This window comes from Dermacentor variabilis, chromosome 8 (assembly GCF_050947875.1).
Source record: "Dermacentor variabilis isolate Ectoservices chromosome 8, ASM5094787v1, whole genome shotgun sequence".
Lineage (NCBI taxonomy): Eukaryota > Metazoa > Arthropoda > Arachnida > Ixodida > Ixodidae > Dermacentor > Dermacentor variabilis.
Window position 1 is genome coordinate 11,124,204 of NC_134575.1, and position 112,541 is coordinate 11,236,744.

The 112,541-nt window shown below is 44.9% G+C and overlaps 3 protein-coding genes and 3 non-coding genes across 6 annotated transcripts; 2 read left to right on the plus strand and 4 right to left on the minus strand.

Annotated features, from left to right (window-relative positions):
* Window positions 1-7,415: 7,415 nt before the first annotated feature.
* ClC-b (chloride channel protein 7) lies at window positions 7,416-53,034 on the minus strand. The gene is made up of 23 exons (XM_075701112.1): window positions 52,860-53,034; window positions 52,186-52,272; window positions 50,582-50,647; window positions 48,470-48,602; window positions 47,414-47,523; window positions 46,252-46,395; window positions 44,491-44,574; window positions 43,133-43,226; window positions 40,893-40,957; window positions 39,047-39,157; window positions 33,336-33,390; window positions 32,973-33,033; window positions 32,620-32,758; window positions 31,290-31,383; window positions 30,897-31,066; window positions 29,266-29,445; window positions 26,145-26,230; window positions 24,958-25,072; window positions 23,407-23,490; window positions 19,573-19,662; window positions 14,363-14,446; window positions 11,911-11,991; window positions 7,416-9,084 (listed from the first exon to the last, which is right to left on the minus strand). Exons 1-23 carry the CDS (start codon window positions 52,956-52,958, stop codon window positions 8,986-8,988), a joined length of 2,331 nt encoding a protein of 776 aa, XP_075557227.1. The 5' UTR covers window positions 52,959-53,034; the 3' UTR covers window positions 7,416-8,985.
* Window positions 53,035-53,151: 117 nt separating this feature from the next.
* Window positions 53,152-58,520, plus strand: RpL38 (ribosomal protein L38). Its single transcript, XM_075701113.1, has 5 exons — window positions 53,152-53,255; window positions 53,387-53,411; window positions 53,675-53,735; window positions 54,310-54,435; window positions 58,471-58,520. The coding sequence occupies exons 2-5, from the start codon at window positions 53,409-53,411 to the stop codon at window positions 58,494-58,496; spliced, it is 216 nt and encodes a 71-aa protein (XP_075557228.1). The 5' UTR covers window positions 53,152-53,255; window positions 53,387-53,408; the 3' UTR covers window positions 58,497-58,520.
* A 3,171-nt stretch (window positions 58,521-61,691) lies between these two features.
* Window positions 61,692-61,763, minus strand: TRNAQ-UUG (transfer RNA glutamine (anticodon UUG)). Its single transcript has one exon. It is a non-coding gene; the product is annotated as a tRNA-Gln (tRNA).
* A 364-nt stretch (window positions 61,764-62,127) lies between these two features.
* On the minus strand, window positions 62,128-62,199 carry TRNAQ-UUG (transfer RNA glutamine (anticodon UUG)). The gene has a single exon. It is a non-coding gene; the product is annotated as a tRNA-Gln (tRNA).
* Window positions 62,200-62,205: 6 nt separating this feature from the next.
* TRNAE-UUC (transfer RNA glutamic acid (anticodon UUC)) lies at window positions 62,206-62,277 on the minus strand. Its single transcript has one exon. It is a non-coding gene; the product is annotated as a tRNA-Glu (tRNA).
* Window positions 62,278-64,500: 2,223 nt separating this feature from the next.
* LOC142589613 (uncharacterized) lies at window positions 64,501-96,080 on the plus strand. The gene is made up of 6 exons (XM_075701115.1): window positions 64,501-64,588; window positions 81,127-81,355; window positions 83,948-84,146; window positions 89,870-89,992; window positions 91,894-92,031; window positions 92,776-96,080. Exons 2-6 carry the CDS (start codon window positions 81,167-81,169, stop codon window positions 92,994-92,996), a joined length of 870 nt encoding a protein of 289 aa, XP_075557230.1. The 5' UTR covers window positions 64,501-64,588; window positions 81,127-81,166; the 3' UTR covers window positions 92,997-96,080.
* Window positions 96,081-112,541: the final 16,461 nt, after the last annotated feature.

Below are 112,541 nucleotides of genomic sequence, written 5' to 3' on the forward strand. Positions count from 1 at the left end.
TGAGTCTGTAACGTTAAAGGCGCCAGATACTGGAGAGGAAACGCCCGACACGGGAAAGTTAGAAGAACTATCTACTGATTTGCTCATCGCGCCTACGTCAGACGGACTTGATAGGTTGCTAAAAGTCAGCCGGTCGGCTTTGATAGCCGAGCAAAAGAAGGATGGTAGCCTAGAAAACATACGCTGCAATGTCAAAGAAGGTATCGCCAGGAAAACTGCGCGTTTTGTGGAAAGAGGTGGAGTCCTGTACCGGAAGTATCTAGACCGCCGAGGAGTGGAGTTCGATCAGCTGATCGTGCCTCAATGCTATCGTCAGGATCTGTTGCGCTTGTCACACGGGGGTTCGTGGTCCGGACACCTAGGAGTTAAGAAAACTAAGGACCGTCTATTGCAAGAGTACTATTGGCCAGGGTGTTTTCGGGACGCAGACCACTTCGTGAGGTCATGTGACACCTGTCAGCGGGTGGGCAAACCAGGGGACAAATCAAGGGCGCCATTGAAATTGGTACCTATCATAACGGAGCCTTTTAGACGGCTCGTTATTGATACAGTGGGACCTCTGCCGGTAACAGCCACGGGGTACAGACACATTTTGACTGTGATCTGCCCAGCGACAAAGTTCCCTGAAGCAGTGCCGCTTAAAGAACTCAGCTCAGTTGAGATAGTCAATGCACTACTGTCCATATTTGCGCGAGTTGGTTTTCCTGCAGAAATCCAATCAGATCAGGGCACAGTGTTTACTAGCGCTTTGACGACAACTTTTCTCGAAAGGTGTCGGGTAAAGCTGCTACACAGCTCAGTGTACCACCCACAGTCGAATTCCGTTGAGAAGCTCCACTCCGTCATGAAGCGCGTGTTGAGAGCGTTGTGTTTTGAACATCGAACTGACTGGGAGCTGTGTCTGCCTGGGGTGATGTTTGCTTTAAGGACCGCGCCGCATGCGGCTACGGGGTTTTCGCCAGCTGAACTGGTGTACGGTCGCTCGCTTAGGTCTCCGCTTCGCATGCTTCGAGAATCATGGGAAGGTAGGGGCGACGACCCAGTCGTGGTGGAGTACGTACTTAAGCTCCTCGAACGCTTAAGAAGGGCACAGGAGTTGTCAGGTGAAGCAATGACAAAGGCCCAGCAGAGGGCCAAGGTTTATTATGATCGGACAGCCAGGGCCCGTCGTTTTGAGGTGGGCGATGAGGTCATGATATTGCGCACATCGCTAAACAACAAACTAGACGTGCAGTGGGAGGGCCCAGCACGAATTGTTCAGAAACTGTCGGACGTTAACTACGTGGTAAGTCTGCCAGGAAAGCGGAAAGCACAGCAAGTTTACCACTGTAATCTGCTCAAACCTTATAGACAAAGGGAAGCAGTGGTGTGCATGATGGTAAACGTTCCTGAAGAGCTTCCGGTCGAGCTTCCGGGACTAGGCTCAGTGACGAACAGGGAAGACACCGATCAAGTCATTAGTGACTTAATCAGTAAAGCATCGCTGTCGCCTGAGCAGAAAACCGAACTACACCAGCTCTTACAAGAGTTTCAAGGTCTGTTCTCTGAGAGGCCTGGTAGGACTTCTGTCCTTACTCATGACATAGAACTTACCTCCCCAGAGCCAGTACGATCCAAGGCGTACCGGGTGTCACCCCGCCAGAGCGATATTATGGAGGCTGAGGTAAAGAAAATGCTACAGCTCGGTGTTATTGAGGCAGGTGAGAGTGATTATACCTCCCCTTTGATTTTAGTTGAGGTACCGGGCAAGGAACCTCGTCCTTGCGTCGACTACCGCAGGCTTAATTCCATCACTAAGGATCAAATTTATCCGATCCCTAACATCGAGGAGCGCCTTGAGAAAGTTAGTAGCGCTCAGTTTATTTCCACCCTAGATCTTGTCAGGGGTTATTGCCAGGTTCCACTTACAGAAGAGGCTAGTAGGTATGCGGCGTTCATTTCACCAATGGGAACATTCCGTCCTAAAGTGTTGAGTTTTGGTTTGAAGAACGCGCCATACTGTTTTTCAAGCCTCATGGATAAAGTGTTGCGGGGACAGCAAGAATTCGCTTTACCGTATCTAGACGACGTAGCGATATTCTCCGCATCCTGGTCTGAGCATATGGCACACTTGCGGGCAGTGCTAACCCGCCTGCGCGAAGCGGGCTTGACAGTAAAGGCTCCTAAGTGCCAGTTAGCACAGGCCGAGGTTGTCTACCTCGGTCACGTGATTGGTCAGGGTCGTCGCCGCCCCTCTGAAATAAAAGTGGCCGCTGTGCGAGACTTTCCGCAACCGCGCACGAAGACCGATATTCGGTCGTTCTTAGGTGTCGCCGGCTACTATCAGAGGTACATCCCCAGGTACTCTGATATCGCGGCTCCCCTGACGGATGCTCTAAGAAAGTCAGAGCCTCAAACAGTCGTCTGGGACGAGACAAAGGAAAGAGCTTTTAGCGCCCTAAAGAGTGCCCTAACAAACCAGCCTGTGCTACGATCGCCAGACTATACAAAAGGGTTCGTTGTTCAATGCGATGCTAGTGAGCGAGGCATGGGCGTTGTACTGTGCCAACGGGAAAATGGAGAAGTAGAACACCCCGTCCTGTATGCTAGTCGTAAGCTGACCAGTCGTGAGCAGGCGTATAGCGCCACCGAGAAAGAGTGTGCATGTCTCGTGTGGGCCGTTCAGAAATTGTCATGCTATCTAGCCGGCTCGAGGTTTATCATTGAGACGGATCACTGCCCTCTCCAATGGCTGCAGACCATCTCTCCCAAAAATGGGCGCCTCCTGCGCTGGAGCCTCGCTTTACAACAATATTCCTTTGAGGTGCGTTACAAAAAGGGGAGTCTCAACGGTAACGCCGATGGCTTAAGTCGAAGCCCCTAACGTAGGAATCAGCCTAAAAATTGTTTGTTACTGATGTTTTTCTTCCTGAGGCAGGATTTTTTTTAACATATTGCTTTTGTTTAGTGTTTCAAAGTGATGATATGCTTTCTAGTGCAATTTTTCAATTTGTGGACGCGTTCTGAGTGATGCTAGACTACTGTAAGGAACTAGGCAGTGGTATAAAAAGGGGAAAGAGCCTGGCAGGGCTTAGTGAGGGTTGTGCCGTGCTTGCTGACTGAGCGGTTGAGTTTCAGCGTAGTTCTAACGCTTGCCGGGAACGAGAGCAAAAATGTGAACTCTCCCGAAGTCACTTTGCAGTGTCCCGTGCGAACCTGAACGAGAGAACGAGGCCTTCTCTGTGCGCTGCGCTCAAGAAACGTCGAGGGACGCCCGACCTCGGTTATGAGCATCATCGAGCGACATCCCTCCGGACAGCGGATGCAGTCCCCTGTCCATCGGGATCTCCTTCCCCCGGCGGGGCGGTCTGTTGCGTTTGTCCTGCGACACGCGGTTTTGCCGGCGCGACTGCGGCGGGGCGGCAGACATTTTGGCCCGTGCGGCGTCGCCGCAACGCTCCCCGCCAGGCGTTTCCAGGCATGTTCCGATGCCACGTGTCTTCATGTGCGTGTGTGAGTGTATGTGCCATTGTGCCTGAACCAGGCGATGCGAAAGCAAGGGATCACCCTCTCATTCCAGTCATTGTGCCCGAACCAGGCGATGCGACAGCAGGGATCACCCTCTCATTCCAGTCATTGTGCCCGACCGGCAGCGCTACGACAGTGTGCGTCACCATTAGCCCATTGTACACTCACGTGCTCGTCTATTGAGGGGTTCCTTCTTGCCCTCAACTGCGAGAGTATAAAAACAGCTGCCCCCGGACGCCACAGAGGAGGGCTCCGATTTCTTCTGTTGAGTAAAGTGCTCTCCCGTCTCTCTACTTCGGTCAACCTGACCGCCAACTCTTTGCGATGTTAAAATAAACAAGTTGTTTTGTTGTTACCAGTCGACTCATGCTTTGCCGGGACCTTCGGATGCTTCCAGTTGTACCCCAGGCCGCCAGGCCAACGCTACCCTTGGGGCTTGCGACCCAGGTACAACCACGGGCGTCAGCGCCGAGTTCCCAACAGATCGTACCAGCGGTGCGATCCAAACATCTGGTGGCAGCGGTGGGATCGCCTCCGACTTCAAACAGTGTGCCCAGTGATCCAAGCCGGCTGGAAAACGATTAGAGACCCAGACAGACAGGCAAAAGACAGACTGTCTGCAAAGCTATCATGCTGATAACGCGCGTGCCGTTCGTTACTGGAAAGTACCGGGCTCGCAGCGTTAAATAAAGGAAACGCATCAAGGCAGATGACGATTATCGTTGTGTGGCAGATATACACCCCAAAGGGTGCAAACTGTTCTTAGAGTGTAGGTATGATTGCAAGAGGGTACGCGCTGCTCTATCTAACGGAGCCATCACGAAATCTAGCCGTGGCCTCCGAGCAGCGGTGGAACTGGTTGAACAGCCATTGCACCTTCTGGCGCAGCAGCGAGCACTTTTGGCGCAGGGTCCAAAGCATGTATGCCTACCATATATATATCAAGCAAATATATCAAGCCATATATCAAGCAAATTTTAACTGATATAGTCGATATGTCGTGGAGACGGGTTTGCGCTAGGCCTATATACCCTGCAAGGGCAGTCGGGAAAGGACGAGACGCTCTTCCACACCGCGACGCACGAAGAGCGCTACGGCCGGGTTCGTCGATACGGTGCAGAGAAGGCACCGCGGACAGTTCGTCAACCGAAGATGCAACACAGTGCGACAGTCACGTATTGTGGACAGAGGCTCACCGCAAGACCGATCAAGCGCGCCTGCATTGAACGCGACATCATGCAATATACTCATATCTTGCCATGCACATTAGGCTAGTTTTCGAATAGGGGCTGCAATGGTTTTGCGGCCGAATAAGAAAGAGCGTCAGCGCCACTGCACATGCGCGAGACGCAAATGGGGTTTTGAGTTTCCGTCGACGACGCCATTTCACCAAAGTAGCGCAGCGACCCGAACTCGACGCGAAAGCTTTGCGTCAACGAACATGGCGGCACCTATCCAAGTGGCGGCTCTGGCCCCGGCCCGTATACCTCACTCGCGAATACCATCCTTAACTATGCACCACGTGCGATTACGAACGCAACGGCTATTTTGCAAAGCCCCGCATCGTCCACAAACACCGAAAAAGGCTTACCTCTAAACCAAGAATGTGACATCCTCCACGGCACCACGCAGGTTCGATGAACACCGAAATAACGCGCCAGCACGACGGTACAGTGGAACTACATTATATGTTCGCCAGCATTGAGTTGTATACAATAATTATTTTACAGGGGCGAATCAGAAACTCTTTGCCCCTAGTTTTTATCAGCCAAAATAAGGTACACACAGGTAATTACAAATATAATGTATCATTCTACATACCTTGCACTATTTTTCCACATAGTCCCCACGCCGGTTCAGACATTTGTCCCAACGCAGCACTAAATTTGACATGCCCCGGTGGTCAGTCAACGCACGCAGCCTCCCCGAACACTCATTGTCACGCAAGTCTTCACGCCTTTTGCGAGCTCACAGCAGCACCACCTCACACATCACAAAGCGACACCTTTCCCCATATGTGAACTGCATTTCCCTGTAGTTTTCGATGGGCGGTCGTTCCTTGCTCCATAGAAAACGAAGTGCACTTCTTTGCTGATACACCGTCGATGTGTGATGCACAAACACCATCTTCAACAACCAACAGCAGCGCCGTGCCACAGAGCTACTGGCAGATAAGGCCGGGCCAAAAAAGGTCCATCGCTGGGAATGGATATGTTGACTTCGCATTTACAGCCATAATTTGGCTAAAAAAAAAGAAAAATAGGGACGACTTTTCGATTTGCCCTCGTACGAAACTTGATGTTCGTCGGAGAAAAATGTGTGAATGACAAACTGGACGACTCCGACGGGCACACAGTTTCTCACGGAACTCTATGCACGGGCCACTGCTTCCTTCTATGATGATGACAGAGTTGTTGCTTCTGATCTCAGTTTTGCTAGCTGCGAAGCATCGATGGAAGGAGGGTTTCGCTCTTATGCATGCTTTGGAGCAGGCTCGGTGCAATTTTCCACTAAAACGCCATTTTGGTGCCGAATGGCCCAAAGGACTTTCAGCGCAGTTTGGCGCAGCTGTTCCACCACTGCAAGAGCCAACAGCCGCTGTTTTTTTTTTTTTCATTGAAGAGCAGCACATATTTAGTTGACATACCCAGTCACCCAAGTTGGCATAAAAGAGGTCCACTGAAGAGCGGCACATTTTTGTAAAGCGATGTTCTTTATGTACCACTGTTTTTGCAAAAAAAAAAAAAAAAAAAAAATCCAAGAAATGGGGGCAGTGGCACTTTGTGTACTCTTGCTCGTAAATGATGTCCCTGTAATCCAATTTGTACTGATCATTAAAACGGCGGCAGCAACAACATTGATATTAAAACTCTGGAAAGATTGCTTCGCAACACGGAGAACAAGTGATCTTTAAAAAACAAACAGTAAGAAAAGAAATTGAAGAAAACCTCATGCCTGCAGAAAGAGTTGGATCTAAATTCTCACAGTATCCGATACCTTGTTATACCTTATGATGACTGCCATTTGATGTCTTTACTGATAGGCCTGCATAGCTTATAGAGAACCCATATACAAGACCAAAATGCAGAAAGGACAGTTTTCTGAAGAGTACAGTTATCTCAGATGATTATGCCCTTCCAAGAATTTATGATCAAAATGAACATCAAACTGGTAAAAAGATTTATTAGATGTTTAACTTCTCTTTTTCAAGTTCTTATTTTTATGGAAAGAGTCCCTTAGTATGACTTTTTGTATGTACTGCTCATTGTCCTGTCATCGGTTATGACCACGAAATTTCGTATTGCAGTAAATACCAATATTTCAAGGCAAATTGTAATAAAATACCATGCAAGAAAAAAAAACATTCATGGCACAGCCCACAGAAGCATATGGCTGCTGCGCTGAGGAACCTATGCAATTTGAATTTGCAGCTTAAACTTGCCCCCCTATGAAATTTAAAAGCTTTGTTTTATTGAAGAGGGCAGGGAAAATGGTTAGAGACACAGATACCTTAAAATCGCCTTAAGTATCCTAGGAATGTTAATCGCATTAAAAAGGATTTCACAGGTGTTATGTATAGTAAATAGTTTGCAGAATGGTGTATAGGCACAGTTTATAAAGTTCCTTCTAGCTGCGGTTCCCTTCATTGTGCAGACAGGTTGTTGTATTAATTAGAGAACAAGTGACCATACAGAATTGTTGACTGCCCTTAACATACCAACATACCAATGCGTTGTGGGGACACATGGCTCTCTCGCATCCCCTGACATTAGTATTTCCCACACGACTCCTAAATTACAGCTTCTGCGAATGGCATACACGCGATGGCGAGAGTGTGCCGTAGTGCGCAGCTACGACAACAGATAGCTTCAGGTACTAAAATGCTAGCATAATCAGTGACAATGTGCTACGAAACAACTAATCTTTTATGCGTGAAACCAAAGGTACAGTGTATATATATATATATATGTACAAATGCAATGCATGCTCTTTTCAATGTACACAATGGTAAATGTACAAACTCCAATTCATCACAGCAAAGAGAATGCAAGCAACAATTAAAACATTCCGACAAAGTCTATAGCATAAATTCCACAAGCCTTGCTCAGCAAAACTACGTCGAAAAAAAAAGTGCAATCCTAATGCAATGGCCTCCATCATTCGCAATCAAATTCTGTGGATGAGTTGGTCGTGGTTGTCACTGATTCACAGAAGATGTCGACCATCAGACGCTCAGTGCATGAAGTTGTAAATATGAACAACCAGCCATTACGAAAGGTATACAAACAAAGTGCTCACTTATTTTTGTGCCTATAGTGCCTATTAGATGCACTGTTCTCATCAATTACTTGACTTGATTGTGCAAGCACAGCTTGCGTACAGGAAAACTAGTAGGCGTTGCGTGGGAACATTTTGAAAGCTAAACATACATTATATTAAGAATAAGTGGCGTACGAAACAAGAAATATGACAAAGATGGTAAAGAATGCTGAACGATTCACAATCAATGACTGATTCATTATGGCTACTACAAACTTTGCTTTCACAGTTACCACAACTGGTGTTTATTAAGAAATATTGTAGAGAATATAGAATCAGCTGGATATCTTCTAAACACAACAATGAATAAAACACAATCAGGCCTAATAACTACAGAGGAACTAAAGTTAGCACAGCTACAGAAGTACAACCGCAAAACACTAGACTAGAACGCTTTATCTTTCTTTTTTTTATCACAGCTTTGATTCTTCTGCGTTTTGCAAGTTCGTCAGTACAGTTTCGCTTTCCATGAAAAGAATATGTGATCTCTCTCCTGAGTAATGAAACAGGCCAGCATTCCTGTTGATACAGATGCAATACATCGCAAGATAAAATAATCTTCAAGCTGCTGAACTACAGCAAGCGTCAGGTTTTGTATATATCTTACATTAGTAGCAAAGCCTGACTACTTAGTCATTCCATTTTGTATAACCATAGATTGAGAATTCTGAGTATCAGTGCTCAGGTCTTGTAAAACAGTCTAGCATACACACACCACTAGGGCTTGGCAAGCCTGGTGCATACAGACAGCAGCAACAAAGGCTTCGCAAAACTCACCAGTTCAGCTCATCCTAGTTCACAAAACAGCTTACTGAACAACACAGCAGTTGACAAGTGATGTACAATCACATTTGCATACAACAGTTTAGGCAGGTCTACAGTAAAAAAAAATTCAGATTTTTATCAAAAATAACTCGTGTGCAACTTGAACAGGTCAAAGACCTCAATCTCCTAAAAATTCTGCACTCTGCGTCTGCTTAAACAACACATAATTCTTAACAGTGCATGATGTGCCAACCACAATGCTTGTGTCCTGTGATGTCCATCTTCAGCCATTGCTGAAAGTGTCCTTGCATTGAACAGAGTGAACAAGAGTCAGTCTCTATACACCACGAACCTACACTTGGCCCGCAAAAATCACAGCGTGGAGTCTTTCTATCAGCCATGGGATACATGCAGCTCTTCCATGCCAAGTCGGCCATAGTGGTTTGTCATACGGTATCGGGCGAGGTCCTTGCGGGTCACGATGCCAACAACCTGAAAAGCAAAACACTTACTGACGACCTGCCTTACGATAGTTCTCTCTGCCTTAATCCTCTTGCACAACTCGCAAACTTGCTTTTTCACAAGAGGCAGAGGATTTTTCAAAAACCAGTGAAAGTGTGACTAGCACTGTACTGCCAGACACTGGAAATGGCAACAGCATGGCAGACGCACTGCACAGATGATGCACTACAGCAGCAGATGCCACGATGCCACGTGGTGCGACAAAAAGATAAATTCGGTTGTTCATGTTTGAACGTGACTAATCTGTTTCTGACAAATTTACGTGATATTCAAGCACCAAGCATCAGCTTCTGAACAATGGAAACAGCTAATCCAAGTATAGTCTATGTTGCGCATGAGCAGATCTATATTTAATGCAAGTCAGAAAAGCATCCGGAAACTTAGCAGACAACATGGCAAAGACAGCCCTTGCTGAAATCCTCACGTCTCTGAACTAAACCTGCAGTGCTGCCTCCGTTGCGCAATTCTTTCATGACATAAAGCTCGAGATATGTACTAGTTCACTGTTGCAAGGCTTGGTGATCATGTGCTATCGCACTCAATATGAGTTGCAACACGGCATACACCCATCAGTTCTTTCAATAATAAAAAATTACAAGTGCCATTTTTCTTGTAAACAGGTTGCTACCATTCATTGTTCAGCTATTTTCCTGTGTGGGCACTGCCGTGTTGCCATATGGGCCCTCTATGGCAATGCCTAGAAAAAAATCCAGCACACCTAAGCATGAGTTGATTGCAAAAGCATTAATGTCCAACTGAACGCCACTGAGCCGTCCTTCGAGTTTTGCGCCGCGAGTAATGTTATCGAGTTTTGCTGCAGAGTACGTTATAGAGTTTTATATAGTTTTGTGATTAAACTAGTGCAGGTTAGCTTTTCTTTTTTGTACAGTTCCTACGTTACCACGTTGGCTATAGACCAGAATGATTTGAATGATATTGCTGCGAAATTAGGGACACCGCATGCCACCGACATCATGTGCGATCAGCAAGCAGCAGCGGCCACCAAGGCCAGCAGACACGCACAGCAGCTAAGCCCAGTGGAGGCGAGAGAGAGAGGTACAGACTGCACGACGGCTTCCGAGAGTGTGATGGTGGCACCTATACGCATGCTTCATGCAAGTGCCTCGCCGGCAACCACTCTTCTCGCCCCGCGGTGTCGCGGCGTTGTGCTGTTGACGTGGCATCGAAGCAATGCCCTGTGCCCTTATGCAACACCTGGTGCGCTAGCGCAGCAGCAAGTGTTTCGTTTCGCCCGCTCTGCTCCCTCAAGACATGCACTAGACATGGCATCACAGCCATTGGAAATTTAGGTGCCATTTTGCTGCTAGAGACGCCAGCTTTTCAACGCAATGGGGCACCTGATGCTTTTGCATAGAAAGAAAAATGATTGATTCATGTTGCAACTCATATTGAACACGACAGTACATCCATAACAGTATCCCCACCGCAAGTTGGATGCCTGACATGTGGGAGACATTGTCTTTCCAAGTTACAGGGCTTTTCCAGTGGTGCTGTTGTCCCTGGTTGACCCTTTGGGTGAATATCTTCTTTATTTTGACCCGAATTTCAAGAACTACGCTAGGCTTAATTCACTATAGAGTCTACAAACTATAAATTTTAGGATCTTCATTTAGTTTCCTATAGCCTGAACGCACTTCTGTTAGCTAAGCTTCTGATATGACAAACTGGTTTCTATACTTCCTTGTTATTTTTCTTACGACACAACAGACGGATGTAAATTCTGGCTATCTTGCTCTCAATTAATACATGGCTAAATGCCTTAAGAACTTACACTTTAGCACTTCCTTCTCTAGTAACGCTACTTGGCACATACCATACACGCACTTCGCACTTACATGGTGGGAAACACTCGTGCATTTACACAAATTTACATACTAATAAATTAATGACATAACCACAGAAAAGAAATAGCAACCAATATCCTTTTTAATGCTGTGGCTTTTGAAAGCATGAACTTTCTTCCCACAAAGGGGCTCTTTTGGAAAAGTATTCGATGAAAAGACATACGTATCAATCAACAGTGATGACGTTCCTGCTTTTCATTTACCGAGTGGCCAAGTGCCCATTGTCATAGAGATAAATAAGTTGAGTGCAACTTCAATTACCAACTACTTCAACGAAATGTATGCAGAGCTCAACAAACAGAATCAACAGTATGCTGCTTACTAGATGCCTCTCCTTGTACTTAACATTTTTTTGTTGCACCTAATTACCTAATTGAAGTGAGTTCAAGTTCTCATTAGTCGTCTGATAAACAAGGTGTCAATAGAAAAACTGCAGGGCATGTTGAAAAAAAGTTCGGTAGAAAATTTTTTACAAGGTAAATACTGTGGAGTTTTTTTGTAAGGGGATTCTAAAAAATTTTTTTAACACAGTAAGAAAATGTTGCCTATCTGTTGTCGTGGCTGCTATGAATGTGCGAGCAAATATTACCGCATTGCCTGCAGCAGGGAATTTACAATCTCGTGCCAAACACAGCAAAAATCGCTTGCTCTCGCTTATGCAATGTCTTCATGCCACGCCATTGCAAGTAACTGGACCCACGAATGCTACTGGCATATTTCGTGATTGCGAGACCATTCTCAGCAATACTATTAATAGTTTGATAATGACTAAACTATCAACATTATTGGTGGCATTGCCAATAGTTTTGCATAACTGCTCCCTATGCAACAAGAAGGCAAAAAAGAAATTAAAAAGAATCTGGGAGCTTTTTCTATCTGTGTTTGAATACTGTTTAAATTTGCAATCGGCTGTACTCAGCGAGCCACTTACCATATTGCTGCCATCAACGACAACTAGGTGCCGAAGGCCAAGGGCTCTGAAGAGCTTGAAAATCCTTGGCAGTGATGCATTCTGAAAGGAACACATAAAAGTGATATAAACAGCTCATTACATTCCAGAGACAGAAAGACTGATCAGACCAAAAACAACAAAATCGATTGCACTTCTCATTAAGAAGGGCAAACTTGAGACCCCAGGTAAGAGCATAAATAGAGTAGAATCTCAATAATTCAAACTCGAAGGGGCCCGAAAATTTCTTCAAATTGAAAGGACCATAGCATGATGCATGAATGGTGCGAGTCGTTAAATATCGCCTCGCGCAAGCACCACAGCAAGCGAGGACCATGAAACTTCCCATGCTGGCTTACCAATAATGGCAGAAAACAAAAGTTCACAGAGAGGTCTAAGGTGGCACCGTGCCGGCTGGGCTGGCAGCGCCAGGGTGGAGGCACACGCGTGTGCGTGGGGGCCGTAGAGGATGAGGGAGTTATGAGGGAGTCGAGAGGGAGGGCGAGGGGAGCTTAGTTGCAAGGAAGGCCGGGAGGAAAGCAGATTTGCTCTCCCACCAGCCTGCTGGATGGCGTTAATTACCTCTGCTACCTAAGACTGCCACTGAAACAGTAGAGTTGCCGAGGCCAAACTGGGCCTCTGCTGCTGCTTCCATAAGCGTGCTCGAGTGTTCTTTTCCTTCGTCTGCTGACAGATTGGCGCTATGTTTACCATCTTCATCCTGCGTTCTTAACGAGGGTCATGTCTTATCAAGATGAAGGAAGTCGTTGCCACTGATCATAATCGTGTTGGTGTGCTCCCTTCTGTTGCAGCATCGCTGCATTCAAAAGACAAGGAGAATGAGGCACTGGGTGTCGCCTTCCCATCCTTGTGTTCAGGGTCTGTCTTGTCGTACAGAATTGGATATGGTGCAGTGTCTCTAACAACCTTTCCATTGAGGCATCTCAGTTGAGACGTGCCATTGTAAAGAAAAACAAGCGTGAACTATACCAACCTAGCCAACCAAAACAAGTGCGAGCGAGAGCTGATGTGAGCAGATGATAATGTGACACAAGCGGTGCGGCTGAACCAGACGAGAGTATGAATAGAGCGGTTATGCAGGTACGCATGATAAAATTTCCCATCCGTACGTCACTGTAGGGGCCATTCTTATTGGTCTCCTGCGCTCGCAGCTCACTTGCTGCCGCAGCAAGCCACGAAACATTGGCCCAGGACCGATAACTCCTGCGGCGCGCGTTTTGCCGCTAGTGTGGCTGGGACATTATGGCGCGAGGCAGAAACGGCGACCTTGCCATTTGAGAGAGGATGAAATATCCAGCATGCGCCGGCCCGGACATAATATGCCGTGCTGCTGAGAGCATTTTCGAAGCGTGATATGTTCGAATTAACAGTCGTAAATGCTTGCACATTCGAACTACTGGGAGTTTTCACCCACTGGAATACACACAAATTTGACAGGACCACGGCGTCAGTTCGCGTAAACCAGAAGTTCAAATTAGGCGTGTTTGAATTAACGAGATTCAACTGTAGCATCTTTTTGCAATGTAACCTCCTTCATTTGCTTTGTTTTCTTACACTGCATTTTTACTTGCATAGGAGGTCCCGCCAGCAGCAATTAAGCCTTGGGACCCCCTTCTGTACATACACAACTTTGCATTATTTCTATTGTGTGGAATAAATATGAATTAATACTGAAGAGTGTTTAGGCTGAAGCTTACAAAACAGGATAACAAAGTGCACAGAACCTTATCAATAGACACAGTTCACAAAAGCAGCGTTGTAACCTCCTATACATTCAAGAGGGCTCACTCATTAATCGGAGGACAACTGGAGAGATATTCTGTATGAGTCCACCTAGTGGACACGTACATTTTGTCTGCTGTTGAAGTTCTGATTGGCTAGGCTGTGTTGCGCATCCGCAGCAGCAAAGCAACACAGCCAATCAGCACTTCAGCAGCAGACGAATTTGACATGTCCACTAGGTGGACTCTTACAGAATACCTCACTGCACTTCTGTTCACTACAAACATATGTGTGCTGTTTGCACAGGCATGTTGTTACACACAACTCACAAATGACAGAAATCAGTCAACCAACTTTAACTCATCCACTTATAGACCCTTCAGATGCCAATTAGTTCTAGCTGTTCAAAATTTATCTTTAACAATATTTCTTGCATTTTCCACATGGTTAATGAGAGATAGCAATGAAACAAAAAAAATGTGCAGAGTTCCATTGCCAGCATACAATGGGCATTCATTGTGAGCTATTTGAACAGCAAAAGCGTATGGCTCCTTTAATTGCCATCATCTTAGAAACTACATTGTCCCTCAGCATCAAGCCTCATCGGGCCTTTATGCATGTCCTCGACTGAGCTGTTACATTGCTGCACTTAAATAAATAAGGCAAAAATCAAAAATCAAGGTAGACTCACATGAGAGACTGTGTAGGCAGCCGAGTTCATGAAGGGCTGAAGGTCCATGCTGTACTCCCGCTCGTGAACAGAGACATGCACTTGCTGTTTATGAAAAGGAGAAAAAAATAAACAGTACATTTTTTACACTGCAGCATAGATTCAGTGCAAGCAAAACCACTAATTAAAGGCCAACTGCAGCGAAATTTTGTACCATGCAAAAAGCCTAGCTTAAAATACAGTCAAACCCTAATGCATGGAACCCAGGTATATCAAATTATTGTCTATATCGGACAGTTTTGACATTCCCTTGGAAATACCATGCCAAAGTATAGTGCTGTACTATGCGTGTATCGAACACTCGTTCACTGCAACAGCACATTTGATATATCGAACACTGCACCTCACCGTGCTCCTGGAAGCACACTTCTCCTGCAGTTACACGATCACTTCTTGTGTCATCGGAAATATTTAATGCCGAGTTACAAATGCCACTATTTTGGCATATGTTGTCAAACTAGACATTGAATCTGATGGGGAGTACAAGTAATGGAGGAAAAAAAACTGTGCGCGTCTGGTGCTATGTTTTTTTTTTTTTTTTAGCAGTATTCTTGACGATCACTTTCGGTGATACTGTCACATTAGCGTGACGTAGTACATGGCACGTTGGATGATTCGAGTGATTTTGCTCAACCAGTCAATCACCGTGCACTGAAAGTGATAACTCCGAAAATAACCGTCCAAGAATATGTTTCATGGATAGCTTGATCATGCAAAATGTGTCCGTTCGTTATCACAAGAGCATATCACCACTCTGCTTCAAGAATGCAAACAGCCTCCTGTTCCGCTAAGCATTCCACAAGAAAGTGTGCATACCATCCAGGCATTGGATGTTGAAAAGCTGTGCTGCGGGTTTCGCTCACTAATGAGCGAAACCCGCAGGTTAATCTATGAGTGTCCACCTAGTGGGCATGTCCATTTCATCTGCTGCTGGAGTTCTGATTGGCTGGGCTGGGGTACACATCAGAAGGAGACAGGCACCTTCAACCAATCAGCACTTCAGCAGCAAATGGACATGTTCTAGGACCACAGTTACAGAATAGCCCCTCAGGGCTTTCCGTGAATGGCATTCTGGGTTTCTGCGTGCGGCTGAAATGTATCCCAACCCCAACTTGGATAGATTTTTACATTACAATTTTGACTTAACGAAACCACCGCACGCCAGATCCGCACTTTGCGGAAACACCATTATGGCAGTAGCACGCAGGACTTGCTTACATTCAATAATCTGGTCAGCACTGAACGCGTTTTATTCATTCTTGCTAGGGCTACACGAGAATGGGAATAAGCTCTGATACTCTGCAAGTTGAAAGCCACTTTTCAATCTGACAGTGCCTGTGTAGTGCCGGTAGTACAGATCGACGCAGAGGCCTGAGGGCAAGGCCCGAGAACAAAGGGAATGTGAGGCATCGGAGCGGCAAACAGCACACAAGAAGAGATGGGCAGACTTGGGGAGGACGAGAAGCACGGGCAACAGCTTGCAACAGGAAGTCTGTTCCGGTACCAAAACTGTACACGACAGCCTTCATGGATGGCCAACATATGAAAAATTGGCATTTAAATGGCATACATGCGGCCTGGCACGTTCACATGCAATTCACAGTATGATTGCGCTGACGGTGGCACGGCATACCTGTAGGCTAGTTTACTTTCGCACTGCATCTATTTTTAACCACATACAGAGGAACCCAGCTATATCAAACCCACTTACATAGAATTATCCTGTACATCAAACAATTTCTGAACATGGTATAGTTACTGTGAGTATATATAGCAAAAGTTATGCTTGCATTGAACAAAAATAGCAGTGACTCCCAATATATTCAATGTCATGCGGCGCGAAAGTGACCCCAGAAGTTGGCTTTCCTTTGTCGCAATCAGGAAACCCGCCGACACATCCTAAAAGTGGTTTAGCTAGGCTGTGCAGCTCCATCCACCCGCTCTCCCTACTGTGACCGCGTCGCATCGGGCAAGCCAGCGGCACACCCTGCAAAAAAATTACCCTGGCCCACCTGCAGAGCTTGCTCAGATAGCCAATCAGAGGCTCTTGTGACCTCGTCGTGCAAGATGGTGCAAGTCCGAATTGCCTCGCTGCTTTTCTTGTTCGTTGTGTTTCCGCCATGTGGGCCTTGGCTAGCACGAAGCGCACTGAATTTGCCCTTCGCCATGAAGCTCGAAATCATAAATAGAGTCGAATGCAATAACAAGCGAGATGTCACAGCGCACAAGATTCCAAGGTGTATTCTTAGCACTATCTTGGAAGAATAAGGGGGAGATCAGGGCTAAGGTGGACAAACGAACCGGGGCCTGTGGCGCATGATGCGTGCACACGACCGCGACATTGAGGCGGCCACGTACAAGCGGTTCATTCGAAACTGCTTCAGATGTGCCAGTTTCCGCATGCCCGGTGATGACTATGGAAATGCTTATGAGTGCCACGAAGCCATTGCCGGTGTCACCGAAGTTTGGAGCGAGCTGTCACAATTTCCAGAAGCCATTGATGGATCAATGGTAGACGAGCTTGTAGGTGCAGATGGTGGTGTAGCGACCACAGGCGAGCCCGAAAAAGAAGAGGACATTGCTGACATCGTACCGAACACAAGTGAAAGCAGGCACAATAAGGAAATCAATGATGATCCTTTGCCCAAATCCTACAAGGTAATTGGTGCACTCGCACTAGTCTGGCATTTCTGCACGAATGTGGAAGGTTGCAGCTTCAGCTGTTCCGACTCTTTAGGCAGTATCGAGAAATGCGTGCTGCCACAGATAGCGAAGTTGCCCAAGCGGAAGAAGATACAGGACTATTTCATGCGAAACTAAGCTAGTTTCATCAATCAAGTGCTTTTATGATGTCAAATTCTTTAGCAGGCTTATATCGAATTATGCCCTATATCGAACTGGTAGGTGTTTTTTTGTGAGGTCAATATAACTGGGTTCAATTGTATTGGATAAAAACGCACAAGAAGCACTTCAATGCATGCAAGGTGCACCGCAATGTCTCATTACAGCAACGTCAGCTTTTAAGGTTAGCAATGCGATCAATAGACCGCTCGGCAGTGTGAGCGACTTACACGACATTGGCAGGCGTGCAAAAATCAAGTAAACATTGAAGCGTATGACACAGCCTCGAAGAAGCAAATACAGTGGAATCTCGATAAACGGAACTGCCTCTTGAACACCATCCTCATGGTTGGTTGGTTTTTTATTCATGCAATTGTATTCAGCTTTGTCTCTCAGTAAATAGAACTCCTGATAACGGAAACAATTTCCCTGGTCCTTTGAGGTTTCGCTTAAAGAGAGTCCACTGTATGTAAATTCCCGTTTTTCACCATTTTTGGAAATTGTGTGAGGCATGCAGAGGTTTCAGATGAGCTTGACATAAGCATATATAGCATATTCTATATTTTGAATTATCAATGTATCAAACTATTTTGCAATCCCCTTCTATTCTGATATATCTGGGTTCAACAACAGCGTATGTGTGCAACAGCATCAGTGCAAAATATGATTTCATTTATTTATTTTCTGAAAGTGCCCAAGAACAGCTCTATGCCTTAATATTGGTGCTCTTGTGTTACACAAAAAACATAAAACCGAAAACAAGACAGAATACCTCAAACAACAGTGGTGCAAAGTGCAACAAAAAATTGAATTAATCAAACACAGAAGTCAAATAATGAGCAAATAGTAGAGCTGAATATATCAAGATCATGATGCGAGGTATTTTGTTGCATTATATAGACATGTTATAGCGTTAGAGGTGCAAAAAGAATTCGCATAGAAAATGCTAGGATTACGCAAGTTAGAGCGAGGCACGCAGAACGTTACAGCTGACAGTAACTGTGGACAGGAGAAGTGGTTGTGAATTAGTTTATACAAGAATATGTATTCACAGTATTCCTGCCTTATTTCTAGGGGTCTAATATTAAACATGCGCATTAAACGCTCATAGGCATAAAATACACGGCATCCAAGAAACGAATCATACAGGATACAAATGAAATGTCGCTGAACACACGGAATTTTTGCAACATTGGTCAAATTAATACAGTTCCATACAACAAAACTAAACTCTAGCTTCAGGCATACATGAGAATAACACAGTTCACATTCATAAACTTTTTAGTCATCCTTGATATGAGGCCTAACTTGCTGTAGGATGCATTAACAATGCTTGAAAAATGTTCTTCAAAAGTTAGCCGGGAGTCAACTAATATCCCCAAGTCACACGAACAACTTGCTCTTTTCAAAGGAATGTATCAAGTGAATATTCATATAATAAAGGGTACTTTTTTTGATTAAAGGAAACAACAAGTGATGTTTGAAATAAAAGTGAAACCGTCATGAAAAGATTTGAAAAAAGCAGTATTTGGTACCGAAAACGAAAAAAAAAAAAAAAGGGGGGGGGGAGGGAGTAGACAACGTCATTACTGCTAGCCGGAAGTGACGCATCACTACAGAATGCACAGCTCTTCAGCACAATGTCCGGTATAAAGCATTAACTGCAGCTGCCGAAAATAGGCGCTTTCGACGGGAGATGACGCATGTTCAATGCAGTTACTGTACCCCAAGCTTTGCCGAGAGGGGGCTGTCATTAAAAGCGTTGCTATAAAAGTCACCATAGGGGTCAGGCACGTGCATGCTGACTGCTCAAGTTCGAATTATCTGGCGAATGCCCATTTTAGGATCGAAATAATAAAGGTTTTAGCCCATAGAAATGCAGGGGCACCGGCTGGGACCTTCGGTAAGGACCGAATGAACTAAAATAAAATTTAAAAAAAAATATAAGAGAAAGTCGAATTAATGGAAGTCTTCTGTATTATGAATTTCAGTTTAACAAAGTGTGTTTACACACAATTTCAATATAACGAAATTTCGCTGTCACCGCAAAAAAATACTGAGGCAACAAATGGAAACAGCTGCAGATGCAGATAGAATTACATGAGTCTGCTTGAGAATGCACCTATCATATAATGCACCGCGCGACAGTGAGCAGCCGTTGAAGCGGAGCAGCAAGACTTGCCATCAGACCCTTTCACGGTCATGTGCACACTCTTCCCGCTTGAGCAAGGAGAGAAGGGGGGGGGTTGTGTGGCCAAAATTCGCATACAGTCGAATGAAGTCACATAAAGATTAAAAAAAAGGAAGGTAAGGAAAAGGCCAGTAGTCACCTGAATGGTCGGATAGCGTGGGTAGGCATCCCGGAAATTGGAGAGCTGCAGTCGCCGACGGCAGGCTCCCTCACTGTCGCTCTGGAACATCTGGTGGGGTGACAAATGGCGTGCTCAAGCACTGGCTAGCATTAAAGCCAGTCTACTTATATGGCTATGAAGACAGCTTTGAGAGAGAGAGAGAGAAAACAAGGGTAGGAAAGGCAGGGAGGGAGACAGCTTTGAGCCCCCACATAATGTCTGTGACCTGACTGACGCTCAGCTCAGAACAGTAACCGAAGAGAAAACTAATATCCCTCTATTTTAACACTTTATTTTAACACTTCTAACATAGGGAAAACACATAAGGAAACACATAAATAAGCAAAAAAAGCATGACTGTGTGTGTGTGTGCGTGCATGCATGCACGCGTGTGTGTGTGTGTGCGTGCACGCATGCGTGTGTGTGTGTGTAGGCAGTCTTCCCAGTTAATTTCCAGGCAGCCTGCTAAGCCGCCATATTGTTTAGGCAGCAAAATAGACTGAATCGCCCTCGATTTCAATCCTGCCTTCATGAAGCCTTCTATGCCGGCTTCATCAGCACTGGAATCAGGCTTAAGATGGTTTCTGTCCTTGCTGCTGTCTGTTTAGCTATCTACAGTGAGATAACATATTTACTCGCACAATGAACACACTCGCGTAATGAACACAGCCCCCACTTTTCCCATCAAGAAGTGTGTTTTTACTACCTCTAGCATAATGATCGTGCCCTGTACCTGCTGCCGTGAAGTAGGAGACACACGGTACGATTCGGAGTTCGGTGGGTGCAATTGTGTCCGACGCCGTGTCAGACACCAAGTTGTACCATGTCTCCTACTTTTATTGTGATAGCAATATGGACGCTCCGGACACATTTTTACTGTTGTCGTCGCCGCACACCGCATGGTATAGGTTAGAGTGAAAGCGCACGAGGGAAACCGATGATCGGGGCTCAATCTCACGCGCCATCTTTCGTCACGCACAAGGCCCCGGGGGATAGGGGAGGGAGAGACAGTGGCGTTGTACTCTGGCAGCAACTGCATACTGCACAACCGCACTCGAGGGGTGCCGATGATCATGGCTCAATCTCCCGCGTACAAGGGAGGAAAGCGGGAAGGAAACATGCTGTCTTCCGTCGTGCGCATGGCGTCAAGGTGGAGGGAAGGGAGGGGGGATCTGCGAATTTTCACTGACACTACTGAGCTTTGGAAGCATGTCGCTACTGACGACGAAACAGGTGGTGCTTTGACGGAGGAGTTTCTGGGTGCAGATAGCACTGCTTCATTATGCAGGGACCTCCAACGGGGCGATCGTTGTCGCGACAGATGGCGGCACTGTGTGACAAGGGCAACGAGACTGACATTGACCCATCTTTGACACCGACCTCGATGTTCACGCGAAGTGCCCTGTCGTCGATCGAGTCGCTCATCGATTTCACGCACGCTTAATTATTGCCGCTAGTATTCACACAGCTGCTGGACACCACAGTTGTGAACCTGAAATCCCGCAAAAGCAAGTGTGGATTTCTTGCCATTTCAGCACGCCTAACGGTTGATAAGCTGTTTACAGGTATTTTTCACAGGCTACTTGACACGTCAATTTTTTCAGTGCCAGTGGCAAATTTGGTTTCAGAGCTATAAACGTATGTTCAGCAGCTTTTTATTTTTTACGGTAGTTCAGATATAGCGATTATCGGTCATAAGAATTTGATTTTTCATTGTTCTTGATATTGTTATAAGTGGACTGCACTGTACTATATACAATGAAATCTTGCTACAACGAATCTCATGGGACTGCCAAGAATCATCCCATTATTTTGAAGAATCACTGTATTAAAGACATGCAAATTGGGGTTCAAAATTACATTCAAGAGAAATTGCCTACATTTGCAAGTGGTACATGCATAAATAAGCTTTTGCCGGTGAGAGACTCCAAACAATAGGAGTACGAGCAGTCCTCTATGTGAAGACATCATCTCCAGCTGGCACTTGCACAGCTCGCGCAGAACACAGATCTGTTAACGCTATGAGAGTGTGTGCCAGGCATACGGCCACGCATCGCACTGATGGTCACGGACAGTGAAAGTATGCCTCATAGCTCTGAGCATGTTCCATCTCCGGTAGGATGAAATGTGATGCTGCAGGGCGACAGCGACCAGGACGCAGCCATTCTGAAGCGCGACCTGACTGTCACATGTGAGCCATAATGCCAGTGTGTTTCCTCAGAGCACAGATAACATGCCTCGATCCATCACAACCGCTACCCATAAGCTCACTGATAACTCCAGTGGCTGTTGGTAAAGTGTGCAAAACCTTACATTGCTTATCTACACATGCTGTGCCACTGCACATAATCGCCAAATACTGAAGCCCCAAAGCATCCATGAATTTTTCATGGCTTTCCTTGCTGATCGGTTTTGGGTTTAGGTGGTATTTTAAGCAAGCCTGCATTTTACCGGAGGTTTTTTTCCTCAATCCATTAAGATTGCCACGATTGTGAACGGTGCAATTGGTGCAATCTCATGGTCTTTGCACTACAGACAGTGTCGATTTGTGTTTTTACTAGTGTAGTTACAGTGGCTGTAGTGAAGTAGTGGTGCAGCTCCTATTTCTGCGAGCCACCACTACTGCAGGCATTGACAATAGGGGCTGGCACAGATTGGAAATCGAAGTCATACAGGAATATCTGTGGCTTCACAAGTTGCAAGTGTGCACAATATTTTGTGTTGCAAATTCATTAGTTTCAGGTGCTACTAAAACAGAGAAAGCACAAAATTTTGCTCATTATAGTGAAATATTCAGTTTTCACATGCATAAAACCAATTTCTTTTTTTTTTAATATATATATGTTTAAACAATAGGCTTTTGGCTGGGGATTCTTCAAACCTTCTTTAACCTGAAGAAATTGCAATTTTGAATGTTGTAGTGACGAGATTTCACTGCATACTCGCGTGATTGACCACAGCTTTCCCTTTCTAAAAGTTTCATGAAGTCAGAGTGTGGCTATTAGATGGGAAAACATTTTTCTTTTCAGTTCACTAAAAGTTACCAAAGTTAATCAACCTGTCTAAACAGTTCTGTCTACCATATAGGAATGTGCCTGGATCTAAGGATTTTGAGCATTGTTTGGGGAGAAAAGGAAATCTGACCAAATCTAGGGACGCCTTGAAATTTTACACTAGGGTTCCAAGCCTCGGGTACTATGTGCAAAATGAGGACTATGTCTGGTGCATGTATCCTTTTCTATTGTCTCTGTGGACATAATTTGAGCCACAAGGAATTTGCCAGTCGATGTTGGAAAAGCATTCACAGAAATAAAAACGGTTTCCACCATGGCAGTTCATCCCACTTAAGTCAGATTTCGTTTCGTCTTTTGGCACTGATTCAAATGTGTTACAATGAGTAAGAAAAAAAATTACGCTACAGAAATTGCCACCATTTTGCCCGGCAACCAACAGAAGTTCATCTTTAAAGAGCAGCAAAGTAATAAAAAAAAACACTTGGAAGAAACCTCGGATATCTAGAAAATTTCGTTATCCAAGTTCAAGGATCGGTGGCCCCAGAGTTCAGCAGCACTTTCACCAGAGAGAGACTGCCCATGAAATTTGCCCAAGAGGGATCATTCAGTTCAACTTTGAAATGAACATGGCGGTTGCACAACGACCACACATCAGGCTAAAGAAGCTAATGCAAATATGGATGTCCCCAATTTATTCTCTTGTTCGCATTTCAATTTATGCTGCTGGTACAAGCTTAGGAAAAGTCTTGCAGCTCTTAGAAATCACAAGGGCTGAATTGTTTGCATTGTACGTTCCCACCTTGTACTGAAGAAGAACGATAAGCTGCCACCGCAGGATGATGCCTCGGAAGCGCCCAAACGAGTGATCTTCACCAGAATGCTCCTGAAATTGAAAAAAGAAATAGAAAGTCCTGGCTTAATGTACTTTATAATAATAATAATAATAATAATAATAATAATAATAATAATAATAATAATAATAATAGGAGTAAGAGTGAGAATAGTAGTGGCGGACACTTTCAAAATTCAATGGTGCAGTGGACTACAGTCGATGACCGATGAATCGGACACCGATAATCCGGACATGCTCGGTGATTCGGAAGGCTTCGCGGCACTGTCAATGGCCCCAAAGACAAAGTGTAACAACGAAGAGGCAACTGAAGAGCCTGAACTGCTGCATACCAAAACGAGCTCAAATGCAGACATCGTTGATAAACTGCTAGGCCGCGGTGTGCCAATTTCTGCCGCCGTTACATTTGAAGACTTTGCAGACGTCAACATCGCAGTGTTGTCGTGTGCCGAACTGAACGATGACGAAATAATTGAGCAAGCTCTCCCACCGTCAAACAGGGACGCTGATGATGATGTGTCATGTGCTCGGGAGCGTTCCCATGCGGATCTGACGCGGACCTTCGCAGCCCTTACATCAGCGTACAGCGACAGCACAAAACTGGCAGAAATACAGGCGTACTTGGTTGCACATAAGCGGAAGTGCGTGCAGTAATGAATCGAAGACTTATACCTTGCACAGGGGCCTTAAAACACAAATAAAATTGCATTTTTTTATACATTCGTTTTTCATATTCTTTTTCCGACATTTGTTAGTTCGGACTTATTTGCATTCCCCGTGGAGTCCGAATTATCGGTTATCGACTGTAAAAGGAAGAGCCCCAAAATATCATTGACATGCTAGCAAGGCAGTAATGAAATATTGAGTAAATTTACAGTATACAAAAACGTACTGGAGCCTCAAAACACTTAGCCAGTGAGGTTTGTTGGAATCCATTCAAGCTTAAATAAAGAAATATTACACAGTAAAACAAGTCTATATAAAAATTGGGAAATACAAGCAAACCAACTCAGAATGCAATAGTGTAGTGCAATAGACTAACTTACACAAGGAGTACATTCATATAAAGTCTATGATGTGTTGCACATTAAGGCAATAATATGACCTTAGGGGGACGCCTCAAGGCTTGGGCCCTTAGGGCCCTCACTCTGGATCTGTCAGTTGTCCACTGCGAGACACTGCTGCTGTCACAGTAAGAGAGTTAAAAGCTAGATTAATCGTCCAAGCCTGCGGACTTTTCTGAGACAAAGTTGCACTCTAATGAGTGTACAGCTTTACTGAATAGGGTAATGACTTGGGCAATTGATATCCGTCTAGTATGGCAGCAGGTTTTGAGCACAAACTAGGAGACAATAGCATGTGGAGACAAAGACACAAGAACAACACAAGTGTCTGTCTTCAGGTGTTGTCTCATAGTTGGTACGCAAAACCTGCCACTGTGGAGTGCAGCTTTAGCAGAGCAACAAGCAGAGCTGGCGAAAGATGTCAGCTGAAACCAACCTCAGCCGTGTCCACCACGGGGAAACCATTGTGCGGACAGGAGGCCAACACATCGATGATCCTGCCAACATTCTCCACTGTCCGGAATGTGACCACAGGGTAGCCCATGACCTCTCTGAACAGAGAAGCCAGTTCTGGTCACCATCGCTCAAAATCAAATCAAAATCAAGGTTGGTGGGGGCTTAACACACTGAAGTAATGCAAGGGCTAATTAGAATGATGCTGTGATGGGGGGGGGGGGGTAGAGGAGCATTGCAAAACCAGTGTGGTGGCTCGATTGCATAGCAAATGGCGCAATAGTGCAGCAGCTTTGATAAAAAAAAATACAGAACTGCAGATTGTTGTGACGGAGACGTCTCAACGCTGCCGCCACTGTTGCGAAGGAGGATCAAAGGCGACGGTGATTAAACGAAACATTTATATGCAGTATGTACAAGGGCGTTACATGAACGGCTCAGAGGCCGGGGCACAATGGACTCGCACTAAAGCGTGCGGTGAGAAACGGGAGCACGCCTCTGCTGGCTGTCGTCGTCGTCGTCCCGTGGTTCGGGCTTTTATAACCACAGGAGTCGATGCAGTTGCCATCGGCTCGAACCTCCAATCAGGACCCACCGCGGGTTGCTGTGCGAATTTCGACGAATGGACGAGAGGCACCTGTATCAGGCGATCCCGGTGAAGTGGTTCAACGGCGCCGCTCCAGCGGCGCCACCGGAAGTAACCCGAACACGACCCGCCGTCGGGCCCGGCGAATTCGTTCGGCGCCCAGCTTCAGCCGCATGCCGGCACAGCGAACCTTTGTTGGGAGCTCTAGCACAACAAGATATGCGCTAAGAATTGCTCAGTTACACATAAAATATGAGGCACAAATTTGACATGTTTAAATCTTGGAAGAAAATCTTGCATTATATGCAGGCTTTTACGGTACATGCAACAGAGAGTGACTGCGATGCAGAAGTACTCTGTTGTGGAATACTTGGTTCATACTGAACAAGTAACGTACCACACAAAATAAGTGAAGCGTGAAAAAAAAGACAGAACAGAGTGCGATGCCTTGCCAAGCACAGTACAGCTGCATAAAATTGTTGACCTTGCAAATATCCTACGTAGAGCATGGATACATCCACATTTTTACATGTTCTTAAGCCTTCTGCTCGTTTTCAGCCCGCAACAGCAGAAGAAAAACTTACTTTGCTGGAATGTTGCTCGAGCGTGAAGGAGCCTCCCAGCCCAAAAATGGAACACCAGCTAATTGGAGGTGGATGTCATAAAGCCCCTGCAAGGAGAATAGAGCAAAATTAGAATAAAAATGGATGCAGATAAGGTGAGAAAAGAAGAAGTCATCATCATGTCTCTCTAGATTGTGCAATTGCACAGTGATGCATTGCATGGAATTAAATCCAAGAGGGAAATTTTAAGCTAGAAAATCCAATAGTGCAATTACTCAGGAGTGCAACGTCACACCGCTACGCATCTGGTCACTAAAAGCGGCAGGAACATAGGAGCTAAACTTTGGCAATGAAACACAAACTGTAGACAGTGGAAACAGAACACGCATAGTAGTTAGGCCTGTACTGCTGAGTTTCATTCCATGAGAACACTACTTTCTTTTTGAAGCTGTATTACGTAACGATTATTTTCATTTCTTTTTTTTTTTTTTTTTGCCTATCGTCATAGGCTGGCATGAAGCCAGGTAGTCATTTTTTACCAGTATTGCTGATTAAATCAAAGGAAAAAGATCCTTAAATAATACAGCCCCTGATCAGGCAAATTACAGAAAACACATGTCAACAAAACGCATACAGTCAACAAAAGAAGCAATTCTTTCCTATTACTCGCACGTTGTTGGAAAAAAATGAGACATAATACGGGACACCCATGGATACAAGAAAACAAAATACAGTCAAATCTCCATAATTTGAACTCGAAGGGGCCCAAAAATGTGTTCAAATTAAAAGAAGTTCGAATGAAAAGAAGGCCTCGTCTGAAGCATTCGTGCACCATAGCACGATGCACAAGCGGTGCGAGACGTGAAATATCACGGTGCACAAGCACACAATGAGCGAGGACCACGGAACTGCCCATGCCGGCCAATGCTCGCCTCCCGATAACAGCAGAAAACGAAATTTCAAGGCGCAGGCTAAGCTGGCGCTGGGCCGGCGGGGCTGGAGGCGCGCGCGTGCAGAGACCGCCGAAGATGAGGGAGTCATGAGGGAGTTGAGAGGAGGGTGAGGGGAGCAGTTGCGAGGAAGGGGGGAGGGAAGCGACTTTGCTTTCCCACCAGCTTGCTGGATGGCAATACATAATTACCTCTGCCACCTACTGCCACCAAAGCAGCAGAGTGGCCAAGGTTGGACTGAGCCTGCACTGCTGCTTCCATTTGCGTGCTCACGTGTTCTTTTCCTTCATCTGCTGACAGATCAGCGCTGTGTTTACCTTCTTCGTCCTGCGATTTTAATGCAGGTCATGTTTTATCGAGATGACGAAGTCGTTGTCACTGATCATAATCATGGTGGTGTGCTGCTTTCTATTGTGGCGTTCTCACACTCAAAAGACAAGGAGAATGATGTACTGGGTGTCAACTTCGCATCCTTGTATTCAGGGTCTGACTGGTTGTACAGAATCGGATATGGCGCACTGTTTCCAACAACCTTTCCATCGGGACGTCTCGGTTTAGACGCATCATTGTAAAAAGAAACAAGCGCGAACGAGACAAACCAAGCCAATCAAAAGAACTGCGAGCTAGAGCTGACGCGAGCAGATGATAGTGTGAAACAAGCGCTCTGGTTGATCTGCATAACACCAGTTTCCTGTGCGTACGTCCGTGTAGGGGCCGCTTTTATTGGCTTGCGGCTCACTTTCCGCCCCAGCAAGCACGAAAAATTGGCCCAGGACCGATCCCTCTAGCGGCACGCATTTTGCCGCTAGTGTGGCTGGGATATCAGGGCACAATGCAAGAACGCCGACCTTGCCATTTGAAAGAGGATGAAATTTACGCCATGGTTCTTTTTCTTTGCGCTCAGCGTTCAGGGGTTTCTCCTAAGCCTTTCCTCTATGGTGGGGTCAGAGCAATGCTGGTCGGAGGCGCTACCGCGTGATTTGGCCCGCTGCTGAGAGCATTGTCGGGTGCGGTATGTTCAAATTCACCGCCACAAATGCTTGCACATTCGAATTACCAGGTCGTTTCGCCCATTGGAAGACACATAGCTTTGATGGGACCATGGCACCAGTTCAAATAAATCAGAAGTTCAAATTAAGTGTGTTCGAATTAATGAGATTCAACTGTACAATTGGATTGCTACATGTATGTAAACCTCATTTTAACCAATTAAGATGCTACAGAACATAATGAGCCTGTTTCTACCATGGCAATTATTAACTGACAGTTCAGCACAACACATTCAGCTAAAAATGGCAGCGGGTGCTACAATGCATTCGATCAATGCAAGGTATCAAAGTTTTGCTATCTTGCACACCCATTTGAAGGTTGTCAATCTTAGTCTCCCTTGATGCTATTCATTAATACAGCATCAGGCACAGGTTTGTGTGCGACACATTGCCCTCCCCATAATCAAATGTACCGGGCACTACACACTGCGTGCTGCTCACGTTGACAGCATGCATGCTGGGTCTTTGTGACACTCCATTCCAGAGCTTCGGTGACTACAAGAGGCTTAGCAACGGGTTGTGCAATGACTATGTCATGCTCTGAAGCAGCTACGTATGGTAGGTGCTATTTGTTGCGGTGGCCGTTGCAATTTGACAACACTGCTTAAAACCGACGAACAAAACTGACTGGTATAAAATCAGAAATTAAATTATGAGGTTTAACATCTTAAAGCAATATGCTAGCTTCGAGATACACCGCAGTAGAGGTCCTGGGCTCACCTTGACAACACAGAGTTCCTTAATGTGCACTTAGATTTAAGTAAATGAGTATCTTTGCATTGCGCTCCAATTGGAATGCAGCCGACAGGACAGGGAATCAAACCCACGACCTCTTAGTGAGCAGCCGAACGCATAGCTACTGAAACACTATGGCAGGTAAGAGAGAACTACAACAGGTTCCAAGTGCCAATGCAAGCATCACTAATAAGTATTTGGTCCTGTCATGCCAGTCTCTTATCTTGATTTTTGGCACTGTTGTATTTACAAATTGTTGCCAACTTGCACAGTTGACCAATCTCATAAACTTATGCCAGTGACACAAACAGCACAACCAATCAACTGTCAGTAATCAGTTATAGGCCAAAAATGAAGTGGTTCGGAAGCCTTAAGTTGATGCATAATCCAGCAAGGATAAAAACTAACCTCGGAGAAGAAGTCGCCCACCCACTTGGCCACCGTCAGGGCTATCATGATGGGTAGGGCAAAAGTGATGTTGCGCGTCGCCTCAATCAGAATGACACTCAGGCTGAGCGTCATGCGAACCACACCGCCCAGGGTAGCTGCAGCTCCAATCAGCGCAAACTTCCCAGGGTTCACCCACGTCTGTGGTCAGAATGGAAACAGCAAAACAGGGAGATCAAAGCACCAATTAGAAGCACAGGTGTCAAGCTCACGGGGTACTTAGAAAACAATGCTTGAGTTTAGATGATCGGAATGTCATGCAGGATACTGTGCACTGTCTTGTTCCTGAATAACTGTCTGCTGCCATCGCTGTTTGTTTTTTTGCTTGCTTGTTCGAGTGTGTGTGCATGTGCTTAGGCATCTGTGTGGTATGCATGCATGTAGGTGTATGTGCGCAGTTGGCCACAAAAGTCCACTGGATACAGGATTTGTGAAAAAGCTGAATTGTCATGAAGCCTCGAATGTAACGTCTGAGCCTGTAGTAACTTTTGTAAACTGGATGGTGATCAATTAAATTACAGCTGCCATGCTTTAACAAACCAGAAATTTCCAAGTTTGCCGTGAGACTCATGTCCCATAAGCTTTTGAAGCCGGCTGTGCATGTCACTGTAGCAGACAGCATGGTTTTGATGCTTTTCTCAGAATGGCTCACGAGGTATTTACTTCCTAGAGCTATAATTGTTTACTATTTGTAAAAGTCGCACACTCCAATACCAGGACTAAAGCCAGTCAGAACTCCAGGAATGTCCCATTGTCGAAAATCTTTAGGCAGGCACAAGTTTCAAAATAACCACCCCAAAAATGTGCTACGAAATGCATTGCTGTTTCACTTAGGATGGATTAATAATGCACAAGGGAGGCTTTTAGGCAAAATAATAAGTGGGGTGCCACTGTATTTTGCCACATTTTCGGGGACAGAGGTCTGCAAAACATACATGCATTCAGCACACTGTCCAACCTAAATTCTGCGAACCACAACACTAGCCCTAGAGTGCTTAACATGTTCACTGTTTCCTGTGTCAGCGGCAAGCCATGGAAGTTATTCCCTATGGGCAACTATGAATATACACGTCCTTCCCGTAACGCAGAAGTGGTAGCTTTGTAAAAAGATCTTGTCCCAGTTCTCGAGACGAAAATTTCCTGTTGCTTCCAATGACGAGCACAATGGCACCACTTCTATGGAACTCAAGACTTAAGACACAAAGGCGCATGGCTCTCCAATGGGTTCCAACAAGCCTCAAAAATGTGGTGCATCTCGTTTGTCATAATGTACTGTGCACATGGAAGCACACAGAATGAAATGCAAAAGAGAAACGTTTCGTAGAACACCCCATATGTGCAATTACTCGGGAGTACCACATCATGTCTCTACAAATTTGGTGACTAAAGTTCATGTGGACTCTGATCTAAGTATACGAATGAAAATTACTTCAATGTCACACAAACTGCAGATAATGGAAACGAAAGAATGCACACTGGTTAACCCTAAATTGTACGCATTCCGCAAGCTCTGTGTACATGTCAGGACTTTGCAGCTGCATGGAATGTGTTAATTCAGTTAATTAGCTGAAGATGGTTTAAAAATCACGCACACTTGTCGGGAACATGTTACGGACACCAATGCCGAGCAGACGACCCCAGACTGCGCCCACCAAGAGCGTGGGGATGAACACTCCGCTGGAGACACTCAGACCGTACGTCCAACAGCTCAGCAAGAAATACACCACGAAGAAGGCCAGCAGGGTCATCGCCGTCCATGTGCCTGAAGGGAATGGGCAGTTTGCAAGACACACAGGCTGAATGCAAAAGAAGAAAAAGCAAGACAACAAAAAGAAAAAAAATTGATTGACTGATTGTTTGCGACTGAATATGAGGTGAAATGGAATCTGGGATGCAAAAGACTTGTGGAAAGCTCTGGATTTATCCTGACCACTTGGAGTTTATTAAAATGCAGCTAAACCTAAGCACAGAAAAGAAACCCTTACCTTCAGGTCGGTGGAAAAGGCTTCGAACACTGGCTTCGGGTGTTTGGAACCAGATTTCTCCAAGAGCACTATACCGGCCATCAGAGCAGTTAAACTGTAAGAGCCAGGAAACAGGAGCAATTAAATGCAAAATGACAGACAGGAAGACAGCTGCGTGGATTACAGTGGAAAAGGGCATAGTTGAGGATAACATTAAGATGAGTTGGGGGGGGGGGGGCATAATATGCAGAGCAGGTAATCAGCAGTCTGTTAGAGAGGAGAGAACATATTGAACTTAAGAAAAGCAAAGGGGCTGACAGGAGGAGCTTTGTCATTGGCCTGTAACTATGTACAGGAAAAGGAGAGAGTATGGATAAGGATGATAGTTTAGAGCAAACTATACACATGTAATGTGCACAGCACCTTACTAGTGTAACAATGGGCACCAAGGAAAAGGAAACGCAGTCAGCGATGGCACATGATCCGCTTGGGTGGTGAAAATAGGAAATTTTCAAGCACAGAGTTATGTTGCACCATGACACCAAAGAGAGGAAGCCGAAGAGCAGCTTGGTTGCAATCGAAGTTGCATGCTACTCTGAACCTTTGGCGGCATTTGCTGCAGAGTTTGTAGATACAACAGCATGGCCTTCAAACACAGTAACATTTGGATGGCATCAGCTGACAGAAGAAAGGGATACAAGCAACAAACTGGGCTTAACGTCCTAAAGTATGAATGGAGCTGCAAGAGACGGTGTGGTGGAGAGCTCCAGATTTTCACCCAGCTGGGGTTCTTTAGTGTGCATCTAAGTCTAAGTGCATGAGCGTTTTCACAAAAGTGGCATCCACAGTTGGGAATTGAACCCACACCCCTGTGCTCAAAACATAAATGTAAACCCAACCTAACATGAGAGACTAAGATGGCCAGCTATGATGAAACCTAACATGGGGACTATGATGCATTCATTTTTTTGCACACTACTGCAAATGTTCTCGGCAACTGATACAGCACAACTGCATGTTTTCTGGCACAAACAGTCCAATACAATTTGATCGTACATCATTTGAACAAACTTTTTCATTTCAAAGAGCAAATGCAAAATCGTCACACTCATAGGAAGCTTGTGTGTATACATTTCACTTGAATAAGCAGATCATTCAGGTCTACCGAAGTATGGTTATAATATTACTGCCTATGCTATGCCTGTTCATCCATTGGACTTTTAACATATCATAAAAAAATTAATTTTTAGCGTTTTATAGTTGTGGTTACACAACAGCAAAGAAAGAAGGATGCAGCTCGCTCTTCAGCAAATGCATTTGGACTGAAACCTGGCATGATATTATGGCTCACCTGCAGAGCATTATCGTAAAAGTCATCCCGATGAGGCCGGCAGTCAGTCGAGATGTCAATCATGAGGAAGCCCACAGAGGCAGTGACTATTGCCACAGCGACAGCTTCAATGACTTTGACCCAGCGCCGGTACAGGTACCTGCATAACACTACACTTAGCACATTCTCAGTCTTGAGTTTAATGTATCATATCCAATGAGAACTCCAATTTTGGACGCTAACACTCCTATTTTGACAAATGATAGATAACCATTTCTACTCTCTTAGGAATACGAGCACAATCATTAAATTTTAAAACAAATACCAAGAGACCCAAGCAGTCTTCGCATAACTTATAGCAAAGCACACACTACCTTATCCTGAAGACTGTCAGCTTGAAGTTCACATAATTGAAGAGGGCTCCCAACAGTCCACCTGGACAAGAACAACATAACACAGCACTTCCATATTGTTGCAAACAACAAAATCTGGATACTTAGGCTAGGTTAAAAATGCACACTCCTGATACTTACTTTATTTACCAGGTGATTGAAATGCCAAATGAAAAAAAAAAATACAATTTAGACAACACTGTGCTCAAAAGTAACAAAACTGCACATCTAGATAACTTCTTAAACACTAATTACCACAAATGCTTTTGCACACACAGCAGCATTCACAAGAACTTCACAATTCAAGCAGCCGTACCCTATTAACAAATCAGCTAAGATATTTACCACATGCTCCCATGATAATGTAGATGGGCAGCTCTATGATGCTCCATTGGACATCCTACAGAAAAAAGAGCAATAAAACCCACATTTGTTTCTGTGTAGCAAAATTGACGAACATGTCCTGTGTTTCATTGACAGTCACTGTAGGTAGCTATTTCACAGTAAAAATTAGTTCTTCATTCTTTATTATTGGCAGCTTGACACGATTACATAGTTGAAGGTTTGTGACGGTAGATAGGGAAGAACATTGGCAGCAATGATCAAGGGGAAGGATACAACTAAGTGACAATGTTAGCATTGGGAACAATCCGCAGTTGTTGAATCAAAATCACAGTGCTCAAGCCTGTCCTGCTTTGTGCACACGTGCTGTCATACTTTCCACAGATATTAGTGGTGCTGACATCAGCTCAAGACTGCACTAAGCGCTCGAGGCAGCGCTTCCAGAGGTCAAATTTATTCACGACTCTTACCTGAATTCATACTTAATAATTGACAAATTGTTTGATGCAAGTTACACGCACGGAAATATGGTACCTTATAGGGACACTAAAGAGAAACTGTACATCAGTGCAGACTGTACACTGATAAAACATTCCTGCAAAACTATTTTCATGAATTTTACAGCAGCGGGTGTAGAAAAAGAATAAACGTGCGCAGACAGGCACTGCAAAAGAAAAAAGAAAATTTTGCATGAGTAGCACCTGGCTCTGTCTAGTTTTCTAATGTTGCATTGAAGTTTTTAAATTTTGGTGCTGATAACTTCCGTGTGGACACGTTTCCTTCTTTGCATGCCTTAACGGACCTTCTACTCGACCACTTTACGTTGCAGGTGGTGAGGACTGACCAACACATCGTTCATGATCAGAATGGATACCAGACAGCCAACTGCCTGCACTAGAAGAGCTACACCAATAAGATGCCTCAAGGCCAAGCAGCCAGCTTGACAAACACAGAGAACGAAGATTCTGCAGGCACTCCAGCCGTTGCTTGCAGACCCTACCGTGGACAAATCCAAACTTTCAGGTATTTACTGTTTTTCTGCTAGCAACACTGAGCTTAAAGCAGGATACGTAACGTCTGCAGAGTACAAGGATCAAGCTATCTGCCAGCATGCTTGCAGATAGTCCCTGCAAAATTGCCATTTTGGAATGCACAGAGAGTGCAGCAGAGACTGCTTCCCAGAATTCAACCCCAACAGTTTCTGAAGCTATGCCCAGGATTGGCCTACAGCTGCCAAAGCTTGATATCCGAACATTTAGAGGTGAACATAAAGAGGTGAACATAAAGAGGTGATATTAGAGGTCAGGTTTCTGGGAGCAGGTCGAGCAGACCGTTTACCTGAATAATGCTGTACTGTCAACAATGAAGTTCCATTTACAGCTTTACCTTGCGGGGAATGCATGAGCGGCAACTGCCAGTTTGCCAATTTTCGAAAGTTGCGACACCGATGCCATTGAAAATATCAAAGAATGTTTTGGCAATCGCAAGAAGATATAACAGCACCATCTGCTAGCGCTTTGCAATCTACCACTTGTTCAGAAAATGACGCACGAGGCCTGTTACATAGTTACGACACACGTGGCGTGTCTTACTGTATACGACAGCATGCCGTACGAAGGTTGGAACATGAATCTTTATTGCTTCCATCTCGGAGCGCATATATATACGAAACAGAGGGGGAAAGGGAGAACAAGGGAAGGATATCAAATGATAAACGCATGTGCCGTCAGCGCTTGCAAGGCAGTCTGATTGCGGCTGACGTCACTTTACAACAAGGCCTAAGGCAATTTTATGATGCTGTCCCACTAAATATCTACTGTGACTGCATTAAACATACCAACTCTGAGTTTTTGACAATGCTGGCTGACACTCTGCGGGAGACTTTGCCATACACGATTGTTCTTGCATATACGCGAGAAAAGCAGAGCCAGGCTTTAAGACAATGCACATCTGGCAACCAACAAGATAACTCACGAGCCACATGGTTGCCACATCTTATGGACCTTGATATAACAAACTTCTCAATATAACAAAGTGTTTAACATTTCATAACCTCTTTTCCACAGAACACCATGTATTTAAAACGTCAATATAACAATGTATGCGTTTTTAATAAAACAAAATTTCGCTGCCACTGTAAAGAAATGCCGACGCAAATTGAAACTTCTGCAGGCGCAGCTGGCCAAATGATTGAATTACAAGCGGCTCGTTGCAAACACACCTCTGAAAACGCGTGCTGCGCAACAAGAGCGACTACTGATGTGGGGCAGCATCACGTTCTGTATAAAGTCCAAGTGCGATAAGATCTCATTGTGCCCCGCACACTGTGTGCTTTAGGTGCGAGTGAGAGAGTGCGAGGGTGACACAAGAAAGATGGCGACTTCATGAGTGACACCTTCCAGAACAAACAAAGGGAAAGAGGGGGAGGGGAGCGAGCTCAAGGTAACGCAATCAAGCACGAGCGAGGGGGGCAGAGCGAGGGGCAAGTTGCAGTGTGTCTAGGCTGTGCATGGTTGTAAGAGCGGCTGAACGCGGCCGCTGCCGCATGCACAGTGGGTGTGCACAGACGGCGTGGCACCATGCAAGCTGTCTATCCGGGCATTTGGTATTGGAGATTGCATAATCTCGAGTTTTGGCGACCTGTTGGAGCGGGAGGCAGACAAAGCATTCGCTCCCCGCTGCTGGCACTTTTCTTGATAGCGCCGTCCTAGTGCGGGCGACGCTATCAGCAGCGGGGGCGGAGTGCATGCAAAAGCGTGGCTGGCTTCGCTTAATTCGTACAGCTGATGTGACGATGCTGTCGACGTACCTGGCATGAAACCGTATCATTTGTCACAGACTCCCACATTTATCAGAATTAATGGTTTTCTCATTCAAATTTGCTTTTTTCGATTGCTCGATAATTCAGAAAATTCCGCGGCCCTTTCCTGTTTAAGAAAAATCGGTCGGCAACTGTACTTATTTGCACAAAAGATCGAATTTCAATACAACGAAGCAAATTTCCGATTTTACCGACTTCGTTATATTGAGGTTTAACTGTATATTCAATGGGCTGTACAGTATCTATTAATGGACACATAAATAGAGAGTTTGCTATACATCATTCCTTATTCCTTATGCTATCTAAATATGCCTTACAAATGAATTTTTATTGTGCCATTTATCTTTAATTCCAGCCTCAAAAAATGGGAATGAAATGTTAATTATCTTAGAGTCTAATTGACCTACACTAAAGCTAACTAAATATTTAAATAAGAACAATAGTCTCAATAAGACTGGAAGTTTTGAATATTGATGGGAAAAAAAAATTGGTCTCCCATCTAGACTGTGAAGGTGGTTGGACAGCAAAGCTGTAAACAACAACTAGAATGATTACTTATTGTGATGTAGCTTGAAATTATTCACATGCACTTTACCCAATTATTATTAGCCTCAGACGTTTCAACGGGCTTGCACCGCTAATTCGTGCACCCACAAAGAGTGGACCAGAGAGAGAGGAATGCACCACACTTTTGCGACACCTCGTATGCACACTGCTCCTCAGGAGTCCTCACTGTACGTGGCCTTCCCATAGCACTGTGGCACAGCACAGATCAGTTGCTACGCTGGTTCTTCTTTTTACATGCGAAAGTGTAGTTACGTCACTCTCTGCTTCGTTTGCTGTAGTTGCTGCTTACTGGCAACTGCAGCTTATGCAACTGTAATCTTTACCGGGAAGTGCTTGCAGCGAGCGCTATGCTAGATGACAAGCTTTCTGTTTTTTGCTTTTTTTCTTTCCCCCGCGCCGCCGCTGCTGCTGATGCGAGCGCCATCTGCTGGTGCTGCAAGGAACCCAGCGGCACACGCGGTGCGCGCCTCCCAAGTTTTGCCTACAGACACGACAGACCCATTGGGAGGTACAGCTATACAGCTTTGGCTGTAAAAAAGAAAATTATTTCGACAGCAGTGTCCCACCTTAGTTCTGGCAAAAGCAGCACCAAAGCGGTCAAGCGAAAAAAGTTTCCCTAGCGCTCTTAGTAAGCATGCCAAATTGCAGCAAACATTTTAGATAACTAACACCACTCAAAGTTAGTGCAAAGTAAACTTGTGCCACTATATGAAACCACCTTTCAAGATCTGAGAGCACAGAAAGCTGGCTAATGGGAAAATAATTTTTTTAATGTATGTATATTGGACAGTCCCCTTTTAAAGGGAACATAAATGATAACACAATAATAATAATAATAATAATAATAATAATAATAATAATAATAATAATAATAATAATAATAATAACAACAACAACAACAACAACAACAACAACAACAACAACAACAACAACAACAACAACAACAACAACAACAACAACAACAACAACAACAACAACAACAACAACAACAACAACAACAACAACAACATTATTATTATTATTATTATTATTATTATTATTATGTCATATTTACTCATTAAATCCCACACTGTTTTCGACATTTTTTCTGCTAGGTGCCGGCCTTGCACAACACAGCTGGCTTGTATGGCTACTCACTGAAGCCTTGAACTGCGCTCAGACAGCTATGTAAAAAACGCAACCACTGGTGGCCAACTATGAGCACATTTACAGTAGCTGAATAATTTGTTTGGACATAGATTGCCAAAAAAAAAGAAGAAAGTATGAATTGGGCAGCCTGAAAGAAGCAGCTCTCCCATCTCCTTCCTCCCCCCAAAATTAACGAATTAACACAGCAAAATATATTGTTCTTTTTTTTTTTAAGAGCCAGCACAGTGGAAAATTTTGTTTCGAGACTCAGTGTTGCGCTTCATTAAGTAAAATTTACTTGAAATTTTGTGATGGCCAAGGCGGAACTTGTGCTCTCTCGTCCCACAGCCCGATGTGCGTCTCAGGTCATTGTGAAGTACAATTAACATGTACGTCGCCTTGACTTCACGGCACAGTCAGTTTTGGCTATGCTGCGTAGACTCAGTTTGGAGCTTTATTGGCTTTACGCTCACATGTGAGCTTATGCCATTTGATCCGATGAGAGCAGACACGAACTTGGTAGGCACTCACAGGAGCTGCCAGCTCATCGCCCACAGACCCGAACTCCGCCTCACGCACACGGCCATCAGTCCAGCTTGTGCACACGATCTCATGTCCGACTGCCGGTGTGGTTTATTGGTACATAGAATATTTTAAAGGCGACCATTCTGCAATGGCTTGCCACCCACTGCAGCCACCGGTTAAGCCTAACCAGCGGCTGAATCTGCAACCAAAGTCGCAGTTTGGTGCCAAATGCAGGATACAGTGAAGATAGTACCATCATCTGCAGGACAACTGGTGCCATCCAGTAGTGGCTTACATGAATGGGGCCTTACGCGAGTAAATACAGTAAGCTGGGATACAACTAAGTGACTCATATGGTGCGTTAGGCCAACATCTATGCAGAAAATAAATTATCTATAGGCCTTCATAGGTATTTCAGCTGTTATTGGTGGTGGAATACTAATTAAGCGTTCCCTTTAAGAGTGGAATGTACTACACCTATACAGTATGCAATACTATTTAAGCGTTCCATTTAAGAGTGGAATGTACTACACCTATACAGTATGTAACACAGGACACACTCAAAACGTGCATGAGAGTTCTCGCAATACAATTACACTAACACGGCCGCCGAGGTTAAGTTCAATTAGTAGCCAAAAACACTGAAGAATGAAACGGGCCACGCCCCACTCACATCAAACTCTCCAAAATTGACCAAGCCCGAGAAGGACAGCTCGCCAGCATGTCCGTGGAAGGCACTCAGGATGACACTCAACGAGAAGGCTGATATGGTCGAGCAGAAGAACTGCAATGGGCAGCGACAGTTGAACAGGGCTTTCACAGAACTGTCCGACAGTGACAAAAGAGTTATGGTCAATTTAAAGAAATTCTTTCCTGCGTCGTGAATAAGAATGTGTGTTTGTTTAGCTTGTTAAGTAAGTGCAAGGTGGCATGTTTCATCAGCAGATTACATGAACTTAATCTTAATGTGGAAGTAAAAAAACAGGCATCACATCTAATCAGACAAGCATGCTTTTTGCCAAGAGTGGCAAGAAAATACTGTTTCGATTAGAACAGTGGTATTAGCAAACAAGATATGCATTTTCCACAGAATGACTGTTGGTGCCAAGTCTTAAATGGCAGTTTATGACAAAAGCCATACTGGAGGATGAGTCTGGTTTAATTTTGACAACCATGGGTTATTTAACATACAGCGAAACCTCGTTAATTCACATTTCACTCTAGCGAAAAGAAATATGTCCGAATTAACCGAATGTTGAATTATCAAGGGTATCAAGAAAACAAACTAATATTTGCTACGTCAACATGATTTTATTTACTGAAATAATCAGGAAGTCCTGTTTCTATTTTGCATGAAAGCAAGGCTGAAGCTGCAATTCTCGTCATGTCGCGACTGATCAGCACTCTCGGCGGCGAAGACCTCACAACTTCCTTCCCAGTGCGGGCACAACGCACATAATCTAAGACATGCTTTTCACTACCGCGCGCACATCCCCATGATTTTTTTCACCAGTGAGCTGTTCACCAAAAGATCGTCCATTCACCGTGATGTAGCCGACGCCCCCCAGCCTCTACAGTTTCAATTGGATGCTAATGTTGTTTTTGCTCTTTTGCGTCACACATTTGTTGCACTCCATGCTCGCTGAGCTCCAAGAGTTGTCCGAATTAACTGATGTGCGGTCAAATACATCCGAATTAATGACAGTTTGATTGCATTAAATAATGCATGCACCTGTGCGAACCAGAGGACGAGTCCGTACCAGCCGATTTTTCGAATTAGCAAGGGTCAAATTGATGAGGTTTTACTTGTACGCCCTAACCTAACTAAACAAGCCTTATTGCATTCTTCCTCCAGTGAAATGTGTCTACTACAGCAAGAATTTGTTTCAACCACCGTGTCTTCAGTACTAGAATGCTGTCACTGCATACTCTGTTCCATGTTCCAGCCAGTGTACATAATTCAGGCTTAACTAGTCTTTTGTTAGGTTGGGCTTCTTTATGAAAGAGAGAGGTAACATTAAAAACTCCCTCAACAACAGATCCTTTTCCAAATTCACGTGCCTGCTTCTGCGCAACTAATGGCAACACCATTCATTGTTCAGATGTAGATGAAGCGCTAGCTGCACATGACGGAGCTTGTCTTTTGCACATGGTTTCATAATGAGAACCACGCCTATATTTTCGATGCCAGAAGACAAGCAAACTGTGCTCGTATGAGTTTACAGTGGACTCTCTGCGGAACATCAAGGAACCAGGAAAAATGCTTCCATTTATCAGGAGTTTCATTTGCTGAGAGACAAAGCTGAATTCAAATGCATGAACACAAAACCAACTAAGTATGAGGATGTTGTTCTGTTTAAGAGGCAGTTCTGTTTAAGCGATTTCCATTTATCGAGATTCCACTGTACTGCAAAAATGGCTAAGCAGCCATTAGCTTGGCAAAGTGCCTTGCTAGAAGGCTAACATTGCAGTTATGAAAAGGGTCCCTCCCTGGATAATTAGAAGAAAGTGGCACGTACAATCCTCCATGTCAGAGACTGGTTCCAAAAGCTGGCGCCTTCTTCCAAACTGAACAGGACGCCCCCTGGAAAGTACAGAAAACGGTGGCAGCAAGAACATGTACAAACAGCAACACTTGCCGCACACAGAAAACAAGCTTGTTTCTGCATGCTTTGCTTAGTGCCGACAATTGTGCCAGCTTGCCTTTATAAGGGTTTCGAAGTGTCCGCATATACAGTTAAACCTTGATATAATGAAGTTCAATATAACAACATTTTCGATATAACAATGTATTTAGCTTTCTACAACTTCTTGTCCATAGAACACTGTACTATACAGCACCTCTGTTAATATACAATTTCAATATAATGAAATTTCACTGTCACTATAGATTAATAACAAGACAATAAATGGAAGCATCTGCATATGCAGATGGTAAAATTACAAGCAGCAGCTTGCAATCGCACCTCTGAAATCCCGCTTTGCACGATCAAGACTACGCATGCTGTATGCTTGCAAAAGTAAAAGCAAGTAAAAGCAAGTAAAAGCTTGCAAGGGTGAGCAGAGAGAGGGTGGCTTGATGAACGCCGTCGTCCCACGCGAGGAAGGGGGCATGGGGAGAAAGGGGGTGGGCTCGCGGTAACGAGACTAAGCGCACATGAGAGGCAGGGGTGGGAAGGAAGTGGAAGCACAGCCGTGGTTGCACATGGCTGTCAGCATGGATGAGCACATATGCAGCCCACACACTATTTTAGAGGTTATAATCGGCCATGTGTGCAAAGAGTGGGCATGCCAAGATGGCATGGCATCATGCGTGCTGTCTTCCCACCCATTTAGTGATGGAGATTGCGTAATCGAGTTTCGGAGACAGATGAAACATTCGCTTCCAGCTTCCAGCGCTTTTCATGAATGCGTCGTCCCACTGCGAGCGACGCTATCAGACGCAGCGTGGAGTGGTTGTGAAAGCTTGGCTGGCTTTGCTTCGTACCGGTGATGTGAATATATCATTGACAAGGCTTGAAATCGTATCTTTCGTTGCCGACTCTCAATATCAACTAAATTAATTTTCTTTCTCATTCAAATTCGCTTTGTCCAATTGTCCCATAATTCAAAAAGGTTGCAGCCCCTTCCAGGTAAGAAAAATCCATCAGTAGCTGTACTTATTTGCCTAAAAAGTCAAATTTCAATGCAACGAAATTTCAATATAATGAAGCCGATTGCCAATTTTAGCAACTTTGTCATATTGAGGGTTAACTGTTTTCACTTGGCACGAATTATACACATTTTTCTCTATTTACTGAAGAATGCAGTCGGGAGCATGGGTTATCAGCAAAGGCAGGTTGTAGACAGAGAAATACAATAGTTCATCATTAGCCTATTTTTATGTCTGCAGCAGGACAAAGGCCTCTCCCTGTGATCCCTAATTGTCGCTGCCTCGTGCTAGCTGATTCCAACTTTGGCCTGCAAATTACCTCATTTCATCACCCCCTCTAATTTTCTGCCATCCTCGACTGCACTTCCCTTCCCTTGGCACCCATTCTGTAACTCTAATGGTCCACCAGTTATCTGCCCTACCCATTACATGGCCTGTCCAGTTCCATTCTTTTTTTTTCTATTCATGTCAACTAGAATATTGGCAATCCCGGTTTTCTCTCTGATCCACACCGCTCTCTTTATGTGTCTTGAACATTACGCCTAACATAATATTTTACTTTGTAGATTACCAGAACACAAAAGGTATTGATGGCAGTAGCTGTAGTGCTGGTTGCACCATTTGGCGACAGTTTTTTCAACCCCTGTGTGCCAAACGTTTTTGTGCTCCATCATTGTTCTCACATCAGAAGGAGGAAAAATTTTTTTTAAAAAAGGTAGCGTACACTAATGATTTTTACTGTGTACACTAATGATTTTTACTGCCAAAGCCTTCGCATCAACTGATAGGTAGAACACAGTCATTGCAACTACAACAGTTTTGTGTCCGTTAGGATCAGTCACAAAATGGCACCATCGTCGCTGCTGTGCACAACTATATTCAGTATTTCGTGAACTGTAATATGTATGCTGAGAGGCTGAAACTCTCTGATGAGCATTCCACATTGGGTGCAAGTGCCATTAAGTAAATGGATAACACAACATGACTTTCACGGATAACGGAGTAAGGCACTGCACATCTCGCAAAAGCTACTGTATCACTGAATGTTACAGATCAACAGAATGGCCTCATGTGGTGAAAATGTTGCACAAGATATGGGAAACTCACCAACGGGTGCTCCAAAAGCAGCGGCTACTCCAGCAGCTGCACCCGCAGAGACGAAGTCTCGCTTCTCGTGATCCTCACGAAATTCCCGGAAGCACTGCAACGTCATGAAGGAACACGCTTAGCCACAACTACCAAATGTTCTTGGCTCACAAACATCTCACGATGACAGAGTTCGTGAGAAAATATTGAAATGCAACAAATTCAAAATTCCACAAACTGCCCAGTATATAAAGCCCTTTAATTATCATTAAGAAACTAAAAACATTGTAGGACACACTGATGAATCAGACAAGACCACTCAACTAGTACTAGTATCTGCTATTCTTGTACCATTGTTTCAAGAGTACTAATCGCTTTCCAATCTATCATTCTTTTTCTCTCCCCCCTCCCCCTTTTGCAAAGCACAGTGCTCTATGCTCTAGCTGTGATGTATTCCACTTTATTGTTCATTGCACAGTAATGATATAGCTGCATGCTTTGTTTCTATAGTGGTTTTTGAAAACTGCTTGCACAACAGCATCTTCCTGTTATCTCACAGCACCTTTTCATTCTAGCTTTTCCTCACAGCTCAGCAAATAATGAAGACTGCCTCCTCATGATTACCTAAGTGCTCCTGCCTCAATTGGTTGCATTTGCGTATGGTATCTATTTGCAGGGGCATACTCCGATTTCATTACTTTTGAAAACAAAACCAATGCCTGCTTGCAGATTCCCTCATTGCACTAAAGATAACTTGTTCGAACCACTGAATGACTCGCTTAATTTACAAGTCAAACTAATCTACATTTCAATGTGAACTTGAATTATTTTCCTCAGCAAGTAAACCAGCATTTATGAATAATATTCACATTGTGCATAAATATGCATAAGTACAGTGAAAAATGTTAGCATTCCATTTGTAAGTTTAGCACAGGGCTAGAGAGGTAGCTTACTGGAGGATTTTTGCAGTACTTATTTGGTTAACGCATGCACAACCACACTGGAATGCTCTGGCAATGGGAGCTGTGGCCTTTAAACTTTTGTGACAGACTGCACACACTTTGAATAACTGGATGAAGGTGTTTACACATGTATTGTACACATTTATTTACAAATATGCCATACCTCTTCACAAAAAAACCACAAGGCCTCCTTTAACAATTAAAAAATAATAATAAAAGACATCTCTGCAACCAATCAAACTGCAATGACTAATCTTATCTTAGATTTCTTGCATTCTAAAGATTCACCTATTATACACGCTTTCCCTCTGTTGCTTAAACTCTGTAACCTAATTCTCCACTACATTTGTTGAACAATGTTTTTCTGAAAATGATTCTTTCAGTATGTTCTAACAGGAACAGAGAATTGGCACTCACATTAAGATCCCTCCGAAACGTCGTGCTCTTGCCTTGCGAGATACCAGCAGCAATTACTGAGCCGCAGTGAATCATGGGACCCTCCTGAAAGTACAAAATTATGTAACATCCACAAGGAAGCATGCATTACATTGAATGGCAATAGTATTTGTTTAACCCTTTGCAGTGACCAACAATGAACCACTATGTGGCCATTCCAGTCAGGAGCTATTTCATGCGTTTTCTGCACCACGCATAAAGAGCATTCACATGAACAAATATGTAGTAAGCATTTTATTTCAAAAAATTGTCTTTGTTCCCGAGGCTCATGCATGGTGTACAACACCAACAAACATGTTGTGGATTATAACTATGAGGAAAGAACCATTTTCTCTAACATCCTCATTGTTGCTTTCTTTCTCAGTGCTCTTAGCTGAGGACATTTGCTGGTTCTCTGAAGGTGGAATATATTCCTCCTCGGCACTAAAATCATCTGCAGGTTCACTGAACTCTGTAGTTCTTTTCTAGGTAGAACACACAAGAAAAAAACGCAATCATCTTTTCAGTTCCTTGCACCAGGAGAAGCACACACAAATTCCTTTAAATGATGCTAAAAAGCTGTTGCCTTCGTACACAGACATTGCAAAGTACAATTATGAATAGTTAAAAAAATTCCCAATAGATGGTGCTACAGATGTGACACAGAAGCAAGCGTGTACAAGCAAGAGCGAGTGTCAGGTGCCTTCTAACAGCTGACCGAGCCAATGTAATCATATGCAGAAAAGGGTGTCGACACATGACCGCGAAAGGTTAGCCTAGGAAAAACAAAATCCTTAACTCTTTCCTTACCATGCCCACAGAGCATGGGTAATATATGTCTCACATGTGCTGCACGAACATTCGAAACCACCGCCAATCCTCCGGACTTGCTGTACCATGTTGTTTATTGTCTAAGAACTAAAGTTTCATTTCCGAAGTATCTTTTTCGAGCAGCAGTGACCTTTAACAGCACTACAAAGAGTGTGGTTCATTTCGTCTGATCGTGACGATAGCAGACAATTTGGCTGCCAGACCTTCACGTGAACAACGCCTTTGCGATTCTGTTGCATCCTCGGATGATTGTTTGGATGCATCTAGCAGCAGTGACTCACTGAGGATTAATCGAGTTGATCAGAATTTAGTGCGGACAAAGGAAGCAGTTTCCACTAGGCAGAAAACACTTTGTTTTAGCACATGTTCCTTATGACCTAGAACGTATCAACTTTCACATGTTATAAGTTTATGTATTTTCTATATTTCATCCGGCCTACAGGTGGTTGAGCGCAGGGAAACACGAGGACAAGAGAAGGCGGACTGGACACACAGGCGCTATATGCGTTCTCTTGCCCTCGTGTTTCCCTGCACCCTACCACCTTTAATCGAGATGTACTGCCAATGAGCTCACATCGATACCCTTGTATATTTCAGATTTTTTTCCGTTTATTTTTATGCAACCAACATATCAATGCAAATGCTTTATGCATTTTTCAACAATTCTTGTTTTTCACAAATAATATTACACATTTACCCCTCACATTTGCTTTTAAAATTAAAATCTTTAGAAAGTACAATCATTTAGCTTTTAATTGATATATAGCACAACATTGTAATCATGATAATATAAAATATAATTAATAACACCTTCACACCATGGCCAATTTTCTCATGGTAACGAAAGAGTTAATGAAATAAGCACAAGGGGCTGACAAGAGAGGTGGTAAAACAAGTGAAGTCCTAACGAACCTTTCCCACGGCCAGGCCTCCGACAACAGAGAGGACCACGCCCACAGCCTTGGCAACCAGCGTCTTGAAACGGACCACTTGTGGCACCTTGACACCATTCAGGTAGCACTTGATGACCGGAATGCCACTTGCTGCGGCCACCGGCTGAAAAGACAGCACAGGCAGTTGGTACAAAAGTGGCAATTATGTAAACTGCTTATTATTACCTAAATATTTACTGCCCTGAAGAAAAACATGTGAACTTGTATCTAAATGTACTCGCACATGACATGCTAACCCAAGATGACATTTGTGGAGGTGATGCCCAGACTGCTTGGTTGACTCGGCAGAAGCATCAGGGGCCCGTTCATGTATGACAAAAAGCATGGGTGCAGCAAGAGCATGTTTTTTTTCCTCACTGCTGTCTCCATATGCTTGCGTTAACTGCCTTTTACTCACAGCGGCGCAAATTTCTATGCGGTGATGGGATTATGAAGCACTTCCTATCTGAATAATCAAGTAAATAAATTTTACAGACGACACTTGCTCGCTTATAAATGAAACTATTTCAAAACAACTTTTACAACCATAGCTCCTACACAACTACTGCAAGCTCATTCTTAACACTGTATTTCACTGCAGAAGTTCATGCAGAAGTTCGCTAGGAGAATTCGAGACCGCAGTCCATTGACAGATCTTGCAAGGCCACGCATCACTCCTTTCAACAGTATTGGCATTTAACCTTCTCATTGCAATTTATCCAATACATCCGAATTCACTGCATCAGCCAATCAGACCATGCTTCTCAGAGGTTGCCTCTACAGGGATTAATATCCAACTTCAGACTGTGAAACTTCAGAACTAGATTCAGATTGAATTTATTTACACAAAACAATTTGCAAAAATGGAATTGCAATAATGCCTCTGAATCCCTAGCTTGAGGTTAGTTGGGATTCATTCAAGCATAATTAATTGAGAGTTGCGGATTTGGAGTCGGTGAGAATTGTGGTGGCAGATGTAGTGTACTTTTCGTGAAAGCATCAGATAAATTACAAACTCTCGCCCTGTCAACTGCTCTCGTTGATGCAATGTCTCCAAAAAGAACCTGGGGACCAAGTGTCCCAAGGTTTTACGCTCTTCAACACATCACAAGTGTGGACCGCTCCTAGACGTGTCTACTCACCGCAATGTAGGCCACCAAAATTGCTCCAGCCAGAACAGCAGCTGTGTTCATGGCAACCCAGCCCAGGTAAGGCAGGATTATGCAATCCCTGTGGATACAATCGTTGATCCCTTTTTGATGCTTAGATAAGAAAGAATTGATTTATTTGTTGACTGACTTACGGCTGCTTTTACAGACTGATTACTTGGTCACATGACCAATTTACTGACTAGGTTAAACATCCTATAGCACAGGGCTCTGGATTAATTTAACCTGTATAGATTAGCACTGAATGTTTACCTGAACATGCATTCATTTTGAACATGTATCAAAATCTCAGTCCACAAATGATCTTGCACTGCACCCTCATTGGAATCGAGCCACTGCAACTGGCAATCAAAACTGCGACCTTATGCCCAGCAGATAACCAGCAAGCCATCAAATTGGGTCATATATATAGTCTTTTGCAGGTGTGATGCAGAATAATGAAACATCTCATTAAACATATCCTGAAACAATATTTACTGCTGAATACAATTACAGCGAATTGGTAGGGGATGTCCCTGTGGCAATAACAGCAATGTTTAGGCACTCTGCCATAAACATCTCACTAAAAAGATCTCATACAAAGTGCATCAGTGTAATGTGATGTTATCGCATGGAGGTTACATTTGTGAGGAACACGCAAGGTGTGTGGTTATTGCAATGCAGCTTCTTGACAGTCATGCATTGCTGCGAAGCCACATTTACGGCAAACTTGGCATACAACTTGTACTATCAGTTTCATATTTCTTTTTGTGCAGGTTGTATGCACAAAGGCACAGCACATAAACCATGGTTATTGCACAAGTACTGTTTTAGTAGGGCGCTGGTGGGACAAGCTGACGCAGGTGAAAATCATGTTAACAAATGATAATTCTTAACATCTAAGGCAATGGGTGTCCCACATATACATGCCTTGTACCTAGGAGTATGTTGCTACCCTCTAGCATTAGAATGTGCAACACAAGACATAAGAAAAGCTCCAAAAAGCAATGAAGAAGTGCCTGTAGTTGCTACTAAAATTACAAAGGATACATTTTTTCAACAAAGTGAACTTGAGATCAGATATGACTTCGATGCAAATGTCGATGGCACAGGCAGTCAAAGCTGTAAGAATGCCAATGATGAAGGTGACAAGCCATCGTTTCCAATTGGTGTTTCGTATTGCCTGCAACAGAAAGTGCAAACAATCAATGAGGTTTTATACAAAACAGTGCTGTGAGCTCAACAACAGAATTTCTTAAGAAGTGACATCAGTAGTTTGCTAGCACACAATCATTTACCTAGAATTGGCAATCACAGTCTGGCCAGAGGCCCCAGCGTGTTTACAGATTATCATTGTCACTTAATCACCATTGCTGCCTCAAGTTGCAACACCAAAACCAAATATTACAGGTGCCCTGGGGTCGTGTTATGTATGAATTTTTATCCTTTGATTGGATTCATTTTTTATTATTTGTCGCAACAAGCGTCCAAAACGGGGGGGGGGGGGGGGGGGGGGAGGGGGTAGTATCCTGTAAGCGCGCACCTAGTGGACATGTCAATTTCATCTGCTGCTGAAGTGCTGGTTTGTCGGGGGGGCCTGTCTCCTGAGGCATATTCCAGCCAATCAGAACTTCAGCATCAGATGAAATGGACACGTCCACTAGGTGGAAACTTGCAGAATACACCCCTTGGCAATAACAAAGGCTTGCATCGTGCCAGCCAATGGCACAAGGAATGGAAAATAAAAATAATTGCTGCATAATAGAATCCCTGAAACACTTTCTGGGCATTATAAGCTCGCACAGTCACTAGGCAATTCGGTTATAGATATCTGAGCCAAATATACCTAAAATAAATGCAGCTGGAAGCTCACAATTTCACTTGTACTTTAATTTCCTCAATACTCCCCAACATCTTGTTCCTTACTCCTGCATAAGAGTAAACATGACTGCTACTGGTTCGATTTCCATGACTGTCATGACTAAGCAGTGCTCCTGCTAAAAGCAAGAATGAAGGAACGTAATCAATGGGGCAGTGGGTATAACAGGGTGGCAGAAGGATACTACAACACTGGTACTGCGGCACCTGAGTTGGCGGCACAACAGAATCGTGCCACGAGATCCCGAGGCCGTGCCAATACAAAGACTCAACACAATGACATACAAGGGCAAGCACAGCACATAAGTTTGAGTGCAGTAGAAAAGATGACAAGGAGGAGTATGGCCACAAGGGCATGGCACTAGTAGGATTTGACTGCCAGTAACTACACTAATAAACCATGCATTACATAGATATGTGAGCAGACACCCTTTATTACTAGAGATTTTTAACGTTCACAAAATGTACTGGGAGGCCTTTTTAACCCATTGGCTACCAAATGCATATGCGTGCTGTGTGGCTTTCCGGTCCAATTACTTCTATCCCATACGTGCACTACACATACTTCGACTGTCACATTCTTTAAATAAAGTTTTACCATAACCACTAAACAAAGCGAAAAAAAGAATCTTTTATTTACACTATGAACCAGCTCTTTTTCATTCGGCACCATAAGTGCCAGTCACAAAATCATTTTTGTATGAAAAATCTCGGAACACTGAGGTCCGTATGTGGAGAGCAGAGATACTTTTTGCACTTCCACCTTCTTTGTGCACATCACATATTCCACTGCCATGACTGATTTTGTTTGGTACAGTTAGGTGGAAAATGTGGGAAAAGCACCCAGTGCACCAATTCAAGGCTCATGCATGTCAGAACTAAAAATTAAAAATTCAAACCACCCCTGCAGCAAACACTTAGTGCCACCTATTGAAAACATTTCTAAACTTGTGTAATACATTGGCTTACAACACTTCACACCTGACAAATTGCCAGCATCTGAATGAAAGTTTTCTATAGATGTGTGCTTTCTCACTAGGACTTCTCAGTGTGATCAAATTAAGTGAAAATTTTGATTGACCAAGGTCAAATTAACAGGAGCTGACAGTAACGACACAAATATACCTGTTGAAACATCTTCCATAATGTGTCCTCTTCTTGTACCTTCTTTTCAGTGAGCAAACAAACTATTCTTGAAACAACACTTTGCTACATTGAACTGGGTTCCTGGCATAAATAATTAGAATAATACTTTAAAGAAAACATGCAAAGCATCATACTTACGGTAAATGTTGTCATCCGATGCTCCTCAACATAAAGGCTGTTTTCGCATGTGTCATAGTCGAGGCTCTGGAAGTCAATACACGAGTAGCAGAAGCAAAGATTAGCAATATCAAACAGAGATGGTGTAATGATATCCTCAGACAGTGGTGTATATTATAAATAAATTATGTCATTAACATCCAAATGATTAAAAGGATTAGGCAATTCTGGAGTTTTACATGAAGCACACCCTAGTGAAGGGAATCTGCATTATTTGGCATCCTGGAGTTCTTCAACATGCACTTCATACATGGTACACAGTTGTTTTTGCATTCGACCTCTGTGGGAATGGAGCTGCCATGGCTGGGATCAAACGCGCAAATTCGAGCTTTGCAGCACAACACCATAGCCACTGATCTCTGTGGCAGGCAGATCAGTTAGAAACTTCTAGCATAATGGAAAAAAGAAATATTGAAGGGAAGCTATGCTTTTTAATGCATGCAAGGAAAATATCTGACCCACACCAATGCCTTATATTAGGTCACAGAATGATTTCAGCTAAAGCTTATTGGCTTCCCAGGAGTAAGAAGAATGAAGTTAAAACTACTCTCATAAGGCATAAATTGAAATTGAATTGAAAAAAATTTATTCTGGGTGTTTTACATGCCAAAACCTATTAGTTAGGGACGCTGTAGTGGGGTGCACCGAATATGAACCACCAGGTTTTCTTCGATGTGCACCCCATACACAGTACACTAGTGTTTTTGTGTTCTATGCCCATTGAAATGCAGCTGCCGCAGGAATTGAAATGCAAAAGTAGATCCTTTATTATGCATGAATTACCATAACATACCCACTTACGGTGTTTAAGCAGCTGCATATCTTGATGGTTTCCACAGAACGAACTGCCACAAGAGCAAATGGGTCACATGCATGCCCTTACCCTTACTACCTTACCCTCATACATGCAATATTCAAGCAATGTGTCATTCTGCGCACTAAGAGGCTGGATGCAAGAAAGCCACAGAAATATTATGCATTTGCAATGAATTGAAGGTAGCTCTGGAAGAAATGTCCAACAGGCAGACAGTGTCTTTCAGTTCCAGCAAAACATTTATAGGCACTGTTTTCCCCCCCTTGTTGGTTTCATTCAATTCTGGTCCAACACCCATCATCGATTATTATTATCTATCTTAATTCAACTTTATTGTTAAACAACCCACAGCTTCCTAAAAACCACACAATGGTAAAATTATAGGTGCTCATTGGAAGTTTGGCGCTTATAACTGAATCGTTACAAAATTAAATGTACTAAATTCGTTGACGCACGATAGTTCTGAAATGTTTGCAAAAGCTACAACGACACCAACTCGCTTCTCCCTCAAGGGAGCCGATACACGGACATGGGTGACTGATCTAATATCCAATCACTGCCGTCGATCATACTCGATATTCTGACATAGAAACATTGGTCTTGCGCAGCAAACATTTCACACGGAACGCAAGTATAGCCATCTCTTTTTCGCCAAGGCTTTGCCCGCTTCTGTAATCCACTCGAAAGAAGACGGGATAGTTGAATGTCTTCATTTCAAGATTCAAGTTTGTGAAGCAGCTCACCGACGTACCTCGTACTTTTGTGAAAGTAGGTTGAGGGAACCGAGTTCTCGCATACGCTTGATCGTATCTTGGCCGCTTCCATGGCTGTTGATCGACTGTCAACACGAAAAAAACAACACACGAAATGTAAGCACAAAACGCGCCTTGTGTGCATAGGAATTACGAAAGGGCAACCAGTGTGTACGCGCCGTCTTCTGAACAAGCGCGACGTCGGCACAACGCGCAACCGACAAAAAAGAAAAAATGTAAACAGAGCCAGTCGACCGCGCTTCGTCATCACCCAAGGCTCCACTTTTTTTACTTCCCTGGCCTGCACAAAAATGTGTCACTTCCGCTGCACTAGCGTGCTGTATCAACCAGCCTGAGATTACGCAGACAGGCCCCTGATATCAGGGATGCTCAAAGTTCTTCATTCAGCCGAGAAATACCCAGATGATTGCTCAAAACACGGAGTCTCCAAGACGTCGAAATACCACACAGCGAAACCGTAGAGCAAAAGAAGTTCTTGCGTAAACTTAACTCTCCCTGTTGACACGAAAACGCCCTAGCACAAAACGTGACAGAACAAACGGGATGATGGAATTCCTGTGTTTGTACATAACGCTGATCCTGCTGTCAGCTACAGAACAAGTGCGTCGCGCGAACACGCGACTTTGCGCAATAAACAAGCTGGTCAACTTACGCCAGATGATGATGGGAGGTGGCCCGCTTCAAAAAGGGGCGTTCGCTCGTCATCACTGTCCCGATTTGAAGAATCCACCTTTCTTCGGACACCTGGCATCGCTCCGCAATAGCCCGATCGCCTTCATACAAACGGAGAAGCGGGCATGGGAGGGTGTATCGATGCCCACCACGTGACGAAAACTTCACCAAAATTTATAAACAGTTGCGTATCGCACTGCTTTATTAGCTAAGATTAACTACTCGAACAATTATTAATAATAAAAAGTAAGGCAAAAATTATTAGATCAACTAATTATTTTTAAGCGCTGATTTTCACAGCTACGAAGCTTCGGTGAATGCGTGTGACGCTAAACTCAGCCTCTTTTTCAACACGGAGCTGCCATACTGCAAGCAGGTATGTTGCATTTCTTTTATAAATCGTGTTTAATCATTACTGTTTGCTACTTTTACTACTGTATTGTGTGAAAAATTACGGACTTTATTTTGCGTAGTCATCGCTAAACGCAATATATCGTTGTTTTCCAGGCTGTCCGTGGAATAAATCACGATGGTAAGTGGCGTTTCGCTCATGGGCTGCGCCGTGGTTTCTGCTCTGTGTCAGCTTTGGATCTTTGTTTGGTAGCATTTGTATCAAATGAGTAGTTCAGTGTTGCCATGTGCACAAAAGTTAATGGCCAAGTTATTAATTACTACGAGTTCTTAATCGTTGCAAAGCTGACAGCGCGAGCTGCCGGCATATATCGGGCTCCTTGGTGTTAGCAGCGCTCAATGCGTCGTACTGTCTTATTTTGGTTGCTTTATCTGCTTTTTCAGCCTAAGCAACTGAAGGAGATCAAGGAGTTCCTCCTGACGGCGAGGCGGAAAGATGCCAAGTGTGAGTTCCGCTAAAATTATCATTCGTAAGTCGTGCGCGCGTACACGGTCATCATAAACTGGAGTGTGCCAACATATTTTGTTTCGGCTCAGTAAGACTTCTAGAACTTTATTTGAAACCGCTGTTTTGTGCTGTTTTTCTGTCTGTTACTTCGGAGACAATTAGATATACTTTGGATGTGAGAGTATTCATCTAGGAATAGTTACAAATGCCGTCAGTGATCATGAAACCATAGGTTTTTGAGATAGCAATGAGACGGCGAACACGAAGTGGTGAACTTAAGCGAGAGATGGTTTGCAAGACCGGCGACGCATAAGTAGAAGGAACTGAGTGACGTAATCAGGGGCTGCAAGACAATTTACATTTGAAATTTACAGTTGAAAATAGGAGTAATGACATTGAATTACATTGAGTGGTGCTGACTATCCATGTTAATAGGAACTGGGTTAGTCATCTTTGGCTTGGTGGCATAAGTGAAGCCATTTATCATTCCTTTTTGTACTGTTTTGTAATTAACATAAGCCAACTCGTAAACTTTCGAAACTTCTGTGGCCTCTGTTCTGTTGCTGTGCAGCGGTGAAGATAAAGAAGAACCCTAACAATGTGACCAAGTTCAAGGTACGTTGCAGCAAGTACCTCTACACGATCGTCGTCACAGAGAAAGAGAAGGCTGAGAAGCTCAAGCAATCCCTGCCCCCAGGTTTGTGTTCAGCCCTTACTGGCGTGTGCGGTGCTGTGTTGCTGTTACATGTGTCATTGGTTGTTCTCTTCCTGCAGCACTATATAACACACATCAAAGCAGCATGACTTATCTAGCTCTTTAACACCTTTTCTCTTGGTAAGAGTTCAAGCCAAGAAAAAAAAAAGTTTTTCAATTTTAAAACCTGGACAGCAGTCAAAATACCTTAAAGGAGTACAGATGTGCGATATTTTCTATTCGTTTTTTATTTTGCGTTGAATGAAAATTGTATATACAGCCTCTAAACCACAGGAAAAAAATACTGGCAAGCCTCGGGAACGTATTAGTTTAATATAAGCTCTTCTGCAGCCAATTTTGGTTTTGTTTCCTAGGAAGTCACTGTGTCGTGACACCATGACACGGAAGGTTGTCACATGGGGCAGGACATTTTGACACTTGTTCTTTAGTCGCCTCCTGTGCTACTTATTGAAAGAGCTGGAAAGTGCATCAGAATGGCACACTGTATTTTTTCTGGGGTTTGGAGGTCCCGCACCTTCATTTAACAGAGAAAATATCAGTGTGCATCTAACCCCTTCCCTGCCACACAACTATCCTGAATTCCGCCCCCCCAAAAATTTTCAAATTATTTTTTAGGGCTGCAGTTGCCCATATTTCAACCTCCTCAGAAATACCAAATTTGCTATGGATTGTGCGCTGCCATCTCCCAGAAGCACAAATAAACACTGAGATAAACCCAGCTCGTCTAAGGCATTAAAAATCATTGACAGAGCAGAGGTGCAGTTTACTGCAGAAATTATGGTTGCATTCTGGTGTGTTATCCACATACTATCAACTGTTTGGCACTGTGAAGTGCACTCTAAAAAAAAAAGTTACATCCTTTCAGGCATAGTATGTCGTTCACAAACAATAATCATGGTCTGCCTTGCTTGAGTTTTCTCTCTGTACTCGTTACTTTTCTAAGAAGTGCTATGTAAGGCTTTTAGCATGCATGCCGTTCACGACCTGGAAGTACTGGGTGCTCCGCATTAAAAGGAGAGCCACGCAGCATAGATGACAGTTATTGTATGGGGACAAGATAATCCCAACGGGTGCAAAGTTTCTTAGAGTGCATGTTTTCATTCTGTCATTAGAACTCATAAGTAGAACTGCAATCCACAGAGCTGCAGCTTTCGTTTGTTTGTGCTTGTTGGGTGTGTGCGTTGCGCATCAACTGCAGCCCACAAAAATTTCTAAAGTCTTTCGCCTAGACATTAATCTGTAAGTAGCGCATAAAAAGTATTGATGGCACAAGCCGTATACAACTTAAACACATTACAGGGGAAGGTGGGAAATGGAAATTCAGGACGGTAAGCAATACGAGAACAAGGTGAAAGCGGGAGCCAGCGTTTCGACAAGTGGCCTTGAAAAAGACAAGTCCACTTGTCGAAACGTTGGCTCCCGCTTTCGCCTTGTTCTCGTTTTGCTCATAACAGGCATAGTAGCAATGGGCAAGCTGTCCAAAACACATGGGTTAGAGCAGTTGCAGTGCTTACACGAAATAATTGTTCACAACGTAAGGGTTTCTCACAAACACCTCAGCGTGCCTCGGTATCGCAGTGGATAGGCAGCTTGAGGTTGTGGGTTCAATCCGAACTGCAGTGGCTGCATTTTGATAGAAGTGAAATGCAAAAAACTTGGATGCTTAAGCTTCGCCTCTAAGAGCAGAACGCAATAGCATTATTGGGCCCCGTTGACGCCGACACCGGATATTCTGCGACACAAGGCCTGACAGAAAACAATGATGGGCGAATCCTGGCGGCAGTGCAGGGCAACGGCTAATACCCCCGTGAACAAGGAAAAAAGAGTTTGTGTTTGGATTCCTGCGTAACGAAATTCTTTTCTCGTATATTCAAATTACAATCTGACACTATCGTGTCTGTAGGTTGTGTGCAAGTTTATTAATTTTCTGATGCATTTTAATTAGAGAAATTCAATTAGTTTAGTAATGCCTGTGTACCACGTGGAAGCCCTGCGTGGTTGTGGTTTGGGGTGATCTGACGAACAACGATGCCGTCAATGGGCCCTTAACCCTATCACATTAAAAACTCTCTTGTACTTACAAATCAGATGCATGTTAAACCGAGGTGGTCAAAATTAATCCGCAGTCCCCCACTACAGCATGCCTCTTTATCGGGTTGTGGCTGTGGCACGTAAAATCCCAGAAATGAATTCATTTTTGTCGCTAACACTCCAAATGAGAAAATTATCTACACAGCAACTAGTAGATGTAAAAGCTGGAAATAGTCCTTGTGCATTAAATAAAAGTAATTAGAAAGCACTTCTATATTTTTATTTGAGACCCACTTGACCATGACCCTTATACCTATGTGATGTTACAAATATGAGTGAATCAAAATTTAAAAGGCTTATAAACAGCAAAATAACTTTCTGTGCAGTATTAGTGGAAGTTTAGAGCGAACAAGTTCGTGTTGTAGACGCGAGCGTCTACATCATCCCTCGTGCGACGCCGATGCTGTAAACTGTAATTATTCTGTAAACTAACATCTTATATACTATTCAGATTTGTCAGAAGCTGCTCTGACAGTATTTAGGAACCTGCAATGTGTCACTGGAATAATGAGCCATGCAATATAGCATGTGCACTTCAACATGCTGGGCTAGCCGGGAAACAAGTGGCTGCAAAGCCATGAATTGTGCAAGCTTTTACTGGTGCAGTTTCTTTTAAATTCCGGAGACGTAGGTATTGTTGTTTCAAGGCCTCTTTGCTACATGTTGCATGTTGTGTTGCTATTCAGGGGCTGTATTGGCCATCAGCTACTTTCAGGAATATATATAGCTATGATTGCCTTGGCTAAGAGGAACGTACGTGTATGATTGTGACACGTTGATGAGATCATTTGCTATTAGGTGTTCTTTTTTTTTAAGGCTGTTTGTGAAAAGCATTAATAATGTAGCTGGCAGAATCATGAAATCAATAAATGCTTTTTGCTTTGGCAATAAGTGGAGAGTTGTATGAAAGTGGTAGCTTTGCATTGAGAGCTGATCATGATGTACAGTTCCTGAAAACTATAGCTTAGTGCCTATGGCATTCTGCTGCTAAGGGCAAGGTAGCAGGTTCGATTGTGGCCACATTCCAATGTGGGTGGAACACAAAGGTCTTGTGTTCTAAACTGAAGCATGTCGGCATCTTCTGCCAAACCAAATTGTGGGTTTTGATATGTTGAAGCTGCGCAGTTGTGGATCATCGGTGCCATATTGGAGGGCTTCAGATTAGTTTTTACCACCCGGGTTCCATCTGCTCGCCGAGTGGACTGTTTTAGTCAAAAACATGCGAAGCACTACCATTGCTGCATCACTAATAAACAAGCGTAGTGCCATTTCATCTGCCACTGACAGCTTCACGTTTACCATCTGCACAAAACCACTTGAGTGAAAGGGTGCAAGGAACATGTGCACAACTGATCCCTACACGGTGCCAATTCAGCACATGGCCAGCACTGCGCTATAAAATCAAGGACAGAAGAGCTGTACTTCCTGAACTTGCAAAAGAAGTGCATGCAGATCACAGAGACTCATTTATCATAAGTGCATATGTGTTGGAAGCTCGACATGCTGCTTTGTCATTGTTGTGAATGTGGTTTTGGTGGTGCACCTAATCACCAATACACTATAACTGCATTGTTTGGATACAAGCTGGCTATACTTTCTGTACAAGCTCAGGTTTAATCACTGTGGCATTAGCACCAGCAAGTCTCGTGGCTAGCTGAATGTTTGTGCTATGTATGAAATGGTGTGTATAGTGCAGTGAAAAGCAAGCACATTATCAGTGGTAAACTACACTGTCACTGACTCAGAGGGCTGCTTTCCTTGTACCAGCCATAAACTAGGTCAGCCTAAAGGAGAAGACTCACAGTCTAGCTCATTGCTCAAAGCATAATTTTGGATCATAGGATGAGGTCATGTTCATTGTGAACATGTCAATTTATTTGGGTTTTTTTTTTTTCCCTAACACTACTTTTTTTTTTTCCTTTTCAGGTCTCCAGGTGAAAGAGCTCAAGTGAATAAATGGATTGCTAAAAAAATTATTTTTGGTGTGTCTTTTTATGCAGTAAATGCAGGATGAATATGGTGAAAAGCACATTGTACATATATTTGATTTTGTTAACTTGAAGTGGCCTCTGTGTACTTTGTTTTATACGGATTGCTCTAAATTTGTGCAAGTTGAGTCAAGGGTACCAAATTATCCTTTGGCTTTATCGTTGACTTTGGGAGTTTTGTTTCTATGTTCAAGATCAGGCAGGCCATATCTTGCTCTACTGAGACACAAGCTAACACTGGACAGTGAAGAAAATGATCACGACTGTTGCCAGTACCAAATTGCCTTGCTTTAGAATATGTTGGTCCAAAAGAGCAGTTCTGTTGACAGTCTGCTCAGTGTGGTATTGGGGGCAGTCTGATGGCACAAGGTATGCATTAGTAATTATGCCACTTTTGGAACAAGCCACACATGCCTTGTTCAAAAAAAGTTGAATGACCCACAGTATTCCACTATCAATAAGCATAGCCAAATGGCAATACATGCAGAGTGTCTTGTTCAAAAGCCCCCATTAGCATTTGCGTAGCCATTGGACCGTGAGGGTTATTGGGCATTTGGCTGGTTTGTACCATAGCAAGTGTTTCATCTGCTGCTATCATCTGGGCATTCACCTATGCAGTCTGCATAAATTGGAGTGTAAACAAGGAAAAGAAAACGTGACACCTAATGCCCATATCTGCAAGAAAGTGCAACGTGCAAATACTCTGTAGCTGATCTTCAAATATTGTGCAGGCCCAAAAGCATATTTTGGAGCCTAAATTGAGCCAAATGCGGGCAAACTTTTGTATTTATCTTGATGGCACAGCCAGCAAATGTTTATCTAGCTCAAGCAGGTGCCAGTTCTGCTTTCCAGTGCGTTTCGATTACGAGAGTAGTCTCTCAGGTTGTTGCTGTCCTAGGGGTGCTGCCGTACAATATTTCTGTGCTCATGCGAGCACATCGCCACAGGCCATGCTTAACGATTGTAGTGTAAAACCATGGAAAATGATGCAAGAGTGACTGCAGTCGATTATGGTTGGACATCAAATTCATGGTTTTGCACCATAATCCACCACCTTTACCTGATGTCTCCTGCTCTATATTGGCCTTGTATGATGGGAACTGTAAAAGGAGTGCTTAAGTGGGAAATTGCAGGTGAGTAAACCTATGATAAAAGAAGCTGTTAATGAAGAAAAGCTACCTGAAATGATCAACCATATGTGAAATGCAGGAAAAGTTTCCTGAAAGATTTGTTGTAATTGTGGCAGGAAAAATTTCCAACCGAGAGAAGCTCGAGCAAGCACAGGAGTTTTGCATTACAGTACATGCATGGTGCACGTTGCTATGTTCAAACAGTTGTGGAAGCCAATCTACGTTGCTGATTGAGCTTCAAAGTTGCAGTGCTTGTTCCGTTTTTAATGTACAACACTGAGACTTCAGTGTACTTCAACTGGTTAACTTCAATTGTAAACAGAGTATAAAACCAGAACTGAAGCACACAAAAATATTTTGAAACCATACCTCAAGCTGGAAGTTTTTTTTTTTTCTTTACCCCAGAATGAAATGGGGACAAAAAAAGTTTTTTTTTTTTTGGTTCAGTGCCTGTATTTGCAAAAGAAAGAAAAAAAAAAAGTTGGCAGCACATTCCTTGGAAATAGCAGCAATGCAATTAGTAACACGTGTGTAATAGGTGATAGGTTATGATGATATAAAGATAGAAGTAACAAGTGGAGTCGTGATATGTGCATAGTGTTTATTAATGAGCATGACAGGCACGTTGGAGTGGCTGGGCTCCTCTCTCGTAGTTCCTTTCTCTTTTTCATTGGAGAGCAGCACATACCGATTGACCCAAGTTGGCATGAAAAATGTTAGAAACGGCCATCATACCAAAAAGTACATGAAGCTCCTAAAGAGTGGTAATCACATTAGAAGGACTAAACTTGAACTGTTTATAAAAGTAGTTTCTTGCGAACTTAAAAAAAGTTTGTGAACTCGGTCCCAGGTCGGTGTCAACATCGGCAGCTTTAGATCCATGCACCGCCTGTACGTGTGGCCCAACACCATACTACCTCATTTGCATATGCACACCGGCCTTAGGTAATTTTAGACGTGGCGGTTCTCAGCGTGACTTGTCAGCATTTCAAATTGGCTATGGTCGAAAATCTGTGGTGGCAGACCTAAGTAATCGCAGAAACAAAAAAAGCACTTCCTCGCAAAGGCGGTCATTGTGATCACACTGGTATGTAAGCTGAAGTAGGCGTGATAAAAACTGAATTCTGACGTACTGAGTCCAATGTGGGTCTCCACAATGTACTTTCTTTAAACTGTTTGTTGGATCAAGAAAAGCACGAATACCTTTCTTCACATGCTTCTCAGGAGCACTGCCATGTGTTCATACAGAATAAATTTAAGCTGTTTTACCCCTCATGATTACTAAGTTACCCAATCAAACCAACTCAAACTGTCTTGAACTGTTATTCTTTAGCTCCAGAGCTGAACCACAACTGATTAGTTTTCACTGAACAGGAATGACGAAAGTTTCAGTTCTACGCTCTTGTAACAAGCCATGCAGTGGTATGTGCAAAAGAAATTTCTTTCAAATTGTCGAGATGTAATATGCAGCACACCATATTCATGTTCAAAGAGCATATCAGTTTGGAGCGTCCGTTCAAACATTTTATTGACCAATAGGAACATACCAGATATTCCAAAAAGATTTTCCACTTACTTGAAAAAAATGCTAATTGCTATCCAAATAGTGGTTGAGCAGATGGTTTACAGCACGGGCATACAGCCCATTAGGACAGGTAAGTTGCAGTTTTAACTGTGTGAAATCACTTGCTTCCTTGACTTCAACATTCTTTCTGTGTAGAACAGTAAATTCAATTGATCACACTGAGCATACTGGCTAAGCCAACAGCAATTTCATTAGGCTTATTCATTTGATTACAGCTTCACCAACACCTGACGAGTACTTCGAGCACAATACACCTGATGAGCACATGAGCATGCCAGTGTCCCAGGATGTGTCTTACCAGAGCAGTGGCATGATTCAAGTAAATCTCTGGAACGGCACTTATAAAAGAGAAGCCAGAAAACAGCTGTCGTAGCTTAGTGTATATAACAGCAAATTGGGGAGAGGAAAAAAAGAAAACGAGAAAAAGCCATTTAAGAAAAATAAAGGTCTCACCGAGATTTGAACTCGGATCGCTGGATTCAAAGTCCAGAGTGCTAACCATTACACCATGAGACCAGGCTGACTGGAGGCAATTAAGTTCGGCGACAGTACTTTTCATTTTTGTTTCGTCCCGTTCGAGGTAATTCAGTAACATTTTCGGTGTGCATACAGAAACCCTCGGTGCACTGCACCCTACTTATTGGCAAGCAGTTGCGATTCGGAATCGTCAGCCGTACGGAAATTCATCGCTAAGGCCAATCCTCTAGAAACAAAAATAACGTTATGAAAAAAAAAAAAAGAAAAAAGAAACGTGTGAATTGTTGCTTGGCTTAATCGTATGCCTGTTCTCTGCCGAACCTTAAAAGTAAGCGCGTAAGGTGTGCACTGATGCACACAAAGAGAAATGCATACGAACTGACTGAAGCAAAAAACCAAAAAGAGGTCTCACCGAGATTTGAACTCGGATCGCTGGATTCAAAGTCCAGAGTGCTAACCATTACACCATGAGACCAAATCATTCCGACGCCGGGAATCGAACCCGGGCCTTCTGGGTGAAAGCCAGATATCCTAGCCACTAGACCACGCCGGAGATGTCCGCTGACTTCTCATTGTGGTTATATAAACATATTAGCACTGACGTACTGTCGTCGTACTTTCGAACGCTTTGTCAGTTTGACAACAAGTCGCCACGTTAATCGGTGACATTTGCAGAAAGCGATAATGCAGTAAACAACTTACAGGTGTCCGCCATCAGAGAGTTGAATTTGACGCCGCACGTACGTACGTACGAAAAAGCAACGGCCAGGCCAAAAGCAACTAACTGTACCGTAGAAGTTGCGGTGGGCGATTCACGCGCGTCGTAAAAGTTATTGTAGCGGACGTTGCACGGACCTTGAAAATAAGCACCGGCGGAGTGCCGTGTGTGTTCTATTTTTCGTCGTCTTTGCTCGCGCTCCAGTTTTAACGAATGCAAATGTAATCAAGCAAACCCTTGTTAATATGAATTGTAGATATATTAGTGACGCTACTATCAAGAAAACGAAAAGCAATAATAATGAGTGCTTGTATTTTTTTTACTTGACACGTAATTCAACGTTTAAGTAAAGAGCAAAATAGTACGTATCGCCTAATTTATGGCCTCTGAGATTGCTAACGCGCTAAATCTCGAAGGCCATTTTTTTAGGCAATGCTTGTTTGAATTTGCTTGCGGAAAATACTTCAGGCGTTTTTTTTTTTAATATAATCTAGCCTGTGTGTTTTGGGGTTTCATTGAGCTATTGTGTTTCCCTTGGTTCTACTTTAACGTCTCGGGTTCTATCCTAGCTATGATCCTAACCGAACTATGTAATTGCTTATTGAAGATGGCGCTGCAATTTTTTTGGTAGCAGACGACGTTTGCAGAGCAAGATAATTTGTGATGGAGTTGTTTTTGATATAACAAAAATTATTACATTACAAGTGCAAATAAACATGAGTCACGTGCACAGCACACAGAAATAGCTAGAGCTAACTTTGTTTTCGATGACGTCTTTACTCTCTCTGCCGTTGAATGGATTCGAAAGACCGTTCATCAAACTGTGAGAGGGACCAATGGTGTTTGCTACGACATATGGGGCAAATGTATTTGTATAAAACGGTATCTTGAATTGAAAAGTTGCACCAGGTATATGCCGACAGTGAGACGACATAAACGGTGGTTTATTATGTGCTAATAAACCACCGTTCCGCAGTCATATCGTTTCACTTCTGTCATTTGCCGTGAACAATTTTTCGGGTCAGCATTGTCTGGCTTCTTGCTTAAAATTTCTTTCGCAGATGGACACGTGTATTCATATAGTCACAAATAAGTTTCTGGAATAAAAACTCCATGCAACGTCGCGTACCAATACTACGAAGGTGTCGCCTATGCTGATTTGAAATTTGTTTTTTTCTGCTCGGTCAATCGAAGGCTTCTTTCTCTCAATCTCTTTGTCGTATCAAAGTTTTTGTACATGGTGCATAATTTAGTAGACGCCGGAAACGAGTGCGGGTAGCGGCGGGATCCCGCTCGATCGAATGTGTACATGTACATCTTTGGAATACGTATTTTTGTACACGAGTGCCGGTCACATGTTCGTCAGCTGCCGGTTTGTTCGCGTGCAAAGCAATATTGCTGCTGGAAATGCCCCGGAAGCGAAGCGATTGAGAAAGGCAAGTCGCAGGCAGAAACTAACGATTCCTAGGGAAATAACCGAAGGGCACAACGAGCGCGATTCAACCAACACGCCCTTCGATTTGCTTTCATTCAGTGGTCGTTAAATATGCCTTGTGCAAACCACTCCACATGTCCTGTTTCGAAAACTGCAACATGAATGGCCCAATATTATTGAACAACAGATTGTCGCGCCATCTATACATTAAAAAAATATTTTTTTATATCTTTTATTTACGTATATACGGAAAGAACATAATTGTATTAGGTTTATAGAGGACTCGAACATCTGGATGCTCTAAAATATTATCGCATCATGTGGTCAGATAAATGGAAGGCATTTTGAAAATTTGTCTCGAAAGAGCAGCATATTTCACGTATGGTTCCATACACCGTTCTATGAAAATCAGCCACGCAGCTTCAGATACCTGGAAGTGTAGTGGTTCAATTCATTCTAACGCAGCGGTCAATGGGCTCAGCGAGCTCCGAGATGCTCGCCAAAGTTTGATTGTCTCAGAGGCTGTAGCAAGTGCGGCGCAGCGGTTCGCGAGCTCTCCGCTAGGAGCATGACAGACGCTGCGTGTCTCGTTCGGCGCAGCTTTCGCTTCTTGTTTGCTTGGACGAGAAGTTGCTCGCTCGCGTCTCTGCGCCAAATGCGGCTCGGAAAGATCGTTTCCCTGCACAAAGCGGTCCTCATTTGCGCCATGAGGTAAGTTTGCCCCAGTTCGATTCGTTTGTCTTTCTGCCCACGTTTCCGCCGCGCTGTGCTGCTTTCGGCCACCGCGCTTACGACGCTCGCGCGCACATCCCGCTTTTCCCGATACGGGACGTTCCGACTTTCTTGCGCAACGCGTCCATGTCTTCTTCGGGACAGACATGTTTACCGGCAGTCCGCGAATCGAATCGAGAATAAGCCTAAGGCTCGTTAAGCGTTCCCGACTCGTTAGTTGGTTTCGGATAAGAGAAGCGAAAGTGCGCATGGTCGACTCGACCCTTTCAGTTTGCTGGTACGTATATCGCAGTTTCTCCTCTTGCTATTAAATTAGCAAACTTTCTTTCTCAATATAGGTCGTGCCGCTAGGAACACGGAAGCTCAATTCGTGGCGCTTGAAGCCTCTGCTTAAGGTTTCCGACTTTCTTAACTTCAGACTGGAATATAAGGCAGTGTACAGAAAGCTCCTGGACGAGAACGTTCTCTGTTCATTCTGGAAGTACGGGAAACAAGAAGCTCGAAACGGATGACTGATGTGTACAGACATTGAAAACCACTATCTAGGGCAACCCACGGTTCGCGCTAGGTATATGCAGTGTACGTCATCGTCTCGCGTATACAACGGAATTCACCGCGGCTTTCATCGTGGATCTTGCACCGTAAAACTCCTTCGGTATAAGCATTGATTCTATGAATCACGAAGGTGGTAGAAAACGTTGGTGCTTAATCGACGATTTAGGAAGGGATTCTAGCATAAAATTAAGACATCATGAGATGTGCGTAGTCGCTATGCCCTATATTATGAGCCGTTTAATAATACTTAAAAAATACAGCTTTGCTTACACGCATGCATCGGTTTGTTGTATGCGGATATTAGAATGACTTGCAGTTTAAGCTGCGAACCTATAGCCGAGGTCTACTCGGCTCCCATCAAAGCCAACAATGATATGTGGCACATCACATTTCCTGCTCCCACGGATAAAATAGTAGTGAAATATATTTCGAAGATTTTATAGCCAAGACTAAACGTCTAGTTATCCTGGAATCACGAGTTCAAGGCACTTGACATCACAAAATTGGACAGACCGTGCAGTTTCTTACCGTGAAACTCGTACGAAATCCTGCTTTAGAATAAGAAAACACGATAGGAAACGCTTCTCTGACTGAACTTTAGCCAACTATGTCGTGGCAATGTAGCTTGGCTTTTGATATCAGCTGTCTACCAGGGCGCCGACGTTGGGCCAACTACATTTATATATATATATATATACAGAGTGTGCCAGCTAACTTTAGCCAGAATTTAAAAATACGCAAATGCCAAGTAGCTGGACAGAACAAAAGTAACGCTGTTTGCCGTCGCTTGAATACATTCAAACTATCCTTTCATTGCGCCTAATTGGATAATTAGTCTTTATTAATCAATCAGCTTCTCAATTATTATAATTAGATTAAAAGTATCAGTGAGAGTATCGTAGAGCAACATGAAAAACTCCCCGACACAGCTTTGTGTTTCTCGATACGCGCTACATAAAAGTGTTTTTTTCCGAGCGTGAAAGAAGCCCGCGAACACGCAATATTGCCGCGCGACTGGCCGCTGGAGGCACTTGGCATGTATTCGCGGGCTTCCGTTTCACGCTCGGAAAAAACACTTTTATGTAGCGCGTATCGAAACAGAAAGCTGTGTCGGGGAGTTTTTCATGTTGCTCTACGATTCTCTCACTGATACTTTTCAACTAATTATAATAATTGAGAAGTTGACTGATTAATAAAGACTAATTATCCAATTAGGCGCAATGAAAGGATAGTTTGAATGTATTCAAGCGACGGCAAACAGCGTTACTTTTGTTCTGTCCAGCTACTTGGCATTTGCGTATTTTTAAATTCTGGCTAAAGTTAGCTGGCACACCCTGTATATACTGTCGCCAGCGTGACGAACGGGTATTGCGTCTTGCATTAGTCGACAAAAATTTTTAGATGGCTCTGGTCTGTCTTACGGCTCGTCCTAAATTCAAAAGAACGGGCTTTTTGTTAGGATCCACATTCTTTGCTGGCACTTCAGGAAAATGCACACCACCATGCCCTCATTCTTAGCTCGAGCATACAGGAATTTCACATGGCCACGTCTCACATGTAATGCTGGACGCAGTGAATGCGTCTTCGTTTTACCAGGCACTGTAATATAGTTTATTACGACATTAAGATTATGATGTACAAAAGACGGGTTGCAGCAAGCAACAGCACAAACAACAACAACAACAACAACAACAACAAAAAGAAGGGAATGGCAGGAACGTACGTGTCGAGATTATGAACGATAAAAAAAAAAGTTTGATAATGTAAGGTACAAAGACAGTGTAGTAAAGCACAAGCACATACCGGGTGTTTCAGCGAACACTTTGAAAAATACTTCGGAATTGCCCGTCGCTGATAACACAATTCTAGTCCATGAGCTGGTATACTCGAAGAGGCAGACATTAATTGCACAAAAAAATTGAAATGAACAATCGACGAATTAATAAAAATTCAGTAATTAAGTATATATCTAATTACTTTATGGCCCATATGGCAATTTACAAGTTTTAACCGGGGAAGTTCGCAAGGAGGATCCACTTGGAAGGAATTCTCTGGATGACACAAGTTTCGAGGTATTAATTCCCGAACTTTGCAGAGAAATGCATTGGTGTTCCAGTTATTTTTGTGCTTCAATGCATAAAACGACGTTTTGTTAAGAAAGTAAGTGGAACGACAGTGCATTTTTACCGCTAATTTGACGGCGGATATCTCGTAAATGGCGTAATCCACGCAATTCTTTTCATGTGAATATGCCTTGTAATCTCACCTGCTAGAATTTGTATACTGCAATATATGCTATAAGGTGATTAGTTAAAATTTAATTAGTCAAAAGGTTATTTACTTAATTAGGCATTCAGTGTTTCTTTTTTTTTTTGCAAGTAATGTCCGCCTCTTCGAATAGACCAGCTCATGGACTAAAATTGTGCTATCTGCTACAGACAAGTTTTAACAATTTTTGAACATGCTCACTGAAACACTCTGTGTGTACTGCCGACAACAATAAAGACGAAATTGACAAAAATATGTCACTGGCTCACAGTAATTAAATGAGAGACAACTAATTAACGGTTCATTAAGTACGGAAGGGGTTGAAAGCGCACCTCTTTGTCCGACACAGTCAAGAATTGCGTTGAACAATGGCGTAGCAAACGTTCTTCACCTTCAATTGCTCAGGTGCCTCGAGGCTTTAATTGTGCATTGAAGATCGGATACATTGCTGGATACATTGCATGGATACATACAAGATGGATACATTGCTCATTATGCCTCACCGCTCATTGGGGCGAAGTGCCCGCGCCGCCACTAATATCGTACACGGATGCCACGAGTACTGACCTTTTCAATAACGAGTGCTTCACCCGTGGACGAAGGAAAAACAAGGAGAGGCCAGCGCTCTTTGCGAAGCTCAGTGACGCCGGAAGTTCTCGTTACTCCGCCATCTTGCCGTGGTATACCTTCTCCTCTTTTGTTTACACTTCTCGCCTTCGGCTCGCAACGGTGCAACCACACTGGGCTGATGCGACCGACGGATCCAATATCGCGGTGTACAACATCGCGATGACGTTGCCCAAGTCTATGTCGTCCGAGAATTGTGCGTTGCAAGGAGTTCGTAATGAACTCCGCAAGTTAGGCTGTGCGGCCGGTCCACCCAAAGTCAGGTGTGCCCGCTACTGTTGCCGGCTTTTCTGAACATAAACCTGTGCATTCTCACTGCGCTGCAAGAATGCGCAGCTGATCACTAGCAGCACACTTCACGCGCACTACGCTAGCCCATCTGCAGTTTATGCGAAGAAATGCGTACATGCAGGTCGCGGCTTTATAGGAATCCGTTTTGCTTTATTGAACAACCCTACTGAAGAAACCTTGTATTCCCCATAACTCCTATATGCAATAACATCATATTGTAACGATGTTGAGGACCACAGGTCAACAAAACAACGATGTTTAATAAGGGCGAACCTGTGCCCGCAACTAAATGTCACTGTGGTCGTGAAGGAATCCCCGGCAGTCGTGTTCTCAAACTGGCCTTGAATCGTCGTCTTTCTTCTCGCGTGATACCCCGTGCGCGTGGCGCATGCGAGCCAGGTCCAACCGGCTACCTGTGCCGCGAAGATCGCTGCCTGTTGTTGCTGAACAACACCACGGTACGGCGTGCACAGTGTCCAATACGAAGGGCGCGCAACTTGAACGTGACCAAGTTGTCGTGGCAATATGACATGTAGGAAAAACTGGTTTTTGTACGGGATCCTATATGTTTCATATAGGATTATTGGATATGTGAGTTATGGGGGCGTCTGGATTTTTTCAGTAGGGAAGTATCGGTCGGCCGAGCACCGCCGAGGTGTGACGATCGAGCCACAGCGTGGCCGACTAAGAGGCCAGCATAGGATAGCGTCCTTACGCGTTTAAATACACTGGCTGCGGCCCGAGGCATACCTTGTTCTCACGGTAAGTGAAGATGCTCGGAAACAAAGTTGCGCGATGCCGAACAGTAAGCGCGTGTGCGTGCGGCTAGCGCGTTGACCGGGCATGTATAGCTGCGACCATCAGCCGTTTAATGCGCGCGCAGGTGTGCGTTCTTCTGTAGAGTCTTGTTCACTCTTGCACCGCATCCGCCAACGAACCAAGGAGGGTTCGTCCCTTAATTACTCGCAGCAGCTGCTTCTTTCCCGTCCTTCCACGCGGCTGTTATACGTGCCGTAAGTGCATCGTCCGCTGTCAAAAGCAGGGACACTATACGCATCTATTGCCGACGTGCAAGGCGTTCATCGTACTCGTGCGAATGAGAAAGTATTTGCCCCACTTTTTTTTTTAAAGCCACATTAAGGCTGTAAATGTGAATGCCTCTTCCCAGCGGTGGAATTTCATTGGACCGGCCCGGCATTATCTGCCGGTAGCTCCACGGCACGGCGCTGCTGTCAGTTGTTGAAGATGGCGGTTGTGCTACACACGTCCATGATACGAGCAACGAATTGTGATTAGTTTTCTATGGAGCAAGGGACGAACGCCTATCGAAAGCCCGCGTATATGGGGAGAGGTGTCTCGCTTTGAGAAGTGTGAGGTGGTGGTGTTGTGAGTTCACAAAAGGGCGGAGAAGACTTGCATGACAATGAACGCTCGGGAAGGCCACTTGCATCTCTGACTGACGACAGGGGCATCTCAAATTTAGTGCTGCGACGGGAGAAATGTCAGAACCGGTAGGGAGTTATATGGAAAAATAGTGTAATGTACGTAGAATAGTACGTGAATTTGTAATTAACTATGTGGACCTTACTTTGGCCAATAAAATCTAGGGGCAAAAACTTTCTGGTTCGCTTTCGTAGGTATTATGAAGCACAGCGGTTTCAGTCTGTGATGACATGTTAGCATGAATCCACCGAAGACGGGAAGTATGTTCCCACATCGTCCTTCGTCCGTGACATGGTACGTGGTATATGGCGTTGCATGCACGCTAGATTCCCGCTTTTTACTTCTTCCAGTCCTACCTGCAGCCACAACAACAACTGGGAGAGTATACGGTCTAGATATCGCAGCGGAAGAAAACATGAAGACTATAACGCAATCCTGTACACACGAAGCCTTCGCCACGGTACGAGACCTACGGGGCAGCACACGCATGAGCACACACCAGCATAACAAAACCGCCATCGTTCACCGACGACATGGCCGCTACAACGGAAAAATACCACATGACTTACTACTCCACACTTTTTTCCTAGCACGCGGGAAGGGCAGGGCCTCTCCTCAATTTATTTCCTTCCTCCATGGCTGTACCCTTCACTGCGCCATCCATGCGCACACTAAACATATGCGTCAGGCAAGCGTTCAAAGTGTACGTGCAACTACACGTCCACGCGCAGGACGCCATTTTGCTTCTGGTAACACAATTAAGGTAATGTGAAGAGGTCAAGACCAGGGATTCCGAAAGTGTATATTGAGGGGGACGGGGTGGAGCGGGGGCTGCAGAATCCAGGGCTCATTTCGCCTATGCACAAACTTTTGTTTTGTCACTGCGAAACCCAGGCCTCCCTTAGGCGGTGTCGGCCCTCACAGTTGCTGGAGGGGGGGGGGGGGTCCTTTCAACGGAACCTGTGGAGGCGCCTGCCCCTGTTGTCCTCACTCCCTACTCGTCTCCCTAACTCCTGGCATAACACCCCAGACTTGCTGGTCTTACTTTAGTCGGTATCACGTGCCATCTACACGATACAACTTCGCACGGTAGGCGACGTCGTAGTGAAGGAGCACTGGCAGGGCATTACCGACGTTTATGATTTATTTACCTCAAATGAAAGTCCACGAACTCGAAACCCCAACAAATTTAGTGGCAAGCCTCAGAGCGACCTAAATACTTTACTGTAATAGCTTTTCCTAGAGCCAGTTTCGGTTTCGTTTCCCAGGAGGTGCGTGTGTCGTACTACTCTGGCGTCGGCTGCGTATGGCGCCGCTGAGCACGGCCCTCCCTTGAAAGCCATCGGCGGTAGGTACAAAGTCTGGGTGCGCGGAGGGCTGGTGGCTTCGTGCGCGCTGTGTCCTCGCTGCTTAGTTCGAACTGAAGTGAGCAGGAAGGGAAATTCTCTCGGTGTTGCCGCTGCTCTTCCTCAAGCCGGCGTTTTGACAGCGGGTGTCCGCGGTCATCGAGTGAGATGTGTTGATGCTGCCCGTGCGCGTTTGACGCCATAATTGTTAATTTAGTTAGTAAACTCATGTTTGCAAGTTCATATGGACGATAAAACTACTCGCCTTACTTCGTATAGCTGTCTAATAATTTGCTATCGCAATCGATGCTTCGTCTTTCGGGCGACACTACGTCATTTTTTTTTTCTGCAGCCAAATACAGCGCAGTGGTAGCACGTTGACCTTGACTCATCTGGCACTGCAGTACTCACAGACGAAACATGTTAGAATCGCACTAATTCGCAATGACACCGTTACCGGCCGTTCCGAACATCTTGCGGATGGGAGAATCGGCTATCCGCACATATATACCGGTGCGAGGAGGAGAGCGGCGCGCTGGTTCGAGGCTACGTTCCTCCTCGCCGATAAAACGGTCTTTACGAGCTACAGAAAAGCTTTTTCCCAAGCCTGAAACAAGCTCGCAAATAGACTGAAATATATAAAGACTACACTGCATCTACAGCTTAGTAGCGATTTTATGCTTTACACCACAGCCCAAATGCCCAAATCAACAATCTTAATTTTATGCGCTTGGAAAAGCATTATTTTCTAACAGACGATTAAGATTAGGTAACATTTCGATGATCTCTATACCAAGTACACGACCCGCCTGAAAGGTGCGGGTCCAGCGCACTGGCGGTTTCACGAGAATCACGAATAACAAGCTTGAGTGCGACATAAGTCAGAACTTAAGACAATGCGCATATAATGTCGGCTCACACGTGGGTATCACATACCTCCAAGTACTCGAAATTCAAGCCCTTCCTTGATTTCTGATGTCCGTGGACTTATAGTACGTCTGGTCAGTTGCTCACGCGCTGGCTTCGCGTGAATATTGTTGCGGCGGGGGCCTTTGGTGTGTGGCGCAAGCGGTGCCTGCGGGGTAGTTGGCCTTTAAGGGCACTGTCGCCGCGCTCTGTTTCGGGTTTAATCGGAACTGCTATCGTTTCCGTCGAAGGAATTGTTATTGGGCTGGAAGAGAGAGAGAGAGAGAAACAAGCTTTAGTGATTTGTTGGAGATGTTAGCCTGGCTGTTCGCCTGACGTGCTACTCCAGGCTCTGGGTCATGATTACGTTATATACAGTGATATAGACAGCGATATATACAGCGATATATACAGCTTCCTGTCTATATAGCTGACAGACGCGTGCGGCTTAGTTCTCGACCAGCCTAGTTCTCGTAGTCAGGCCATCAAATATGCTCGTTGAAGGTATTTAAAATGTATACGCACTCGTGAGTTCCGTGTGTGCCCGCTCTAGTGTGCATGTGAATTCCTTTGTAGATACGCCATCTTCAATCCCCTACCATCTATCCACATCACTGCGCTATAAGTAAATTACATATTGTAGGTCATGGATGTTACGTAACTTTTATGTGCTTATATATGAATTCACCATCACGGACGCACTAAAGTTCGGTTAGGTTTCACAGTGTTCTCCGTTTGTCGAAGTAGCCATGCTTATAGGTCACGTGGACTTAAACATTTCAGATCGCATATTTGTAGGTTTCATATCGTAGGGAGACCACAGAGTAGGTAGACGACAAACAACGGAGGCGTACCGTAATGGTTCAGAAAGTTTGATCCATGGTATTATTTTGTTTGTAAAAAAAAAAAAGGATGGGTAAGACATTATCAAAATAAGGACAAAGATCAAACCACCGCCCCGTTTCAAAGGGGTCGACCGTATCATCCATCCATCCATCCTCGATAGCGCACGAGACGAGACCCGTGGGAAACCATAGGCGTCAGTTAGCACCCAGTAAAACATTAGATAACTTTAGCTTGATTTTTACTGCTTGACATTCCCATTAGGCCAGCGCGTACAGAAAGAATCTCAGCAGTAACGCTTGAAAATATCGTGCTTGCAGACGACGCTCGAGCGTAATGCCAGCTGCGGACGGCAGAAGGCTGTCCTGGCTCCTCCACCGAGCCGATTGACTAATCATTTTATGCCATCACTACTTAGTTATGTAAATGGCAGTTGCCATGTCATCACTTGTACATAACTTTCATGCACTTGCATGTATTCAGCATCATGTATATAAAGTGACAATTCGTTGATATCTCGTTTACGAGTATGTGTATACATGACGCGTTTCAGCGGCGGCGTGTCACTACACTGCTTCAGTGCTAATCGCATTATTGCCGACAGTCATCCTGAGTTGATTTTTGCCGCAGTTTCTTGTTGCACTACTTGTTGTCGCACTACTTGAAACATATACGCGATAGGGGGTAAATTGAAATGAAAGTGAGCGATAAGACAACTTTGTCCAGACGCGTGCTTCCACATATACAGAGAGCGTGTCCAGGCCGACCGGCGTGCTAACTGGGCCGCGGTCTGCACCCCCTGACTGGGTGACGGCCAGTCGGGTCGGCTGTGCGTGATGGCCGTTTGCGTCGAAGGTCGCGGCCAAGCCGAGGGTGTCGAGGGCGCTGTGCCAGAATAGTGGGCGAGAGAGAGAGAGAGAGAGTGCAGGTACGGGCGAGTGGTGAAGGGCCAGAACGCGTGGTGGCACCCTCGGCTTCCAAATCGATACGCCACGCGCTCGCCTCGGGGTCCTTGCGGCGCGACGGCTGTGTGGAAGCGACGCACGATCCGTGTGTGTAGTGAGTAGTACGTGCGCAGCGTGATTGCAGAGAGTACAGTGCGCCCCCCCCCCCCCGCCGCACTCCCCCTCCTCCTCCCGGGGTACCGTGGTCACAACCGCCATTCCGGGCAGCGAGTGTGATCAACCGCTCGTTCGCTTCTTCTCACGCTACTACTCCTTCGCACACCCCTTACTCCGAAGAAGAAATAAACAGTAGATAATGCAAAGAAGAAAGAAAGGAAGAATTGTCCGAGTCATTCATATACTCTACGAACAGAAGGAGTGCTGACGACCATATTATGAAGCGACCGCTTGTTCTGTGTCCAAAGGGACGCTAAAAAGAAAATAGGCTGTTCTGTATTTCTAAATCGCACTTAAACAATGGAAAAATAAAAGAAAAAGGCTGCTCTATATACGAGGCTTGATAAGAGGCTCAAGAACGGAAGACGGGTGGTGCCGCCGTATTAAATTGCCCATAGCTTATCGCCGTGACGTCATCTATTTTGACTGCGCCTGTGCGGGACTAGTTAATTAGTGATCGATAACGACTGACTGCACGAGCCAGTAACTGAACTTCGTAACTTTGGAGAGCGTATTGCGCCGCAACGGCCCCAATGCGAAAGGGTAATTTGAAACCCGTGTGCGGTCGAGCTGACGTGCTGCCGAAATTGAAAGCACGAAAATGTCGCCGTCACTCCATCTTTTATCAATCAACGTGTTTCGCCGAAATCAGCGAGAACAATGTTTTGAAAGAATGCTTTATCAGTCAGATCTGATGTATGTAGTTTGTATTCAGGGTAAATTCAACTCTATTTTACGCTGTCAGAACCACAATTTTAGAATTCGAATTTATTATTAGGCATTTAAGTAAAGTTGCGAAAATTTCGTATACAGAAGGAGGTCCCATAGTCAAAGGCTGTATCGGAACCTTCTAGTCAACGAGTCGAAGGAGCAGTCGAAGAGCAATTATGTTGTATATAAAAACAAACGAAAGTTAATAAAGTTAAATACGTACAGAATGGATTACAAAGAATAACAAGGGTTTAACAGCAACAAGGTATTACATTAAAGCATAAGAAAAAAATCCACATAGTTGTATAGAAAGATGACAATACTTTCAGTATCATTCCAAGAGCACTCATGGAAAAGTGCACGCTGATGCAATAAGCCTTCCATAGCCAGTCTGTCCGTAATAAGTGCGCTTTTAGTCCTCTTTTAAATCGACAGAAAGATTTTTGTCCTTATTAGAGTGAACTCCATAGTCCCTTTGCCGCATGTTTAGTGCTGTCTCGACAAAACGAAATTGTCATTGAATGCGATGGATCGTGTTCTCACTGCTGTGACATGTGCAGAGTGAATGAACGCACTTCATCGCGAGAGCGAACGCACTCTACATGCTATAACTCTGGAAGACGGACTCAAATGCGGTACAATCAGTCATACTTCTGCGTAAATGAGTTGTCAGCAATCTATTTGTTCTTAGAGGGAACATTTCAGCTGCTCTATACTCGACTCTGCACGCATACAAATGGAGAAGGATGGAGTAACGGATTGACGTCCATCTTTTCAGCACCACAGAGTATGTAAATCGACAAGGAGCAGACGGGGAGAAATCTTTGTCCTTACATCTATTTATCAGTATGTGCGTGTATGTGTGTGCGTGTGTTTGTGCGTGTGTTTGTGCGTGTGTTACGGCTTTGAGATCGTGGGCGTTTATCCAATACGCCAAGTAGGCCAGCAGGACGCTCTTCTAGGGGCATTTTATTGCGCTAGCAACTGTACGAACACCCGCGGGACGTTCGTGTCGCCGCCGTGCTGACGCGGTATCGACGGAACATGCGCGTAGGTTTAGAAGCTCTCCACACAGAGGCGTCCACTGTGGCTTTGGCTGCAGGAAAGTGGACGCGCCGCTTCGGTCTTAGTGAACCGCGGTCTCTTCAATCGGCTCTGCAGTGGCGCCAGCACACCCGCCGTGGTTGCTCAGTGGCTATGGTGTTGGGCTGCTGAGCACGACGTCGCGGGATCGAATCCCGGCCACGGCGGCCACATTTCGATAGGGGCGAAATGCGAAAACACCCGTGTGCTTAGATTTAGGTGCACGTTAAAGAACCCCAGGTGGTCAAAATTTCCGGAGTCCTCCACTACGGTGTGCCTCATAATCATAAAGTGGTTTCGGCACGTAAAACCCCAAATATTATTAGTGGAGCCAGCACAGCGTTCCGCTGCCGGCGTGAGCTATGTGCATACACGGGGTGGTGATTTTTAAATTTCAGGTATTTCTTTTTTTAAATCACCTGTGATAAGTCGCATAATTCTTGCTCTTGATCTGGATTATTCGAAGAAGCGGGCATCGCTAGCACGAGAAATCAAAACACATATTCGCCTAATTAGCAAAAAAAAAATGCTTCATATATGATTACCTTGCGGCCCATATTGCAATTTATAGATTGTATTCCCGGCGAATTTGCAAGAAGTACCCATTTGAAATGAATCTGCAGGATCACCATATTCGACATATTAATTTCCAAAGTGTGGGACAAAATACATGGGCGTTCCAGTTGCTTTTGTGCTTCAGTTGATAAGAAAAGGTGCTTTATTAAAAAGGTAAGTGGAGCAACAGTCCATTTTTACGGAGAGTCTGATGGAGCATATCTACAAACTGTGGTTATTATGCAAATTAATTCCAATTTGATACGTCTTGCAACCTCACCGGCTACAATTCGTAAATTGGAATATGTGTCGTGAACTAATTTTTTAAGAAGTTTATAGTAATCTTTTTATTTAGTTGAATGTTTGTTCGGATTTCTCTTGCAGGTAATGTCCGCCCCTCTCAATAATCCAGTTCAAGGACTAGAATCACGTTATCTGTAGCGGGCAATTTTTAAAAAGAAATTCCGGAGAACTTTCAAATGATTACCCCGTATATTGGCTGAAGCGGAAGGGACAGCAAACATCAAGCCACAAACGCCGGAGCTTTTCCTTTTTTTTATTGATATGATATAAGGAGATGTTGGCGCACAGTTTAAGGCGCCGGCTACTCCTCATCTCTTGAGTGGTTCCGTCATACATCGTACAGGGTTCAAGGTTACATATCAAAAAGTTTTTTCACACAAGCACCAGGACTTATCACCCAACGTTTCCACAGGAAGACTATGACGTAAGGAACACATGGTACATACAATATACAATGTAAATGTCTCCACACTTATGTAGATGAAAGTCTCAAAAGTACAAAAGATATTGTCGCCTAATAACACATTGTCTAGTCAGCGGGTGGTACATACATCGTGTAAGTGCATTATCACATACAGTCACAACAGAACAGTCAACATAACATAATTCACAAACAGATGGATATATACAGTGACAATGAAATGAAGGGAACAATGAAAGCGCTAATAACGTCCAGCAATGGCGCTGTCTTCAAGAAAAGTCTTTAGGGCTTTTAAAGCTCTCTTCTGCAAGGCCGTTGTTGGCCAAGGGCCCAAAAGTTTCCTTAAACTGAAAGGTCTGCGGTCTAATTTAATAAGCGCTGATTTAAGTCGGCTTCTTGGTGTGTCGTGATGTGGGCAATCTAGAAGGAGGTGATATATATCTTCGTCTACAAATCCACAATCACATTCGGGGGTTTCCGCACGGCCAATTCTGTGAAAGAAATGCTTTGTGTAGGCAGTGCCTAGCCTTAATCGATGAATAAGGGTTTTCATAGTTCTATCTAATGACAATGAAAATTTGAATTCAATAAATGGATCAATATGGTATAAGACCGAGCTCTTAGAATTCTGGTCAAACCAAGTGTTTCTAGACATTTTGAGAGACGTTGTCCTTATAATGCAGCGTAATTCATCCTTTGATACTGGGAACGGAGCCGTATCATCTTTGAGGTGCGCTTGTCGTGCTGCTTCATCGGTTGCTGTGTTGCCAGGAATGTCGCCATTCCCTGGTATTCACTGGAATGCTATTGCATGTTTCGCTTCGCTTGCCTTTGTGAGGTTTTTAAGTGTTTCATATATTATACTGTCACTGAATGTTTTCCCCTTTGTGTTGCAGAGTGATGTTAGAGCCGCCTGTGAATCGCTGAAAATTACCCATTTTTGCGCATCTCTTACTGACAATATAAATTTTATCGCACATAGGATTGCGAACAGTTCAGCCGTTGTCGACGAAGTCGCACGAGATAACTTAAATGATTCTTGTTTGTTGAGGTGCGGTATAATGAATGATGAAGTTGAAGAGGTTGCTGTGCTGGAGCCATCTGTATAGACGTGTGTGTATCCTGAATACCGCATATATATCTGGTACAGTTCTAGTTGTTGAGCAGCTCGAATGAACATGTCTCTTTTGCTGAATATCCCATCTACTGACAATTCGATTTTTGGAACTGTAAGCAGCTATGGAGGATATTCGATGTCTGAGTTCCAAAATTCATTTCTTGGCAATATGTGAAGATTTTCTTGAATTTCTACATGAACATAACTTCTATCTCGTTTCATTATGTCTAGAGCCAATGGGTGGTTCTTATGCTGGGTTTGAAGACGGAAATAATGCCGGCATGTTTCTGTAGTTCGCATAACTGGAAATGGTGATTGACGAGCCTCAGCTATTACAAGAGAACTAGAAGTCGCTCGTGGAACTCCTAGGTATAGGCGTAGTCCTCTAGCTAAAAGTCTTTGAAGTCACTCTTCTGACGTGTGGAAAAGTCCGTGTAAAATGGGCGCGGAATACGCAACTTTTTGTCGTATTAATGCATTGTAAACAGTCAGCATGGACGATACTGATCCGCCCCATGATGTGCCTGCAAGTCTGCGAAGTACAGTCACTGTGGCATTGACCTCGTTTTCGAGTTTTTTTATGTGGGGTGCCCAGGATAGCTGCATATCAAGTATTATGCCTAGAAATCGATGCTGTGTGACAATCATTAGAGGGTGTCCTTCCAGATTAAGAGTGAAATTTTTTAACTGCCTTCGAGTGAAGGGCAATACAGCTGTCTTTGCGTGTGATAGTACCATTCCTCTCTCTCTCAAAAATTTGTTGATTATATTTATGCCGTCTTGCAATGCCATTTGAAGTAGTTGGGCATTAGACCCAGATGTCCAAATACACACATCATCTGCATACAGTGAAAACTTTAACTGTGATGGCAGCCTTCTTGCTAAATCAGCCATGACGCAGTTAAAAAGGAAGGGGCTGAGTACGCTTCCCTGTGGTACTCCTTGTTTGACAACATGTTCAGCACTCTTTCCTTCACCCGTCTGAACAAATATTTTGTGACCTGATAGAAATTCAGAAATCCATCGCAAGGACCTGCCAGACAGACCAAGTTCCAACACGCTTAGCAAAACATGAACGTGACTAACAGTGTCAAATGCCCTCTTGATGTCTAGGAATACTGCCATAGTCATGTTCCCACGTGTACGCTCGTGCTCCACACAGGTTACTATATCTAATATTGCATCCATTGTGCATCTATGTTTTCTAAAACCTACTAAGTAGTTGGACAGCACATTCGTTTCATTACACCACCATTGAAGTCGCGCGTCAATCATTTTCTCCATTACTTTGCATAATTTCCTTCTGTCTCATAAACCCTGGTGGCCTAAATTATTCCCGAGTCTCCCATTACGGCGTGTCCCAGCCTGGCTAACGTTAACAGGGACACACGGCAAACGAAGATATACGTACATAGGATGCTGTGCATGCCTTTTGTGAGTCGCGTGAGTTTGGTCGCCCACTGAAACGTTCGGTTAAGATTGTTTCCTTTTTTCTTTTTTCTTGTACCATGACTGGTTAAGAACGCGTGTGCTCCGCGTTCGTCTGTTCTTGCCAGAAGCTGTAAGGTCTAAACGAAGTGTGTCATGCTTTCGCTACTTTTATGTCCTACAGCCTCAGGGCGCCGGAGGCATATTTTTGCGACAGTGCCAACTGTGCAATTTGCTGCGGCAAATAGCCGAATAAGTTTTTCGGGCTAATCGGTCTGTGATGCTAGCGATAAATGAAGTCAGGCATACAGGCCTTTCTAAGGATAGCTTCCTGGGCATCGCCATAATTCTCCCCGGAATGATGTGAACCCACGTGATTACCTGCTCACAAGCAGTACAGGGACGCCGGCAGGACTTGTGCCTTTTTTACTTGTGAGCAAAAAACCTAGAGGCGAGGTGTTCTTCACAGAGTGAAAGTCGCGAAAACACACGGTGCTACGTCGCACCAGGTTCAGTATGGACCACAGTTAAAAGGAACATCTAATTACAATACCAGAACGGTTTACTACTCAGATAGATACGAAGGCGTCCACAGTGATCGTTTATCAATCGATGCACACCAAATGCATCGTATATTCATCGATTTTCATAAAATGTGCGGATTTTTGAACTTATCTAATATCGAATATTAAGTTGGTGTTTCCGGCTTGCTAAATCCAAAGAAAGGTTGAATTGAGGAAAACAAGGTCAACCATATTCTTGACTGAAAACCTTACGGCTTAAAAGGGAACCGTACTGCAGGTTCCTTTGTGTCTGCTTAAATAAGCATCACTGTTCTTTCTTTCTTTCTTTCTTTCTTTCTTTCTTTCTTTCTTTCTTTCTTTCTTTCTTTCTTTCTTTCTTTCTTTCTTTCTTTCTTTCTTTCTTTCTTTCTTTCTTTCTTTCTTTCTTTTTGTTTGGCCGTTTTAAACAGACAGGTGCAGTGTATACACCACGGGCGGGTGGTAGCGTTTGCAAAGTGTTGAAGTGCTGCAACTTGCGTCGATGTCCCGAATTTCGGCTTTGAAACGTCATTCTTAATTATCGATGATTATAAAACAAAAGTGACCTTGCGTTTACTTCACTCGAATAGACAACTTCCTCGCGCAGTTGTCGTTTTTTTTTTTTTTTTTGCCAATAAGCCGTAATTTTTTTGCCGTTCCCGTCGCGTTTCACCGGCTCCACGTTGGAGGTCAGCTATAGGAGCTTGTACAGCTACGGTGATGAAAGCTGACTGCGTGGTCCAGCAACGCAGCCCACGTGGAACCAACGCCACCTAGTATATCTTTCTAGGTGGCTCTGGTGGAACCCTCGAAGCCGGAAACGCGGCCCCGCAGTACTTCCATAGAAGGCTGTGAGAGCTCGCTTATTCAGCTTCGCTGTCTTTTATGTATCAGTTGATCCTATTGCCATACATTTCAGAAGGTTTTCTTTTAACGCACTTGCGTTGTTTCGTACAGGAGGTGACGTCAGCGGAGCGGTGCCATCGGGGCAGCAGCTATGGAGCCTCGTGGCAGTATCTCGGCGCCGAATGGTGGCCACCAAATGGCGGGCACCACTACTACGCACCACCAGCACCAAGGCGGCTGCTGCGATGCCACTTCTTTCTACTTAGGCGCAACCCTGTTCCTCAGCCTTGGATCAGCGCTTTGTCTGCTGCTAGCGTTCCTCAGCGACCACTGGGAGCTGGTAAGGCATCGGTGTGCTTCGGGAGTTGTACCAGGCTCGGAGTTCTTTCTAGTGGCATATATGTTCCACTTTTCGGCTTCACAGGGCTCTGGCAGTGCTGCCGAGGTGCTATAACAAGGTTTATAGGGCAGCCTGTATAAAGCTTATAGACTGATACAATCAGGCTTCATGATATCGAGTGGAACCTGCTTATGATCCCAGTAAGGCTTAGCTACTGCCTTACACTACATCTGGAGCACTTCGGGACCACTGACAAACAACCAGTCGAATACGCCATAACTGGATACGACCTTGCGAACTGACCGGCTTCAGAAAAGGAAGAAGGGAAAGTAAAAAGTCAAGAAGGTTAATCAGGGGTGGAAAATGCAGTTTGCTAGCCTACACTGGGGGATCCGGAAGTAGAAATGTAAGAATAAAAGTAGGGAGGTGTGTGTCAGAAAGCACAGAAACACGATAAAGGCACAAAGGGCTGGACAGCTCATGGAAGTCAGCTGACAGTAACTGTCCAGCGCGGTCTGCAGACACCTGAGCCGCGGTTAGCAGTGGAGGAGGGAGAGGGTATCAGAACAGGAGAAGGGGATAAAGAAGAACTATTCACATATGCACAACGTGGCGAATGGGTAAAAAATATCCGTAGGGTATAATGGACAGTTCCGGAATAATTTGGACAACCTGCAGTCTGCAAGCAATCAGCAGCTGCAAGGAACCTGGGGTTCTTGAACGTGCACCCAAAGCATGTACAACGAGTGCTCTTGCACTTCCTTCTTTCGCAATGTGGCCGAATGCGAGAGTCGAACCACTCACACCGAAGCCGCTGAGCCACCGCGGAGCGCGCAGTGACTTCATAGATTTATTCTACTGAACTCTATGCGGCGTGGTTCTTTCCGAGTTCTAAATGCCGGCTGCTAAGTCCGTTCTGCTGCTGCTTGCCGCACTGCAGCCGTTCTTTGCAGCTCTTCTGTAATAGCTTACGAAGCTAGGACTTTATGCGTGTTCCGTACGCCCGCGAATGATTGCCAGTCAGCAGCTTATCCTTTTGACGCGTATCGATGTCCGGCAGGTCTTTGAGAACCTTTCCCTTGCGTCACGGGTCGCTTGACAACATATGCGATACGTTCTGGAGCATTTTCACAACAACGATGTGGGCCCGTGCCAGTTGCAGCATGCAGTGCTGTAAAATCTGGCATCTGGCATCTCTCTAATCTGTCGTCAGCATCATTCATCCCGTCTTATTTTCTTAATTTCCCTTCTCCTCTTACATCTGTGCGGAGAAGCAGGCTGGATATCACACTAGCTCAGGCCCGCCTCTCTGCCTTTCCTTCAATAAAAGCTCTCTTTCTCTCGTTGCTGCTTCGCGTAATACAACTAAAGAGAGAGACGTTCTTTAATGGGTTCTGGAGATTTTTGCTTGGCCATACTACTATAGCATGATACTCTCCAATCTACAAGGATGTTGCATGGAATGTACAAATGTACGAAACATACAGAAGTCACTCGAGCAAAGGGCACAGAAACAATAAATAAATAAATAAATAAATAAATAAATAAAACGCTAACAGACAACTAGAATGCCTGGTTAAGTTCAGTGGCCCTGAGGCAAGACAAGAGAGTTTAGCTTCGCGTCATATTTGATTCTTTACCGCGATATGTGAAACGTTAGGCTCACTGCGCATGCTAGCTCTGTATCTCAAACCACTGTGGCGGCCACTGCTGGTTACCGTGATTGATAACCAACATGGCTACACCCAGACCACGTCCAGCCTGCCGGCTTTGATCCGGATTCGCGCTTGATGCTTGCTCTCTGTCCGGGCGGCAATAAATAAATTGTAAAATCAGCCATTGCTTTTTCTCATCTCACGCTGGGAAATAAGTATAAGCGATATCTTGCCATTAATTATTATTGTGATCATCTATTTCTTTTGACGCTGCTAGGCCTATAACACGGCACCGAGTCGGAAAAGACACCTACAGCACATGACGGCACAGCATTTCTATTGGTGATGCATTGGCAATGCGGAATGCTTTAAAGGTATAATTCTTCACGGCGTCATTTGTTTAATAGGACGCCCTAGCACGATACGCGATAACGAAAGGATGACATGTAAGCAAGTCCCATGCGATAATTCTCATGCGAGCTGGACTGTCATGCCTGCAGCCCTCTTGTACACTGGCGCTAAATTTTTCTCTAGTTAATTGTACGGATCTCTATGGCCAAGACCAGCGCTGTTTGTCTGTGCATTTGTGAGGTGTGACACAAGCAAGTTACCGTCACAAGTGCTTTTGTAACCCCGCTGCATGTCCGAATTGTTTCTGTCGTGTAGGGATCTTTAGTGCCTTTCTTGCGAGTCTGGGAACTCGTCGTTCGCATGCTGGCTGGACCGGCGTACTTTGATCTCCCGTTTTCGCTATAGCGTCAGTGCCCCCCATCGTCTGAGAATTTTAGTAGGAAGCTCTGCCAAGCGGAACGAACGTGCGCCGTCTGCATTGACGATCGTTGTATAGATCGATGCTCGGATTTCGAAACGAACTTTCGCAACTAGTGTGGCCGAAGAACGGGGACTGTGATCGCCAGTCTGGCGCTGCTTGTCGCAGGTGCTGTACGACGGGGAGCACGTGGCCTCGCTTGCCCGGCAGAGAGGCATGGCGCTGACTCGCTCGCGCAACGTGCTCCGCCTGGCGGACGGTGGCGGCGTCGGTGGAGTGCAGCCGCCACCGCCGCCGCAGCGAGAGTCGGCGCTCTTCCTGGTCAACCTCAACGGCGGGGTGCACCGCATCTGCGCAACGCTCGACGGTATACGACCACCGTTCACTCGGCACCGTTCAGACAACTTTAGGCATGGTTTTACACGGCCGTCAAACGCCCCGTATACGTCACCGTCAAAGCACCAGCGTCCGCCGTGAGATAGCGCTTCCTCGCCGGTTTCTTCTTTAAAACAATATAAACAATAGCATGTCTGTGACGCTGGTCAATGCCGCTTGTGACGTTGGTCAAGGCGTCTCGATGGGCAGTCCTGTTTCCTTGCCATTCCCTGTCAAAATGTACTGTCGCTATGTAGATGACACTTTTGTCATTGTCGAAAAGAAAAACCTGCATGCCATCCACGAGGCGCCTAATGCGTCCATCGTGCCATTCAATTTACATGCGAGACAGAGAATAGTAGCAGCCTAGCCTTTCTAGATGTGCTGGTAAGTCGGAGCGAAGGAGGTTGAGTGGAGACGGCCGTATATTGCAAATCTTGCGATAGTGGGAGTGCACTGAGTTTTGACACTCACCACCCTACAGAACACAAACATGCCGTGGTACGTACGCTCCTGTCTCGTTGCGATACGCTGTTCTCAACGCCAAGTTTGAGGGAGCAAGAATTCCCTAATGTTGCCGCTTTTTTGCATAAACGGAGTTACCCTAAGAGCTTTGTCAATGATACGCGACGCCGCATGCAGAAACCCCACGAGAGCAAGGCCGGAAGGCTGGCTTCCTCTGTGTGCATGCCCTATGTCCACGGTGTATCAGACGCAGTGCGCAGGGCCTTACAGCCTTTGAGTGTTCGAACTGTGTTCAAACCCTCGTACACATTGGCAAATGTGTTCCCGAAGCCAAAGGACCGCACACCTCCGGACGAGCAAAGTTGTGTCGTCTACAAGGTTGACTGCTCGGACTGGTGGTGCCAGCTACATTGGCGAGACGGGGCGGCGACGTCGTGCTAGACTCAAGGAACACTTAAGGGACGCCACGAAAGCCACCCATGCCACGCGTGCAAAGGCGGAACTGGTGGATCATTGTTTAACAAAAGGACACATGTTCGATTTTGATAATGTAGCCACGTTAGCACGGGAACACCGATGGGGCCCAAGAAAATTTGTGTACTCATGTTTTATCCGTCGCAATCAATCTGCATGCAATTGTAACCATGGCCCCCTGCCGGATGTTTACGTCAGTATTATACATAAATAGGATGTAGTTTCTCATTTGTTGCCATTTGTGCACTGACGATGCCTCCCGCATAGGTGGCGAAACGTCTATGTTTTCCTTATATGTTATTGTTAAGTAAAGCCAGTGATAACAACACGTTGGAGTATGATCAATGCCCTTAACGTTGCCGGTGTCCAATTTTTCGTGCACATTGATTTTCCTTTTTATTACTTTTTCTGCACTTCATTTTAAGCATAACTGTTGATTTCCCCTATGCTTTCCATTGCTTCACGGTCTGTTTTATTTCATCGCCATCATCATCATCATCATCATCATCATCATCATCACTACACCACCACCACCACCACCACTATCATCGTGGTCATATTTTTATCTACACTGTAGGACGAAGGCTTCTGCCAGCGATTTCCAATTACCCCTGTCCTGTCCTGGCTGATTTCAAGTTGGGCCTTCAAATTTTCTAAATTTATCAGCCCATCTAATTTATTGCAGTCCGCTACTGCGCTTCGATTATCATCATCATCATCATCATCATCATCATCATCATCATCATCATCATCATCATCATCAGCCTGGTTATCCCACCTATCTTTCTGCCGCCCCCTGCTACGCTTCCCTTGCCTTGGAATCCAGTCCGTAACCCTTAATGACCATCGGTTATCTTCCCTACTCATTACATGTCCGGCCCATGCCCGCCCCCCCCCCATTTCTTTATCTTGATTTCAACTAAGATCTCATTTACCCGCGTTTGTTCCCTCACCCAATCTGCTCTTTTCTTATCCCTTAACGTTACACCCATCATTCTTCTTTCCATAGCTCGTTGCGTCGTCCTCAATTTCAGTAGAACCCTTTTCGTAAGCCTCCAGGTTTCTGCCCCGTACGTGAGTACTGGTAAGACACAGCTGTTATACACTTTTCTCTTGAGGGATAGTGGCAGCCTGCTGTTCATGATTTGAGAATGCCTGCCAAACGCACCCCAGCCCATTCTTATTCTTCTGATTATTTCACTCTCATGATCCGGATCAGCAGTCACTACCTGTCCTAAGTAGACGTATTCCCTTACTACTTCCAGTGCCTCGCTGCCTATCGTAAACTGCTGTTCCCTTCCGAGACTGTTAAACATTACTTTAGTCTTCTGCAGATTGATTTTTAGTCCCACCCTTCTGCTTTGCCTCTCCAGGTCAGTGAGCATGCATTGCAGTTGGTCTCCTGAGTTACTAAGCAAGGCAATATCATCAGCGAATCGCAAGTTGCTAAGGTATTCTCCATCAACTTTTATCCCCAATTCTTCCCACTCCAGGCCTCTGGACACCTCCTGTAAACATGCTGTGAATAGCATTGGAGATATCGTATCTCCCTGTCTGACGCCTTTCTTTATAGGGATTTTGTTGCTTTCTTTGTGGAGGACTACGGTGGCTGTGGAGCCGCTATAGATATCTTCCAGTATCTTTACATATGGCTCATCTACCCCCTGATTCCGTAATGCCTCCATGACTGCTGAGGTTTCGACTGAATCAAACGCTTTGTCGTAATCACTGAAGGCTATATATAAGGGTTGGTTATATTCCGCACATTTCTCTATCACCTGATTGAAAGTGTGAATATGGTCTATTGTTGAGTAGCCTTTACGGAATCCTGCCTGGTCCTTTTGTTGACAGGAGTCTAAGGTGTTCCTGATTCTATTTGCGATTACCTTAGTAAATAGTTTGTAGGCAACTGACAGTAAGCTGATCGGTCTTTAATTTTTCAAGTTTTTGGCGTCCCCTTTCTTATGGATTAGGATTAGGTTAGCGTTCTTCCAAGATTCCAGTACGTTCGAGGTCATGAGGCATGGTGTATATAGGGTGGCTAGTTTTTCTAGGACAATTTTCCCACCATCCTTCAACAAATCTGCTGTTACCTGATCCTCCCCAGCTGCCTTCCCCCTTTGCATAGCTCCCAAGGTGTTCTTTACTTCTTCCGGCGTTACTTGTGGGATTTCAAGTTCCTCTAGACTATTCTCTCTCACATTATCGTCGTGGGTGTTACTGGTACTGTATAAATCTCTATAGAACTCCTCAGCCACTTGAACTATCTCATCCATATTAGTAACGATATTGCCGGCTTTGTCTCTTAACGCATACATGTGATTCTTGCCTATTCCTAGTTACTTCTTCACTGCTTTTAGGCTTCCTCCGTTCCTGAGAGCATGTTCAATTCTATCCATATTATAGTTCCTTATGTCAGCTGTCTTACGCTTGTTGATTAACTTAGAAAGTTCTGCCAGTTCTATTCCAGCTGTAGGGTTAGAGGCTATCATACATTGGCGTTTCTTGATCAGATCTTTCGTCTCCTGCGATAGCTTACTGGTCTCCTGTGTAACGGAGTTACCACCGACTTCTAATGCGCACTCCTTAATAATGCCCACAAGATTGTCGTTCATTGCTTCAACACTAAGGTCCTCTTCTTGAGTTAAAGCCGAATACCTGTTCTGTAGCTTGATCCGGAATTCCTCTAGTTTCCCTCTTACCGCTAACTCATTGATTGGCTTCTTATGTACCAGTTTCTTCCGTTCCCTCCTCAAGTTTTGGCTAATTCGAGTTCTTACCATCCTATGGTCACTGCAGCGCACCTTGCCGAGCACGTCTACGTCTTGTATGATGCCAGGGTTAGCGCAGAGTATGAAGTCGATTTCATTTCTAGTCTCGCCGTTCGGGCTCCTCCACGTCCACTTTCACCTAACCCGCTTGCGGAAAAAGGTATTCATTATCCGCATATTATTCTGTTCTGCAAACTCTACTAATAACTCTCCCCTGCTATTCCTAGAGCCTATGCCATATTCACCCACTGATTTGTCTCCAGCATGCTTCTTGCTTATCCTGGCATTGAAGTCGCCCATCAGTATAGTGTATTTTGTTTTGACTTTACCCATCGCCGATTCCACGTCTTCATAAAAGCTTTCGACTTCCTGGTAATCATGACTGGATGTAGGGGCGTAGACCTGTACTACCTTCAATTTGTACCTCTTATTAAGTTTCACAACAAGACCTGCCACCCTCTCGTTAGTGCTATAGAATTCCTGTATGTTACCAGCTATATCCTTTTATTAATCAGGAACCCGACTCCCAGTTCTCGTCTCTCCGCTAAGCCCCGGTAGCGCAGTACGTGTCCGCTTTTTAGCACTGTATATGCTTCTTTTGTCCTCCTAACCTCACTGAGCCCTATTATATCCCATTTACTACCCTCTAATTCCTCCAATAACACTGCTAGACTCGCCTCACTAGATAACGTTCTAACGTTATCTAGTTATATCTAACGTTAAAGTTCAGATTCCAATGGCGGCCTGTCCTTGGCACTAATTCTGTAACTTTAATAGACCACTGGTTATCTGCCCTACCCGTTGCATGGCCTGCCCATCTAATTTGTTTTCTTTATTAAGCTGTAACTAACAAAGAAATTTAGCCTTTATGATCTTTCAAGTTTTCTTACTCGATAATATAGGGAGGCTAAAGAGTTTGTTCATCAGTTTACTTGAAAGGAAGCCAATTACCCTCTGGTACTCGCAAACAATAATGTTTCTGACTTAGAAGGAAGCTATGATGTAGAACCATCACGCGTTATATCTATAACCGCGCTTGCGCAAAGTCGCCGCCAACGAATAATTATGTGGCTGTGTTGCAGCACTCGCTGTAGACGGCTAAACAAACCGCAAAACGAACAATGGTCATCCCAACTCTTTTTGCAGTTCTGACGAAGTGCTGACAAGGTGGCCTTTCCTTTCTTTCTTTCTTTCTTTCTTTCTTTCTTTCTTTCTTTCTTTCTTTCTTTCTTTCTTTCTTTCTTTCTTTCTTTCTTTCTTTATCTTTTTTATATCTTCTTTGCAAATCTTGTATCATAGGCACGATACCTTTTAATATGTCACGCCATTTGCTATGATTTCTACCATGTCTCTTCGTCCTATGTTTCTTGTTAGGTATGCGACAATGACGATATGGTGTAACTACTGTATCATCACGGCGGGCCGAACCTAGTTAAGCTGCCTAAACTATTTTTATCCCTTGTATTGATTCCAACACTCTTTTCTGGAAGAAAGGTGGTTGCCAGGAATAGAGGTCTCACCAATCAAGGTCCCAAGTTCGAATCGTCGTCAAAACCACTACAATTTTCAGGCTTGAAGTGACATCTGAGACCAGCAAAAACAGAATAAGAACCACCCGAGAGCCAGTTGGGCTACAGTAGTCTAGGCGTACCCAAAATTAGGAAGGCCCACTGTGCTTCAAAAAGAGACACTCCCTCTTCAGAACGGGAATCGGCTTCCCTTGCGTGGTATTTGGCCACTGCTTCCCTCGTAGATCTTGCAACCAACACCTGGCCCTCAGTCCTCAGCGAGTGGGGAACACCTCACCAGGACGTGGGGGTGAGATTTGCGACGTAGTGGAGCGTACTAAGAACCTCTGGACCCTGAACGGCGGCCACATGGGTAATTCGAGTCTGATTGGAGAGACCTTAGTCCTGCAGTGCACATGAGGTATATATGATTACTTTGGAATATGTAGAATCGACTTGGTCCGAGTTTTCGTCGTCTTTCTTTCTTTTTGCCGCAGGAGACGACCTGGCCTTTCTAGGCAATGAAGTCAAGAGCGCCCCTGGCGGCTGCATCTCCTACTACTCGTCCTCGGATGAGGAGCGCATCTCCACTCTCGTCGTTCGCTCGCCCTGGCTTGACAGTGATTTGCACTCCTACATTTCTCTTGGAGCATGCCTCGCGCAGCATTGCTGCTTAAATCGTGTTTGTTCTGCAACTTCGTTGCGCACTTGATCTGTTGCCTCGCTACGCAGTAGCCTGTGAAAAAAATTAAGTTTACCAGAGCACCGACTTATATCTTCGATGTTGCAGAAACTGCGGCACACGCTTCGCGCGCGTCAAATGGCGACGCTTAGCTAATGGCAAGGTTGGGAGACCAGATGTTTTAATTCTGTGCTAAAGTTGGTCTCGAGATTCCAGACCTCCGGCGTCATTGACATTATCGTGAAGTGGTGACATTGAGCGAAATTTGCCGACGTCGTGTACCAATATGTGGTTAGGTATGACAATGTTGCTCGTAAAAAATAAACAACAGCGTTTCTTCTGGATGCGCTACCGTGTGGCAGACGCAGCGATTGCAGGAACGGCGCGAGCCAGTGTGCTATTACTTGGTGTCGAAATTGCTGCTTAGAAACAAGTATTATAGTAAATTGTTTAACGCGCCGCGGTAGGCCATTGGCTGTGGCGTTGGATGCGGGGCTGAGTTCGAGGCTCCGAATTCGACCCCGGCCGCGGCGGCCGCATTTCGATGGGGCCGAATTGTAAACATGCTCGTGTACTTAGATTTAGCTGCACCCAGGTGGTCCACAGGTGGTCAAAATTAATGCCCAATCCCCAACTTCGGCGTGCCTAATAATATCAAAGCGTGGTTTTTACACGTAAACCCTCAAATTTTTTTAGGTAATTGTTTAGGGCACTATGGATGTTTGTCCGTATTCTTTTCTTATTAAGTTATGGGGATTTCGACCTTTGTTTAGCTAAAAAAAAATTACAGGTTAGAAATGTAATGTCGGCAGTACTTAAGGTAATTTTTGATGGCGTGGTGTACGTGTACTATCGGATACGTTTAGCCCGTCATACACTCGTATTGAAATTACCGTTTTACCGTGATACCTAAGCGTACACCAGAACCGCGTCGCTGGTGGCAACTTCTGGCGGTATCTCTTTACAACGAAGGAATGCGAAACTGTTGTAGCAGCCTGCGGCAATTTTCTGCTGATCTGTTGCCATAAATATTTTCGCGGCCACGCAACCGTTGTGCTCCAAAGGGTGTCGTACAACCGAATGAAGTGTTCAACTTTTGCTCGAGCGCAGCATCACAAGGCGTCGCCGCCAGGATGGTTCTCCGCGCCGCCTTATACCCATGGTGTTTGGAGGAGACACTAAACGCAGAGATTGCGACAAAGTCCATAGTTTGGGCACCACTCGTACACCCAAAAAACTACAAATCAATCAATCAATCAATCAATCAATCAATCAATCAATCAATCAATCAATCAATCAATCAATCAATCAATCAATCAATCAATCAATCAATAAATCAAACAATCAATCAATCAATCATGGGCACCATATCCATGCTGTGTCACCATATCCTTTTGGACTGCGAAGATAATGCAGGAGCAGGCACGAAACTGGGGCTTTACGGTATACGTATAAGAAATATGCCTTGTGGCAAGTCTCCACTGAGATAAAGAAAGGAGCCGTGCCATATTCAAATGGCTTGTTTTTACTCTTACCTTGTTACAATTTTTTTCATTTGGGCTCGTTTCAGCTAACGTAGTTAGCGTAATGGAATGTGCTATTCGTTGGCAAATTCTTTTCTCAATATGCACGTAATTAGCTGCGCATGAAAATTAGAAGTGCGAACTGTCACGTTATAAGGGTAGCATTTATCTCGCTGTTCTTCAGTGAGCAAGGCGTAAGCTCCAAAAACAGGCACCGAGTCTTTATGCATACTATACGAGGTTTGCTTGCGCCTACGCGTCTCCCATGCACGAAGTCGCGAGTCTCATTTTGTCACCGCCTTGCGTTGTCGTGCAGAAATGAAGAACCTGGCCATGTCGTGCTCCCTGGTCAGTTTGATCCTGGTCGGTGCTAGCGCTCTGGTCGGTGGCTTCGGCATCTGCAAGCGCCAGTTGTCCGCCGTCATGGTTACGGGAGTGATGTTCATTCTCGCTGGTGAGAAGGCCGTCTCGCCGTTGCACGTCTGCATGACTCGGCCTTACGCGAAGCGTGCCGTTCCCGGTGACCGTCGGTTACGTAATTACTCATCCGAGTCTGTCCTGCTCTCGCCGTCTCGTTCTCGCGTTTTACGCCCACTAATTACGAAACACCAGCTAACCTGCTCCCACGCCTTGATCAATTGCTTATGTGTTTACACAAAGGCACATTTAATGCATCATGTCGAACGGTGTGCGCTCATGATGGTTTTAACCAGACTTCCAAAAGAGAGAGAGAGAGAGAGAAATGCATAGAAAGGCAGGGAAGTTAACCAGAGGCAGTTCTGGTTGGCCACCCTGCACGGGGGAAGAGTGAATGGGGTAAAAAGAGAAAGAGAGCGGAAGGGGGAGATAGAGAGAAATAGAGACGAGCACTTACAAACCGCGTACACTACATAGGGGTAGGGGGCGGCGTTCTTAAGGTCTATCGTGAAGCCCCGCAGACTGCAGGAACCTTAATGACGCGAGTAAGGCCTTTAGCGTGGATGTTCTGTGGAAGTACTGACCTAAGGCTTTGAGTTCTCATAGCGGACGATTGTCCAACTGGTCCAGTACTCTGCACAGCACTCGTCTCTGGGCACTATATCGCGGGCAGACACAGATAACGTGTGCGAGCGTCTCATCGACGTTCCGTGTATGACTTCCAAAGTCATACGCGGTCCGAAGGTGACGGCGTCGTCCCCTGCCGACCTCTCTCGCGCAGCTGTGTTCGCCACCTTCACGAGCTGCTTCATGCACTTCAAGCGCACCGTGCCCCAGGGCGTGCTGACGGGCACCGACTTCGACCAGTCCCTGCCTGCGGAGTTCCTGCGCTGTCGCCGCTTCGCTCGTGACTGGGCCGCCTCGCTCTCCTGGCTGGGCATCGCCCTGTGCCTGTTCACCAGCGTCTTCTGGCTCATACTGGCCAGGATCATGCGCTTCTGAAGGAGGCACCGACGGCCCAGCATCTTGCTCACGTGGTCCCTCTCGGCCGTCCGCTTCCTGCTTTCGCTCGGACCAAGTCGTCGTGAACCCGAAACGATTCCGCGCCCGTGGTGTACGGAGAACGCGTCAAGCTCTCGGAGAGTAATTGAGTCGCGCAGTGAACTTCCGGGCCGTATTGTCAAGCGAATACTTTCGCCATCCGTTCATTGGCTGAATGATAAGAAGCCGACGTGACAACATTAACTAGTGAACGGGTACACTTGTAGAAGGCATTGTTGCGGACGATCGTTTTGAATATGAAAGGGTAAGATTGTCATCCACGTGGCAGTAGCACGAATCCACGAAGGAAAACTACACCAGTGTCCCAGAAAGAAAGCTTCGCATTTGAAGGAGATAACTTCGCGGTCAATGGATAGAGCTCGGGATCGACGCCTTTCCTGAGTGGTCTGTCATCTCTACCATTTGAGCTAACCTGGAGCCTTCTGGTTAGCTCAGATGGTATATATTTGATTCTGAAAAAGTCGTATGGTTTTCCTTTGTGTCTTCTTGGAGCTACAGTCCTGTGAATGCCAATTTAGTTTTCCTTTCGTGAACCTTGCTCCGTCTTGCGGGCCTTCGCAAAACTGACTTGCTACATTCAGCGCAATTACTTGTGACACACCTCGAGAGCCTTGCAAACATGCCTGCTCAGCGATGGTGACTACGCGTGAAAGCAGGTTTCTTAGCAACAAAAAGTCTTATGTGGAAAAGCCCACCTCATGTCGTCACCTGCGTTTTAAATGTGGCGTTCTGTATATTAAGCGTGTGTTGGGAGTGTGTGTACGCCTAACCGGTAGTGCTACCGTAGTATGGTAAGCACCGTTTTTATAAGCAAATGTATAATTAGGGCATGTCAGGAGGAATTGAGCTGAGCTCCGTAATTAGATGAACAGTACATCAGTTCAATTCGGTAACTGCTAAATACCAGCTATCTTGCTCCCGTGCCTTGGTTAGTAAATCACGTGTTTACGCAAGGAGCATTTAATAATACATCGTGCCGAATCAAGTAGGCTAATGATAGTTTTAGTCAGAATTCTCCAGTCATGCAAGTCCCCAAGCCCCGTTTATATCTCTGGCTATATTGAAGGTCAACGTGTAGTGGTTAATGGATTATGCTGCAACTATTCAGGCGGCAATATTTCCGTGCGTCATTGTTTACCGCCTGCTAAAAAGGAATAATAAACGTAAATCCTGTTTTAAGAATCGTAATGATTTAGATGCGGTTCATCTTGAATTACTTACTGTTCGTTTCTAGAACTCTTCTTTTGTGTGTGTATGTGTGATCGGCACAAATTTAGTTAGTTTTCTTGTCTCCAGGTGAAGGGAATGTCGGCCGATGGTTACACGTTTGGTTAATCGGCTTGCCCAGGTTCGGAAACTTAGAGCTTGTTGGTAGTTTTGCAACTAGTATCAAGCTTGAGTGTCTAGTAGCGACATGGCGACAAGTTGCTCTTTCAAATTTTGATTTACTGACGCTCATTGCAAAGGGACGAGCAGGCAAAAAAATTAAGTCTAACAGCAACCTTACGAAGGTGTACTGTAAGGACGAAAAGGTTGAAGGACCTCCTAGCGCTGATGTGTTCGCTCCGTAACGTTAGATATTAAACTGTGCACAAAGACATCCTAATCTCGGGTGTGCTCAAGCGGGTTGGTTGGTTCATGACGAAGCGGGTACTGAAAGGGGACTCTACTGGATGCTCAAATTATTGCACTATCCTTCTATATCTAGTAAAAAATCATTGCTCTGCAACTTATCACACCGTCAAAGCCAACTCACCCAAGCGATTCTTCTTTGCGAAGCAGTGAGTAACGCTGCAGAAACTTGGAAACGGCGGTAGCGGTGAATTATAGCGCACATGAAAACACAGCCTGTGGCGCATACACTGTAGATTACGTCGTGACGCTAGCGATTGCCCGTTGCTGCAGTGAGACCGCGTTTTGGATATTATACGTCATGCGAAAGGGAAACTGCCGCTCAAGGTTCGAGAGACAGAAACAAAGGGGGAAGGCAGGGAGGTTAACCAGAATGAAAAAAAAAATGGTTTGCTACCCTACACTGGGCAAGGGTGAAAGGGGAGGTTGAAAAATAAGAAAGTAAAGAAACAGCGAGACAGGCGGGAAGCACAGACACACAATCACGGTCAGTCAGGATCAGCGCACACTATCACAGCACAGGATCAAGTGCTGCACAACGAACGTCAGTTCAACCTACAGCCGCCTGTGCAGGCATGTTGTCCATAAAAACTGTAGCGGTGTCCTGGGTAGCTCGCTTTGATCACAGAAAACCATTTTGAAATGCCGATCTCATAGCTGAAAGTGACTCATGGAGAATACGGCCCCAAGACTCCTATCACGTCACGTGTGGTATGCGACGAAGTCATTGAACTCGTTTGACTGTGAACTCACAGATGCCGTTTGACTGTGAGGCTCAATGAAGTCGTTTGATTGTGGGCACCATGAATATGGCATGCCTTCTGAAAAGAAAAATATGATGCACAAGACTCCTGTACACTACGCGATGGTAAAGATAGAACAACACAAAACGCACGCGTCGTTCTTTCAAACATGGTGTCGCTCTGTTTAGCTCCGACAGCGGTCGGTGCTAAATGCTAAACAAAACGGCCACGTTGGAAACAGAGAAAACAGCACGCAAGACAACTACAACAGAGTGAACAACAAACAGAACACTGTGTTTGTGGTCCACTGTTTCGTATTAATCCTTCGCGCTGCTTCCCTTTTCCTTTCTGCGTGTGTTTCAATAAATTGCCAATTTGTCAAAGCTGCTATACTTGCAGACTCACTTTTACTAAGGGTTACCTTCTTATATTCGGCTAAACCAGGCCATAATAGTGTTCTTTTATAAGCTTTCATCTGTATAGTGCGCATAGGAATCACGCAACGTACAATTTTGCTAGAAACAATCTCAGCGTGTACAATACAGCGCATTTGAATGCCTCCGCCCTGTATGCTATGCATCGATGGCACCACGTTACGGCAATGGTAACTTAACCTACAGAGTAGCTCGCGATGCGCGGTGTTGTGATTTTTGTTCTTCTGCACACACACACACACACACACACACACACACACACACATATATATATATATATATATATATATATATATATATATATATACATACGTGTTAGCAACACGGGAACCTATTCGTAAACGCTTAGCTCAGCCACAGCTACGGTTTATTATAATTAGGCCTTCCTTAATGAGTACGTCGTACGAGATATGATGCAGGACACCTTTGTTGACTTACGTGTTTTCACGCAGGCTTTTGCGTCTGCTCAAGGAGTCACATCTTTGTCTGTCTATAGCGTAGTTAGTTCTATCACTTTGAAAATCCACTGTGTAGAGCTAAAACGTTGCGACCCTTGTGAATCCACAACAGCTTACATACAACTTGAGAGCAACTCACGCGGACTCATCGCAGGGCTGCTGACAACTATTAAGTCAGCTAAATAAATAAAACTAATGTCAGGAGCGTTTCAAAGCAAATAACCACAACACGTTTCTTTCCCTGCTGTTTAGTAATCTCGTAATTCACATCTGCCTTTCTCACTCGCCAAGGTGATAGGCGCATGGCCATCGCATGGGCATCGCAAAGCAGCGAAAGCACTTGAGCTTTGCCTTGAAGATGCTGGAATTTGTGACCAATATTGACTCTACTGCGTCGTGTGAAATTCTGTCTCATTCGTTTATCTGAGACACCTATCTACCACATATATATGTGAACTTTGTTTCAGTGAGAACTTTCTGAGAGAGACTCTTACTGTGCCAGATGTTCTTTTGTATAAGTATTACATATAGCTAGAATATATATGCTTTTCTTATTTTTTAACCTACATTATTAACCAAGTGAATAGGGACAGCGGCAGCCAAAAAATGATGACAACTCATCTGTTTAGATGTAGCTCAATAAAAAAGGAAAGGCTCGGTGCTCAATTTAGAATTTTTGCCCAAACGACATCGTACGATCGCACTTGTACGACTTTATTATTGCAAACTACATTTATGATAATGACGAATAGGAGGGGTGGAGAGAATTACAGCCTTCAAAGCGTTTCAATGTTAACACAAGTGATCCTGCTGGTCACGAAAACATCGTTAGTGTAGGACCTGTGACGTAGCACAACAATGTTGGTGAAAACCATTCCACGTCTGACGCACTTTTTCAGTTTGTCAGTTGATGCAGGCACCGGCAGCAGCGTCTCGGTGGTTAGGGTGTTCTGCGAGTGGTCGTGAGGCTGCGGGTTCAATTCCCGACCCCTGGCGGCCACCATTGGATCAGCGCAAAATGCAAAAAAAAAAAAAACGCTTGCGTACTTGCGTTTAAGTGCATGTTAAAACAACCTCAGGTGATCAAAATTATTGCGGAGCCCTCCACACTATGGTGTCTCTCATAGATTAAGTGCGGCCATGGGACTTAACAATCAATCAATCAATCAATCAATCAATCAATCAATCAATCAATCAATCAATCAATCAATCAATCAATCAATCAATGGGTGGAGGCCTATTTGCGGAGACTGCCTTTTATATATATCGCAAGAAACAAAATTTGAACGCTTCAAGTATGGGATAGAAGGCCCTACTGACAACCTTTCGCAGACAACTTGGACGACAAAGCGAGCGGATCCCGGTCCATGCGTACGCAAGCAGTTCTTGAATGCACTGCTTGTACCCATGCATCGCTAAGATTTGAAAGCGTACTTCTTTTGTTCCTCATTACATGTTCAGCACACTCCACCTTTCAGATAATAGGCCGGTATTCTGTGCAAAGTGAACCCTGCTGTAACACCTAAAGGGATACTTGAGAAAAACCTGGCTTCTGCTTTCTCGACTGATAAACACATTCTGTTCGAGAATTCGTATATAGCATCTTTCAAAGTAGGGGCGTAAAGGAACTGCAGCGAATAGCGCAATTCACTACCGCGCCTCTAGAGTAGTCTGCGGCGAAACGAAAGCACCCCCCTACAAAAAGAACCCCTCAGACTTCAGGAGTGTGGTGTGCCTGCCTAATTGGCGTCAGTTAATTTGCTTTAATTATGGTGCCATCAGGCTGGCTTAGGCAACTAACGAACTTGCCACGCAAGGCGTTTGATGTGCACGCTAATGAACGTGATGAGCAGCGGAATGTTCCATTAGTGTGTGGCGCTTCTGGCACTTCAAAAATGGTAATAAGGTTCAATGACACTCGTTAAAAGAGGAGATTATATTCGTGTCACTGCTCATTGGCTTCAATACCATCATCCTGTTTATACATATATATATATATATATATATATATATATATATATATATATATATATATATATATATATAGAGAGAGAGAGAGAGAGAGAGAGAGAAAGGAACTCCGGCAGAAATAACCTATGCTGGCGTTAATTTGATTAGCGATGAAGCAATGTAGCGCACCGTATTGCCACCCCCGAAAGACGTCATGCATGAGGCATGGCCTGCAACCGTGCTGCGCCCTCTCTCGCGCTTCCCGCCTCGATACGACGCTTCTCCGTATGGCGGTACGCGGCGCTGACATAGAGGCACTGCATTCCCCCTCTTGACACGCTGCGCCATCTACCGCTGCCGCCGCGAAGTTCACTCGTTGCGCGCGTCTGACTATATGTTCAGACAAAATGATCTTACTGCATGTGATGCGGGTTCGGTTCCGCCCAGCACCGGAGAAAGCGTAAAGAAATTTTCCTTTGCACACGAAGAACGGCACATACCATGTGCAACCAGGGTGTCGATCCGAAATTGTTTCGTGTTTGGCCTCGGCCTCCGGTTCACAATTCTCGGTCCGGCTCAGGTTCAGCTCTGCAGCGAAAAATTATAAGGGTTCGATCCGGTTAGGAACGTTGTGAAGCCGTCCATTCGCGCGCAAACGCGTTCAAATAAAAAAACATGAATTCGCGTTCCTCGAGAGAATAACAAACGCGTTCGAAGAAAAAAAAGTGAATTCGCCTTCCTCGAGTTGCCGCAAGAACTCGTGGTACATTTTGAGAGATAAGTTTTCTTCAGTTAGAACTATCGCGAACCGCTTTATTTTGCACCGTCACTTACTTTACACAAAATCACAAAAGATCAGGCGCCATGCACTGTTATATATGGCATGTCAGATTTGTAGATTCAGAGGGCTTCGTGGCGCCTGTGAGGCTATTAAATGCGATTTTCCAATGCGATTTTTGTGACGTTAGAGGGGCCTTTGTAAACGAATTCTACTCGAAGAAGCCACGCTCCGTTTATTGCAAGTTTTGAGCAGATCACTTTAAAAGAGGATGTAATTCGTTATTTCTCGCGCATTCGAGGAATTCTCGCACCATAGTGTACTTGCGGGTTTGGCAGCTATCTGACAGAAAAAAATGAGCAAGACAGCCAAACTATTGTTTCAGTACTGCGCTAAAGTTGCTTGCGCAAGTTGTCCACGTTTCGTTGTAAAAAAATGTATATGCCTCATCTAACACTTGACTATGTGTCAATGGTGTTCTTACAGCCGACAACTGAACTGACAACGGTGTTCCCTAGCGTTCTGTCTTGTGTGCCTGTCGCTGACGTCCATTGTCTTTTTCGCGCTAGCCATTCTGGAATGAACTCGCTCGCCACTTTGTGTGCATAGAGCGAAATCGCAAAAACAAAAGAAAAAAGATACATCAGAAAAATAAAAGACCAACAGATAATAAACTGAACATGACAGATGTGCATTTTCGTCCTCCTTTTACCCCTCTGCGTTTACATTTCTGCGTTCATTTTTGTGCTTTCAGCGCCTGTCTACGTCAGGTAGCAAGTGGTCCAGCCATCGGCGCTTTTCCTAAGCATTTGTAGAAGACAGTAGAGCGTGCGCAAGAAGGGTGGAGAGCGGAGTAGTGTTATCGTATAGGCTCCCTTGAGGGAGCCTGTACTGAATTAAGATGGTCGCCACCTGGTGCGTACAAGTGTTCAACGCGCGACCCAAACTTGTGTGCACTATGAAAGGTGACGTCGATGGCTTTGGCGCAGTCAAACTTTCTGATGTTCTTGAATGATCTTGCGAATGTCTGTGCTCTCCGCAAAAGAGCGCCTGAGCGCTTGAGCGTATACGAAGGGAACAACGCACACCGGCAACGCTTTCTATACTTGTCATGCATTTGAGCAAATAAAGATTTACTTGTTTTCTTCATTTGTGGCATTCTTATTTACACACTTTTCACGTCTACAAGGCCCGAAGACGTTATTTACGGGAGGCTGTATTTGGTTACATTGTCACCATCAGAGGCGGCTAAGACAGCATTAGCAGTAGGCGTGAGGCTTAGAAAGGGACATAAAAGGAGAATAACAAACATCTGCATACTTATTTAACGAATAAAGAAAAAATTACCGACGATTACGTTACTTCCTAATGCGAAATTTGAGCGCAGCAAATAAGCTGTTTCACCTTTTGGATAGATTGAGGCAAAGAAATCGAGCAACACATGTATGCGCTATCACATAATTTTTTTTTTATTTTTCACACGTATTCCTTTAACAAAGACTCCACTAACAGTTCTTGACAGTCATGAAGGAAGCTTTGTGGTCGGAGAAATAGACTGATATATGTTCGACTTGGTACACCAATGCTTGATTCTCAAAGACGAGATCTATACAAGTGCCTCGCGAGGTTGTCACAGCCGTGGGGGAAGCAGAGGCTAAGCGCCGCCGCCGAGAAGACCCTGCCGTTCGCGCCGCCGAAGCGGAGGCTCATCGCCGCCGTCGAGAGCAACCAGCAGTAAGCGAGGCTGAAGCAGAAGCTCATCGCCGCCGCCGAGAAGACCCTGCAGTTCGCGCCGCCGAAGCGGAGGCTCATCGCCGCCGTCGAGAGCAACCAGCAGTAAGCGGAAGCGGAGGGGGGCGGCGTGTACACCCAGCGGCAAACGATGGGGGCAGAAGCGCGCGCAGCAAGCGGACAACACGATAAAGGGAGGAGGGAAGAGATAGCAGCGACTGACTGATGCCGCTGACGGCGATAGTGAGTCAACCCCAGCTATCCGCCACACAAGAACAGGGGGGGGGGGGCCTTTCCTCCTCTTTCTGCATGGCGGCGACGGTGTTCTATGCAGTCACGTTATCTTGACTCTCTAGCGGCGTCAGCGGCATCCAGCGGTATCAGTCGGTCGCTGCTAGCGCTGGGGGGATGAAAGGGGGGAGGAGCTGGTTACGAGGCCGACGACGACGCCGACGACGACGCGAAACCCAGGAACGGACGCCAAAGAGCTGCGCTCTAAAAGAAAAAAAGAGTACCCAGCGCCGTATTCACTGTGCCAACGTGTGTTTTAATACATTAAAATTGCAGTGGTCACATTGTTCATGCCATCAAGGGTGATTCATCAAAACCATCTACCAGAATAATAGTTATCTTCAGCCTATCTTTATGTCCAGTGCAGTACGAAGGCCTCTCCCTGCGATCTCCAATTACCTCTGTCCTGCGGCAAATAATTGCACTGCAAATTTGCGCAGGCAAATTTGCTAATTTCATCACCCTACCTAGTTTTCTGCCATCGTCGACTGCGATTCCCTTCTCTTGGCACCCATTCTCTAGCCCTAATGGTTCGTCGGTCATCCATCCATCCTACGCATTACATGGCCTGCCCAGCTGAAGTTTAACGCGACAGCGTTAAGGAGCCCGTGCCACAGAAAATCCGGCGTCGGCGTCCGGCATCGTTTCGGCATAAAGACTTCCGAACCACCCACACCTAGGCCCTCCATGTGACGCAAGGGAATTACTAAAATTATTGAATTTCTCAAGCTAAAATACGTCGAAAAATTGCAAACTGTGACTTACACATAACCCACAGACATGACAGCTCTCGGATTGTAATTTGATTATACGACGAAATACAATTATGTTACGCGAAAACTCAAAGAAACCCCTTTTCCAGCGTTTCTACCATTCACAGAGCAGCCGCGGCGTCCGCCATTTGCGCGCTCCGGCTCGCGGGTGTCTTAGGGGCACGGAGGAAGGAAACTCAGGAAAGGCCCTGACGTCACTCTTTGTGAAGCTTAAGTGAAGCCGGAAGTTGGCGTTGCTCATGGCGTTGCTCCGCCTATCGGGCCAGCTCTCCTCTCTTGTTTACATTTTTCGCGAAACCACGCCGCGCTGCGCGCAACCGTGCTGCTCGGACCCGCTCGCTCCGCAGCAATACTAAACAATCGCTAGCACGTTAGCATGATTTCGCCAAAGAGGGCAACATTTCCCGCGGATATTCCTTCGTCCGTTGCCATTGCCGTGGCGCGGTACATTGCGTACAGCGTTGTATGCGCGTTCATTTCACGAACTTTAGTTCCTCGTGTCCCACCTGGCTACAGCAACATCCGGGAGAGCACGGTCCAGATAACGCAGCGCAACAAAACACGGAGACCAACGGAAACCTGCCCGCTCGGTGCATTTGCCACGGTACGAAACCTACAGTGCAACACGTGTGAGCGCACAGAACCAGAACAGAGCCGCCATTGTGGCCCGAAAGGCGTGGCCGCTACGGCAAAGAAATAAAAAATCAGCTAAAAAGAGGAGAACCTACTACGTCACTTCCTCCACACTTTTCTCCTAGCCCGCGGAGGGGGTAGGCCTCTCCTCAGTTTCCTTCCTCCATGCTTAGGGGCCATGGAGAGGCGCGCCCGGTTCTTTGCAATACCTCCAGCTGGCGCTCGCCTCCGTCGCATCGTGGCCCACGCAAGAGGCCGCGTTTGTACCACAATGCACGCCTTCGTGTATAGCGTTCGCGGCCAGCGTTTCCCGGTAAACATTACGGTTACATACGCTCCAGTTGCTGGGAAGCGTGAGAAGCAGTCAGGGATCTTTGAATGTTATCGCCTTCTACTATTAAAGGTGAAACTTAGGCGCACTCCAATATTTTATGTTAATGTCAATTAGAATATCGGCTATTCCAGTTTGTTCTTTGATGCACACCGCTCTCTTACTGTTTCTTAAGGTTACGCCTAACATTTTTCGCTCCATCGCTCCTTGCTCGGTCCTTAACTTGCTCTTCAGCTTCATTGTCAAACTCCAAGTTTCTGCATTAGCACGGGAAGAATGCGGTGATTGTAAGCGTCTCTTTTCAATGGTAGCGGTAAGCCTCCATTCAGGTTCTGGCAATGTCTGTCGTATTCAGTGCAACCCATTTTTAATCTTCTGTAAGTTTCCTTCTCATGATCACGGTCCCTTGTGAGCAATTGACGTAGATAGACGTACTCCTTTACAAACTCTAGATGCTGACTGGCGATCATGAACTCCTGTTCCCTTGCCAGGCTATTGAACATTATCTTTGTGTCCTGCCATATTATTCTTAAACCCCACTCTTACACTGTCTCTGTTAAATTCCTCAATCATTTGTTGTAATTCATACCCAGTGTTGCTAAACACGGCAATGGCATCCGCAAAGCGAAGGTTGCTGAGGTATTCACCGTTGGTCCTCACTCAGCCTTCCCAGTTTATTAGCTTTAATATTTCTTCCACCCATGCAGTGGAGGGATAGCGTAGAAATAGGATCGGAGAGATTGTGTCTCCTTGCCTGACATCTTTCTTGATAGGTAACGTTCAGCTTTTCTTGTGTAGAAGCAAGGTAGCTGTGAAATCCTTGTAGATATTTTCTAAGATATTCACGTATGCCTCCTGTACTCCTCGATTACGTAATGCCTCTATGAATGCTGGTATCTCTGCTGAATCAAATACGTTAATTTTCATAATCCAGTAAGCCATATAGAGAGATTGATTGTACTCGGCAGATTTTTCGATTACCTTATTGATGACATGGACGGGATCCATTGTAGAATAACCCTTCCTGAAGCCAGCCTGTTGTCTTGGTTGACTGAAGTCAAGTGTTGCCCTTATTCTATTGAAAATTGTCTTGGTGTGTCTTGGTGAATATTTTATAGCATACTGAAAGCAAGCTAATAAGCCTATGATTTTTCAATTCTTTGATGTCTCCCTTCTTGTGAATTAGTATAATGTTGGCATTCTTCCAGTTCTGTGGTAAACTTGAAGTCGTGAGGCATTGCGTAAAGGGCCACAAGCTTTTCAAGCATGTCGTCTCCATACTTGATTAAATCGACTGTTATTCTGTTCGCTTGCCACTTTTTCCCGGGTCATGTCTTGCAAGGCCCTTCTAACTTCATCACTAAATACAGAAGGAACCTCTGTATCCTGTTCATTACTACTGCTTCGAATGAAGGTAGCGTGGCCGCTCTGGATACTGTACAGGTCAGTATAGAATTCTACTGCTGCTTTTACTATATCTTCGAAATTGCTGATTATATTACCCTGCTTATCTTTCAGTGCATACATCTTTGCTTGTTCTATTCAAAATTGTCTTCTCACTGATTTCATGCTGCGTCCATTTTTTACTGCTTCCTCAGTCTTTCCCACGTTATAATTTCGTATGTCCCTTACTTTCGCCTTGTTGATCAGTTTTGACAGTTCTACGAATTCTGTCTGATCTCTTGAGTTGTACACTTTCATTATTTGTTGTCTCTTTATTAGGTGTTTCGTTACTGAGGCGAGCTTACGTACTGGTTGCCTTGGTGCCTTACCTCCCACTTCAGTTGCTGAAGCCAGCCTAGTTACAGTTTCATTCATTACCTCTATGTCATCTTCATATCTCTGTTATAAAGCTGCATATTTGCTTTCAAGCACTAGCCTGAATTGGTCTGCTTTTATCCTTGCTGCGTCTAGGTTGACCTGTTTCTTCTTGACTAATTTTACTCTTTCTCTCTTCATACTGAGGGAAATCCTAGGCCCCACTAACGTATGATCACAGCACTTTACCCTACCCAACACTTCTACGTCCAGCACTATGCTGGGATCGGCAGAGAGTATGAAGTCTATTTCATTTCTTGTTTCTATATTAGAGCTTTTCCCGGTCCACTTCCTGTTGCTACGCTTCTGGAAGAAGGCATTCATTATTCGGAGCCTATGATTTCCGGAATTCTGCCAGCGTCTCTCCTCTAGCGCTCCTAGAGTCGAAGCCGTAATTGCCAATTGCGTGTAAACCAACTTGTTTTTCCCTCAATTTTGCATTGAAGTCGCCCATGACTGTACAGTATACTGAGTTTGCTTTTCTCATCGCGAATTCAACATCTTTATAAAATTTTTCTATTTCTTCATCGTTGTGACTAGAGGTTGGAGCGTAGGCTTGTACTACCTCTACTCTATGACTCCTCTACAGCTTTATTACGACTACTGTTACCCTCTCATTAAGGCTGTAGAATTCATCTAGGTGGCCCGCTATGTCCTTATTATTTAGGAATCCTACCCCGTATTGCTTCTTATCTGGGAGCCGTCTATAGCAGAGGACACGACCGTTAGTCATCACTGTATAAGCCTCACCAGTCCTTCTAACCTCACTAAGGCCAATGATATCCCTAACAATACCTTGTAGTTCCTCAAAGAGTACTGCTAAGCTAGCCTCACTCGAGAGGGTTCGCTTGTTGAACATTGCCAGGTTCAGTTTCCACTGGGGGCCTGTCCAGATCCAGTGATTCTTAGCACCCTCTACCGCGTCGCAGGTCTGACCACCGCCTTCGTCAGGTGCTGCGAAGCCGCAAGGGACTGAGGGCCATGGGTTAATTGTAGGAGTCATGCCGGAGTAACTGGCCGAACGCTGCAGCAAAATAATAATCGTCCCTAAATAATTATGTAATTAACGTTATCTATTATGTATAAGTTAACTTAATTGACAAGCGTGCGTGTACCGTGGGACGATAACGTGAAAACAGAAGCAAGAAAAACAACAACAACATGCCACGAAATGAACCTTTTCTGTTAGCGAATGTGAACCAATCAAAGGCTTCTTTCAGTTGCATAATGTATTGACCCTTTCCGCGGAGCAGTTTGCTCTAGAGAAACGAGATGGCGTTTTCGGCGGCGCGCCGTACGTCGCCTCGGTGACAGCGCACGAATACGAAACCACTACCGCTTCCGCCTTGTCTCTGTGCAATCAGCTGTCGGAAATGCAACCGAGCTTTCGCTAACGCACTGTCATGTTGCATTGAATCATGGGGATTGAAGACGTGTGCAGTGTTTGGCAGCAAATATAGTGACTGGAATATTAAGGAATGAAATTAATCTGCAGCCAAGTTCGCGGACTGCTGGTGCAGCTGTCCGTACGTGTTACCGGCACTTTGAGATGTACGGCTTTGCTCGAAGATACAGAAACTTGCTTATCCGCCAGCGTTGTATCGCTGACCTTCAAAGAAAGAGCGGCAGCCCCGGAACGTCAGCAAGAGTGAGTACCGCTAGGTAAACAACGACCAAGGGAGTAGCACCGCTTCGTGTCATAGTAAGTTTCGTGCACAGTATCAACACACATCTGCCTTAACGGGCACGGAAGCTTACGCCCACTCTATCGCCAACGTGGCAATAAGCGAATGGGCGTAAACTTGAATATATGCGCAATATATGCGCACAATAAATGAAGGGCTACACCGATGGTTGAAACTGAGTGTTTTGTGGTGGTCCACAAGAATAAGGGCGTTCGTTACTAGGAATAATACACCTTTGCTACAAGGTATTATAGTGTACAAGATAGCTACGTATCAAACCTTGTGCACAACAAGAACAAATCTATCGGAACTGAGCAATTAGGCAGAAAATTATCACATAATGACCGCATCGAGGAAGCTTACTAACTCAGAAACGTGGCAAGCCGCAGTTTTAAAATATTTGCCAAATAAAGAACGAAGCGCAAAACACACTAATCTTGATTCAGTTCATGATCGGTAAGCTAGTATGGCTTGGAATACATATTTAGCCCCGCTTTTAGAACAAGCACCATATACGCTGCTCTCACCGATTGGACATAGCTTAGTCAGCTCCGAAAGCTCTTTTGCGTGTTCTCTGAAGCTATGAACAAAGTTTAGTATCGCCCACCCAATCACCATCTATGATGTCTCCCAAAACAAAGGTTTGCTAAGCCGCAACAGCGTCACACACATCCATTGTAAACATGTAGGCAACGGAGGTATTTGAGGCAAGCAATGGACACGTCAACAACATGATCAAACATGGTAGTCCCCAACAGATCAGCGCGAAAAGGATCAATAGAAATTTGTAAGAAAAAATACACACTTGAACGCCGCGTTTTTTTTTTTCAGTTAACGGTCAACGTGGTATTGATAAGAAAAATTTATACAGTGTTCTAAGTGACCGAACATTTCGGAAATGTATTGGTACATTTGAAAATTTTTACTCTGGTCTTTTCCGTTTGGCAAGTATGCAAGAGATAGACTATGTTTGATAACAATGATGAAAGGTAATTCCTAAGTAAGGAATTGTATAGGTGCGTGATCTTTTGCATTAGAAAGAGCTGCGGACAACTAGCTTATTAACTGATAAATTGCTCAACTGAAGTACTAATCAGCATCTGCTGGTGGCGCGAGCTAAATAGAAGTCAACTTAAGTCGGCATTGTCACTATAGTCACCATTACATAGCATCTGCTCCTTTTGTGAAACGCAGTCTACGGCTGGTACTTGTGCCTAACACAGGTAAGTGACCAAATTGTCGTTTGGTGTCGACGCAGCACTATTGAAACGTTTCGTACACGGTCTAATTTCTATGTGTACACGCATGGAAAGAGTGAGTGAACACACACACACACACACACACACACACACACACACACATACACACACACACACACACACACACACACACACACACACACACACACACACACACACACACACACACACACACACACACACACACACACACACACACACACACACACACGCACGCACGCACGCACGCACACACACACACACACACACACACACACACACACACACACACACGCACGCACGCACGCACGCGCGCACGCACACACACACACACACACACAGGATCTCAGGAGTATCACAGTCGTTCAAGTAATTCGCTTGATCGGAGGAACCTCAGTAGCGCCTTCATCGCCTGGTGTGAAGATCGCATCAGCCGGCACTCCAAGATCGTCTGCTCAGAAAGCGGCTGGTCGTCGAGGCGTTCCAACGCCGTCATGCGTGACTGTCTCCGAGACCTATAGCGAAGACAATAACACATGTTCCATTGTCTCCTCGCTGCCGCAACTATCACAGGCAGCACTGTCAGCCATTTCGATGCGGCAAGCAAATGCATTCGTGAAAGACACTCCAATCCACAGTCGGCAGATAACAGTTGTCTCGATTCGGGATAGTTCAGATGAAATGCGTAATCGGAGAGATGGATTCAGTCGGAAACCTGGCGTGTTCCACATGGATCGTGTGGCATCACGCGCTGTATTGCGAAGCTTTGTTGCTGTGTCAGTTCTGGTTAGCGGGATGGGTTCCTTCACGGCATCTTCGTGATCCCTCCTAGCAGCTTTATCAGCGTTTTAGTTGCCCAAGATGCCGCAGTGGCCTGTGAGCCACTGAAAAGTGATGTCATGTTGTGTGTCATGTCATGTTTCTCTATTAGCTGGTGATATAGCTGCCTTATTTCCAGTAGAAGTTAGTCTTGTGCTCCGCGACGTAGAGCGGATAGCAAAATATGCAGGGATGCCTTCGAATCGGTGAATATGCTCCATCTCTGTTGTAGAGCTTCATGGATAATACGAAGTGCGCTGAGAAGTGCAGCAAGCTCGGTAGCAGTCGACGTTGTCCGGTGAGAGGTTTTGAACTGAATAGTCACAGCTTTTCCGGAGGAGATCACAGCTCCTGCAGATTCATTCACAGTTGTCTAGCCATCTGTGTAAATCTGAAGATGATCGTTGTAGTCTCGTTCAGCATCTTTTAAAATCTTTCTGTATCCCCTGTGAGGATTGGGAGGTCAATCCCACCGCTCCTAACCAGTTGTCAAGATTGGAGTCGGGCATGAATTAGATGGTAGCTGGCCCATGCCGTCGTCCAACTTATCCACGCTGAGGACGTTGTTGAAGGGAAGAATTGCTTCTCATCGAGAACGATGAATATCGGTTTATTTACGGTATCTACATAAGGACGTTGCAGGTCATCAGTCTAGCATGACTGCGAGAGAAAGTACATTGAGCAGCCGCACAACAGCGGTTTATAAACACTCGGTCCTCCCTCGATCCCTAGGTGAGGGAAACGTTCGACCAGTAGACGAGCCGCCTCTCTGCGGGAGGGCTTGCACCCACACACTTCCGCACAGGTTCACGGTCCCCACCGACGTCAGACGGTCTTCGCAGAACTCGGGGCTTACGTCAGGAAAGGCGCATCTTATTCCTCGAGCAGACCCCCGCAGCGCGGCCACCGGAACTCCGTTGTCTTGCGCCTTGAAAGCTCGTGGGAAGGGGCCTCCGAAGACGTTCCCTCGGCAACTTCCCCGCTCGCGGCAGACCAGGTCGGCGGTGGCGTGTTCAGTCGTAAAGCCTGGTTTGTCGAACTCGTCTCGGCAATCCCGCGACGCAGAGTGGCGAACGTGGTGTCTTGTCCTGCAGACACAGTAGACTTAGTGACGCCGTTTGGCTAGAGGATGGTGGTGGCTTTCCAGGAAGCTACTGACGCTACTGTCGCAACTGGCTGGCAAAACTTGCACCTCAGTCGGCCGTTCTTAACACCCCCTACCCCTTCCCCAGTGCAGGGTAACAAACTGGGTATCTATTTTCTGGTTAGCCTCCCTGCCTTTCTCATCTCTTTTATCTTTCTCTCTCTCTATGTTTACCGTATGATTTTTACGAAAATTACGCCCGAGATATATCACATTTATACCAATTTTCTAAGACTCGTACTGGAAGCATACGACAATTTATAAAGTTATCCGTCTGAATATGAAACCACTTTGGTAAGGTAACTAGGTTTGACATTTCGTCTCTCAAGTAGCAGGACCAATGAAGACAAATGGCGCAATTGTCATAGACGTAAGATTAAAGGAAAATGGTTCAGGTTTAAAATAAACTGAATCGCGGACTAATCGTAGTTAATGCAATGCAAGCGTAGTGATATGGTAATTATAACCCTATGACAAACCCGTACGGAGAAGTCACTGAAAACTTTCCGTGCGTGCGAAGGGTAGCGGCGTCGATAAAACGAAGCATTGCAAGAGTCGTTCAGGAAAGGAAAGACGCAGGTAGTGGTAAAAGTAAAACACACCGGTACCCCCATGGACATCGAGCGACGAAGGCAAAGCGTTTTCGCTTATCAGCGTGCAAGACAGCGTTCGGCCGTCACAATCGATGCTGGCCAGCCTTAATGATTCCGTTTAGGGTGCGTGCTGGCCGACATCGCTCGAAACATCGAACAAGGCCACGAGCGAGCGCTCGCTATGCCGGGGCCGCCGATAAGGACGTTCCAAAAACAGCGGTCCCCATCGTCTTCAGGAGCGTCTTGCTTTCTTTCTACTCTTTCTTTATTTTTACTAATATATTTTTCTAGCTTCTTTCTTTCGGTCTCTGTCCTGTTCAGCCGTTCATTTTTGCAGTTCTTTCACTCATTCATTCACTTCTTTTATTTTATTGTTAATTCATTTACTGTTATGTCTTCCTTTACATTTCTTGCTGCATTCATTCATTCATTCACTCATTCACTGCGCTGTTTCTTCACAATGACAAGTCGCCAACTGGTTCATATGTGCAGCTTGCTACAATTAATTCATTCTGTCATTAATTTTCCTGTTACCTTCCTTTCTTCTACAACCTTTCATTCTTTTCGGTCAACTTGTGCGTGTGTGTGGGGAGGCGGGCTGTTCACTCTTTACTGCTTTCAATTCTTCGTCGCACCTTGTACATCATAACGCCGTACGCAATTCGGAGTTTATTTCTTCAAATTAAAAAGATTTCGTGTGTATTGCATTCGGCGAGGCAATAAATTTAAGTCTATTTAGAAGTGTGGCAGATTGGCCCGGATACAGCTCCTTGGGACATTTCCACCCTATCTTGCGCGTAACCCAACTGTTACACCTTCTGCTGGCGTTGTTGTGTCTCTCGTGGAAAAATGATGGAAAAGGTAAGGAAAAAGGGGCGAGAAAAGGACTAATATATGTTCACGTGACTGGTCATGAGCTCACAAGAAAATTAGAGAGAAATAATCATTAACCGCAGAAACAGTGGAAGCCAGACTGTTGATTTATGCTACAGTACACCCGTCGCATCTTTAACGTGCTTCTCCTTAGTGTAGATGTTACTGCAGTGAAACATGATTTACAGAAACAGAGATGCTGCGCGATTTCTGTAATGCACGAGGTTCGGGGCGTCGAACAACCTGAGTATCTCCGGGCGTAGGTTTTTAAGTAAAAATGAAGCATATATTAGCATATCTTAGGAGGGAGCTTTTGAGAACGACTTCAGCCTGGGAAGGGCAGTTTCAGCTAAGAGCTGAAGACTCCACAACGGCGCCTAAAGGAATTGCAGCGCACGAAATGCAATCACCGGGAGATGACGAAAGAAGATCTTGCCAAGAGCACAACTTTAGGTGATAATATCATCCTTAATCGAAGTTAAAAAGGGTCAAGACAGTCTCTCCAGGTAAGTCGCCACTGGTGAGATTCAAGCGCTCCGCTTCTCATACTTTAAGTTGCGTTCAGAAGCTCCATCACGTCAGCCACTAGCTTTGGGGGATTGACATCCTGCCTGCAGTCGTAATCCTTTCAAGATAGAAGATAATAAAAACGTCAGCGCTTGTTTGTTTCCGTGTGTTGGGAAGCAAGCCCTTTTTCACCGGCTGTACTTCGTTTCCGGGTAAGTTAGGCCCGGTCATTGATGCACCAAGCTTGACCTAACTTTGTGAGTTGCCTGTTTGCCATTCCTAGTTAACAGCTCTTGCTAACCAAAACTGCATGAAAGTGGATAGCGGTTCATATCCAAGCACTCGTTAATCTTCACAGGCTCCGATTTGAAGAGAACCAGTGCTTTCACGGTGTGTATTTTTCAAAGCTCAGTTTATCCCCCCTGTGTCCGGCACTTGGTCTGCACCGCTGGTGCAATTCATGCTTCAAGCGCTCGCGGGTTTACGGCGATTAAGTTGCGGCACCTTAGACTGTCCAACTTCCACTCGACCACGTCATCCACCGCCACTCTTTATCCCCACACTCAGCGGGAGGCAGTCTTTCGCACATCCGGCGCAGCCGATGCATTGAGCCGACCGCGTGCGCGGCGTTGATGGACGTAGAGCAGCACCAGGGAGAAAGCAGGGGCAGCGGGAAAGGAAGGGAAGAGGCAGTCGGCGCGGTTCTTTCCACCCTAAAGGTAGACGGAGGCCCTCTAGAGGTGGCCGAATAGTTAGTTCTCGCATCGTGAAGCAGAAGAGAAACTGTTTTTCCTAACCAGGCCACTGATATCAATATCTTTTGGGAGCTAGCAGCCGCCTGCGCTCCCTATGAGTGGAGAAACGGCTAGTCGCGCTTCATTTCTATGGGATAAGTTTGCGTCGACTTGTATTTCGAATCTACTCGCCCTCGTCTAATTGTTGTGCCACGAAAGCATTCTCACGAAGATGAACTCGTGCGAGTGGCTTACAATAGCCCTTATTGTCTGCAACGTCCCCGACGTCGTGCCAGCGCAGGGTGTCAAATTACCCGTTC

Coding starts and splice junctions, on each gene's coding strand:
- LOC142589613 (XM_075701115.1), top strand. CDS start 81,167: ATGGAGCCTCGTGGCAGTATCTCGGCGCCGAATGGTGGCCACCAAATG. Junction 81,356..83,947: donor TCAGCGACCACTGGGAGCTG/GTAAGGCATCGG, acceptor TGCTTGTCGCAG/GTGCTGTACGACGGGGAGCA. Junction 89,993..91,893: donor TCGCTCGCCCTGGCTTGACA/GTGATTTGCACT, acceptor GTTGTCGTGCAG/AAATGAAGAACCTGGCCATG.
- RpL38 (XM_075701113.1), top strand. Junction 53,736..54,309: donor GAGGCGGAAAGATGCCAAGT/GTGAGTTCCGCT, acceptor GTTGCTGTGCAG/CGGTGAAGATAAAGAAGAAC. Junction 54,436..58,470: donor CAAGCAATCCCTGCCCCCAG/GTTTGTGTTCAG, acceptor TTTCCTTTTCAG/GTCTCCAGGTGAAAGAGCTC.
- ClC-b (XM_075701112.1), bottom strand. CDS start 52,958: ATGCCAGGTGTCCGAAGAAAGGTGGATTCTTCAAATCGGGACAGTGAT. Junction 29,446..30,896: donor GTAACATGTTCCCGACAAGT/GTGCGTGATTTT, acceptor TTCTGACCACAG/ACGTGGGTGAACCCTGGGAA. Junction 9,085..11,910: donor TCGTTGATGGCAGCAATATG/GTAAGTGGCTCG, acceptor TTTGCTTTTCAG/GTTGTTGGCATCGTGACCCG.